The 112,695-nt window shown below is 40.7% G+C and overlaps 1 protein-coding gene across 4 annotated transcripts; it reads right to left on the reverse strand.

The window, feature by feature from the left end:
• Positions 1–50,898: 50,898 nt before the first annotated feature.
• Positions 50,899–109,576, reverse strand: OPA1 (OPA1 mitochondrial dynamin like GTPase). 4 transcript variants are annotated; one of them, XM_076341071.1, is made up of 31 exons: positions 109,492–109,576; positions 105,810–106,128; positions 105,401–105,497; positions 104,101–104,208; positions 102,804–102,857; positions 102,085–102,152; positions 96,812–96,922; positions 92,074–92,127; positions 89,259–89,363; positions 88,211–88,297; positions 87,181–87,294; positions 86,770–86,850; positions 86,277–86,351; positions 85,868–85,939; positions 85,609–85,708; positions 84,962–85,092; positions 84,358–84,430; positions 84,194–84,266; positions 83,323–83,438; positions 82,642–82,706; positions 81,936–82,012; positions 78,955–79,120; positions 78,267–78,419; positions 77,533–77,641; positions 76,824–76,903; positions 75,506–75,646; positions 74,441–74,557; positions 73,034–73,127; positions 71,599–71,709; positions 53,406–53,483; positions 50,899–52,871 (listed from the first exon to the last, which is right to left on the reverse strand). In XM_076341071.1, exons 1-30 carry the CDS (start codon positions 109,518–109,520, stop codon positions 53,419–53,421), a joined length of 3,045 nt encoding a protein of 1,014 aa, XP_076197186.1. In that variant the 5' UTR covers positions 109,521–109,576; the 3' UTR covers positions 50,899–52,871; positions 53,406–53,418. The 4 variants fall into 4 exon arrangements, with proteins under 4 accessions (XP_076197186.1, XP_076197187.1, XP_076197188.1 ...); XM_076341072.1 differs by lacking the exon at positions 102,804–102,857; XM_076341073.1 differs by lacking the exon at positions 96,812–96,922.
• Between the last annotated feature and the right edge of the window lie 3,119 nt (positions 109,577–112,695).

Here is a 112,695-nt window from a genome sequence, read left to right on the forward strand (position 1 = left end):
TCGAAAGGAAAAGTCAGTTCAAAGAGAAACACTGATCCTCCCGCAGGAAAAAAACCCTTGGGGGAAAGAGAGATAAAGATCAGAAACAATTAAAGAGCAATGGTTATTGCATATACTACCCCTGTGATTAGGGCTCCTGAATCTGTTTATCAGGAGTGGGGTGGGTGCAATGAATACTGCATAGCCAGAAGCACCCAAATTGTTGATGAATCGTGAAGGGCTCCGTCAAAACGGAGCTTGTCTACAAATGGAAATCCTAGTGTCCCTAGCATTACTGGCTGCTCCAAACAGGAAACCTTTAGTGTGAATTTCATGGTAAACATCTATCATCTCCAGCATTTAGTTCTGCCCTTCAGAGTGAAGACAGGAGAAGTGAGTTTGTTCAGCCAGAGCCTTTTCCGAGTCCACCGTGGAGAACAGGATTTGTGATGAGATCTGTTTTCAGCCTGGACTCAATGGTTAACCAGTCAGATTAATAAATGCCAGGAGGAGGAAATAACAGGCAAGTTAAACAGAGGAAAAAAATGTTTCCCCACCTGGCTAGATAGCAAAAGTTTACAAGAATTCTGTGCCTTGTGGATAATTCTCCCCAGCTCTTATTTAACATTGTTTTAGAAGAGGTGATTGCAGCATCTTTCCAGTACAAAGGTGGTAGGGTTTTCCATGTAAGCATGTTCCTGGAGGATCCCAGCCACTTCCTTCTCTCTCCCCACTTCCTGGTGGAAATGAAAGATGGGACACATGCCAGCTGGCAGGAGCTCTTACTTCAGCAGTATTATCTGATGAAGGATGGTTGGTTATAAAACAACATTTCTTTTGTTTCATGGGTATTACATTTTTATCCACTTATTGTTGAAATTTTCAATTTTTTAAAAATTATTTCACAAGTCCTCACGGGAAATACCTGCCATTTTTCCAGCTGTTGCAGAACAGAGGTACCTGAGGACTCGTCTGGGTTTGTAAGGAGCTGGAGTGCCCCTGCAGAAAGGAGGGGTGATTCTAGGTACATGTGAGAAAACCAGTGGAACATCCAGTGGATAGAGGGTTGGGGGAAGATTTTTGTTCCTGTGATCCACACGAACCCATCTGCTGCCCTTACGTGAGGATGTGTTTGAGTATTTAGACAATAAAACCTCTGTTCCTCATGCTTGGGAACAGAGTCCAAAATAGTTACACAGAGCATGTCTATGCTGAAGCGGACTGCATGACTATGTGGCAAGGCAGGGACACTCGTGATGCTGTCAAACTCTCTAGCTCAGATATCATCAGGGACAGATGAAGGTCCTCCTGGGCCATCTGTCCTGGTAATTACCTTGCATTTTGGGAGCACTGTGCTGTGCTCTGTGCGGCAGCGACAAGCCCACTAACAGCAGTTCCCAATTCCAAGTTATCCAGTGTATTCACACACGCTGCCATCACAGCGCTGCTTACAACACAGAGCATAAAGATTTAGTGACAGTTTTAATCAGGTTAAAGTCATACAGGTAAATAGAGACTTAGTCCTTACACATATATACCGTCTTTCAATTTTGTTGCAAGAGTGTCTGTATAAAAAGCTGGAAGAGCAAGAGACTAACATGAAACTGAGGCTGTTCCTGCTAAAATTCCTGGTGAGTTTAGACTAGTGGAAATGTGAAAATATGCTCCATAAAATGGAAAAAAAATCTGCTCCTTTCTAGAGATTTTTTTCCCTACACTGCCTACTTTTGAGTATTTCAGTCTTCTCTCCCAGGCCAGACTAACAGATGGCTTCTAAGACATGTTGCTGACTCTACCCACCGAGATACTGAAACTGATGAACCAAAGGAAAGCCAGTGGGAAGTAATTCTGGGACTCTGTGGGCTATTTCTGCTACACAAAAGCCTATTGCTCCAGCTCTGTCCTTAACACAAACGCAGCATGCCCCATCCCTGCATCCAGCAGCCGCCACGTGCTCTCCCCACACAGAGGATGATGGCTTGTGCCCGGCAGGCGCAGGGGGGACAGGCTCCTAGCTGGGACAGGCTCAATAAGGCTCTTGTCTTATTCAGGCTTGCATGCAACTTGCGTCCTGGAGCTCTGGAGTCCTCTGCTCATCCTGACACAAACCTGGGAATGAAAAAAGGTGACAAGGCACAGGAAACTTTGCTGTATGAGCAGAAAGGATGTGGGGATTACACTGTGCTCTTCCAGCTCAGAGAAAGCTGCTAGAAGGGAAAGGATAGAAACTGTTTAATAACTGTTGTTTACTGAGGACCCAAATATATAACAATAAACTCGACAGTAAAGGCAAAAAGGCAAAACTCAAGGTACGTTACCTGCACTATCAGCTGTTACAGCGCATGGAGAGACAAAGCTGGGTGTTTAACGGGGAGATGACGCTGACCTTCGATGCTGCTGAAAAAAGTGATTGTTCCATAAATAAGAAAGCTGCTGAATAATATATTCAGTGATTTTTTTTTTCCTTTTCCTCTTCAGGTATGTAAACAGCTTTGATTTATTTTTGTGCATCTATTTGAAATATTTCTGTAGTCTGACTGAGCCTTGGTTTGGAAACAGTTTTTCAAGTTCAGTGCAAACACTGACTTCAAAATTGGAGCAGTCTGGTTATGTTGGATTGGACACGTAAGTCAGGTATCATGATTTCTTTGGCCAAATGAATGCAAATCTTGGAAACACTTCACGTGGTCCTTTTTATAGGTTTCAAACTCACTTTAAGTAAACATTTGCTAATGACTTCAAATTGACCATGCCAGTAAGTTCATTTGCTAAAACTGCAACAGCAAATGAATACAAAAGGATTGCAAGTACTGCAGTCAGCTGAAATGCAGATCTGAGCAGACTTTGACACTGTGGAGATCTCTGTCTGGCTGCACAAAAATTCAAGAGTGTCCTTTCAACAGGACTTGTGGTTTCCTTAGCCTGTCATTGCCACAATGTGCTGAAATCTGCAGCACGTCTTTAAGTCACACAGCTCTGAGCGTTGTGCAGCTCTATCATCACATACTGTTATCACGTTGGATGTATCAACTAATAGCGAAAATGCATAGGGGCCTGCAACAGAAAGGTAGTCCTGCATCAGAGCATGCTCGTGAACTCATATTTTCTTTCAAATAAATTAATCCAAAGTATTAGTCACTCTTGCCAAATTATTGATCTGCTACTGGTGACACACAGATGCCTGGGAAGAACGAACTCCAGTCCTGCAGTAGTGCCTGGATGTCACCTTGCAGGCTGCAGCTTTTCCACGTCATCCAGAAATTTTGCTGACTGTAGCTCTAGGCACCTTGCCTGCCTTTCATTTCAGTGCACAACACCCACTTCACTAATGCTCCACATCGCTATACCCCTCAGTCCTATGGCCGAACAGGACCTACACCAGAAATGAACCATGAGCCAGGGGTTGCAGAGATACTTATACAGTGAATGCACATTTTTACATTTTCAGCCTAAAAATATATTTGTGCCAAAGTCCCTTTGAGGCTCTTTTCCATAAGCATTGTTTGCTCCTCATTGCCTGGCTGCAAGGGAGGGTGGAGAAACTCACGCAAACATGAGATGACGGGATCTACTACGCTCATACAGTGCTGCGGCTCTTCCCATAAGCACCAAAAAACCCACGGACAATCCATAGGAACTTTCCAATGGCAGAAAACAAAGGAGCAAAACCGCAAGAGCAATGAAAAGTTGTAAGACCTCTGAAGGAAAAAAGCCTGCCCTCCTCAGAGCCTCTATCATAAACCACCCGTGCCCTCTGCACCCCCTCAGTCCTTGTCCCTAGTAGCTGAGCACATCGGTGCAAGGGAGGCCAGTCCCGCATAAGAAAGGGGCTGTGGCCTGGCCCCGGGCTGTCACCCCTCATCCAGAAATGTGATGCTCAGAGCCCAGATGGCTCTGTTCATGCAGCCCCTGGCTGGCCCTTAGTGACATACAGGGCCAGACGCATCAGGGAGAGGAGCTGTAGGTGCGGCAAAGGCCACATTTGTAATAAAATCTTCTAAGCACACATTTTATCTCTCAGTCATAACAACAAGCTCTTTTCCTTAGACACCTACTTTTTTTTTTTCAGTCTATCTGTAAAAACATGAAGTCTTTTTTGTGACACGGTGGAAACGAAGCACACAGAGCTGATATTTAAAGGTTAAGATATATTTGCTTAATCCTGTCAGAACTTTAATGTACATTATATAGGGACAGGCAATGACCAGAGGGAGGGAGAGAGGTGTAAATAATCCAGAGGAGTGTGGACTTGTTGGCAGGGTGGATTTATGCCCTGTCTTAATAAAGTGCCCTTTCATCTCTGAAACCTGGGCTCAGAAGCCAGTCTAGACAGGAATTAATGGGGCTCCTTCTCCACTTACAGTTCTCAAGGTTTCCCAACACCCAGTGTTCTCAAATACAGCGGGGAAGTGCAGATTTACAGGATACACCGTGAGCTCAATCAGCCATGGATACTACTTTTTGCAGTGAGCTTTTAAACACAAGCTCTGACCATTCACCCAAGAGGGTCTGCTGCTAGTCCAGGAGGCAAATTAAATTCACTTACTACAGCCTCTTTATGTGATTGCCACCCTAAGATGAAGCCAAGCAATTGGGAGCCTGTTGTAAAGAGATGGACTAGGGCATGCCAAGAAAAGAAAATACTGGTGTGCATTGCTTTGGACCAGGACTTGGTTCTGCCTGGACACCATGCCTAGGAACATGAGTTACTCAAGGCAACACAGCACTAGGGCCTGCAGATGCTGAATTGCATAAAGTCTCCTGCAGTGAAGGAAAATCGCTGGCTTCTTTTCTGCTTGCAGTGAACCTTCCCTTCTGTTTGCTTGCCCCCCTTAGGGGTCCAAAAGTGTAGGTGGGGATGGAGCATTCAAAAGCATTTCTCAGTGAAGGATCTGGGATTTCACTGGAGTGTGCAGTCAAGAGAAGCAAGGAAAGCTATGAGGAAAAATGGACACATTCAATGTGATTTAAAATATTTAAGCAAAATTCTTTGGAGAAAGGTTTGTTAGGGATTATCATTTCTTGAACACTTCAATTGCTATTCCTGGGAAAAGGGCACATCTTAAACTCTCATCTCCAGCTACGCACAAGGACCCCCAGATGCAGAGACATTGAGGTCCTGATTTTACATCTGTTTAATTTTCAGCAACAGGAGACAGGGAACAGCAGGATGCACTGCCGGCTATTAGGAAGCCCTTTTATTATGCAAAATTTGCATCTTGTCTAAGTACAAGGACTCCAACAAGTAAAGACAGAGCCAGTTAAAGAAAAGGAATTGGAGAACAAAGTGGTCTCTAAAGGCACAGCAAGACATAAGAGCCCACTGTATTCAGTGATGGACAGTGTGACAGGTTCTCTTCCCAGGGTATTTCTTCTACAGACATTTGGACAGTACAGATGGAGGTGGCCAAAGAACTTCCTTCTGGGAACTCAATAGCTGTCTGCTAGGCAGAAAGGCTAGCCCAGGACTATGCAATTTGTAAACTCTTAAATTAAGACATGCAAAAGTCACAGGCAATATACAAACAGTCCTTTGCATGATATTTTATTCTCTCTATAAAGCCCAGCACTCAGATTGAAAAAACATTGACTTCTTTTAGTGATAGGTGCCCTGGGCTACCCAGCATCATGCCCAGGGCAGCAGGAGCCCTCTCCTTCCTTTTCCTCTTCCCTGCAGGGTCAGTTTTGTATAAAACCTCACGGCACTGCTCCATGAGGCTCCCGTGCCTAGGGAAGGAAGGGTGGCAGAAGCTTTGTGTTTGAGGAATGATAGCTGTGGGAGCATGAGCGATATGCCCAGCTCCGTCGGTTAGATAGCAATTACCTTCTTTGCCCCAACCCAGGAATCTCCTGGGACTGCCTCACAAAGCATGGGCTGCTACTAGAGAACTTGATTTAAATGAGCTCCAGGCCAAAATGTAAGCTAGCTCCTGGCCTGGTGAAGAGCAATGTCTCCTCCCCGTGCAGGAACCAGCAGTGAGATCTTGGGAAAGGAAGCATCCAGGCTCAGCTAGCTCGCTTCAGGAGTATACACTTTTTGCCACCTGCTGAGTTGTGCTGTCTATCCCAGGTGGGACTCCTCAGCTACAGCAGGAAATGTTACAGGGGTTAGAAGTAAGGAAGGGCATGGAAGAAGATCAAGGGCTTCTTTGTCATGCAGGGTTTTGCGCATTAGTAGAATTCATTAGTGGATTCTGATAATACAGAGCAGTAATAAAGTGCATTAGACCACCTCTGTGCCTCCAGAGCTGTGCAAAGCTAGCCTGCGGCAGGGTGCAACTTTAGGCTCACTTAGCTCATATCTCAATCTGCAGCCAGAGCACAGCATTTGTCTGGTGGCAGGGGAGGCCCAAAAGAGATGAAGCCTTTCTGCCGTAAGCAGAACTAACGTCAGCCAGTACAACCCTGTTCTCCCAGCTGTGTTCTCCCAAGCCGCTCGCCTGGGTCAGCCGTGACTAAGCTATAGCACGAAGGAGCGCAGGCAGTAATGCATGTGCAGGGTGAACCTTACCTCTCTCTGCTTCAGACCCAAACCTTTGCCACCTCCATGGAGGTGGGCTGTGCTTCTTTCTGCCAGGTCCCACTCCACAGGCAATTTATAAGCTGGTACAGGCTCTTCTGAGATCGTATCATGGGTGCCCTGGTGTGTTTTGGGCTCTGTGCTGGCCAGCTTCTAGTTCCCAGCTTGAGTCTTGCCCAGGGCTGGGTGCTGTGGTGTGGGAAGAGCAGAGCCAGGAAGGCAATGGAGGTCTGTAGAACAGAGGGAAAATCCTCCATTATACACCCCCTCCTAAGAGCTTCTCCCCTCTGTGCTCACGTGGCAATTTAAAACTTCCTGCTCCCTGTAAGGTAAGGAAGACACAGAGAAGTGGATGGGAGGTGGGTGGCATTTCATGTAGTGGGACAGCCGGGAAAGCCCCAGGGCCTGACCTGGCCCAGCACCCTGTGGGTGGCACAACAGACAGCACTGTGTGCAGCTGATAAGGGTCTTGCTTTTACCCCAATGCCTCACTGCTCTGCAGCCCTTTCCATCCACCCAGGAAGACTCGATGCTGTCTTGGGGCTGTGTTAGTAAAGGACCAGCCTGCAAGGTCTCTATTTACAACCCTTTTGGCACCTGCAGCTTTCCTCTGCTGGGCAAGTGAAGGTGTCAGGGACAAGACCTAAGGCACTTTTTCACACCACCATCTCTGCAGTTTTTGAGCCCAGGTGGCTGCCTTTAGCATGTGCACACAAGGCAACCTTTCCCCTGTCACTGCCGATGGGAAGCTTTCACCTGGTACTCCAGCACCGTTGACGTGCTGTCCCCATCTGCCCCGCTCCCTGCGGCTCTGCCACCCGCTCAGCACAGGGCTGAGGGGCTGTGCTGGGGGTGAGCCCTGTGCTGAGAGGGGGCAGGAGGGGCTGGGCTTTCTAAGGAGCAATTTGGGCTTATGGCCCCCCAGAGTGCACAGGCAATTTGCACAACTGAGCGAGATGCCGCCCATTGTGGGGCAAAAGGGACCAGCTTGAGCTCTTCCTCCCACCTGCACTGTCCCCTCCAGTGCCTTGCAGATGCTAATTGGCTATGGGGGAGGCTGCCTCCAGACTCAGGGATGTGCTGCAGTGAATTTTCCCCGCTCCCTCAGCTCCGACAAGCATCCATCAAGTGAGACTCAGGGCTATGTGTCCCCAGAGGCTGCAGGTGTTTGGACCCCAGCTCCTGTGTTGGACCAAGCACTGCTGGGCTCTTGGTGTACTTGTAGAGAGGACAAGGGGAAGATATGGATTGAGGAAATGTGAAGCTATCTAAAAAGTGTGATAAACTTAGGGCTGGATGGGATGGACCCTACACCGTAATGAGACAAACATGGCCTGTGCCTTGGGAGCAAACCTAGCCCAGCAGAGGTGGCTGCTCTTCTCTGGGTTGGCCAGGAGCAGAAGTGAGAGGTGCTGCAAAAGCCATGATGCTCTATAAACCCTGCACTCTCACAGCCCTCTACCCCATCAGACCAAGGTAAAGGGACCTGGGAGCAGAGGAGTCCCATGTCCACTTTCTTTACAATCCCTTAACAGCCCTGGCACTTCAGTCCCACTGCTAACTGCCCACTGCCTTTGAGGACAGTCACCACTGACTCCCACTTTCAATCAAATGAAAGGTGTCAGAGTGTGCCAGGGAGAAGTGGGTGCTCTCTGGGGGTGTCCTTCAGGCTTCACAGGGTGCCATTCCAGTACTGGCATGCTGCCTTAAGCACAGCATAATGACAAGGCAGGATCCCACCTCAGGGCAAGGAGATCTGACTTATCTGGGGAGGGAGACACACAGTTAATACCAGTGTTTGAAAAAGGAGCGTGGAGCCATGGATCCGCCCTGCGTGGGCAGCAGTGAAGTGTCCCCAGAGGGACCTGCCTTCAGTCAGCTGCAATTGAGCCTTTGGTCCCAAAGGAGTAACTATTTCAGGAGCTTGAACCAATGCGAGTTAAAAATTACTGTTGATTACTGACCCCTGTAATGCTGAAAGTGCTGCGTAATGGAGGAGATGCGTGCATGAAACAAAAGCCTACAATTCAATTCCAACAGTGATCAAATTGGCAGAGGTTGTGTCCTGTAATGCAGCATTATGGAAGACAAGGCAAACAAGATTAACCCACGTTGACAAGGCATTTATCCACGGCTAAGAAGAGACCCACACCACAGCACCTCTGTCCCACAAGTTTACACCAGCCCACAAGAGTCTAATCCCTCATGGCCTGTCAAGCTATTAGGCAAATCTCTGGCTCTCATTTGCCTAATCCAATAGCCCCAAGCTTCATACGAAAGACCTCCTAGGGGGCCTTAACAACCATGTTTGTTAGGCCTTATATAAGTAAACAAAGCTCTGAAAGCCAAACAGCTTCCTCTTCCATCTGGGATCTCAACATCCTCTTAACCTGGAGATAAAACCAACCACGCTCGAGAAAGGAGGATGTGTTTATAACAGGTTGAGTTCTGCCTCCGCAATAAACAGCATCAGAAGGATTTTACCATCAGTAGCTCCACACTTAACACTCGCTGCAGAAGTGCCAGGTGCCTGATTTCATCCCAGAGCCTTTGTATCATCAGGGATTTATTGCACAGCCGATGGGATCACAGTGCTCATTCCCTTTTCTGCCCGCTTCAGTGGAGGAATAAGCAGTGTCCTTTCAAGACCAAGGTGCTTTGTCTGCATGTGCAAGCATTGCCAGGAGACCAAACGCTTTCACAGGCTTGTACACCCAAATCTACAAATGCTTTCTTGGAAGCCCTCTAAATATTTTTCTGAATCTGACCACTGGCAGTGATACCTCTGACATTAAACAGAGTGCAGGTGTTTTCTAGTCCTTGGATTTTAGGACACCACCACCTCTGCTCTAGGGATATACGCCTCCCTGGTGCTTTGGCCAAGGATCCAAACCGTCTCAAGGCTCTCTGGATCTCCCGGGGCTGAGAGCTACTCTTATCTCTGACACATTATTAACAATGCCCTTGACAATGTGGTTTGCTCCACAGACAGGCAAATCTTTAGGGAGTGTTCAGGCAGATGAATAGTCACTCAAGGCTTGGCTGCCTACCAGTCTTAGCCAGGCCTCTGGGGATTTGGAAACTAAGCTGAAAATATCACAGAGAAAGGTTTCCTAAGGGGCCTTCCCATACAGCTCAAGTGAGACTGGGGTCAGGAAGCCACCATCACATTTTCTCCTACTTCCTCCACAGAGTGCATTTGCAAAGGCAGAGCAGACAAGAGTCCACTCCAAGGAGAAACACACGGCCAACAACACAGAGAGGTCTGGTGAACAGGAACACAAGGACAAACACCTCGATGGAGGACAACCCATGGACTGATACAGACAGGCACTGGAGTGACAGAGGCCCCTCAGGCTCTCCTGGCTTCCCGCTGCCTCCCCCGACCCTAGGCAATTTGGAGATGAACAGGTTGTGGAGGTAGCAGAAGAGCCTTTGCTATGCTGCCAGTACTATCCCTCTCCATGCAACTGTCTTGGCACTGTACAGGCACAGAGGGTGCACACGTATTTCCAGAGCCGTGCGTGGGCTGGCAAATCCATAGGGCCACGGAGTACTGGCAATCAAAGCCTGGCTGCCCTGGGCACGATGGAGGTAGGCTGGCTTGGTCCTCACCTCTGTAGCTCATCTCTTACAGACAGCATCATCTCTCTGGGCACTGACACAGGTCTGTGCAACACATGGAGAGTAAAAAAGCACTTCACTCTTCCACCACATGCATGATAATTTCAAGAGAGAGGGCAAGACTGCAAAGTGAGCATTTTAACTTTAAAATGTAAAAAGGCTTCAAGATGTTTTTTGGCCCTCTGAACGCCCAACCTCTGCCCCTGCCTAAGCTCCAGGCACGTAGGTATGAAACGTTACGTGTTTTCCAGCAGTCCGGAGTGGAGTTCCCTCAGAGACTGGTGGTGAGCAGGGACCTGATCCAGAACCGTAAATCCTTCACATCCATCAGCTGAACAGCTGTTCACGTTAGGTCTCATTTATATGCAAAGCAGTTCAGCCATCAGCATGGATCTCTAATGATGCAAATCAGTCGTGTGTCATCCTAGCAATGAAAGTCAAGGGAGCCGTTACTTGCTTGAATCCAGCACATTTCAGCAAAAGTGCCATTTAGTAAAAGAAAGGGATTTTTACTGTGGAGTATGGCCCACCACCCTCAGTCACTTTCCAGCTGAGATCACAGCTAAATAGCTTATCTTTACATTTTCATACAAATCTGATTATCCTTGAACAGCTAATTGTTTCATAAGTGTCACTTGGAAGCTATCCATTTCCAGCACAAGTAAAGAAATTGCACTATAAAACTGTCTACCTTTGCCATGAGTCACTTTAGCACATAGGATGAATATTTGGCACTCTTCACTTTTTCAGATTAACTCGCATATTTATTTTGGAAGAAAAAAAATGAACAGCTTTAATTCCTTCCTATCAGAACTCCTCATATTTGCTTAGCTTATTGAAACTTTTTTAATAGACTTTACAGTATGTGAGTATGTTATATAGCGACTGCTGATGAAGGAGACATTCATGTGCCCTTTCATGTAAAGAAAAAGCAGAAAAATATCTATGAGAGCATTTGATACTTTGTTAAGAGAGTCAGTAAACCCTACAGATTATGTCACCTGCCATGAAGAAAGGTTTCATCCCTTTGGCTGAGGCCATGGAAACATCAAGAGAGGACTTTTAAATTCAGTGTTTCCTGGATGGAGCGTGTGTTGCTCTTCCAAAGAGAAATTCTAACATGTTGCAATTAAATGTCTTAAAGATCTGTTCTGAGCTAGGCTGGGAAAACCCCTGAGAAAGAAAACAAGGTTATGGTCTTCAGAAAGCAAGTCAATTGTCCAAGGACAGGAGTCAGTAATAAAATTCTTGTAAACTATAATCAAATGATCATTTCCATATTACCGCAAAACGTTTTTCCCTGTATAAAACAGGTATTTCCTCAGCTGTTCACTCAGTCTGATGAGAAAGGAGTTACACACCTTTGCAAAAGGGTATCACTTAGCCTGTGGAAAAAATTTCTATGTATTCTCCCAAGCATGGGACCACATACATTAGCTAAAGTTTAAAAAACCAACTGAGTTTAGCTCAGCATCAGTTGATTATACAGTTCGTTAACATCTTTGGAGTACTATCTAAACCAAAAAGTAATGTTCTTGTAGGTGGGCCTGATCTATATGTCATATCCAGGAGCTGAAACCAAGAGCTCGTGATTTCAGTTTTACTTTTTGCCAGCTAAAATCTTGCAAGGTGGAGGGACTGCAGGAAGAAGAAACAAAAATCGTGGGCATCTCCTAAGTGCCACTGGAGATCCAGGATGAGGAATGTGCCTTTTTCCTTCATGCTATGTGTGCTTGGTCAAGTCACTTATCCCAGTCTGCAAAAATGTGGCATTAATTAATGAATGGCCAGTGAGGAAATTGCAGAGCAATATAAGCAAGTGGTATATCATTACGAGAAAGGCTTGTATCAAAATCTTTGTAAATGTAGGTGAAATGGATCTATCCAGTGACCTAAGCGAGGATTTGAAAGCTAGAGGAAATCAGAGGTACTTCACGCAGGCAGGATCCTTTGGTGCTAAACCACTCTGCCTCTGCAAGGAGCTATGGGCCCTCCATTCCTATCAGCTGAAATGAGGGCTGTAGGTGCACCTCCCTCCCTAGATCGAAGCCTAAAATTGTCAATTAGGAAAACAAACGTAGGTACTAGACATCTTTTTGTGAGTGTCAGTTCAGCAATCACTTTATTACAAGTAATTTTAGTATTGAATGTAGTGCAATTTCAGTAATTCAGCAAAGTACAATGATGGATTAAAGTGCCTGGTGATAGACGTTTATTTCAGCTCCTGAAACACAATTATTATGCACTTTACTCAATAATAGTGTCTTGTTCCAACTAAAATACACATTGTGTAATTCTTTAAGCCATAGAATCATAGCAATTAGAGAGGGAAATGGCTGATTAGGTCACTGATTCCAGCCTGTTGCCAGCCCACAATTCCTCCCTGCCCCGTATCGGCTAGAGTTTCACCCAAACTCCTTGCATTTACATGTTTCAGTGATGGTGATATCGATCAAAAAAAAAAAAAAAAAAAAAAAAAAAAAGGAAGCTTCAACCACAGGTGAAAGATTCAGCCTTTTACTGCAGAAAATCCTACATATTTGCAGCGGGAAAGGTCTGAGAGGTTTTCACCTCCTTCTTATGGCAGATGGCTGAAATACTTTCAACCAGAATGTTCTTCAACAGCCTCTTCCCATGGAAGCGGTTTTGCTGAAAAAGTTTCCCAGTTTCCCTTCTAAATGAAAAGTGCAAGTCAGTCCTGCTTTTCAGTCTGAAATTCCTCTCACTACTCTTTGCCTAATGACAGCTCAATATTTAGCATTTTCTAAAACAGAAATGAGAAGAAAACTAAGCCTGACCGAAATTTTACTCAAGAAAAGCCACAATTCCTGACCTGTACTGGCAGAGGGGTGGTTGGGATGTGGTTTCAACTGCTCTTTTTAGGGAGCTCAGCCGCCCAAGCCATGTCACTGCTCTGGGGACCAGGGCCCTCCCTGCTGTCAGGGAGGTGTCAGGCTGGGTGGTCCTCGCCACATCCCAGAGCAGGGGAACAGAGCAGACACCCAGAGCCTAGCATTTTATTCCGTGTACAGATACACCTTGCCTGCACGTCCCATGGAAACTGCACTTGCGGTGCTGGCTTTGTGCCTTCTCCGTGTTTACCCTTGGGTAGTATCCTTGAGAGCAGGTGCAACCTATGGAAACAGCACATTTTAAACAAATAAAAGAGAACGTCTTGAGAAAGCAAGCTTTCAACATGAACTCATGCAGGCCAGAAAAATCTGCACTGTAGAGTTGCACTCATCGAAACATTGAAAAGACAGACCAGCAGGGAGCTGCACGTGCAGCCCACGCCACAACGGTGTGGCCGTCCCTTACAAGCGTTGCCCAGCTGTGGATGGGCCAGCAAGGCATTGCCCAGGCTTGGCAGCCCCAGCAGCGCGCTCAGGGTTTGCCGTGCAGCCAGCACCGGCAGAGGACGTGATTTTCAGACATAGAATGTGACAAGCTCTCCCATCACAGATAAGCTCAATTAATGAGTTAAAAAAGAAAGAAATGCGTGATACTTCCGGACAACTCAACCAAGCAAGCAAAGCCACAGCGTATATTATCCATCCATAAGCCCAGTCGCGACTCCATTGTCCAGCTCAGGAAGCAGCTTATTACATGCTATTGGAGTCAACAGGCTGCTCCTGGTGTAAAATAACTCTTCTGTGCAAGCTGGTATTAAGCTCAGCCCTATGATGTGCTTTTTCACCTGTATCTCACCAGCTCCCTGAGCCTGCCTGCTTGGTTATCCTTCATTAAGGCTATCCTGTATCTGAGCTGCACACACAGAAACATCAGTACAAAGATGCACTGGTACAACTGACCCAAAATTAAGCACCACACTACTCTTGTTGAATTCCAGAGGTTCTGAGGCTTTAGCCACAGTGTGAATGCCTGAGAATCTGGAGACTGGAGGAAAAAAATCCCCTGGTGCAACTGTCGGGTGCCATTCAGCTCCAGCCATGAAATCACAACGTTTACTTTGTAGGGCCGTGCCTGTGTCTTGTCAGGCGCACAGCCTCTCACAGCACAGGAACAGGCTCTGTTCCCAGCTCTACCACAGACTTCCCGCATCTGTCTGGAAAAAAATCTCCAAGAAGCACATCTGAAAAAATGTTACATGCTCAGCTCCAGACATTTGATCTAACACCTGGCCTAGCTCTCAGCTGCACTGGACACTGCAAACACTGTTGGTTTCGACTGGGGCATTTCTGAAATCCGGACCTGATGGGCAACGGGGATGGAGGGAACATCTGCTTCTTCACTGCGCTACACAGACTTCACATTAAGGTACCTTTTCAACGGAGCTGTGTACGAGTCAAACCAGTTAAACCAGCGAACAGTTGCTCTTTGTTCTGCACACATGCCAGAACATTAAAAACTCTCACAGTTTGGCACCAAAAAGACAAGAGACCCAGAGCTAGTGACTGCTTTTGGAAACAGGAGCCATAAACTCTTTTACTTCTGTTTTCCCACGTGTAAACAGGGAATGCCAATTCCTGCCCGCTACTTAGGACTCCCAGGCATTTGCAAAGCACTGAGGGCATCCCGTAGACGACACAAAAGCAGCTTGCAGTACTTCCTGCTTCATCTGTCTTTAAAAAGTTAGTAAGGTGCTGGCTGGACACTAGTAATGTTTGCTATGTCAAGCACAAAATAAGATACTGTTGCACATGCTATAAAATAAATTACTGTTGACCATGCTGAATACAGTGGCTGCTTTTTGACATTTCATCCAGTGCATTATATTCTATCCTAGACAAGGAGTAAGTGTGTGGAAATAGTTGAACACCAGAGATAGCTTTAAAATAAGAGCAATATAAAGTTTCAAAACTGTTTCTCTGCCTTGCCAGACTTTTTTTGCACATAGCTCTCCCTGTAGAAGTTTTGAGGAGGAATTCGCCTGTGATAGTATTCACATTTGACAGGTGCCTTGTTGGAGCAGCATACCTGCGTTCCATGCACTGCTACACGCAGCAGAGCTGAGCGTGCTGCTCTGCAGCGATGGTCTGTAAGAAATGAGCACGGGACCTCATGTTCCAGCCGGTATCAGTGGTTTGGATGTGTCATCTCATCTAAGTAGGCAGAAACATGCTGGTTATTCACCGCTGATCAGTCCCGATGCCATGATTTTGCCGGCACCCAAGGAGCCGTGTCTTCCACTACAAGAGACCTGAGAATAGGCTTGATGGGCGATGTCTGCTGCCGTGGGGAGAAGAGCGATCTCGGAGCTCCTCCTGCGCAGGGGTGATTGTGGGCAGCAAGGATCTGGTGAGCAGGCGTGCCCATTGCTCCCCACCTCCGCGGGGGCAGTCAGGCAGCACATGTCCCTCACTGTCACACTCCACCAAGGGATCACTCCTCACTGGGGCTTTTTCAAATAAGCAAAAAAAAAGTGAAATGTCAAATAAAATAGAGTAAGAAAAGAAAATTGGCATCTTGTGTTCCTCTGGTCTCCTTCATTCCCAGGAGTCTCTGATGCCTTAAGAGAGTGGTGACGTTTCTGAAAGCAAACCTCTTTGATAAATGATGCAGTTATTTATTTTGCAGAAAGCCAAGATTTGTCACGATGCTGTTTTCAAAGTAACACAGCATCTAACAAAGAGAATCAGAGGCAATTTACTGCATGACACTCCATTCGTCTCAGAGGAAGAAAGACCTTGTTTGACCCTCTCAGGATTTGAACCTGTAATTCCACTGAACCAAAGGCTTTGAAACCTGAAGCTCAGCAGTTTTCTCCCTGAAGATAAGACTAGGTTTTCCTGTTCCCCATGAATCACCACAACCCTGCAGACTGCTGTGGAACATGATTTCCCCACTACGCACGAAACACCAGCATCTGTACATCCCATCAGCAAAAGGTGACCCACACAACTGTGCAACCATCCATGACACCATCCGCTCCTGCTGGTGCTCCCAGGTTGGATGCTGAGGATGAGGGAATGAGATCTTGCACATGGGACGCATGCTGTCTTCTCAGTGCTGCATACTTGCAAGCTGCTCCACTCTTTATGTCCACTTCAGCTTCCCCTGAGACATCTGACAGGCAGATTTTTTTTCCTTGCCTAAAAAACCGGTTTGCCCCATGCTACCTGTGCTAGGCTATGCTTTATTGGTTCACTAGGAGGAACACGTGTGCATCCAGAAGCAAGTGAAGGGGGCACTAGTGCCATCCCAGATTTGCATGATTTTAAACAGAAGATGACAAACTTGGAGCTGATCTAGGAGCCCAGCTTAGCCTAAATCCCCTCTGCCTAAATCCCCCCTGCCCACCCCAGGACCCTGGCACTTCTCCTCTGGCTGAAAATACAAATGCAAATGAAGACAAATGCAAACTTTACAGTCTGGATCGGCACCTTGCCTCCTCCGGGGAGCATGACCCCATCAGTCTGTCGGTTCTGATATAACAGCCAGGCATTGCACCAGCAAGGACCTAAGAGACAAGCCCCAGGGCTGCACTATCATTATGAGATAAACACGCTGAATTGCTCAATAGATCCTATGATGATCTGAAGGTGGAAGGACCACCTGTCACACCTGCGACCAGCAAACCCATGCTGATGCAAAAGGGTTGCAGCCACTCCGGGCATGGCGGCCATCCTTGGAGGGAGCGACCCTGAGCCAGGCTGTGTGCAGGCATCCCCGTGCTGCGAGGGAGGGCTGGCTCTGGAAACCCAGCTACTCCCTCAGCCACTGTCAGTGCTGAACTGTGGCAGCAAGCTGAGCCCAGAAAAGCACTCTGGGGTTTCCAAGGAGAGAAGCATGCAGTTGTTGACAGCATTTTTCCCAAGTGTTACCCAAATCTGCAACGAGTCATAACAGGCTTGTCATAAATTTGCCCTGTCAAACCCTCCCTGAAAGAGTCTCTCCTGACATCCAGGAGAGCAGACCTCCTGCCCTGGAGAGGAGGGAAGGAGGAGGCTGAGGTGGGTAACCAGACACTTCGCTGTCTCTTCCCTCTGCTGTGCGTTCAAAGCAGCCTGCCACAGGCACGTCTTTGGAGGTCGGACACCTTGGGAGGATGGCCGCTCGCCAGGCAGGCTGTGGGAGCTGGGCTTTCTGCCCGAGGCAAGGCCACGGGGAAGGACAGGCTGTCTCCTGCTCTCCTGCCCTGGGTGCTGAACCCCCTGCTTTTCCCCAGCTCCCTTGGCCAGCGGCTCAGCCATACCACCCGTGCTGTGGTTCGCAGTCCCACTCTGTAGACCCAGAGGCAGAAAACCCATTTTCCATCCCCAGGGAGAAGCGCTGCCCTCACACACAATTAGGAGAGCAACTGTCTTCATCCTGCCTGCAGGTTGTTTTAAAGATCACGTGTTCCCACCAAACAGCCTTGGAAGTGGGGAAGGGGGACCAGGCAGGTTGTATCAGGCTTTACTCTGGAAGAGAAGGAGGGGGTTGCGGTTAGAGCACAGGATGGGGAATTAGGACATCCAGGGTGGCATCTCTGCCAACAGACTGGGCAGCCCAGCAGGCATGGTGGCAACCCACGTATGTGTGAGCCTGATCCTGCTTAGCTCAAAGCCTCTCTGGTGAGGTCTCCCGTGCTGTGCTGATGCTGTCACACTGGCATAGTGTGCCCATGGGGGATCTGCAAAGCAGCTCTGAAAAAGACTTATTTTCCCCACCAACTGCCCACTTTTTACAGCCAAGCTGAAGTAAAACATTTCCTGATGTTCTGGCATGGAGAAATGACATTCCTCTTCCCATTTCGGTGGTCAAAAGCACTGGAAATACCAGAGAAACAGAGGTAGCTCCCAGGAGATTTTCAGCTGGAGGAGAAGTGGCAAGTTCCTGGGGTGGGGAGGGGGGATTCAGGCCAAGCAGGGCTCCCAGATCAGCTCCATATGCTCCAGAGAAGAGCATCCAAACCGGACCTGAACTGCAGTGTGGAAGCAATTTGCAAAACGCAATCGGAGACCCACTAGCTCTACTTCAGCAGAGAGATGGCGGAGTACCCAAGCATACAACCTGCCAGGCAGGTGCCAGCAGCATCACCCCTCCTCTCCCCCTCTGCCCCCTCCGTTAGCAGCATCTCCTGCCCAAGCAGGTGAGCAAGAGCAGGGTGAACGCCTGCATCTGCCAACCCCACAAACCTGGGGTCAGAGGGAGCTGCTGTGAGATACCTGTGCCTGCCCTGCCCCAGGCCCCCAGCACTGCTGCCCGCAGCGGAGCCAAACCAGGGCACGCTGGTTACTGACAGGGCTTTAGCAGCAGGAAGAATTAACAGAGAAGCTTTCATGGCCTTGGATCTTAATGAGATTCATTTCCAAAAAAACGCAGGGTCTCATTGCAGTTTCCAAGCAGAAAGGGATCACCTGAGGACTTTGAAAGGGAAAGAAGAGGTACTTCATTAGCACTACAAGAGCAGAGCTCGGCAGGAAGGGAGAGCAGAGAGTTGAGCCCAGGCCACGCACATGGCAGGGCAGCGTTTTGCTCCATCTGTGGTACGGACGTTCGAGTATGCTGGATTCCAGGTTAAAGGAATACGCACTTGTGCATATTCTTCTATAAGCAAGTGAGATGCCACTTAAAGGTCACACTGAAACTGGCCTCTCTGTGATTCCCTAGGAGTAAAATAGGATTTGCGGCTATAGTAATTAAAGAAAAAAATACCAGAATTGCTGTTTAGGCTGCACATAGCCTGGGATCTGGTTTCAGGGGCTTTGCAGGGACATTCCATGCCACTTCCAAGGACTTGTTAAAAAATACTTCATACCAGCAGAGTTCTGTGGTATTTTTTTCCAGCTAGTCCTGCAGGCTACCATGGGGAAATTCACTAGCAGGATTTCTGTAAGACTCTGACTCACACAGGAACTTTTATTACTGCTTTTAAATATTTGACTGCCTTTTGGCTGCTGGCAGAAAAGTTATTAAATGTTTTACCAGACGTGGCCAGAAACTCTTTATAAAAACATCTTGGCCTGGCACAAAGCATATGTCTCTACTTATCTCTGTAGCATGTGCTCAAAGCTTTCACATGTCCCCTGGCAGTGGAAGAAACTTGGGACCTTCATGTATCTAGGCTGTGGATAAACAGAGCATCCGATGTCCTGTGCTCATGTGAGTAAATCTTCTGGTATGCAAATAGTCCTGCTGCAATAAGCAAGATATATCAAATTTGCAGGACTGAAGAGGCCGGGGCCCCAGTAGAGAGTCTAGGTTATGATTCATATGCACAGCTCTGTAGCCTGGTCCTGCCAGGATCCGTCTACTCAGCCACTCAACCCTTACTCAAGGGATTAAATTGAGCGAGGAGCTCTTACTCTTGCAAGTAGTCCTGTTAATGTCACTAGGTCGGGTGACATTTTCAGTACTGCGTGACACATTGTTTCTTTGCTCAGAGCCCTTTCCCCTCCATCATTGTTTTTTCTCCCTTCATCTTCCTTCACACAAATTAAGAAGAAACAAAGAAAAAGCATCCCACAAACCAGAGCAGAGGTTAACTCTGTCCCAGCACTGCACGGAAGAAAGCAGGGATAAAAACACTGCCTGTTTCTGCTTTCAAAACAGCAGTAAATCAGGATGTTCTGCTAAAGGGGCTGTTCATCAGAAGTACTCGTGCCTGTATTTTGTTGCTCTACTCCCGGATTATTTTGCCATGTGATATAGTGATCAAAAGCAGTAGGTTATCACTAAAAGTGCCTGCTGCTTACCTGCTTAGGTAGCTGTGCTTCAGGAAAGTAACAAATACAGCTTCAACTTCTCTGCATCCCTCCGCGGCATCCTGGAGCTGAATGCACCCGCAGCGGTGATAAACACAAGTGGGTAAGTGGAAGGAGAAAAGATCTGCACGTCAGGGGCAGAGCAGGCTGGAACCAGCCCCATTCCTACTGCATGGAGCGGGGGTATGCCCAGACTGCCCCCCACTTTACAGCAGTCACCTCTAAAAGGACCAACTCTGGTACTGCTAACCACCTAACCTCAGCAGCTCAGATTTGCTGGAGATTTCATGCTCAGGCAGCCAGCCTGCTCTGGGCTCCTTCCTATTCTGGCACCAGTGCTGGAGTGGAGCAGCTTGGAGCTAGCTCAGGGCTGTCCCTGTGGGCTTCTCTGTAGGCAAATCTCACATGTTACACAGCTGTCAGTGAGGCTGAACTCTGGTGTAATGCAGGGGAGACTCAGGCCCAGCCTCTGATCTGCACCATTTCATTTCAGATTAACCTCAAATTCCCACATGTCAGTGGCTTCTGCTTGGGTGGAGATGGCAGGATCGGGCCCCGCTGGGCTGGAGGTGCAGAATGACCATTTGCGGATTCAAAAAGGCTCACAGGTGCCCTCCTGGGTGCGAGCCCTCCCTGCTCCCAGCCACGCGTGTGCACTGCACCGACACACACCTTCCCCAGCTGCATCCAAACCATCGCTCTTGGCACTTGCGCGTTATCACTAACACCCACGCAAGCCCAGTGGGAGAGAGCCGCGAGCCCCGCCGCATCCATCTACCGAAACCTGAGGAGCAGGATGGGGTTGGTTTGCAGGCTGTATCCTCCCACAGGTCCGAAAGTGCCCTGAGCAGCCCTGCATGTCCCGGGTAGCCAGGCAGGGCAGAGCCCGGCATTAGCAAGGGCCGCTGGTGCCCTCTGTTGTCACAAAAAAATATAAGAGCTGCTGGGAGCACGAGTGGGACATGCCACCCAGGACGGGGTGCAGGGCACCCACCTCTTTGGGCTGCAGGTGTTGGGACAGGGCTGAGCCTGGCAGCTCCCAGGGAAGAGCCCGGGCTGACTGCAATAAGAGCTCAATAGGTTTAGCTTTGGGTTTGGATGCCATTGGCACCCACATAGGGCAAGAATGGCTGCTTCTCGCTCAACTCCTTCATCTCCTAAGGGATCCGCTGCGTCAGCCAGGGGATCTCAGAGCATCCCAGGATACTGTTTCTGCCTTCCTAAATAGTTACATGCAGGGATGCATCTGAAACAGATCACGGAAATCATGTCCAGGTTTCCCAACTAAATAGTACAAGTGCAAAAGAATCCACTTTTTCTTTAAAAAAAAAAAAAGAGGAGTGCAGCATTGCAGTGGGTGGGGGCTGATGCCTCAATACATGCAGTGGCACTGAGTAATCTCTGCTGAGAACAGGGTTCAGCCCCTGCTGCCCAGCTCAGTGAAAAGCTGCCAATTCACACATCGCTTTTCACAATGCGAAATACCAGCATGTTACAGCACTGGCTGCTCTGAGCATTTTCCTCGGCTGGGCCCAGGATCATACCGAGTACTTGCAGGGCTGTATGTGCTGCTGGCAGGGAACCTCACCCACAGTCCTGGTGCTGCTCTGTCCCCTCCCACCTTCACTCTGCAAGCCAGGCCACCAGCCGTAGGGACAGGCAGCACTTTCCTGGGCTGGCTGTGGCATTTCAGAGTTCCTTCCTGGTCACCCACATGGCAGTGCACTTGTTCACCATCTGCTGGGTGAGGCTGCAGTAGGAAGAGGACTGGCAGGCAAATCAGGTTTGAGTTAGGGTGATGGGGCCAAGTCTGAGTCCAGCTACTCAAAGAGCAGAGCCTCTTTTTGTCAAAGGTACTGAAATCTCCAACACAGGGGGCTACAAGGGGGAGAACGTGCCTAGAAAGCCTTATCCTAAGTATGTGGCTTGTGATTTTCTTACGATCCTGGCCCAGAGACCCACAGTTTGGGCTCTGCAGCCTGTGGCCCCAAAAGGCACATCTGACAATCCAGCTTACAGCACAACTTCCCCCCCATCCTCTCGAGGGGCAGCATGCCTCGCACCAGCCTCCAAGCAACAACAGAGCCCCGGGCATCACTCAAGCACAAGGTTTTGGGCTCTGTGAAGCCGGGTTGCAGCCTCCCACCCCATTCCCAGGTAGAGTAGAGAGCTTGCATTCCCTACTCACCTACTAACAGGGGCCCAGCCCTGTTGAACAGACATCCATGTGTGCTGGGGAGTCCTAAGGCTCAGACACATTTCAAGGCTTGCAGATAATATGATGATACAGCCATCACCTTAAAAATTAATATATGAAAACAGGGTCTTAACTGGAGTGGACAGATTTGACTCTATTCAGAGCAGAACAGACATCAGTAAGAAGTGTCTGACTTCCACCTCCACAGCAATGGTCAGCTGTAATTTGTGTGCACATCACAGGACAGCACTAGTTAATTATTATTTTAATACTAATTTATTTAGCACCTATCACAAAAAACCTCCTTATGGTCTATAAATGTTTGTGTAATTAAGTCTTAACATTAATTATTATTGGAGATGAAAGAAAAAATGCTACCTCGTCAATTCAGTATAAATTTTACTCCTTGTGAATTATCTCTGGAGAGATGCAATTTCTCCATATTTGTTATTAAAAATAGCTGCAGCAATTGCAACCTCTGATTGCTTGTTACCTTCTTGCTAATAATGCAGCTCAGGTGTTTCAGATGTAGCAATTATATGCTGTATTTCTGCAGCTTGGGAATGGTATTAATGACATACAGGAAACGTCTCCTAAAAACCCACAAACACTCCTGCCTCCAAAGACCTCATCCTGAATATCTGTGGGAATTACAGACTAAGGCGCAACAGACACAGCTGGGGCAACTCACCAAGCCCTGAGAACAAATATCAATCAAATACTGGGCAGTGCTGTGCCTTGAGCACAGATGACCCTCCCTAGAAGTCAGAGCCTTATCTGAGAGGGCAACAGGACTCAGTTTTTCACTAAAGGCAAGTTTTTCACACAGGCTGTCTTAAATTCTGCATCATTGCTTGAGCATTCAGTCACACAGCAGAAATGCAAGATAATACAGCTATATCTGGCCTGTTCTCTGGGTTCTCACCGGAATAACTGAGAGCAGACCTTACACTTGTCATGCCAACTGCTAGACTGGACCCCAGCCCTGCAAGGTGCAGGGCAGACAGAGCCTCTCCGCGTGGGCGGCACTGCTTGCGGCGGAGGTGAGTGCTGTCAACCTGCGCAGCCTGCCTTAGGACCTCCTAGATCAGCACAGTCTATTTTATTTAACAATCCCATTTCCTTTTCCTGAATTTCTGGAAAGAGCCTGGCATGGGTCCAGGTTTTTCTCTCTGAAGCACAGCCTACACATGGAAATGAAAACATTTAGAAAGGGACTGGCCATGCTAATTGGCTGAACACCTCCAGCAGTGCCGAGATGCTCAAGGAATGGAAAGAGGTGTGGAGCTTCACACCTTCTCCTGTAACTGCAAAGACAGTCTGTTTCCAGTGTGAGCTATGTTTGCTTGTGTGTTGTCTCCCCCAGATGCCTCTATCAGTCTGTATCGATCGCCTGCAGGGCTGGCTGCAGGCAGGGACTGCCTGAGCTCCCAGGCCAGACAGAGCTGCACACACGCAGAAGGATAACAAGGTTTAGGAAGGATCGATTTCATGACAAACCCCATGTAGGAGCACAGCACGTGCCGTGCTCTGCCCGCTGTAGACCACACAGATATGCAGAACTCCTTGCAGTGGCCCCAATATCATTTAGACCAAGTAAATGCTAACATAATAAATAACAAGTAGCTTAATTGCATTGTGGAAATGGGGGGCCTGATCTTGCAACAAAATCCTTGTGGGCGCCCCCATGCATCTGTGTAAACCAGGTAGGACCAGGCAAACTGCTACAAGGATCCTGTTGTGATCTTACAATAACATCTTATCATAGAATCATAGAATCACAGAATAGTTTGGGTTGGAAGGAACCTCTAAAGGTCATCTAGTCCAACCCCCCTGCTGTGGGCAGGGACATCTTCAACTAGGTCAGGTTGCTCAGAGCCCCGTCCAACCTGACCTTGAATCTTCAGGATGTTTGCGGCTCCATCTGGATCCACATCCCCTGAAAGTGCATTAGAAATGTCCCCTCCAAAGGGCTCATCCATTCCAATAGTTTATAGAGGGAAGATGACAGAGGAGAACAAAACCCTGGCTAGAACAGTACAAAGAAGGACCCAAAGTTGCTCTTTCATGGTCAAGGTTGCTCTCTGTGGTTTGTTTGAACTTTCAGGGTCTGAGGGAGCTGGGACTGTTCAACCTGGAAAAGAGAAGGCTCAGGGGAATCTTACCAATGTGTATAAATATCTGCTGTGAGGGTGTAAAGAAGACAGAGACAGGCTCTTCTCAGTGATGCTCAGTGAAAGGACAAGAGGCAATCACACAAATTGAAACACAGGTTTGACTTAAACAAAAGAAAATATGTATTTACCACGAGGGTGGCCAGACACTGGAATAGGTTGCCCAGAAAGGTTGTGGAGTCTCCATCCTTGGAGATATTCAAAACCCAACTGGACACAGTACTGGGCAACCTGCCCTAGCTGACCGTGCTTTGAGCAGGGGGTTGGAATAGACAACCTCCAGAAGTACCCCGACCTCCACCATCCCGTGATTCTATGAGTTGAGATTAAAATTAGAATTAACAGAAAATAAAAATATCACAAAAAATTGGAAGAAGCTGTTGAGCAAGGCATGCCACAGGTGCTTCAATGGATGCTTAAGTGAAATGTTCTTGGCTTACAGATGTTACAAGATAACTGTGCTGTGCTTTTCTGTGTCCCAAAAGCCAAACAGTGACCCAAGGGAAGCCAAAAAAAGGACGCTGGTAGTCATCAAGCAGAGTGCTTTCACCTCTCAGGTTGCTTTCCTTCTGAATGGGACAGTCAGGCCAAGCCATTGCTAAACATATATTTTTAGGATGATGATCATTTTACCAGGTATATTTATTGTGTGCTTCTTTCAAAGTAATATGCTAAGTATAGCTTTTGGCCAGTGCAGTTTATTCTGTTTGACCCTGTATTTCTCCTGGAAAGTAGGATTCATACCCAAACTCAACATTTTTGTGGGCTTTCAGATTCACAGGTTAAACACACAGTAAAACCAGATATCTCCCCATTGCAGGTAGAGAAAAGCACAGAATTCTTGGCATTTTAATCACCCCATGAAGATCAATGGACGATTTTATGCTTTTTTGTGGAGAAGGACAGGACAGGGAAAAAAAATCACATATATCGATTCCCAGGCATCAGTGAAATGAATAATAGGGTGAAATGTCCTACGTAAGTTCTTTGCAGGTCTTATGAAAGCTGCCTGCCAAGGAAATGTAGCTGTGCATGTAGGTTGTGATTATGCTAAAGAGGCACTAAATTAGTACATTACATGCCCCATTTAGCACTACTGTGCAAAATCTGAGAGTGCTAATACATTTTGTTTCTAGGGTCAAGAATCATTAAAGAATGGATTCATGGTCATTCATTAGCCAGGAAATTAAAGTTTGACAGCTGCTTTTCAGTTCTGATTTCTCTTAAATGGCAGTACCGTATTAGAAGGCTTTTTTTTTTTTTTTTTTTTTTTAAACCTCCCAGGCTGTAGAATAGTGAGTGTCATCCCTAAAGCACAGTATCCCCAAGTCATCCAGCCAGACTAACTTCCTAATAGTGCTGTATGGCTTTGGGGATTATTTACAGGGGCTGAAAATGTTGCTATGTGCTATTGAGAGCTCAGCTATATGTTTGTAAATGATCCGGGTTTGGAGTTGTAACTCTGCTTCTGCTAGGTTTGCATTACAAAGGAATCGTACATTGTGCAAGCAGAAACAAGGCCCTGCAGTCCTCTGTGGGCCACCAGTCCCAGGAGAGCAAATGGAAGTTATGCATGTGTATTTAGAGAGAATGAACCCTTTCATTAAAACAAAAGGAGCAAGTAAACCAATAGTCCTCTCAACTCTCAGCAGGGCTCAAGGTAGGAGAAACCCTGCTTGCCCACTAAGGTAGGCACGTAACACGGGGCTCAGGGAAAGTCCTTAGTAACCCCGACAAAATTCCTTGGATTAGGGTCTCCATTCTGCAAAAGCCTCTGCACGTGAGAAGCCTCCCTGAGCTCAATGGTACAACTCACGTGAATACATGCCACATCGCAGACACAAGTGTTTGCCAAACCGCCATCCAGCTGACTGAATGCATAGTCCAAGGGAGAGATTAGCTGACACTCGAGATGGCTTTGTTCCCTACTCTGTTTCAGCAGCCGCTGCAAATATATAAGCAGAGACATTCCCCTTTTCTGTTTTCCAGTTTCGTCCTACTAAATTTATATCAACAATAGGAAGGGTCTTGCTTGCCCCACACAACAGCCATCCTAATGAGAGCCATGTTTTACACCTCCATAGCATTGTTCTTCCTGACATGCCTCAAAGCATTTCGTACACTACAGCCAATGTTTGAGCATCCTAACTGTCCTACAGAGCTACCCCTGATTTCACAGAATCATAGAATCATTAAGGTTGGAAAAGACCTCTAAGATCATCGAGTCCAACCATCACTTCCCGTGTGGATACAACTAGTTACGTGCTGATCTCTGAAGAACTGGTACCTCTCTCTGTAAAAAAGCAGCACTGAAATGGCAGCTTTGCATGGGAGAAAAGCTTAAGGAGGGAGGGAAAAATAAAGATACTGTTGGGGGGGCGGGGGGGAAGAGAAAACCCAGGAGCCTGGAACCTTCTATTGATCAGAGCCCCTGGGCTGCCTTTGATTAATAATCTCTGCATCAATACCACAACTGATGTAACACCCAAATATGTTGCATTAAAAATGCCAACATCCAATTGGATTGATCTGGTTATTTGTACTACAAGAGACACTCAGTCCCAGTCAGAACAACAGTGATATGACTGACTGTATTGCTAAATAGGAAAGCTTAGAAAAAAGTTATTTCACATTCCACTCACCATAAAACACTGTCCCTCCCAGGCAGGCTAGCAAATAACCCCCCAAACTTACAAAGTACATCTGAAAAACTAGTACACTTACAGAGCAGAAACAGACTAAATCCAATAATTTATTCATTAGAAATTATTTCCTCTCTTATAAATTGGTAGAATCGAAAGGCCATATTTTATAGTGATAAAGCATTGCTCAGTTCTAAAGATCCTGTGCTCTTTGATAAATTTATGCTGCATGCATTTCCCTTTTGCTGAAATGTTGCTGTCCCCAGAGAACAGAGCAGAGCAGCAGACATGGAGAACTACCAGCCTGACTCCCACTTTAAGTGCTTTACCCAGTCCCGTCTTGGAGGTCTTCTGCACCAGAACGACCCGCCTCTACCCTCGAGGATTACTCAGCTCCCCTAATACAGCTTGCTGTTAACTGTGCTCCCAGCCCCAAGGGTGACAAGATGCAGAAGCTGGGCCTCGAGCAGGGTCTGGTTAGAAGGAGCTCAGCGGGGATCCTGCCTCTGCACGATGTGATCCCAGGGTACCTTCAATGGGCACCTCAGAGCCTTCATGGTGTGCAATGTTTCTTGGACCCCATGAATATATTTCCACAAAATGCAGCTGATGGTTTGTCATAACCAAGTGACTCCAGGAGCTGCAGCCCTCCTGAGAACACGAGTACCCAGAAAACATACCAGTATCCAGACCCTCAAACAAAACCACACAGAGCTGCTGACAGGCAGCTTTGGCGCTGGCGGTCTAGACGCTGCTATTTCAGTCCCTGCTCAACTCCCAGTTGTACTTGCTGGTACAATCACAATTGAGCAGAGGTGGGGACCCAGACAGCCCGGCTGTGCTGGGACCAGCCCGCACAGCCATACAGTCGGGTACGGGCATGTTGTGCCCTTTCCTGTTGCTGCTTTCTGCTGCTAGCCCCACCGCAGCCATCCGACTCGGACAGCACCTCCGGGCCATGTCTCACGACGCTGGCAATTATTCTCCTGCCAGGCTGTGAAAAAACAACTCTAATTAACATCTTCTGGAGAAACCCCCTCCCTGCCACCCTAGGAAAGATGCTGCAGGAGGCAGATGTGCAAGCCCAAGGCGGCAGGGCGGAGAGGAGGGTGCTTGAAAACGCTCGATGAGCCTCCTGGGCCGAGAGTTATCTCCCGTTTCCTTTGAGAGCCCACAAGAGACGGCCTTCCCAAAGCAACCTCTGAGGTGGCCCATTCGGCTTTTGTCTCCCTCAGCAAAAAAATTTCTGCCCCAGCGGCTCTGAACAAGGCTTCCATTAACTCCGTCCCCGCGAGGGCAGCACGTGGGACAAAAAGCCCAACACTGCATCCCGGCCCTCAGACAAGCCTGGAAACAAACGTTGCAGGAATTTGTCAGAATAAAATCACCCGCTCGGTGTCACCGCATACATTTACCTACCTCAGCGCCTATTCAGGGCCCTTCCAAAAGGGCAACATTAACAGAGAGAGATCGGACACCATCTCTATAGCAACACCACCCCGGAAAAATTACGGTTGCCCCAACAAAGGGAATCCCTGTTTTAGGAGCCCCACCAAGTCTAGGGGTTAGTCCTGATCTTAAAAACAATTCCCCTTCGACTTACTTCTGTTCCTTGCAATAAAAACATTTAAGCAACAAGACAGCGGCAACCTGAGTGGAAGGAGGGCGATCGGAGGATGCCCAGCATGAAAGGGATGTAGCAGAGCTGAGGCGTGCAGCGCTGCCACATGCACGCCTGTCAACAAAGTAAATCACCAGCCCGTTGCTGCGGGGACCTTGCAGACAGGGAGAGCTTTGCTGTTGCTATTAGACTCACAGCAAATCCCAGGGCACAAAAGTTATCTGGATGCCACACCTGAAAACTAGGATGAAAAACACAGGTAAGAGTTCCAGTTTTCATTGAATCAATAATCACCTCTTTCCCCTCCAAAAAAGTTCTTGAAATTAAATAAGGTGCCTTTAAATTGTGCGGAAAAGAAAGGCAAGAAGAGCAAAGAAAGCTGTTAGAGAGCATGAACAGCAGGAGGAAAGTGGGACTTACTGAAATGAGAGCTTGATACTGCAGAGGATATTAAAGCCAATCTAGCCAAAGATCCTTTAACTCTTTAAATCAAGGGGGCAGATCTGCTGTATGTGGAGTAGAAATGAATGAGAATTTAAGTATGCCCCAAATTAGATGCGCAAAATGCCCCAGTTTGAGCATACAGAGAAGCAAGCCTGAGAGCAGAGCGACTGGGTGACTAATGGGAACAAGCACGAGAAACAGTGTCATTCAGGGAAATCAGCCCACGCAGCCTCCACACAGGGTTTATATGTTGCAGAGCCAGCAGCAACTCCATCTGCATGCTTTTTATGCTAGTGGCACGATCCAACCTTTAGCCTCTGGTAATGCTTTCAGTGTTGGAAAGCATTCCAAACGCTTGGAAGCTTGGTCTCAGGTGATGAATTTCTAAATTTAGTATGCAAGAAGCAGTTCTGGAAGGCAGGTGGTCCAGCAGCCTCGCAGACACTTTCACTTCATGATTCTTGACGATTTACAACATTGATCTGCATTAAAACCAAAGGAGAAAGCTTGAAATAGCCCCATAATTATGCTGCAGAGAAGCCTTAGATGACCTTCCATTAACACCTGCTCTGCACTAAATGCTGAGCATCAATTCACACTAAGATGAAAACTGGGCTTGTAGCTATGTTTAATATGACAGAGTGCTCAGCACCCCACTGCTACCCTGGCTGCAGATTTGTCCACCTGCACACCAATATCCTAGTGAAGGTATCCTGAATGATGGGAAAGGCTCAACAAGCTCTGCTAGAGGGGTGTTTGGGCGGACATCTGAAGGAAAGACTCTGAAGTGCACATCTGAGCTGTGGCTTGACACAATGACTTTCTTCCACTGAAGTAAAGACTTCCAGATCTAGAACTATCATAACCTACCTGGGGCTAATCTGCCTGTCCAAGCGCCATCTGGAAAGTAAACTTGTCCAGCTGAAATACTGCTGGAAAGGTTAATGCTTAGCAAATGCATTTAAGTCCTGGGAAGGCAGGAGCTAAGTCAGTTCAGATAAGTAAGGGAAAGTCTACTTCTAAGATACATTTGTACAGTTATATTTCAAGTATGCTTGCAAATGATATGTACTGTGGGATGGCTTCAACAAGTAGAAAAGATAAATTGTAATATATTTGCACCTGATGGTTTCACTAGGGACAGCACGCAGAGGTGCCTTCTCTTCTCTGTGGCTCCTTACTCTCACAGATACACCAGATTCCTCCCTCTGCTTGCTCCTCCACCCTTCCCAGGGCTCTGGGCTCCCCCAGCTCCATAGCACTGGGCCCAGCATCAGCAAGCGCCTTGCCTGGAGCTCTGGGATCCCTCCAGGAGAGAGAGTGGAACAGATAGAAAAACACTCCAGTAGAAAACCCTGCTGCATGGCTTATAAGACCTCATATTCATGGCCACTGCGCAATCACGGTTCATAATAGCAAACAGCCCCCTCCAGATACCTGCCAAAAGCTTTTAGAGAACAGTATGGTCCTAAGACATGCTCCCTTCTTGGTCTCTGTTTCTGCCCTGCCAGATTTACTGGATAACCTTCTCTGCAAAGTGATTCTCTCAGTCCCAACGGTAAGAAATATTTAGAGGCTGATGCTGCATATGATAAACAGCACAACCCTTGGCAGCAGTAAGCCAGACCCTTCCCCTCAGCTGTGACCACAGCTTCTCTTTATTAAGCTCTTTATGTCATTAAGCGGCCCCACTTGGAACAGCAGAAAGCACAACTGGGAACATTAATGAAGATCTACAGCATTACAAGAAAAAGCTCGATGAATCAATGCCTCGTGCCTTATTCCCATGGCTGTGACCTGTCCCCATTAGTAACAGGAGAGGGTTTGAAATGGGAGAGACCTCCCCTTCTCCTCTTTCTCCCTTGAGAGGTCTGTACCGCTCAGCACTGATAGCTGCTTGCAGGCAACAAAGGTGACTCTGGCTGACTTGTTGCCCTCACGCATCCCTTGTGTCAGTCCTTACCCAAATGGTGCAGACACCAGCAGCTGGGACCAACACTGGCTCTGTTACACATCTCTTCTGTCAGCTGGCAGCAGCTATGTTGACTCCAAAAGCAACCACCACCTTCTCTCATGATAAAAATGAGCCATCAGTGGGCACTGGGGCTCAGGAGTGCAACCAGCAGGAAATATGAGGCAGAAAGGGAGGATTAGGAGATTTTAGGCTGCTTTAGGAAAACCCAAAAAGCCTGCATAAGACACCAGCTTGCACAGATGAGAAGCAGCTCTTACCTCCCGAAATGAATATCTGAGGCACATTTTCAAAGTGTACCATAGGAACCCAGGTGCATGGCCAGGGGATTAGGAAAGGGCTTTACACCTGCCCACATTCACTCACAGCTGGGTTCATACACCGATCAAATAGCTCATAGCTGTGGGAGGGATTGGGTGAAGGAAGGGGCCAGGGGGTAAAGCTTTGTGACCATTGCAAGGTGATTAAGACAGACCCACATCAGACACAGCCACGAGCAGTCGTGCTCTGCGACTGCCACCAGCATCTCTCGTCCAGGTCCCCTGTCCTACTGCATAGCCCTGGGGAATGAGGACTGCTTGAGAGGTTCCTGCACTAATACTCCGAGGGCAAGGACCGTCTGCAGGAACAGTCCTATGCTTTTCTGCGCTGGGTCACAGCATAGGGACATATGGGTTTCTATCTGCAGGAATAAAGACTGGTGAAAAGCTTGGAGACATGATCACATTTTGGCCATATTTCACGTACATGCTTGGCAAATAAACCAGCAACCCTCAATTGTTCAATTATGTTAAATTCTACACTTAGGATCATTCAGCCACAGGGTAGGGAGGTATCCATGGCACAAAAGCAGCTCCAAGGCTGTCTGCAGGGAGTTACTCTGCTACACAGGCCCTGGTTTTTCCCTTCTTCTTCTTAGTACCTAGTACAGTATTTTTCCCGTGAGAGTAATGGCAAGGACTATATGAAATGAAATAATTTTGCATTTCTTTGGGAGGGATTTTTTTTGTAGGGATAAGAGTCCCCTCTCCAGCAATGGTAATATGAGAGCTCAATGTTCATGTAGGACAGCACTGAGGGGACACAGCAGTAATAAGGCTTATACAGAGGGTAGATCAAAGGGGCTGTGGACCTTTAAGCTTTCTAGCAGGCTTGGCAGGAATCTTTATGGCACGCTTGACACAGGTCCCAGGACATTGATAATGATGCTCACACTGGTACCAATCAATCCCATCCACCTTTCCCCGAGATCCTGCTTTCTTGCAGAAAGGGTTAGCAATAGCAGTTGCCTGTGGCAAGGAAGAAACAAAAATTATGGATTTGTCTGAGCTCCCTATGAATGTATGTCAGGCTGTGACAGCCATCCCCTCCCAGCCCTGCTATGCTTTCGATAGCAAAAAACAGGGGAGTTGGGCTACGTGGCTGCCTTGTGAGCCTGCTTACCCCCCACAGCAAGGTAACAATTTACCTGTGAAAACACTTAACACTTCCCCACCTTGTCTTTCCTTAGGCACAAACCACAGCTCCTGCTCTCTCCAAACCCTTCTCCTCCTCACCAGCCCATCAGTGTCCCTTAGTTCTCCAGGCTTCTCCTTCTGGCCCCCATGGGTCACCAGCGCCATAGAGTCAGCCTTGATACGGGCAGGATGTGCTCCTGCCACTTGACTCAGTGTTACTGATGTGGTGGCTATGCCCGTTCCTCACAAGAAAGCTTTCCCCAGGTAACCTGTCTGGTGACTTGCACAGCCAATATCAGGGAGCTGCAGCTAGGGACTGTCTGGTACCACAAAAACATTTATCCAAGTGTCTGTGACGGGCTTGTCCTGGCCTTGCCACCAGGCAATTTAACCTCAGGGATTTAAAACCTTAGAGAGTGTCAGCCTGACAGTACCTTCCCCTCAGATGGAAAATCCCAGAACAAGACAGTGCAAAGCAACCCCCTTCAGCAGCCAGCAGCTCCCAGTCCAGGAGGGCCACAGATCTCCCTAGAAGGAGAAGACATAGCAGGGACTTAATCTGTTTTGGCCTCGTCTGCTGAAAAGCACAAAGAAAGAGCCCGTTATCAACGGCTCACGCCAAAATCTGCCTTTAACACCACTACAGCGACCAGTGCTGTTAGCAGTGGTCCCCCTGCCCCTTCATAAACACCTCGAGAACGAAGTGCAATGCCGGGTCCAGGAGCACAGCTCCAAGCTCATGCTGCCTCATTATCTTCTCAGCCCTGTTTAGTCTTTGTCTCTAATGTAGATGGTAAACTCTCAGGGGCAGTGACCATGACTTAGTTCATCGAGTGCCAGACAACTGCTGGAGCTCAGTTAATGATGAGACAACTCCCATAGGCCCATTGTCTTAAGTGGGAGTTTTGGCTAAGTGAAGACTTCAGGGATTTGCCCAATAATAAGTCAGTAATTCAGGATGCACTTAAAGACACATTCAATGTGCCTTTGCAGCAACATCCTTGGGAAGTGAGCATTTGTACTCCAGAGCACAACTGCGAGGAAGTCTAATATTAATTAGGAAGCAAACTCAAGGGCCCTGAATAGGCCCTTATAACAAAAGATCTTTTATTGAATAACTGTAGAGGAGCGCAATGCCAAAGTTTTCATGCCAAAGTAACAATAAACGAACTGCAATTAATGCCTTTAAGACCAGTCTGTAAATTCAATCTTAGCTTAAACAAAACAAGGAGCTTCTAAAAACACCTTTTAAAAACTGTAAGAGGAAAAAAGTATGAATATAAACTTAAATAAAATACACAGGTTGATTCAACCTGTTTCAGCTGATAAATGGCGTGGTACTTGTTCTGTGCCAAAGTGACACTTGACCTCTATATATCTTCTTAATGAAGTCAGCAGAGAAAGACACCCAGTGAGCCTTTGTAACACTGCAAGCAAGTTGCAAGCTGGGCTTCACTAATGGGAGCTGTCACTTGGTTTTTTCCAGGTCACAAACTAAGAAGAGCAATTAAATCAAATTGGAGGCTGTACAGATTGGAGCAAGCCTCAATAGACCAGGTACCTAAATCATTAAAGACATAGTTCTTTTCCATGATAAATTGTTGAGGAGAGTGAAACATGCTGCTGGTCATTAATCTAGGCTAATCAGCTTGAAAGCTGGGTTGTTTTATTTAGTAATTAACTGGTTATTTGAAAAAAATGATACATAGCCTATAGAGCTGCCATCCAGCAGATAATAATGCAGAGCAGTGGGGAATCTCTTGAGGGCAATTCATGCCTTTTCAATTATAGCCATTGGCAAACTCTGAAAAATGGCTCTAGGTTTGTATTGACACGTAGTAAAGAAACACACTCCAATGAACATAGCAGGCATCTTGCTGCATGCTGGTAATTGCTCTGGCCTGCCCCTTACACAAACTGCACTAAAGCAAACCAAACATTTCGGAGGTGTCCTTCTTCCCATCCCTTGGATTTAGAGTTAGTGTTTGTCAGACCCTTCTGCTGGAATCGGGGGAAAAAGAGCTGCTGTGTGTCGATGGTCAGGTCTGCAATAAAGGGGGCCCCAGCATACTCTTTTACAGGTAGGGGCTGCATCTCCCCACACCGATGCACAGTAACCAGTCTGGACTTCTCCAGAAGTGCTCCATGGGATCCCTGACTGGCTGAGACCAAATGCAGTCTAAGCAAAGAAGCTGAAGCCCATTTCCTGGGGATCCTGCTGAGCAGGGACACCAGTAGATCAATCCCTACTGTCCCACATACTTATTGATGGACAAAATACACAGGACTGGCTGTCTATCTTTGTGCTGCAGCAAAATCAGAGTGAGAAAGTCTCTTTGCAAGAACATACTGTAGGAACGGCGTGGTAATGCTCTAACTGGAGGAACTAGCCAGTCCCATCTGCCACGTCAGTGAAAGGTCAGTGTCTCCCAGACCCAGCCACAGCTATGACAGGTTTTTTTCACACTCAGCCCTTGCAGTCATTTTGCACAGGGGCACCTAACTCCTTTGCTCTAGACATGGATGTATAAACAAACAGCTTTCCTTTGGTGACTGAGACAGGTCTTTTAGCCTCACCAACAATTGCTTCCAGGTGTCCACAAAAAGCCACTCAAATGCAGGGATCATGTAAGTGAACCACATGTCCCCAGAACGGATTTTTGTCCTTTGTTAAAAACAAAGGATAGGAGAGAGGTTAAAATTCTGCTGGAAAAAAGCCTCTGGACATAGAAGAAAACTCCATTAAGTTATATTGAATACATAGACAGCAGCTCTGGCTCAAAAAGCTCCTGAACCACGAGTTGCTGGCAGACCACACCGGAGCACCATGCACACTTGTCCTGTTTTTCACTCTACCCTAGGCATGTGCTGCTGGCAAATGTTGGAGACAGGATACTGGGCTACCCGGACCAGTGGTCTGATGCAGCATGACTGCTCTTTTGTTAGGTATGTTCTCTCTCTTAAGATTCAGAGGAAAAGAAAAGTATGGCTGACACAGCAGCAATAGGAATCCAGGCTGGCGGGAAGGGCAGTACCATTAGCAGGCGGGTAAGCACCGTGCAGATGAATGGGCTTACTGCTCAGTCACTGTATCAACCAACTGTACTTCAAAAAAATATTTCCTCTTTTGAGAGCCTTTGATGGAGATTTTGGAGGCAGGAGGAGAAAAGAAAGAGCCTGTTCAGTGGGGCAGGAAGCAGCATCCACCATGCAGAAGCAGCATCCACCGTGCACACAAAGCTTGCGAATACAGGCCATGCAGGGTTATTAAACCTGGTTGCGGGGGTCAGGAGAGCCCCAGAGCCAGCAGCATCCCACAGAGCAAGCAAAGCAAGCTCCAGCCAGCTTAAAAAAGCACCCGTTAATGAAAAACTTTACCAGGAAAGCAGATCACATCAAGGCCACACAGAAGCCTCAGATCCTTTAAGCTGCACTTTGAAGACCGGTGGTGACAGACCGATAGATAAAGGCAAGGTCACAGGCCATCAAGACCCCCTCCAACATACCGTGCAGCTGAGTTGGAAAAAAGAAGAAAAATCATTGTTGCTATTTGACTAAATGTTATAAACTAAAAATAGCTGAATATCTCTGATTAGGAGAATTCCAAGGGCTTACAATCCTTGCCACTTGGGGTCCAATTTTTCTCTCTTTTATTATAGGCATTAGGTTTTGGACAATACCAGGGCTACAGAGGGCATATGTTAAGTTAGTCTAAGCCTGCACCACGCGAACCTTCGCACCCTGTAGGCTACTTTGTTGAATATTTCTGTCTCCAAATGAGCTGTAAAGGTTGCAGTTTTTCTGGCAGCAGCCAGCACAGCTCCCATTAACACGTTTCACAAGTATAATTTTCAACAGTATTAATAATTGTCCTCATAAAAGTCCATGAGAGGAACTTAATGGACTAGCCTGTTTTTATTTCCATGAAATTCCTGCTCTTTTAAAAGCTCTCCATGCCTGGATTTAATATTTTCTGCTTTCAGACCTCAACCAACTGTTTTCAGGCATAAACTTTCTTACTTCAAGTGTGCTAATGCCAAATGAAAAGCAAAGTGATCTAAAGTTCTGCCAGACCCCGCAAGTTGGGTTGAAAAAGTCAAAGATGAAAGGGGTGCACCTGCCAGTCACCCTCAGATGACCAGGGTGGGACTCTGGGGAATCATTAGCTCTAAGCAAGGATTTTTTGACTGCACCAAAGACCCCATCAGTCTTTGGGAATGCCCACTGCAAGGTCTATCCTCCCACAAGGGATGGCAACCGGCCAGATATGGCCACAACAGATGTAAAACCACGATCCAGTTACAGACCAGGATCTGGGGCCTGGGGTCCGGTAGTGGAGGGGCAGCAGCCAGGATTGCTGGGCTGCATTTGCATGTTTGGCTCATTCAGCCACTCTTAGTTTCCATCAGCAAAGCAGGGTACTGTCTCTGTGGGGGCAGAATACTCTGATCATTGAAAAGCAACAGCACAAAGTATTCTGGCTGAAGCTGGGAGAGTCTGCTTAGAAACCCAGCTTCAATACCTTTGCTTAGGTAAGGAGGGAACAGAATTACTAACCTCTAAGTTCAACATTCAGTCATAATTAACACTCTGGGGAAACACGTCCAATTCAAGACAGCTCCTAATTCAGCAGATAAAAGGCAGAATGAGATCTCAGTGCTGGAAGCTACAGCACAAATTTAGTCAAAGTAGGGTGGTAGTGTTTATCAATGACTGTAATAAGCTTAGCAAACTTACCTGGTGACAAGATCGATCACAGAGGATTGTTAAATCAGCCCTCAATGTTTCTTTATTGCAGGTCTCCTTTAGCCCAGCCAGAAGTTAGAAGTTTGGTGCAGATGATCACAGTGACCCATTCTGGTCTCACCACCTAGAAATACCACGCAGTAGGAATTTAAACACTTGTTACAAACTGCTTACGAGCAGGTAATGGATTTTTATTTGCTCCCTGATGTCTCTAAATTGCCCAAGACATTCTGTTATAAGAAAATAAGGAAGATTATCTTGCATTGGAAAACAGCCTTGTAAAAACAAACAATCAAACAAGAAAAAGCACAAAAACTGGGACTGGCTGAAATACTTTACACCAAGGATCACTGAACTCCTTTGATTTCCAGTGTCAGTGGAAACAAACAGCAGGAAAAACTTCACTTAAGTCAGAGGACCCCACCCAAGCAATATCAAGCAACCTTGAAAATCCAAGATTAACGTTGACAGAAAAAAACAAGATGATCATCGGTGTGCATTATACCTTGAAATCTCTCTCCTGTTGACCAAGCAAACACCTCACCTTAGGTGTATCTTAGCCCTAACACGTCTGTTTTCAGCTTATTATAAATGAAACCAATGTGTGTTATCTTGAAAATGTTTGCTTGAAAAGTTATACAGCTAGCTGGCCAACCCTGTTCTCTTTATTATCACCTAAACCCCTCAGTTTTGCATGTGGGTGTTTGACTGGGGCAATCTTTTCTGAGTTAATTCTGCCCCTGTTCTCCATTAGAGTAATTGCAAGCGAACTTCACAGCACTGTGGAATCACAGTGATGACCGAGCAAAACATAGCTAACAGGAATGACATTCTGGGGGACCTGAAAACCTGAATACTGGCAAAACTACTGAAAAGAAGAGGAATTCCACAAACACTTGGGAATTTATGCCACAGTTCTCCCAAAAGTTTTTTGACTTAGACTTTGCAAACCCCCTCAGTCCTCTGTCATCTAACACGATGCAATTCCAAGGGGATCCTTTTGTCTCTTGACTCTAAATTAAGCCTTACATACAGGAAAGCTATTTCCAGAAGGACTCAGAGGATTTCAGACACAGCATACTTCAACAGTGAGGCATTTCCAGAGAAAAAGGCCATACCAAAGCACTGGTTTTAGAATTCTAATAAGCAAAAAAGCCATCCTTGTATTTCTCAGCAGCCACGTGGGTTTGCACAATTAAAACACAATAGTTTCTTCCAGGGCTTTGTTGAAGTCCGGAATAGCCCTGTGTAAGTGTGCAGTGTGGCATACCATGTCTATTCTCTTCTCTCTGCAGGTCTGTCTGCCCAAGGCAGCTCCTCTGCTCCCTGCAAACCTGTTTCTCCCCGGCTGTTGGAAAAGAGTTGTGGTTTTACTTTGCTGCGCTTGAGCAATGTTTCTGGTAATGTCTAGGATCAGGTGTTGGTAAACTCCAGGAAATACTTAGTTCAGGTCACACTGAAGCCTTTGTTCAGTGAGTATTTCCTTAAATCAGAAGGCAATTTTCACATTAGGATTTATTGTAAAATTATCAGGCCCAAGGAACCTGACAAACTCTGGAAAAACCCTCCTGCCATACATTTTGGACGTCCATGAATGGACATTTTTGATAGAGAAAAGATCTTATTCAGGGATTTCTAGCTACCACTCATCCTAAAATCAACTGTGCAGGTAACAACCAGTGCAGCCAACAGTTCCAAGCTGAATGCTTAGAATACACTCTGAATATGGCTTAATGCACATTTCCACTTTCTCTGAGGTGGAGTTGATGGAGGCTACTTAGAGTAAAGACTGCTTGGTTCTTCTCCATTATAAATTCCTGATTACCAGTGGCTGCAAAAACATTACCAACATGTAACTGTTCATAATAAAATGAAAATTTCTTATGCTAGTTAGCAGATCCCAGATGATTTCATTGTTGCTGTTGAATATAGAGTGAAAATGCTGAGCGTCTCTAAAGCTTCTTTACTTAGGAACTGGACTTCAGGTTTATTGGGAGAAAAGTCTAGTTCTCAAATTTTTTCTTAACAAAAAACTGGCCTTTTTGGGGTTAAGATACAGTTTTGGATTATTTTGAAGAATACATTTGAAGGCAACAGTTTCTGAAAGACCAGAGATAATGAACTGAGGCTAGTCAACACCGGTAGTCCCATGTTATCATATACATATATGCAGTGCCCGAGGAGGCCACACACCAAACCTTTTAAATAAATAGACTAGTATTTTAAATGGCAATATAAAATGTTCTTGACTTTGTTTTATAACAGCACCCAGCTGTCCGCCTGTACAGGAACAGTAGTTTGTTACCAAGCAAAAAGTCCTACTCCAGAGACTCAACAGGGTGGAGGGCTGCTGCCAGATGTGTTTGGCCTGATGAGCTCCTGCTAGCAGGGAAGCTGGAAGATGCTGCCTCAGAGTCCAACTTGTTCATTAGGAGGCTGCCATTCCCTTGCCCACAGGAACTCACTACTGTCTCCTACTGAAGCACCAGGCTGTCCTTCCCCCCCCGCTTCCTTCACCTGAATAGCCTGCAAGCTCTGGCTGAGCCTTTCTGGGAATTGCTTCCTTCAGAAGGGAAGTCAGGATCTGCAAGTTACTTACTCCTAGCATGGAGTGCATAGGGATGTATGTCAGCTAAAAGCAAAAATCACATGAGCTGAGCTTATTGTATAAAAAGGGATAGTATCAGCTTTGAACATGTGAAAAACCCAGACACCTGAACTGGGTAGCGGCTGGGAAATCAGCTTCTGCTGTACACAACTTTGGCTGGCTCGGCCAGAACAATAGCCACTTCTGCCATCCACATTTGCAGGTGGACCCAAAAATACTGCAGCTTTACGGGACGGACAGGCTCTTCTCTTTCATAGGCCTGATGGCTGCTAACTTTCTTGGTCCGTTTCACAGCTATTGCTGCTGCTGGGGGGGGGGGAGGGAAAAAAATGGCTTGCTTTTGCAAAAGCAAGAAACAGGCCTGACTTCTCCCTCCTGGCTGGGATTTCAGTCAAGGCCAGCACAGTGAAAGGCTTGTTCTCCCCTGGAAGTTCAAGACAGTTTTGTTTCAGGGAAATAGAAGCTTCAGCAGCTGCTTTTTGGTAAAAGGAACCTTATAGACAATAGGTGAATCACCCCCAAAAGCAGTCACTTGACATTAGCCACAAAAGCTTCCAGCCTCATGATCAATGAGCCCCTCTGAACTAATATAGGAAGAATTATGGTGGTATTTTCCTGAAGCGTGGAGCTTCACCTCTTCCTTTTTGCTGGGAACACAATTACAATCCCATCTCCCACTCTCTTCAGCTCTGAATTACCCAAGACAAGTCTGCAACATGGCAAAATGTGAACAGTAGATCATAGGACTTGTCCCATCTCAGCACCTGGTGCTGAAATCCATGCTGGCCTCTTCCTTTTTCTCTGACCTTAGACTTCTTTTTAGCATGTGACTGCATTAACCTCAAAGGGAAAGCTGCTGTTTTTTTCTGAGACACAAAGGAAAAGGAAGCAGCATTAGTTCAACCCAAAAAGGCAATAAACAGCACATGCTATACCTATTTGTGTGTCCACTGAGGGTATAAAAAGCTGTGGATTAATTTTTGAATACATCTGTGGAGGCGACCAATCCTGCAAGCTGGTGGGCACCAGTCTAGAAAAGCAGGGTCCAACTGTCTGCAAAGGCTCTCTTTCTTGCAGATTCACCTCCTAACAGGGTTTGGGTTAATGTTTCATATGTAATATCGTAACTGCAGATGTGCAGCCAGACACTTTTCAAACAGATTCATTGTGATTCAGGTTCTTTACCATTTTAGCTTGCAAACTGGCCTAAATAAAGATTCCATGCAGTTCACATGCAAAACAAACTGTAGGTGAAAGCGGAGATGTAAAGCAAAGGAAAGGCAGATCTACTTTAATCTTCACCCTTGACCTAAATATGAAATAAATAACAAAGATGTAGTGAACAAGACCAAAGGTAGCATGGAAAAAAAATCTTTGTTAATGACACCATTCTTCTGGGGCATGTCCCCACTGAATCGCACACAGCTGAATTACTCCAGTCTGATCCAGAGTGATGACTCACATTAGCAAGTGTGTGAGCCAGAGATGCTAGTGAAGCAGAAGGAGAGACCATGAATTGAAACTATGGAGGCTGGGACTCAAATGACCCTTCCTTTACAGAAGTCACGGAGAGGTTTAATTTTGGAGAGGACAAGGAAAAGGCAAGGAGCAATGCTCTGCTCAGGTAACAGGATGTATGCGATGGAATTATTTGTCAGCTGCGTATTGGCTCGTAACCATTTTGTCTCTTCTAACATGCCGTCATGGAAAAGAACGAACTGAGTGGGCTTGCAGCACAGCATTTCCTTTCCAGAGGGACTAGCGTTAACTGTACTAATCCACAGTGATTTTTTTTTTCTGCCAAGTACTATTCTTCACTTTCAGACTCTTGAAGCCTAGTCTGGACTCCTCAACATAGACCTGCAGCATAATAAAGGAGGGTGGTACAGATAGCTTTCCAAAAGAGAAAAGAGCTCCTTCAACAGCAGCCGTGCCATCACCCTCCAGCGTTTTCAGGAAGAGAGTGGCTTGTTTCAGTATCAGTTAGAAGTAACCATGGCAGAGACAGGATGTTTGGTTTCAGAGAGCAGGCAGTAAGTTTATATTGTCAGAGCAAACACTTGGGACTCCAGATCACAACATCCCTTGTTGTTTACAGAGTGTGTTATGCCAGAATCGGACGTGAAGACGCACTTCACAGTAACAAAAGAGGACAATGCCATTATCCTGCAATTGTCAACAGTGTTACAGTGCTGAAGACTTTAGTTCAATATTTGCCAAGCAGTAAAATGAGCTATGCCTGTCAGTTAGTTGACCCAGATGCATCTGTTACTAGAAAAACTATATTGAGCAGACAGCAGTTCAGTTTCAATTGTCGGGGACCAAATTCCAGCCACAGAACTAAGTGTTATTGAGTTACGTTCAGATTAACAAGAGAACTGTTGAAATCTTGTTCGGGTGCTGTCACCAGGATACAGCAAACAAGCGTCCTTATGTCGAGACACTTTCAAACCAAGTGTAACAACAGTTTTGTCAGTGCCAGACAGTACAACTCTTGCAGATTGAAATTCCAAGGGAGATTTAAAATGCTGTAAACATCCTTCCTGGAAAGGCTGAAAATCTTGAAAAAAACAAGTTACCTTCACCTTAACGCAGAATGATTGCTGTGGCTTCATTGACGGATGTTCTGCAAGCGTTAGGCTACAGCAAATGTTGGCACAGTGATACATTTGTGCCAAACCACACTTTTGTTCAGTCACCTGTGTCTCAGCGCAGCCAGAAAGGCTTCAGCTGGCTATCCCTGCTGGGAAGGCTGACGGACCTGGGAGAGCGCCAGTCCTTGCCTTACACCAGGGCAGATAGAGGGAGGATTAGTACTCCAGTTGCACCCAGTCCTGGGTAAGCGGCACAGATCCTAGACTGACAGCAGCCTAAATGTCCTTCCCTTGCATTCAGTGTGACACGTCCCACTGCCAAATCACTTTATTGCCGATCTGCAGCTGCAATCCGTGTACAGGAGAATGACAAGCCAGTAGAATGGGCTTGCGCTAGATCACAGGACAGAGCAAACAGTACTGACACTAACATTTCTGCAGAGAAAAAGCATGCAACAACACTGAATTAAAGCAAAAATCAAGCGTGTTCTCCTCTGTTTACTGCAGGCACTGGTTCAGGCCTCAAAGGGCTGACAACACTCAGGCTTCAGCTAAAGAGCTGACAATCATGCCTACCCCACCGCATTGAACATGCGACTTCACGCCTGCAGGTAGTCTGTCAGAATCAGGACAGGATCGGCATTCATGAGAATCCCTCTTTGCCCACACCACAGTGAAAAAGAGTGAGATGATTTTGCAAAAGCTTGATTGGTGAAACCTGCTATAGACCGTGCCTTTGTGCATCACTTGGGAAAAGCTGGCAAAATACTTTTCCCCATCTTGCCCAAGGAATCTACCTTTCACAGAGCATGCCCTGCCACTCACTCTCCTGTAAGTGTCCTGCATCAGTCACATACTGTGACTGCTTCTAGCTGCACGGACTCTACACAGGGGGCGTTTGCTAACTAGCAAGCACACCAGAACAGGCATGACAAATACCTAGTATATTAAAGGCAGAGGCCCACCAGTTGGCTTCAACCCATGCTTTCCTAAGACAATGCACATATGTCTCAGAGATTCCTCTCCAGCTTATCCAAGCTCTCAGAAAGGCTTTTCTTTATGTTTTAAAAGAGGCCTCGGATGCTAAGATACCATTCTGCTTTCTTAAGTAATGTCACAAGACTTCTGCTTTGGCCACACAGTTGCTCTTTAGAAATGAAAAGGAGAGACCGTGCTTCTGCTTGGGACAAGTGGCAAAAACACTGCAATCTTTTTTATAAAGAATGGAGGGGAAAAAAGAGGAGGAAAAAAAAAAAAGATCAGGAACTGAGTTCAGTCACTCTGGGAACCCAGCCTTTATGTACTGTTTACCAAAAGGATGAGCTGGGGAAAGGGGTGAGGGGCAAATGTGTGCATTAGGTCTCACCTGCTGATTCTCAGGAGTCATGAATATTCTTATAATCCCCATCTCTTGGCCCAACGGGCTACAAGCCTTTTCATCACAAAGCTTGATTTCAGCAAGGATCCGGGAGTTGCTCTAAGCTTCAGCAAGCGGTATAATATTCCCATGTTTCCACAAGAAAACAGCCTCTTGCCACAAACCACTCTCCAATGTTTCTTCTCTGTTACTCATCTACTAATAGCATTTGTCTTTCAGACTAGATTAGATACTTAAATTTAAGTTCTGTTCTGGGCTATGCAGAGACCAGTCGGCAAGCCACAATTTCTGAGGTAGTCAGCATGTTTTTTTCATTACGTACATAGTATTGAGATACAGGTGTATTTATAAAATGTGCTACACACTTGTAGCTAAAACCAAGACACCAGAAACAAAACTGAAAAGGGACACGAGCAGTAGTGTGAATCATACCATGTATTTTTCAAGCCAGACCGCACCATTGTAAGCATCTAATCTGACCTTCAGCACATCACAGGCCAGAGAATGTCACCTGGTGTGGGCTTAATTTACACGCCAATAGGGCAGAGGAGGACAGGGAAGGAGGTTGTGCTGGCAGGAAAAGCAAACAGGGTGTGTGAAAACATGTAACAAAGCAGTGTACAGAGATAAACCTTCACGAGATAACCTATGGCTAGCTGTACTTCCATAAGCCTTGTTGAATTCCAATTTTCAGGCACCAGGCAATGGAAAATTACTTTCTTTTACTGAAAAGGGAAGTGTTGTCTCCTCCAGCTGAAGGGATGGACTATGAATAAAATGACAGGAGGGAAAAAGGACTTTTTAAACGGGAAGCTCTTATTTTCCTTATGGTAATAGTATCCAGTGGCAACCAATCTTGGGCCATGAAACAAACATTTAATAGCTTAAAAAAAGCTTCCTTGCAAAAAGATCTAATTGATCAGAGCTGCCAGATAAAAGTAAAGATAAAAATTAATCTTTTGTCCACTGGTTAGAGCAGAGGTACATGATAAGAACAAAAGGGATAGCATTGCCTTCCTGCTTATCAGTGCAGGGTTTTTTAAATTTTTAGTTATTTATATATTTTTTTAAAGGGCCTTATACAGTTAATATTCATGCTGATCTTGCTTGTGAGAAAGTAGGCAAGGCCTCGCAAGAAAGCTATACATCATCAGTACTGGAACCCTGTGAAAGTATAAAGTTTTTTAGCAAGAAATCCCAGGGGTAGGGCAGGGAAGCTATTCTATTTGGATTAAATATTTAGTCCATAATTAGTCCTAAACTATAAAATAGTTTGCACATGCAAATAGCTTTCAGGTTAGGTGGTTTTGAGATTACAACTGCTAGATGAACTCATCTTCTACCTGAGATATACAAACATACCACAGAGGAATACATACATACGAAGTGTGAGCAGAGTTTGTTTTGGGGATGCCCTGAATCCCTGAATGCAGGATGTGGAAGTTTGCTTTTCAAGCTTAATACTACTTATTTTATAACATGTCATTATCATGTAGTTCTATAAGCGCATGCAGAAAATATGTTAATATGCATAGGCATCAATATGATAGACAATATCCCTATGTCTGCACATTCAAGCTACAGTCCACCAACATAAAATCATTAATGTATCCACATTTTTTAAGGCAACACCCTTACCTGGGGTACGACCATCCTCTTTCATCCACTTTATGCCTCTGTCTTTCATACCAGCTCTGAGGCCTGATATTCTTGCAGATTTGTCCCAATGTCTGCTTTGGCTTGTGGAAGCCTTCTGTAAAGCACACATGCAACACAAAGTGATGAGCCCAAATGATAAACAGGCCTCTCACTAGATTTCTACTGGGCTAAGTAGATGGAGATTGTTGTGCATCTCCCATTTTCCTCCCAGATGTATGCTGCTGTGGCAGTTCAAGTTACCCAGAACATTTCTCTTCAGCAGAACACCTCCATGAATACTGAGAATGAAATAATGTAGATTGGTTCTTATTGTGGTTTACTTACGATTTTACACTTCAGATACTGCAAACTTACTGCTATGTACAATTAAGACTTGGAGGGAGTAATATTTTTGTTACATTTGATACCTTAGGAATCCATTACTCAGGAGGCAAGAACGACCCTCCGAACATCATGGCATTGACGGCGCAGAGGGCAAACTTACAACTATGCAGGATAGCCATGGTGGTATTCTCACCTCACATTTTGCTACCGGTCACATTCCTCCAGCCTTCCTTCTACAAAAGTATCTTCAAGGATGCAACTGGCATCTCTGGTATGGAAGGTCTCATCGCTCCTCCTAAGATTCAGTCCTGGTGTGCGGAAACCATTGCTTTCCTTACCGCCAAACACATGATCCAAGATCAATCCCTAAACAAACCAACATGACTCTCTTCAAACCTAAGAAGTGCTCTGCCAATTTCAGACATAGGTCTGAAATACTCCTTTGCAATCCGTTGTTGTTTAGTGTATGCTGTACGCAGCTTTTGCCTCAGCCTCAACTTCTTCTCAACTAAAACGCGTTAACACTGGGCTGTTCAAAGGTCGTTCTTTGTTTGCTTCTTGTCTGCTCTTAAGATAGATGTTTCAAGGCATGAGAGAGGATATAAGCACATGCACACTGGGGAGGAGAGAGAAAAAAAAAAAGGTGTCCAGGTGTTTAAGCAATGCCAAATACGAAAGAATTCCAATTCACCGCTTTCTCCTTTAATCTGGCAATTCCAAGGGACCAAGCGTGTCACGACTTGTACCCAGAACACTTTCCGCTCGGGTGAGTTCAGACAAGGTCTGCATTAACTCCCCAACCTGCAAGAAAATTATTTGAAACAAAAGGTTCAGATATGTCCCTTTCCCTCCAACAAGCCTGGAAACAAATAGTACAGGAATGAGGTCAGAAAGGAATCATCCGCCTACCATACTGCTGAATTCATTTACCTACCTCAGAGCCCATTCAAGGAAAGGGGTGGGATGGGGAACAAGGGATGATATAAAGCAGAATGAAGCTCTGGGGTCGCTTGCTACATTACAAGATTTGACAGGCCTTTGCCAGCCTTCAGCTTCTTTGTGTCTTTTACATAATAGAGAAACACAAACTGAGCAGCCTGTGATCTGGGGGTTGCACTATTAGACGGAGCAAACCCTTTGCAAATGCTAATAGTATTGTAGCATCCTGTCAGGCAGCAACACAAAAAAGGATGTTGATTTTCACATGAACCAGAACAGGCTCATTGTAAGGAAGGTTGCAATGAATGTTCCATCTCTAAACATCAAAAGCCATAGGCAATTGGCTTGTGGTCATGAGGCAAAATACTGCTTCAAATGTTCTTAAATATAGGGGGCATACTGTTACCTTAATGCTTATTTCATGAGGCTAGCAAAGAGAGAACAGTTGCTTGAAATGGAAGTGAAAATGATCTTTGGTTATGATTTCTGTAGTGAAATAATTTCTAGATCTAAAGAGGCTTTTGTTGTGCAATCTACTGTATTCTAGCAGTCTGGAAGAGATGCTCCTTTAGGAAACATGAATGTGCAGATTCAGTCAAGGGTAGAGTTTATGTCATTTCCAAACGGTAAGGTTGATAGTAGTAGAGCACAAACAGAATGTGCTTGTCCTTTGCTGTTCTCAGGATGTAGCAGCTGTCAGTCTTGTCCAGTGATGCCCAGCTCTTTCCTGAAAAAAGCCGCTAAAATGCTAAAGATGATACAACACTTCAGCTATTTCTGTTATAAAACTTATTATAAAATACCCTTTTAATTCAAACTTCACATCTTCCCCTCTATTAGGAATGGTATAATCCAAGGTGTTAATAAATGCACCACTCTGATTAACCTTCAAAAAGTTCATCATTGTCCTTTGGGTGAAAAACTTGAACAAATCTCATCTTGTTGGTTGTCGCTACCAAGGATAGTTCAGAAATCCATTTTAAAGTCAGAATGTGAAATCGCCACACAGATTAGGACGCACTGCTCTAGAAGCCCTCTTAGACCCTACAGACTTCCAACAGCAGCAAATAAACAGCCTTCTGTCAGTGTTTTGCAACACAAACACACAACCATTTGTAGCTTTGCACAGTAAACAGCTTTTCAGCAGAAACGGCTAGAAATACTTCTGGAATTGGCTCTAGAACAGCACCTAGAACCAATTCCAGAACAGTCCCACAGCCAGTGGCAGGCTCATTTCTGGATTCATCTCCAGAACCCCACTGAGAGTCAATTCAAGAAACACTACGATAGCTGCTAGACTCAACTCAGCCTTATTGCCACAATCACTGCTAGAGCCACTTCTGGAAACATTTCCCCACTGACTGATGGCACCAACCCAAGAAACTTCTCTAGAGTCAATTTCAGAAACGTTTCTAGAACAGTTTCTGAGGTTGGCTCTAGAGCTGTTTCACAAGGCATTCCAGAAGCACTTTCAGAACTATTTCCCGAATCACTTCTACAGTCAAAACTAAAATCATGCCTGTGATTTTTAGCATTTCTTGCAGAACAACAGCTTGGATAATTTCACCTTCTGATGTGCTACAGCACTGAGGTGATGGCAGATGCAAGCAAGATTTGTGTGCACAGAAATCTGCATGGGTTTTCCATTCCAGCACCGCAGCATAAACAATCATTACAATCTCTGTATCCTTTCAGCTTCTTCCCTTTGTTTCTGTACAGTATTTTATACTGAAAAATTCCTGATGACAGCCTTGTTCTGTAAAAGCTCTGTGATCACAGCCATATAGAACATATAGCACTTTTGACAAACTACAGTTTTAAGAGTTATCTGACTACATAGGACCTATCTTGCAAGGGCTTTACAATGCATTTTATTTATCTTACTGAATAAAAACTAGCAAGTGATCAATCATGGTCTGTAAAGATTTCCGCAAGGGAAGATGGATTACTGAACTAATTACAAAATAGAACAGGATCCAATAGCTCTAAACTGACATAAAAAATAAAATAAAATAAGCAAGTGCCTTGGAGATGGTAAATCACTGCAAGGGCATCCTATCAAGTAAAGTGATAGAATCTTTCAAGATTTAAGATTGCTTGAAACCTTCATGTCAAGATGAAAGTAGTTTGTTTTTTTTTCCTTTAAGACAATTATTAAGATCTATAGAACAATATATTTATTTTAATTATGCAGGTGATCAGAGAGTGTTCATAAAACGCCTCCTAACCTGGAAATCAAGCATCAAGAACCATGTCTGTACACAAGACAGCAGTAACTGGAAATAGTCAGGCTAGCATGGTAGTTTGTTATCAGAACTGTAGTCAAACCTCTACTTTCTCTCCAGGCTTTGGAAATGGGCAGGTTTCTACTTCTCAGTCAATGGACTTCTCTAGTCAGATGCTTCCTGAGGAAATGAAAGTAAAAGGAAGATACTGGAAGCTACTTTATTAGCTGCTGTTTTTTCAGACAGCCATACATGCTAAGTTCTTGTGAGGTACCCCAATATCTGAGTAATCTTCACCACCGCACATCCCATCCGTGTGAAGAAGCATGACTGGAACTAAAGCACCTCAAGACCTAGAAACACATTCCAAATAGTCAAAGAAAACTCGCGCTGCAACTCTGCAAACACACAAGGGTATCATCACAGACCCAGTTCATATGGCAACACCTTCACTGAGATAAAAATATCCCACAGACATGAGAAAGAACAAAGAGTTCTAACTGACTCAAGGGGCCCTGGGTCAGACTTAGAGATCCCATATTTCAACATTTCTCAACTGAAGTGATGAAATCTCTTGCATCTTTTTTAATACAATTGTTAGGAGTTACTAAGTTACATTTAAGATATACAAAAATTATCTAAATTTTAGCTTTGGAAATACATCATAACTCGGCTTAGGTTCAAAATATACTCAGTCAAAAAATTGATTAATATATCCTTGATGGTGAAATAGAGCATATCAGTACATTTGTAATAACGAAGAACTTTACTTGACATTTTCACCCTCTAACTTAACTACGCTTGCTTTTGACACTTTTACACATTTCCAAGTTTTTCATCTCTCTGATAACTTAGGATGAGGTTACTAGTAACCATTCAGAAGGAATAATTCTTGACATCTGAAAAAGCACCACTTGTACCTTTTTCATGAAGAAGCGACAGAAAAACCCTTGGCCATTAATATTTAAACCTTGGCTCATAAACCTCTCATTTCACGAAAAACAGAAATATCTTACCATATCTACATGACAGTAAAGAACATGCTTTGGAAATGAAATATCCATTTATGGAGTAATATCTGCATTTGCTAATCCCCTCCCTAATTTCAAAAAGCCACAGAAATTACAGATTAGTCTTTGCTCCTTACAATAAATTGCTTTATGCAGAATCTGAAGGTAGTACATGTAATACAGAAAAATATCCTGAACTTGTGCAAAACAGTTTGGAATAACATACTTTTCAGTATCACATGAATTTTAAAGACAGTTCAAATAATCGTGTTTACTATCTAAAAATTGTTGTAGTAGTCAGCACATCCTTCTTATGCTGCTTAACATGACTACAGCTAACTATCTAGTAAGATACTCCTTACAAGGAGCAACTCTGAAGTGGCCAACTGATAGCACTTATTAAGCCCATTTTTACTTTTGTTAAGTGATGCTAACTTACTAGTAAGATAAGCACAACTTGCCATAACTCTTCTTTCCTCTACCTTAACATAAAATCCTATTAAAAAAAAGGCATAAAATTACCTGTTGCTTATTTGTCAAGACCATTTTTGGTTAGTTTAATCATGAAATCAAGTTAATGTAGAGTTATAATCCTTCACTGATCCTAACGTGCCCATGTCTGCAATTTAAGCTTTGTGGTGCAAATATGCAGCACCTTCAATACCACAGTTTTACAGTGCATTTTTTTTTTTCAATTGATTTTGTAAAATTTTTCTTCATCTAAAAGAAAAAGAAAAAAGAAAAAAGAAAAAGATATACTCCTGAATTCATGGGTTGGTAAGCTGACTGCTCTGTAATTCTCAAACCCATTGTCCCAGGAAGCATGTTTTTTTTAAATGCACCTGAAACTAACACTCCATAACCAGTCTTCATTTATATTTTGAATATCAGTTAATTATCTAAACTTCCAGAAAGATAAGCTTTCAACATAATGATTTTTCATAAGACATCTTTGTCTAAATGTATTACATAAATGGTAAGGTAATCACTGATTTATATAGTAAAAGATAACAGTACAGTTACCACTAACGTGATGCTGACACAACAGTTCCGAATCAGACATTTTAATATCATTAACAGTATACTTTTTCACAATTTAACAAATGAGAAAAAGAAGGCCAAAGTGACTTCTGAATTAGGTGCAATAGCACTGTGTTCAAAACCCACATTTTATTATTCCTTCAGTTACATTTTTATTCAATAAATACCTAGTTTTCATGGAATACATCATGCTAAGTCTTAGATGAGCAGCACAGAGAAGTTGGAACTAAAACTATAGGAACATCACACTAAAAGAGATGAACGCTGGGCCACTGGATGCGATATTTTGCAACATTTACATTACACAGAAGTTTCAAACAGTGATCTCTAGGTAAATGCAAAAGTTCTTTTTTTTTGTTGTTTTGGTTTTTTTGTTTGTTTTTTACAAAGAGGGATTTAACCCCAGTACAGACTTATCTCCCTTGCTATACAACCTAAGGACTCTACCTTCAGAATTGTGCAAACTTACATTTCTGAAGTTATCTTCAGAGAATGATGATGACACAAGCCATTTTTTCATCTTTCCGTTCTCAAACACTCATTTTCAGGAAGTAATTTTAAATGGAAAATCCCAAAACATTCAGTTAGATCACCTTGAAATAGTTAACCTTTCAACACCATTTTATGAATAGCTCTGCGTTAACTTTTTGTCCACTTGACTAAATATTTTATGTCTGAACATTTGGGGAACATCTTACCAAATTTTGTATTGTTTCCTCTGAGAACAAACAGAAACAGTATCTGTTGGAAAATTTTCAGATTCCTCTCTTTTAATTGCCACACATCAAAATCAATAGCCTTTTCAAAAGGGAAAAATAAACCTAAGTCAATTTTTCAACGTACATAATCAGACAACTGCAAAACAAACTGTTTCAGGCCTAATATCTTCTTCCACAGAAGTATTCAGAAGTGTATCCAGATCATTTGTGGCAAAGTGTGGGCAGAAAAACATGGTGGCGATTAATCACCAGGCACCTATGATACAGAGCCTATATCATGCTTAAACTTGTCAGAAGTGACATTTCTATGGCAAAACTGAAAGGCAGTAAAAGAAAGACTCCTTACTATTTTTACTATACTGAATGATAGAAATCAAGTGGATGTGGAAGGACTTAGTGCATAACATTCTTATAAAAGCAATTTTGGTCTTACAGTAGCTATTAGAAAAATGAAATGAATTATATTTTTCCTTTTTTAGTTAAGGAGGTTGGACAAGTTGGAATTGTACAGAGTATCCTTCTACATTTCACACGTACTCGATCAGGTTACTTTTTACCTATGGTGAAGGGAGGAGTTAACAAGGAAATCAGAGTCTGTGCAATCCCAGAAATGAAATGTAATCGGCTATGACTCAAGAGTAACAACATATATTAGGAAAGAACGGGTAAAAGGAGCAGCTGTTGACATTATTACCTGAGCCAAACCTTTTAAGGTGTCAGTGAATAGCAGTCTGTACTTTCCCTTGAAAGCACTACAAGAATTGCTTGGATGATGTCCCTCAAGAGTTTAGGAGTTTAACAAAATCCACAACTTCCTCTCCAGATCTCCATACCATGCTTTTAAATCTGTACCAGAGTGATCAGAGATGCTTCAACACAGAGCATAACAAATACAAATGGCATTACTTAGAAGGGCTTTTTAATGTACATACAAATACTAAAACTTTATGTCAAAACTCCCAGGATCATTTGCAGGCAAGAAAATGACAACAGATAATATCATTTTATGAATCTGATCCAGCTCTACCATACAAGACAGATGCCAAAAATAAAAGCTTTTTTCCTTTCAGGAAAAAAAAACCTTAAATGTACAACTTCAGCAAGCTTCCAAGCTATCTCACTGACACACAAGTCAGATTCTTCTGTCATGTGCACGTAGCTTCAAAAATTAAAAGAGCACGTGGATTTTAACTGAATTTCTCAATCCCATGAGACGTTATTTTCTTTCTCCTCCAACATTTCAGGATTTTCCCCAAAAGATAGGAAAGAATGGGACACAAAAGCCATTTCTATTCAGTCGTCTTTGTGCAAGGTATCCTGGAAAAGGCTGCATTCTTGTGTAAAGTTGCTGTTGAAACAGAAAGGAGATTATTTTAAAATGTGTGCAAATATATGACAGCACTTAGGCTTATGTTTTTGAGAATTAATACAGAAGAAAGAAATTTGGAAGTTACCTGCATGCAAGTATTTTTGCTAACAATACACAGTGCCTTTAAGTAAAAAAAGAATCAAAATGCTTTTATAGACAAGAAAAGTGTTCCCTTAATTTTGATTCCAGCTAGTTATGCCTTCTTTCTCTTAACACAGATAAAAATAATGAACTGAGAGTAATTAAATAGCCTACAGTGTTTCACAATATCTGAATAACTAGCCAGTAATTGTATTTCTATTAAGTTTCATATCTGCTTGTAGCGTAAAAGCTGAAAGTATAGTTCTGCAGATTAAAAGCAAGAAGCAGCAGCAGCCAGACACTGGAATAAAACAAAAAGGAATTTTCACAAAGTCTGGATGAAAACATGTGCATCTAAAAGAGATGGATAATCATTTTATACTGAACAATGAGAAAATTGTAGCAATCTTTTTATGATCTAAACATGATTACCTGCTTGAACAATCTACTTTTCTTGATGGAGGGCTTCTATGAAAGCTTCAAGTTTTTCCTGGATTTCCCGAACTTTTTCTGGAGGAATTAAAAAGATCACTGTTGAAATACCTACTACTTAATTGAGGACATGTCCAGAAAGAAAAAAAAAAACCAAACAAAACCAAAACCCCCAAAACAAACCAACCTGCAAACATGAACAAAAACTAATGCTGTTGTCAATATTACCCCATGCATTTATTTTCTTAATTACTAAGATTTAGAACATTTTTCTACATCAGAAGAAATGAAACCCTGTCCTCATATGAAGAACTTCTACGAACATATTTTATGATTATCATGCTAATTTAATAATTCAAAAATTTACCAAAGCAATCCAATACTAGAAACAAATTTCAAAAAACTGAAATTTCTAGATCATGCACAGCAGAACTACTGTACACCTGTTACATGTAGGGAGTTGTTATGTTTTAAATAATGCCCACTAATCCCTTTCTCTTTTAACCAAATATCCTTATTCTCCACAGCAAGTGTCACAAACACTACTAATCATTCTAAAAAGACTTGAAAGCCAGTGCCCTTTCAGCAGGGAGAATTTCAGGGAACCAAACGTCAGTATTCAAGACACCTATTCAAAAGGGCATACACAATGTTAAGAATGTTTAAAACTTGCACTTGATTTCCTTGCATTTCAGTAGTAACCAGATGGATGTGGGCAGAATCTTATTTTATATAAATACTAAAGCTGGGAGTTTATTTCTCTACAAAAACACGACTTGAACACAACTACAAATAGTTAGTAAGAATGAAAAGGCAACACTGATTCGGAAAAATTCAGGGGTTTAGGCATTTTTCCACTCTTTTCTCAATTCCATACAACACTTGTCATCGTATAACCTATTTGATTCATTAAATTGCTTATGAAGCAAGATTTAGAATGTAGCTGGAATCCAAAGCCTGCGAGATTTCCTGCTTCTCTCTCACCACATCCTCATTTGAAGCTCCTTCTGTGTGTGATTATAGCCATGAAAAACACACACTTCAGAAACATGAAGGAACAGGGGGAGAGCAGTAGGACAGACAAAAATAAGTTAGATGAGCATAAACACAGACACTTTTTTTTTTTCAAGCTAAAAATACTATTGGATTAAAGCCGTATGTTCCCCTGTGAGACACCAAGGTTTGAGCTTTTTTTTTTTAAAAATCTTTTATTAATGTTTTCTTCTTTTTAGCAATACCATATGTTATAAACTTGCTTTGCTGAGCTGAAATAGCAGCAAAACAGAAAGAAAAATAAAACAATCAGCCTTAAATGGGATACATAAGCCTGAGGGGGGGGGGGGGGGGAAAGACCTCCAAAGAGAATGCTCTAAGAATGTAGCTAAGAGAACTAAAAGTTTCATCCAGTAACAAAGTGACAATCCCACAGAAAGTAGAGATCCATTTTAGAGTAATTATAAATGATATTGATAATAATAATAAAAAAATCAAGAAAACCCTGTAGTCCTGTTCTAACAGAAGTAGAGAATTTTACTTAGCATTTGAAATAAAATATGGAAAATAGCCTGCATGAGGATGAAGAAATCTCAAACTAGTATCTTTATCACGCAATTCTTAGATGATGAAGGGCAAGCCACTTATACTTTCAACACTTCAGTGTCCCCTTCCCCAATGGTGTGCTTATCTGCAAACACAGATGTACAGCGAGGCTGAATCACACTCTGGGTCCTAAAGAAAACACCAAAGAACCTTCTTGAATTTCAGCTGATTTTGTTTTTTTTAAAGTACTTTGATATTAAATGAAGATTACAGTCAGCGTGAGGACAAAAGCTGTATCTTGGAAGTTAAGAAACAGCAGTAGCTGATTTTTACCGGGGGTGGTGGTGGTGGGTGGAATGGGGGGGGGGGGGAGGGGGGGGGGGAAATCCTCGATTCAGTTCAGGAGAGAGAATCTTTGAAAGCTGCCAATGGGGGGGGGGGGGGGGGGGGGGGGAAGTAGTCCCATGATCACTTCTCCTCACTAAGCACATTCAAAGTGTTTTCATTACTATCTTTTTAAATAAAAAAAGAATATGTATTGCTTGCATGTCAGTATATAAACCTCTTGTGTAATGAAAACATTAATTCTATGGCATTTATTTAGGCAACTACTTAGCTTGGCTTCCAATACTGATGCTCTATGCATGTTTACAAAATTAGCCTTTGAAATAATGTCCTATTATCTTGGACAGAGTTGACATATTTTTGGAAACTATTAATCCTGGACCTCACTCTCCAAAATGAGCAGCAGTTGCCAGTGATAACTGGAGATTAGATCTCACGACCCAGATGATCTCCTCATGTTGTGCTTTCAATAGCTTTATTTTTGATGTATTTTTTTTTAATTGCTACATGCTTTCCCCAAGTATGTTCTTTATATTGATCAAGCCATTAGACTCAGTGAAAGCAGGCAGATTTAGCAGTATTAAATGCAAGTATTTTCCCTTTTCAACCTCTTGCTAATGAAATATTCCAGTCCTGAAAATTAATAGCATCAGCAAGGATCTATAATTATTATTTCACCCTTAAAAAAAGGTTTGTGCCAACAAAATGTATTTTAATTTTCTGATTAGGGCATGTTAAAATAACAGGATAGCAAATATGTATTCCACCAGAATATACTGAATCAGCTGTGTTTGCTCAGAGAACAGACATACTAAAATTGCCTCCATATTACGAGCACTTTATTAGTTTTTATTCTTGGACTGAACTGAAATGATTGCTTAACTGTAATAATTATGAGGTCTTGAGGTAATTTAATACTTTGAAAAAACATGCTGGCTATTCTTAAAAAAGAACAGTTACAATGACTGCCAAATAGCTGCAATTATTCATGCTATGCCCTGTATTCTTAGCGGTAGTAAAGCCTTTTGCAGCAGCAGACCCCAGCCAACCTGTAACATTTTCCCACAAGTCCATTCTGTAGCACAGAGAAGCAGTCTGCTAAAGTGGTTTACTTTTTAAATAGGCTAATGGCAGAGTTATGCATTTACACAACACACATCTTAATAAACCAGTAAATATAAATGCTCGGGCAGAACTCTTCTAACGAGTGCAAGTGCAGGGTCTGCAATTCTGGGACAACTGCCCATAGTTTCATCAGCACCACATGACATTGAATTTGGAACAACAATTAATTGTTACAATTCAAGAGTCAGATGTTACCCATCTTTATTTGGGGAATTTCTCTCCTCTGTGAAATGCACAAGCTGTATACCCACATTTGCAGGGTTTTGATCAACACCTAGATCAAAATATTAGTGACTTACACTTGTAAATTATAGTACATTTTGTTTTGAGGAAGGTTTATCAACATGCCAAACCTAGAACATCATTTGGGTTTCAGATAAGAATACTTACTATGTAAGTAAATTAAGGGATAGACAAAGGTGACCTGTTACTCTTTCTAGGTTTTGTGATACTGTGTTTTTCCATGTACAAGTAAGCCACAGATTAAAAGCATTCAGATTGGTAGCAAATTATTTTTGTAACAGGTTGAACTAGCCCCGCACTGTTATACAATGCTCCAATGTCACAGAAGGCTGTTAAAGTACTACACTCTTATTATACAGTATCACAGAAGTTTAAATATATATGATTGCTTACGCTAGATACTATAAAGACGACGTGGTCTTTGGTAGTTTTAATGCAGACCTGAAGTTACAAATACACAATTCTTCCAGCACCTGTTAAACAGTGATCAAAAATCAGATGAAATCAATGAAGAATAACTGTAACTAAACCCTTGTTTCCATCTTTAGAACAGTAAAATTCACAGGCCTAGGGGCAATGAATGGCTATTCTACTTCTCATTTACCCCGTGTTTACCTAAAAGATAAGCTGGTTCATACATCAACTCATTATGCCTCTTGATCTGATCATGAATATTCCCATAATCCTCCCTCCATATCCCATAAAACTTCACTGACAGAATGAGGAAATTCTTTATTCAGACGTCTTGAGATCCTCATTCATGCTCAGTCTCCTCTTATCTCCACATGAAATGATACTGCTACCCACTCATTTTCTTTTCATTAATCCTGTGATCCTAAATCTAAAAGGCTCAAAACCGGACTAATTGATCTGTAATAAGGATTTGGATACACTGTGAACACAGAAAGACGCAGCCACAGATAAAGTTTGCTTTTCCTAATATCATAAGCTGGTCAGAAGGGAAACCCCTGAAATATTCAGTCTTAAAAGGAGTGCTTGCTTACTGATTGCTGCCTTAGATAGCTGAGCTTATCTACTAATTAACAGTGCAGAAGCTGGGGAATCACTGCTAAAATGAAACAGCTAAAGTAAGTTATCAAATGAATCTCCTGAGGTAAGGCCAAAAAATCTCAAAATAATATTAAACACAAATTACAAAAACAAAGTACATAATTGATTTATTTCAGCCATGCTCTAAGTAGCAAGAAAAAATTTTCTAGATTTTTTCCAGCTGCATTTATTGGTTTAACAGAAGATGTGGCCTCTGCCCACAAAACCTGTCTTGCTTATGCTTCTGAAGATAAATGAATTTTGAGACATTCAAATCATACATACTCACCTGCAAAAACCCAATGGTTTTAGCACAGAATTTTAAAGATGTTCATGTCTGTCTGTGCCACAACAGGGAGAAAACTGCATGAGTATTTTAGGCAAATCAAAAAGCTTTTCCTTCCCCTGTTTACAAGTTTGCCCATATGACATCAATTTTCAGTTGCAGCATCAAAAAAAATTGTACAATCTTTCTGGACACAGATCCATCTTTATTTTGTACTTTGACGAAACTTATAGCATGAAACCACCATGATAAAACCGTGTTAATACCTCATAATAAATCCTCCTGTTCTACCTTAAAGTGATTTTTACCTCCAACTACTGTTTACATAGCTTTGATATTTGAAAGCTTATGGTTGTTACTCCTTTTACTCTGGATTCTGCTTAGACTTTAGCCCCCTACTTTTTTTTTTTCTTTTTAATCTTCCTTCCTTTCTTAATCCCCTCCTTGCCTATAAACATTCTCACTGCTTGCTGTGCTACTTCTATGTTATGGTTAATTAACCATAGAGGCAGAAATGTTGAATTTACTGCTGTGAATGCATCATCTTTCCTCTAGTAAAAAGGAAAGCCCAGTCTGTAGTCAGATTTCATCAGAATGCCCAGAAGCACACCATTAAAACCTAGAAATGTCGATCCACAGTTTCCTATTGAAAGCCGAATTTTAGCTTAGGGCTACCTAAGACACAAACCCCATAGCTGTATGCAACCCCCTATGAACAGTCAGGTGGAGAAGTGGGGGGAAATGATCTCTTCGGAGTTCAGCCTTTCGCACCCCATTCCTGGATTTTCTAAGGGCCATGCAAAAGCTTTACTTCTTGTTGAAATAGTATGAGGCAGCACGCTCACAGCCACTCCAAATAATGCCCCAGAAAGCAGACTTTCCACCCACAGTTACAAGACCTGCATCAACATGCTTTCTCATGTATCACACAACCACAGCCTAACAGCTACTATAATTTACCGATCATTGCAGGGTCATGTCCTGCTGAATTTTAGAAAATCCTTTGAAACTACCCATCACATTTTTTGCCAGTTTCCTCTTGTTCACATACCATATTTTCCTCTGGATGAGGCCAAGAGGCAAGCTACAGTTTTTAGAGGGGGGGGAAGGCAAAACCACCCAGGCTGCCCTTAAAGAGACAGAACATCATTTATCAGCTGCAAAGACAGATTTATAAGAGGGCCCCCTCTGTTCCTTTAAGGCTGCAAAACAGATGGGAAGTGAATGGACAGTCAAAGGGTCAAGAAAACACATGGGAGGTGCTGCTTGTCTGCTGTATGTATGTTCCCAGCATAAGAAAGAGGTCAAGATTGTAACTGCATGGCTGGCTGCAGGAAAGGCCTTTTCTTTAAGCTGTTACAAAGACAAACGCTGTTCCTCATCCTGCTGTCAAACTGCTATAAATATTGGTTTGTCAAGAGAGTTTCAGCCGCTAAAAGTTTTTTAAAAAAGGCTGAGCAGGAGGATGAATCATGTGAATGATTCTTAAACAATTAGCTCATTAGTGTAATAAAAGCACTGCAGAACCCTGAAAAGTTTAAATGGAATTTATAATAGTTCACGTAGCAAATCCATGAATCCTTAGAAATATACAGCCTTTAAAATGCAAGCTTGCAGAAAATAGCCAGCATACTCTTTAGTTACTAGTAGACTGAATGAAGATGCTAACTGATGCTACATGTAGTAGCTTTCCTTTATTGTTACAAAATGTTTCTTCTATGTATTGCAATCTACAATGAGATTTGAATTTGTGGCCAGTTTAATTGAGTTCTTTCTATAAATTCTGACTTCAAAGTATGCTCACTGGAATGGGATAATTATGATGCAAAAATGTTGTAAATACGTTTATAAAACAGGCTTCCCCTCCTAGACATTTAAAGCTAGAAATCCACCATTATATTCACCAGAGTTACTGATGACTTTTCTACTTGCCTTAAATCCCTTTGCTATCCTGAGATAAAAGGTATGTGAATCTGAGCAACATCTAGAATACCTGTACTCCAGTTATCAGTTCCAGAAAGATGATGAGAAGGGCAGGGACATGCCCTAACTATCCAAGTGCATCAGGTGAGATACTTTCATTATTAAATAGACACAAGATAATATTTCAGTGCCCTCTCAGAAATACTTATTTTAAACCCTAGAACAAGACAAGGTGCTAAACATATTATTTTAACATCACTATTAAAGTCTCCAAGGGTCAGTCAACATATCAATTTCATGGATAAGAGTTCAACAACTACCTGCTAGTGACCCGTTTGAAAATCTTCTTTTGCATGGCATTAACAGGAGAAAACATCAAGGAACCTGTTTCCTACAAAGACACACACACACACACATATATATAGTGTATATTTTTTCTTTTCCTTGTTGTAGGTGAATCTACCTCTAAAACAGGAAAAGATCACCTCCAGATTGTATATTTAGCCTGCTGTAGAAACATAATAAAATCTTAGTCTTAAGAATTCGTTTTAGATGGGGGGGATCACAGCTGCCATCACTGAAGTCACTTTTGTTGCAAGTATTAATATTAATTATTAATCCCCATGTATCATATCTGAGCAAAGCTATCAGCTGCCTGTACAAAACAGTATCACCTTCACTTCAGACTAAAGATAACCAGGCAGCAGTAGAAGAGAGCTTGTCCAAAAACACTTCAGCTATTTTTACAAGGTATTGAGCATTGGAACGTTATTTTAGCATTACTAATAATGCTTTTTAGCACCAGAAACAGGAATTGTGCATTGTGCTGATGAAATTGTAGATTACTAATCAATCAATGTCTTGACCTATAGCTGCCCCAGATTCACAAGCGAGACCTCTGCAGCTTAATGAAACCGCTTCGGCAACACATTTCCCCCCTCCTCAGTCGATCAGAACAGAAGCTGACTGTATTTCTTGGAGCGATCCCCGGGGCTCCTCAGGCTGGCAAGCACGAAGTCTTTCTGCCTCTGACAGAGCATGTGAGAACCGAGGTATGGGGCTGAAGCAAAACTGACAACTATGTAGACTACTGACTTTATACAAGACAACGTTTCTACGGGCTATTACACATCAGTCCCGCTTGTTTACAGAAAAGAAACGAAATATTACCAAATTGTGACGTGAGGTCACAAACTAGTATACATTTCTATACTGTCATTAAGGTTACCTTAATGTACAAATGATTATTAATCTATATTAAGCTGCAAGTTTATGAGAGTCACGATGTCTGCAATAGCAAGGTAGGACTTGAGCACCTTTCAGTCCTCTGTCTCTACCTTAAATTTTTAATTAAAACTGTTCTAATAACTCAATCTTTCAACACAATTCAGCTGTGCTGCTTACTGGACAGCTAGAAGGAGCTTAGTAGCAGAATGACAAGGCAAACTCATAAAACAGACACACACTTGAATCGGACTTATGACACACAAAGATTTAATTTCAAAATCAAAACTGTTAACCTAGAATGAATCAGAACATGATGATGCTCATTATTTTGGGTGGAAATAGTGAAAAGTATAAAGGCAAACCAGAAATATTACCCAATGATTCATCCAGTAATGTAAAAAAAAAAAAAAAAGAAAGAATTAACTTTTTCTTATGCAGAAAGGACATATACAGCTATAAAGGTAAATTACTTATGTAAAGGCTACTATAACCTTAAGGCTGTAAAACTGTAAAAAGACTTTAACATAAGAAATAGCCGATATATGTTGGTTCTCCACCCAAAATAAAGCATACTCAATAGTTAGCTAGATAATAAAAGAATATGCTATCAGGACTATTTACGTGAAAGGCTCTCTAAAATACGATGTCGGAAAATGAAATGGCAGTGAGATAAATTTGTAGATCATAATAATAAACTTCATTTTTGTTAGTCAGAAACTTAAGTCATCATGCCCTGAAGAAAAACAGGTTGTTCTATTATTTTTTCTTAGTTTGTTATCATTCCTAGCTGAAAATATTTCCTTCTCTTTTGTTTTTATATAGACTTCCAAATTAGAAGCAAAGTGGAGTCCACTACAACATTAACAATGTGCTGACTTCTCCAGCTTTTGGAAATGTGAATGTCACACTTTACAGTTCCATACTAGTTCAAAACAAATAATTACATTGGTCAGTTTAAAAGTTTGCATTTGTACAAATAGTAATCTCTCCATGATAAGTACTTATTCAAATTTCGATTAATAGGTACCCTCATAAGCAACCAGTACTAAAAAGAAAATAGCATCCAATTAGATGCTTTGATCCTTGCATCATTAAGGAAAGTTTAGGAAAAAAATAAATTTGGCAGACAACACCAGAATGACCCTCAAGTACAAGAGACATGGGTCTAGGGTAAGATTAACAGGCATTAAATATGTCATTACTCATGTAGCAGTTTATCATTATTTTTCAATGTCAACTTTAAGTGATAGGCTTCGCTTAGTCAGTGACAAATGTGCTGAACTTTGTAAGGATCCGTTTTAGAACCTGGACATCAGTGCCTAACTCTTCATCAATAACTTTAAGAAATCACAGCAGACAGACTCTGGTCATCTGGGATTCTTAAGCTAAGTAAACCATCACTCCATCACAGGAGGTTTACAAGTGATGTATGTTCTCCCTTGAGGATTACTTCCCCCTCTGAGAAGATGCAGCTTTTTAAAGCACTTTCTGCCATGACACAAAGCAGGAACTACCTTATCTGCACTTTGACACAGACCGTCCTACACATTCTTCTGGTTTTAATTCATTAGTTTTGTGCAGCTGCCCCAAAACTCAAAGAAAAAAAAAAAGAAACGTTCAACCAGTGTCTTTCATGTCAAAACATACTTACTTGGGTTAATTTCATAAATTATCTACATGGAATTAAAAACATCATAATCATGCAAAAACAGTTTATTTGCATTCTAACAGAGTACCAGAAAGTTAGCAAATCTACTGAAAATAATGGGATGCATTGTTGTCGACTTCCTCATGTTCAAAGGTAGGGGAAATTGAAGACACAACCGCACAGACTGATTCCAAGTATGTTGCCCTCTGACTTCTTGCGCCACGGAGCACCAGGACCTCTACAGAGCTCAAAGGGAGCGCAGGAGTCATACTGCCACCAGCACACTGGTGACACCAGCACAAGCTTGAACTCATTAAGACACAGACGGCCCACATGAGCACTTTATTTGACTGATTGAGATTTGGGCAGAAATGAATGTGCTCTAAATGACAACCATCCTCTGATAAGATGCAGGCCGTATTAACGTCCTCGGGGAAGCTGCTGGCAGGGGACTGAAGATAGCAGGGAAGATAGCAGCTACCCTGCACATGCTTATCAGAAACTGGAAATCTGTTTGGTGATTCCCAGAGGGAAACAGCCGCTCTGCTTTTGTCTGGTTAGAAGGCCACAACATTTCCTGGTGTAACCTTCTGCCAACTCAGGATCAGACTGTAACGGAGTGCTCCTCACCGCTACAACCAGCTGAAAAGAGCAAAGCAAGACTGCTGCCACTTCTGTGAATTGTCTTACAACTATGAAGTGACCCTATTTTTACTTACATAGCTTCTAAAACTCCAATATTTAGGCATCGTGGAAGAAACGAGAGCACAAAATAACAGTAATTCTGCAGACTCTAATAAAATTACTCCTCCATTTGGATTTCCTAGGATGCCTTCCTCTTTTTCATGTCTGTCTTTGAGCAGTGGGGGCAACATTTGGGCTCTACATTCAAGTATCTTCAAAATTATACCTTTTTTTCTGTATCTTGTAAACACCAAAAACCGTGTTGGTTCTGAACAAGCACTTTAAGCATTGATTTAAGGACTACTAACCAATGCCTTTTGAGCTGTTTTCTCTGCTTCTGGTTTCTAGGGGAAAATTACCTAAGATCTGCTTATTTGAGAGAAGATCTTTCTCCCTACAGCTGAACTTTGCCCCCTATGAAACGCTGTGACCTTTTAAAAAAGTTGAAGCTTGTAATAGGCCAGGTTGGATGGGGCTTTGAGCAACCCGGTCTAGTGGAAGGTGTCCCTGCCCATGGCAGAGGGGTTGGAAGTAGATGATCTTTAAGGTCCCTTCCAACCCAAATGATTCTATGATTCTGTAACAGAAGAGAAAACGGAAGCAAAAGCTTTAGAAAGCCAAGTCAAAGCATGATCTTAAGGAGCACATGTAATCAACAATGTCATGTAGGACAGAGGTCAAATCAAAATAGCATTGACACTCATCTCAAGGGACTGAAATTTAATTGGCTACAGTAATGACCACAATATAGGATTAGTTTCGCACAACATTTTTATTCTGCAGCTAACAGCAATGAAAGAAAAAAAAAATGTAACCACAGAGCAAGTCATTATCTGCAAAGTACTGCTCACAGACTTTATCCCCAACTTTGCATAAATGCATAACAAAAAAAGGAGACTCGCTCGGATTTAAATCAGTTTGTTACATACAACACACACGACAGAGCCCACTCAGCTTAGCCAAATACATCACAGAAATTCCAGATCCTGAGTCAGCAACTTGCATATGGAAGTACCAACCTTAGATAACATTAGCTTTCTAACTCCATTAAAACGGCAAGTTTATGATATTAAATCATTCACACTTAAAGTTTGCAAGAGGTTTACATTCAACACTAACAGATTCAACACAACAGAAAAAGTAAGTTAAGAATTTAATGCAGTGACTTTAAAAGCAATGACTTTAGATATAAAACTTGAAAGTATTTTACTGTAACACTGGTTTATTTAGTTTTTATATGTTTTAGTCTTTACAAGAAAATAATTAAGTTCTGCAAACTGTTATATTTCATACCTTACAAATGTATGACAGAATTTAAACAAATCGCCCTAAGCTATCTTTTCTGCATGTGAGGGCTCACTCCTCAAAAGTTGCAAAAAGCGTTTGTGCAGAGCGAAGTCTCAGCTAGCCCATGACACCTGTACAGGTGTCAATATTACTGACAAATGAACTTGGAGGCTGACCCCTTCACATTCATACCTAGTAATTTCAGGATCAAGTTTCCACAAGCATTCCGCAAGTCCCTTCCCACCTCCTGCCAATGAATCTCCCTGTGTAAATGCACATGGTTTTACTTACAATTTGGTGAAGTTCTGGGTTTTCTTTTCCTTTTTTAACTTGTGAGGAAACAGGATATTGGATGAATAGTATGCTGACCTAGGAAAGATGCTTTGCATGTACTATCCTTATATGTATTTATCCTGTGCACGTAAAAGATGCCTTTGCAACATGCATAGTTTAGCTGTTTAAAAGGAATAAAGCAGAAGAAATAAGTGAAGATAGAGCACGTGTATTTCTTTCGGGTCTGTGAAATTTCATTTCTAGTGAAGTCAATGGCAAAGATCCTGCTGACTGCCTGAAGCTAGGATTCACCTTAAGTATTCAATGTACATGTGCACCACCTAGCATGTTTTAAATGCTACTGCAATACAAATATATGTAGCTTAGGTTTAGGATAAGACACTAGAAGAGCCCATTTCCTTTCCGAAATGATTAAAGCATTCAGTTCATAACAGTTTTTTAGTAACAAAGGTTAATAAAGTAATACTTTCCATGCAGTTGCTAATGCAAAATGTGTAACTGAGAAAAAAATGACCATCCCTTACAATCTTCTTAAATTGTATGTCATACAAACAAACAAAAAACCAGAGAGTGGAAAACAAGAGGGATAAGGCTAGGCAAGTGCATCTTCCTCCCAGAGGAAAAAACTAACATCCAAGAAACCATCGCCCACTGCCTAAGCCATGTTCATGCATCAAAAAGCAAGAAAATGTAACCAGAAAGGGGAGGCTGGGCACCAGCTCTGCTGCATGCTCATCCTCCCCACTCCTCCTATAAAGGCCATTCATTGCCATCTTGTGCTGGAAAGCTGTACAGCACCTTAATTACTGTACAAAGTTCACACTATTGAGGAAGTTTGCTTTGGCCCTTTATGTAAAAAGAGCAAGTCCAGCAGAGTGGAATTCTGGAAACAATTAGGTAGTTCTGGGAAGCCTTTCACTGGGAGCTCAACATTAAAAAAAATTGCCATGTTAAAAAGTAGTCTACAGAAAGTTAAGATTTATCCACATGCTATCAATTTTGCATAGAACTACAGAGTATTTCTGCTGAAATTATTACTCTATCCTTTGTGTTAAAAATAAAACAGCAGAAAATATATTATTTATCTTGAAAACAAATTCCTTTACCTACGTATTCATTTGTTTCGGGGGGGGGGGGGGGGGGGGGAAGGAAGTATTACCCAATACTGAAAAACATAATTAAAAAGATATAGTTCTAAGGAAGGTGTGACTTCAAAGAATTGTCTTTTATAAATAATCAACCCACTTTAGCATTGCCATCATAAAGATCCTGAACCTCAGCAAATGCCAGCAGTTTTACCATTTTAACAAATTTTGCAGACCCCCACCCCCCCACTTTAAAATACATTTAAAATTTTAAAAACTTTCAGTAGGTACAGAGGCAGCCTGCATGAATGTTCAATGTCAGTCACTTTGGAAAAGTTAAACATGAATACAGGAGAAAACAGTATGAACTAGTAAATACTATAAAAGATTACTGATAGAATTAAAAGATATATACTGACTGAATCTTCTAAGGTATTGTAGAAACAGAGGGTAATTAATATTTAAAAAAAAAAGAAAGTGCAAAACCTTTGCGTACAGCTACACACATTTGTGCATAACACAGCCGTAGGCATTTGAAAGGTCTGACTTGCCACAATAGATACTAGATCTTCCCTCCAGCCACAAGCAGTGCCTTAAAGCCTGCAATACAAACGGGGCAGTCCTGACAAGAGGCATTTTTATGAGTGGAAATTCTCCTTTTAAAGGATTAATGTCTACCATTATACTTCTAGCTCCCTCTACCCCATTTTACTTCTTACAGAACCCAGCACATGGTGTATTTAAGACACTGATTTAACTAAGCATATAGTATAATACTAAGTTGTGTGGAATATAAGTTTCAAGTAACAATATTTTGTCCTTCAGCAATGAGCACAATCAAGATGCACGTGCCAAATGGAAAGTAAATGTAATTCTTCCTGTTGCTGATGATGCTATCCAAGATAGGGTGAAAGACCTGGGTATGTTCTTCAGCTGACAGACAAATTTGCTGGAGAACTTCGATATATATAATGCACCAGAGTTGCAAGGGAGGTTGTAAACAACTGCATTGAAACACCTTCCTACCAATTGCTGAATATGCCTGAAGTACCCAGTTAGACATGCAAGAGACAGACAGCAATTTCCTCTTGCTTCTGCATCCTCAGCAAAACAATAAAGTATCTCAACTGTCCCCACAGTTTAAAAACATGGCATGGAAAATGACTAAGCTGATGGGCTCTGAACTGGCTGTTACTTCTCACAAAAGAACTTGGAGTTGTAGCAGATGGTCCAGTGCAGCCATCAGCTCATTGCTCAGCAGCAGGCAAAAAAGGAAATGGACTACAAGGAATTACTGTAAAAAGACCAGATTAAAAACCAGAAAGCATCATAATGCAACTGTATAAATCCATAATGCAGATACATTTCGAACACTGTGTGCAGTTCTGCTCTTTCATCTCAAAAAGGGTTTAGCAGAACTAAAAAAGGGGGAAAGAGCGGCACGCTGATCGAAGCTATGAAACAATGTCCATGCAAGGAGCAACTACACAGCTGAGAACTTTTCAAGCCAGGAAAAAGAAGAGTAAGTGTGAGTAGCGTAAACATCTATGAAGTCATGAGTGGCACAAAAAACGAATAGAGAAAGATTACTGAATGTTTTTCACAGTGCAAGAACTAAGGAGAACCAAATGAAACTGGCAGGACGCTCAAAAACAAACAAAAGGAAGTACTTTTTCACACAATGTGTAGTAAACTCTGGAACTAATTGCCACAGGATGTTGCAGATGCCAAAGTTTACATGAGTTCAAAAAGCAATTAAGAGACATTCACAGGAGGGAAAAAAAATAATCCATGAATGGCTATGAATCACAAAGATATTACCTCAGGATTAGGAAATCTTGGAACCATAGATCGTTACATGCTGAGAGCGCATACCCCGCAAGTACTACTGTATGCTTAACCTGTTCTTATGCTGTTCCCTAAGTAGCCACGCCTGCTCATTGCCAGGGACAGGACACTGGGATACACCAACCACGGGCCTCTTTCAGTACAGGTATTCTTATGGTTTGATTGCATTTTAGGACATTTTTAAAGTCACTTTTTCATCTGCTCTGCCCCTTTTTGTATCTTATGATCCTTTCTCCCAGATGGTCTCTAGTCCTAGGGCTTCTTTATTTTCATAAACTCAGTAATTGTTCACTGGTACAAGTATCATGATGATACTTATGATAAGAGGTACATTTACACTACATTTGAAGCCTTTTTTTGAAGAAAAAGTAACCTTCAGTACATTATAAAATACATAATTTGTTAGAAACCATTCAAAAGATCTGCTGACACTCTTTAAAATATCTAGAATAAAACCTGAGAAGTAAACATTGAGAAACAGCAAGACTCAGGGCCTAAAGGTCATCGAGAAACATTCGTATATAGGGTTAAAATACCATTCAAAGCTGTAGAACACAGATAACAAAACCTGCTCAAATAAGTTTTGAGTCCTATATGAGCTCTCATTACGAGACTAAGTCACCCATGTTAGAAACAGTTTGACATTAACCAGTATCCTGAACAAACAATAAAATACTTCCAGTGCTTCAGCATTAAAAGACTGACATAACAGAAGTGAGACAGTGTTGCTGTAATATCATCAGCATCAAGAGGAAGCATCCCAACCTCAGGTATATAAATAATTTAGATTTGCAAGTAGAGTTTCCAACCAGGAAGCGAATCCCAGCCTCGTATTTACAAATTTAGACTGGAAATTAAAAGACCGTTTGTAACCATCAGAGGAATGACATCCTGGAACATGTTTTCAGTATGAATAGTGAGCCCCAACAAGTTAACTGATTTAAAGATGGAGCTCAAGATATGTGAATGAGCTGGGTTATATAAACACAGCTGCCTGGAACAGAGAGAGACTGGACTTCATGATTCAAGAGATCCCTTCCATTCCATTCCTAATTAAAATACAAATACTTTATGAATGTGTGCTGTGAGAGTCAGGATTTTCTTTCCTTAAGCAGAGTCCTGATTATCACTAAATGCTGGAAGAAGGAAATTACTTGTATAGCCACCTGAGAGTTCAATGCTCTATGCTATCAAAGTCTGTCTCAAGAGTATAAAAAAAAAAACCCCTGCACCACAGAAAAGCACTCTATTCACTAAGGGGAAGGCAAAGAAATCCCTTTTTCCTGTCATTTGCCCACAAAAATTATAACCACTTAGCAATAAAAGCATGCAGAAAGTAGAGAGACCATTGCTGATTTGACTACAGAGCTAAGCAGTGGTAGTTTTAAAATCTTCCCATAGGTACAATAAAACATAACATGTCATCATACATCGTTCTGTACTGAATAACGATTATTTCCTTAGAAAAATGTGTGTGGGATCTGTGACCTCCTGAATCTAGAGAAATACAGTGCAGTGATGGTGTTTTAGCTACACAGTAATTTATGAAAGGCATACTACAAACTTGAAGCATACACACTAATACACAGATACCCAGGACTATAAACACACAAGCAGGCTGCTCTGACAGGTCTGCTCTTAGTTTACAAAATAATGAACCCAGCTGTTACTGCTTTGAAATGGGAGGTTATTCCCGATGCTGGTGAGAAGCAAAATTGACAATGCAAAAATTCCAAGTCGATTTCAGTACAAAATAAAGATGGATTAACTTAAACATTATGTATTTTCTAGTGCTCCTTTACTTTGGTTTGAAACACGGAATATTTAAGGATAAATCAAAATCACGAAGTTTCACTCTATGCCAGTATTTGCTCAGGAAAAAAATTAACATCTGGCATCAAAGCAAGAAAGCAAGCAGCACTGCTCACTAATAAAAGGAGATAACTTCCTCATTAAATATCTGTGTCCCACTATGCAGGTTACCACTAGGTTTATCTCAACTTATATAGAGAGGAAAAAGCCTTATTTTGTAAACACATTTCACCCACTCTAAAAGAATGGCTACATGAAGGTTGATACAGGGTTTCAAAAGCAACACAGGATGTTTGGAGAGAATTATGAACCCATAATACAAATTATATAGTCACACCAGCTGTTTCAGAGACAAGTCAAAAAAACGAGACAATTTGCTCTAGATTCACTAAAACTCCTACCCACAATTCCAAAATATTATAGCAACACTTTCTAAAGGTCAACAAATACCATAACTGACTGGAATTTTAATAACAATGCTTCCAATAATAAGATAAAACTTCCAATGTAACCAAACCAGCACTATCAAAAAGAAATCCTTAAATTTTGAGTTTATTGTAAGTGAAACATTTGTTTTATATGACATTTTGGATGTAAAAAATAGAAGACACAATTCATACTTCGGAAACTAACAGCGATTGAAGGCTTCTCCGTCCCACTGAACCCTGGATATCAGAACATTGCTAAATAAAAGAAGAAACACTGACCACAGCATCCATTTATTTTGAATTAAATATCCAAAGTCATATTTTAAGAGAAAATTAGTTGCTACATCAAACACAAAATAAAGGTATAAGGAGAAAGGTCACCTGTGATCTCAAGATGCATATATTTATATATCTACATGAACTTCATTTATCACAAGCTTTTTTTCTTTTCTCTTTTGCACAGCATCGTTTTTTCCCCTACAAGTCCAGTTGTACAGCTGGGGTTTAAGTGGAAGTCTCACAGAATAATAGCAGAATGAGCCAAAAACCCAACAATGTATGTGCAAGAGCAAGCCCCATCAGCTAAAAGTCAGTCCAAACATTATTGGATGTGCAGGTAGACAACCGGAGTATCACCTCAGCGTGGACTGTCCCTTTAAAAACTGTCACTGTTTAAAAATCTCACTATATTAACCATAAAACCCCTTACACTTTCCAAGTGACTCAAAGCATTGAACTACTGTAATACTTCTGCAAGGCTAAATCTGTTAGATTTTCTTCCTTGTTAAATCTCTTAAAATAATGGTGACCTCAGCTTAATAAGCACAACATATCAGATCTTCGTGTCTGACAGGTTTTATTTCTGTATACATGGCCTAAAACGAGATGGCCAGTAAATCAGGGGCATTTCCAGCTAATCTGTATTAAAAGTCAGTATTATCTGTGGGAAGGCTGCGTATTTCACCCAATAATTAAAAAAAGATGGGATCAAACCCTCCTTACACAGTCAAGACTGAATCACCCAGAGACAGGTCTCTGAGGTGTGGATTAATCACGTTGTACTAGAAAAACAAGAACATCCCCTTACAATATTACTCTGTTTTAAGTATATTTTTCAGTATACTGATGCAATATATTTATATCAGTGAATTTACATCTAGCGTAAATTATGTTGTTTTATCACACTATACTACCCACGTCCACTTTTGAATCAGTAAGATCTGATCGTATTTAAGAAAAATTCCATTTGTAATATTAATTAAATGCTAGCATATGAACAGCCCATATTGCATTAAATGTTCTCAAGGTCAGTGGTCAGAATTTGCTTCATTTCAAGCTAGTTCCAAAACACTACAGAGTAGGTACTTACTGAGATCCTCTGCGAGCTGGACCCTCTTGCCAGTTAGGAGCTTCACTTTTTTTTCATTGTCCTCAGCAAAATCTTCAAGCACTTCCTTTACATTCTTCTCCAAGCGCCTTACTGTAAAAAACCCAAAACAACAAACCAACCAAAACAAAAAGTGAGCAGTAACACTTTTGTACCTGTAATGACCTAAGGACAAAGTTTTGGGAAGGTCTGTGGGAGACGTAGTATATGTTACCAGGCTAACGAATCTGGTTGGAGAAAAGGCAAAGTTCTGAACACATAAGCCCCTTGTTTGGGCCACTAAGACAGGAAATTCTTTGAGAAAGATGTTTCAATTTCGAAGGATATTTTCTCTCTGAATTAAATTATTGGATGACTTTTTTAGGAGGAGATAAAAATATTTGTACACTGCTTTGCTGTCTATTAAATTCAGCAGTTTCTTCTTTGAGACTGAGTGTCCAACAAATCTTTATTGTAAGCATCCTTGCTGCTTCCTTCTTAACAGTTACACTTTCGCTATCAACATCACCCTCATCAGATGAATCAAGGCCAAGTCAATTAAAGGTGAAAGATGGAAAAAGAAGTTAATGATGACAGCAGAGTGCGGTATTGAAGGATTGATGACATACAGAAGGGTGTTGCTGTATATACAAGGCTAAGAGGAATCAAAAGCTCTTTAAAGCAGTATTATGTCCATCTTAACACTCATATCCTTGCCCTTCACACTTAGAGGGAATACCTCCTAATGAAACTTCCTCATTTTCAGCCCAGCAGTTGTCAATGAGGTAGGTGGTTTGAAGAGACAGGACCTAGCTTTCTACATTTAGGGGCAATTTCTTCTCCATGGAGGGTAACTTGCATCACATGACAAGGTTCAAACCTTTTACTTGGACCTTCTTCAAGAAGCAGGTTGAAAATTATTTTACAGATCAAAGATCGTTATTAGTAGTTGTACCACAGCACTAGCAGATTGCTACATAAATGATGCTTTATAAGGAAGCTACTGTTGTATAAGCTTGTCTAGATATTACATGGCACATGTACTGCACAGCTTTGATATAAAAAAATCAATTCTAATGGATTTTTTTAAACACTTCTAAATTAAAATCTACAGCCAGATTGACCTGAGAAAAATGAATATAGTCACTATTTATTGAAATTCTTCCTGCTTGGAAAAAGATATTGACAATTGGCATCACGTAAGATGAAAATATTTTAAACTGGGGAGTATCTTAATTATTTGACATTCTATTTACACTAAATCATTTCACGTAAATAGAATGTCAAATTCTATTTACTCTATATCTTTTAATTACCTAAGCAGGACAGAAAAATCAGCCAGCCATGCTAAGCATGAAAGGAACACAGCTAGAGGAACACTAGAAAATTTCTAAACAATTTTTTGTTTCAAACACCTCAACTTCACTATGAGCCTTACCTTCAGTGTTAGTAAGCTGCTGCCTCAGCGTATTTGCTGTAATTGCCAACATTCGCTGTATTCGCCAGAAGAGGACAATATCATTACATTCGAGCTGAAACGGGGGAAGTTGTAGTGTCAGACCTCTGATGTCCAGTGAACATCCTACACTTATAAGAATCTCTTGACACTTTTAGCGGCAACTGTAAACTCATGTATACATATCCTGATCTTGCACAAAAATCCCACAGAATAACTGCTGTAAGTAACAAGGAAACACACCAACAATACTTCTCAAGAACTGTGCCAGCCCTATTTAATACACTGCATCCCCTTTACATACACTGTTTTCAACAGAAAGAACCGTGTCAAGGGGTATCACGGAAAAACAATTTGCACACACTGTATGCAGGCTGGTGAGTATAACCTAATGCTCACTGAAATACCACACTGGTCCATAGCAAACACATTGAAAGACAACAGCTGAACTCCATATTGTGACTCCCTGTCTGACAAATGCTTCTGAAGACAGTGTTGGGCCAAGGGTAGTATTTGTTAACAACACAAGAGACAGTTTCTACACCTGCAAGGATGGCAGGAGGGAGCACTAACTTCACATTAGGACACCTTAAAAAGACAGTAACAGGAATAGGAGGTTAAGTGTCACGGAGAGGCAGCTCTCCACTCTATGATCTCATTCTCTCTTATGTCTTACAGGCAAAGGTATTTCTGCAGTAGTAAAGATTTCTGGCTCCATAGGGATCATTGTTTCTCACTAAAAAGAAAAATAAAACTCCACAGAAAGTGAGGAGTTCTACCTTTCCAGTAATTTCTTTTTGATTTAAAATATAATGGTAAAAAACCTGTGTATTCTTTTCTTTGTGCGACTTCATGCATACTGTCATTGTTGCACAAACTTCGGTTTACAAAATTGAAAAGTCATTTAAAAGATCTGTTTGTAAGCTCCATAGTTGGTTTTTTTTTCCCCCTGTTGATCACATGTGGTTCTAAGCATTAACTCTAAACACTTATTTATCATACTTATCCCATAAAAGCCCCTTACTTAATGTTTTCTGAATTTTTTGTATCAGTGAGGTAAATAAATATCAATGGGAAAGTGGGAGAAATGGATACCAACAAGATATCAATAACTGTACAATACTGCTTTTAACTGTGTATTTTAAATACACATTGATAAGTAACAGATGTTTAGGTCATGGCTGATACCTAGTGGTCATTTTATATAATTACCACCAGGATGGCATTTTATCAATTACAAGCCTCATGTAAAATGTATCTAAGAACACCAGCTATCTCAAGGTAAAGGATATAAAAGAAAGGTTTAAAATATTTGTAGAAATTTTTTTTTTTCAACCAAGATGGAAACATTAAGGCAAAACACCAGCGTATATCTGTTCTTCAATTTACCTCTGAGTCCACAAAATGCCTCTGATAATAATAGAAGCCTCTTCGACATAGATTACAGTGGTTCAAAGCAGTCTTCAGGAAATATCTTCTATAAATTTGATGCCATGTGTCTTTAATCTAGGAAAACAGTACTTAGATTTGACTAAATAAATACATACACTCACTATCGTGCATAATTTTTCTTCAAAATTAAATATGTATATAGATATGGCTCTTCAAAAAAACGTAAAATAAAATTAAGAAAATCAGTTGCTCAGCTAGAAAGGAAACTCAATTTGCACTCAAGTCTCCTCATGTAGAGGATGTGGATCACTACTCTGACCTTTACAAAAAGGTATGGTAAATGCTACACAGGGAAGGGGCAGCAGGTATTTAAATAACTCTTCTACCTTGAGTAAGTACATGTATTAATGTTGAAAAGGTAGCCAAAGTTACTGCAGAAAATAAATCACTGTTAAAAGGAAATCTACATCTATTACTTATTAATGTTTGAATTCTCATTTACTTAAAATCTTACATTTAATTAGATAAAAGGTCTAATTATGGGTAAGAGCCTTACAGTGCAATGAGATAAATCATTTTCCAGAACATTTTAAACATACAAAACATTCCCTCAGAGCACTCTAAAAAACCCTGCCTTTTTCCACGTATTTTTACAAAATTTCCCTCTCTTCAATGTACCTATGAACTTCAAACTGCACATACAACCACACCGAAAGGTTCGGAATGCACAATATGTTTTTATCGTATCTTGCTCACAAAGGCCTTGACTCCACTAGATAACATCTGAACAATAATTTTAAACAAGCCTTGTCGTAATGCAGACAAGAAAATCTGCTCAGCAGATCCCGATTTCAGTCTAAACTGACAGATTCCTAAGCGTTGTACTGCATTTGTCTGACAGCCAACAGAAGTGTGTGAATTGCGTGCAAGCAGTCATTTAGTAATTCATTTGGAAACATCTGGATTACACAGTATTTAGATGGAGTCTTTTGTATGCTACCTAGAAAGAATCAAATGTTCACAGGGGGCTTCCATATGTTTTGTTACAATTCTGCATCTTACCAGACATGGGTCCACTGTTATTCCTCTTGCTTCAAGATTCTTTCTGACAGTCGTCACCTCATCATTTGCCAGATAAGCTGCATGTTCTTCATTGCATTTGATTAATTTCTCAAGTTCATTTTTTGTTTCATTACGAACATTCTAGGATAAGAATGATTAGTTAGAATTAATTATTATAGACTCAGAGATCATCAGCACCTCCTCAATAAACAGTCTACCTGCTTAATAAGCCAGAACAGAAAATACCTTTGACACTATTAACTATTACATTTAAGTGACTCAAAAGGGTATTTCTGCAAAAACATCTCAAATATAGTATTTCTAAATGGATAATTCACTGTCAATTTTTCATATTTTTTTCTTTTCATTATGCACAGAAATGCAGAAGAGGAAGAGAAGGGTGGGGAAAAAAAAAAAAATCATAAGTGTTAGCCTCCTTTCCCCTCCATGAATATCCACTACGGGGTTCACATTCACATATCACCTGTGACACTGATGAGAACTGTAATTTTTGCTTGACGGCTAGCAAGAACTCTCCATGGATTCATACCTTTAAACTGCTGTTCATTAGATTCAAGTAAGATAGGCTGAAGTCACTGCCTTTCTCCCATACCTGGCTGCACACAGTTGACTGTAAAACTCCTTCCTCTGAAACAATTACTTTCTACTGTATTCTTTTAAACTCTACTTACTTCTTTAAAGTCTGATTCAGTTTGAGAAATATCTAGAAAAAGTAACATAAAAAGCCCATCATCTCTGGGCATTCAACAGAAGGTGCTATTTAAATTCAAAAGAAATTTCCAAAAGCTATGAGCAAACGAGAAGAGCGCTTATGATGAAAATGGTCTATCAGAAGATACAACTGTGACTAGAATGCTAGTGATAATGCTATCACATACTAAGTAAATCCAGATGGAGTATGATGCACACGACTTCTACTTAAAAGGCATGCGTGGAAAGTGTAGAAGAGAATAGCCCTGTTTCCACCCTGTTTTCAATTTCTTTCTACTGGAAGAACTTTAATATTCAGGTCAATGGCATAGCAGTAAAGATGTAATTCAGCTGAAGAATGGAAAACAGTTTACAAACCACTATGTATCTGCAATATGAAAAAAGTATATGGAATTCTCTGTGGTGTAATATTTAAAACAATGAATAGTAAAAGCTATTGTAAAGTATTTAAAAGTAAATTTTTTTTTTTTTGCAATCATCTAAATAGTGTGAAGAGGGTTGGTATTTTTGAAAAGTTACTGAGTAATAATCAAAATTTTCTAAAGGTAGTGAACTACAAATTCTTTATTTTTTCTTTTCCTTTTACCTGTTCTTTAGTGCGGCCTATCCAGTATAACCACCTTTTTTTCCAGTCTGGACCCACCATATCTTCAATAACAGATTCAGCTAAAAAAAGAAATGTGATGTTAAGCATCACTCAGTAACCAGTCAAATTTATAGTTGTAAAATTAGGTACAAGATCAATAATGGACATTTTATGCCCAAGAACATAAGATATGCCATACTGAGTCAAGTCAGATGCCTTTTACTTAAAGCAACAGTTTATGTCTTTTACTAAAATTTAAAAGTGACTGCAAACCAGTAGATAATTCAAGGAAGTATATAAAAAAAACCATAGCATCCCTCCATGAGACAGCCCTCTAGGTTCCAAGTCAGGCGTTTAAGAATCTTACCTTGTTGCAACTTGCATCAAAATTAATTATGCTTGATAACCATAAATGGACCAACTACTTTCTCTGAATTTATCCTATTCTTCTACCTGTGTGTCTGTACCATTTTTTGACTCTACAGGTCTCTATTACTTATCTTTCATCTGCTTCATTGCAAGAGGAAGAGCACTAGCTTTTGAGGCTGTATTTTGCTAAACATTTCTATCAGTATCTGTACCATCTTAAACTGTCACCACTGTCTCAGTTGTACTGATACAAAAACTTGCACTGCAGAGAAGTGAACTAGATCTGGAAATTGGCGCAGATTAAGAAGCACACAAGAGTGGAATACATCACACAACTCACTGTCTTTGAGACGACTTTGGAGCGTCTCTTCCATAAAATGAATAGCTGCATCCCACTGCTGTTTATCAGATATTGACCGATCTTCTAAGGCATTATGCTGGATCACTCGCTGCAATACAGAACATCGTTTTAGCATACAATAAATCATTTATTCGGGATTTAGTAAAAAAAGATTTCTGACGTTCTCTTCATTTTTTGATGTCTATAAAACCAGCATTTATTGGGCACACAGGATTTATTCAAGAGGCACCTTTTCAAAGCACTGCCAAAAATATTTTCTTGTGCCTTTAATTTGACTCTCTTCTATAGCCTAGCATAAATACTGTAAAAAATATAGCAAACAACACGAAATCCCTCCGGATAACAAATTCTATAAAGATGGTAATGAAACGCTGTTATTTTATGCTGCTATACTTAACAGAACAAATGAGCTGATGCTAAACAATTCTCACAAGGCTGTCCTTGGGCAGCCAGCAGATTATGGAGGACTTTTTCCTGAACTAACCAAACCAATTTTATTAGATGTTGTTTAAGGCAATAATTAACAAAAGGTAATAATAAAACGAATTGAAAAACACCAAATTAAAACATTATATAGAAAAGGAGAGATGGACACATCTCCCTATCATTTTATGATTACATTAAAAGAATGCAAAAATACTGAATATGCAACTTCAGTAAACATATTTCAACAGCACTTAGTCAACAATGCAAAAAAACCCACTACATTGTACCAGGCTATCCTCCGCTCTCTCATTCCATTTATGTCGTTTAATACTTTCTTCTTTGACAGCTTGTTTCAGTTTATCAAAGATATCATCATGTTCTTTTCCTTTTTGTTCTGTCATGAAACGAGAAAATTCTTCTTGCAAAGTCTCCCATGCCACCTAGAAAATTAGCAAACAATACCTACTGAAATGGACCATTATACCATGCACCAGCTGGTAAAGGAACATTTATGACAATTCTTGCCAAGTATGAAAATTTGCATACTTTCTGAAAACAATGTACAAGCGTAAGAGTAAGTAATTTACTTTTGCTTTGCTGCCTTATCCATTACTAATAAAATCAACACTAAACTTTGCTTCGCTATGTTGTAGCAAGTGGAATTCCGTTAAACTTGCATACACCTATTAAATATGAATATACCTAGCTTGAAGGGTTTGTTTAACCTTTTAAAAGGAGGGGTTTTTTGGTCTTTAATAGGGAAAATTCACCAGAAGAGCAAATACAACGTTCCTGCTGTATATGCTTCTCAACATCAAGATCTTGCTAGCCTTTTCTGACATGTAAGCTGGTGAGAAGAACTGTAGTCAGCCCTTCAAACCACTACCTTACTTCTCTGGAGCTATGCTTTCACATTAACAGGCTTTGCACTTTTTTTTTTTTTTTTTTAATTTTTTAAAATAACTAAATTCTCACCTCTACTGCTTTATTAGGCAGTTGCTTGTCAGTCCACTGCTTCAGTTTGATGTCCACAGTGGTGTTAAATGTCCCTGAGTTCATAGTCTGTGCTGCTGGAAGGTAGATATTCTCAATCACATGAGTAGATACCCTTTCCCATAAGGTTTTCTGAAGAATCTCCTCCCTAAAATAGAAAGTTGTAACACACATGATGGCTTCCAATACAAAAGTGTCTAACAAGGATGCATTGAATTTGTTAGAAACACTGAGAAAACAAGACTACAGAACACAGGAAACACTCCTTAACACCAGGACACAACTTCAACCAAAATCCACTTGGAACTAAGGACACAAATACACAATGTTTTCAGCAGCAAAGGCAGCTTCAGAAGTTGGCCTCTATGACTTATGGCTGCCACTGCACTGCAAAACAGTTCCTTGCAGCCTTTAATTATACCAATATGACCATACAGAGCTGCGTGTGCATATGCACGGCAGCTGGGGGAACGACAAGGGGACAGAGAGTAAAGCATTGAAATGATTTGACTAAAAAGTCCACGCTCCCAAAAAAGCATATGGGTTTTGTTTCTGTAGTATTCTGATTTGTTTGTTGGAACATGCTGTAGTTTTCCATCTGGGATTTTCATTGATTGCTCCCAGATTTGATAAACAATGAAGAGAAGTCAAACCTTTTACCAAAACGTATATTGACATTCATTTATAAATGTGCCTCATGTCACTATAAAACTAAGCACCGCTTTCCTGTTTATGATGCGTTTCAAGAAGTAACAATGGAAACAATCTAACTTTAACCTTTTTAAATGACAATAAACTTACTTAGGAAACTTTGCAGCTGCAGTGAGACAACTCAGCTGAGCCAGTGTAACATGCTGCTGGTACCCACAGAGCTAGTCATGCTCCTTCTGCTCCTGCCACAGTCTCCAGTACAGGTTGTGGGTTCTTGCAGATTAATTTTATGCTAGCTCAGCATGCTAAATCAGCTTACCAACAGAGTGGAGTGCCAGATTTGGTACAATGGTGAAAGCTAAGAGCCGAAGAATAATAACTGCCTTTTTTTGGTGGTACAAGACTATCAGATTCACTCAAGCCCTTTTCTTCCAAATGGGCTGAAGTTCAGGACACAAGCCTCATCCCTGATAATGCCCCTACTCTAACTAGGCCAACTGTGGACAAAGACTGAAGAACTTCTCATAAATATCACTCCTTTCAACAATGGCATAACTGAAAATTTCTCTTTTGTGTTTAAAGCATCCTTCTTTGAGATTTAAAAAAATCTGAAGCTGTCCTTCTGACATACCAGTGTAAGTGCGGATCAAAGCCACTAGTTTTTCTACTGTTGGAACGGATCTTTGGCATATTTAGGATAGTAAAAGTATTTATACAAAATTAAAAGGAACTCAAACAGTTAAATGTTGAAAGAATTCACTATAAATAAAAATTGTCACCAGTAAAGAATGTTTTCCTTAAAAAGCTTTGTTCAAAATAGGATTATTTGGACAGCATTCAAACACAAGACCAATTATTGATCATTCTTGATCACCTTTAAAAGAACTAGGGATGTGGCAAATTAATTTCACTTACAGTGTGTGCTGGAAAGTGTCTGTTATGGATTTTACCACTTACAAATGCACTGTAGAAGGGCAGTCCTCTGATTAAGAACAAATGCAAATCTCATTCCTTCTTTACTGATGTGGCAATAAAAATACACTTTTGCTTTGCTTAATTCAATCAAACTTAATTGGAAGGAATGGAAATTTTAACAGGATAGAAACATCTGTATTCATCAAATGCACTGCTGTTTTTAGGCTGCATATAATGGCTAACAGAAGCATTTTTTCATGACTTAGGTTTCCAGTTCTACTTTATAGCTCATTAAGTGTTATAAAACTAGAATCACCACTACATTTTAACTTTCAAAAGAAATGCACAGAAACATTCATGTTATGCACCCATCCCATCCACAACATAAACCAAAGCAGACTAGACATGGGCCAGGATACTTCAGCATCTATTACACAATGAACAGCAGCAAACACCAAAATGGCAAACTGGCATTACATTTGGACTAGAACATAACTTCAGACCAATATACTGCCTACACCACTTTCTCTGAACACATCCACATGCCCAGAATTATTCTAACGTCATTAAGAGTCAGACATTTAATCTTGGTTTTTAGTTGATGACCAACTAACAGTTCAATTCAGGTCGCTGAAGGCAAAGGCATTAAAGAAATCTTTTTTTTGTGGTTCTCAGTTGTAGTACAGGCTGTCAAAGTAATCCTTTACATTGGCTATTCTTCTCTCAGCCTGCATCTACAGTGTCTTTACCATGCTACACTGTTAAAATACTTAGGCTAAGCTCTCTCTCTCATACGTATGTCTGCCTTACAAAGAAGTAGGGCAGAATAGTATGGTGCTACTTGGTTGAGGCTACCAAGGAGATCCACATGTAGGATGAAATTCTCAAACATCCAGATCAGCTCTTTTTACAGCCAGGAATTACATAATCTTTAAACTTCCAAATCGCCGATTCACAGATACACAAAACTTTTTTTCCCCAAGGTCATATATATTATTTTGATATGCACAATGATAATCCCCAAACATCAAGTGAAGAGGAATTACTGATTCATACTTCAAATGAGCATCTGAAAACGTCTTTATTATGACTGTTCCTTTTCATTTTTGAGGAATATCTATTGTTCATTATACTGTATAAAAACAGAACAAAACACAAACTGACATCATAAAATTTTTGTTGAGGGATTATACAAGTATTTGCTGATTCAGAATAATAAACAAACAGACTACTTCCACAGGGACACAGAACATAATAATACATTGTCCTAAGAAAACCAGTTCCCTATTTATATTTGAGAATTTTGTTTACTAAAACTCTTTATATTTTAAAGGTAAATTTCTGCTCGATAATTTGAAAAAAAAAAGGGGGGGGGGGGGAGAAAAAAAATACCATACCAGTGCTTTGGTGTGACCTGAGTCAAACTTATGACTTCATCAAGAATCTCATTCTTTGCTTTTTCAAACAGTTCATTCTATGCAGAAGGAAAAAATATGAAATAGTAAGATTTTAAGTATAGTTTGATCATGTTTCCATACAAAGAGTAAAAAAAAACCTTTTTCTTACGGCCTTTAAGCCTAAAATGATACCTTCTGGTCATGTTCTGGACAATGTATGTGCTTGTCATAAGCTACTCTGGTTTACCATACATCTTCCCACCCATCTCTTGCATGCCTCTGGCCAGGCATGGCATTTGAATATTCAGGATCTCTATAAAAGAATTAGAGAATGGGATCATAACTGTTTTGTTACTCTGATTGTCTGAAAGACCAGGGAATGTAACTTCTATTTGCCAGTTCTGCCATGATCACAACGAAACACTGACCTATTCCTGTGGGTAAGTTAGGTCAGTTAACTGTACACTGGAAGAGTGAAGGACTTGTTAAGCGTTGAAGTATCACAATTTTGAAGCACACTATTTCATAAAACAGAGCTCAGTTATTTCCTTCCCCTAGAATAATTTACACTGTCCTAACATTTTAAAATGTCAGTACTTTATGTTAACTTCAAGAAACCTTTACCAATGAGATTAAATGGCATAAATTTTAATCCATAAACTTCAACACTTTGTAGCACACAAATTAAAGCAGTAGTGTAATTTACCCTGTCAAGCTCTCGCAACCGGGGGTAATTGTTCTTCCATTCAGTCTCAAGATTGAAACGTGTAGCTGCAAAAATCAGAAACAAGGCCTTAATTTTTTTAATTGTCTATATGCACTTCATGACTATCTTAAAAGTTTAGCAGCTCCTAAAATTGCCACAAATCTTGCTTATGACAAACCCTCCAAGAACTTTAAGGGCCTCTGCAAATGAGCAAAGTTTTTTGCTGTCTATGTTTAGATATTATGTCTGCAAATCGCAGGATTCATGCATTGAAAAAATGCAGTGGAAAGAGACCCATTCAACTTCCAGCTCTGTACAAGTCAGTCCTGCCCTGGCTGATCAGATGGTATCTTTATACAGGAAGCCATTTTAAACAACACCTGAATCCAATGGAAGAATTGTGTTTTGCCCATTAAAAAAACTGATTTTTTTTTTCCTTCATACTTATTTACTACTCCTTTGGCTTTTAGAGCAAGCAGGTCCTTCGTACCATGAATTATTTTATGTGCTTTTGTAAAGATTAACTGGGGCAATTACCAATTCATGAGAAATGGTGATCGTATGAAACATATAAAACACAATTGCCCAAGCACGCTGGCAAAACAGTATTATACGTATGTGGAAGAACTAACTGTTTAACAGCAAGTTGCTATTTCACTTGGTTTTTGAAAAGATGTTTACCTTTAAAAGCATCTGCTTGCTGCTCCACAGACTCTCTCACCATTTTCCAAAAGCAATCTGACACAGCAAGACTTAAGTTCTTTGTTGTTACCTGGTGTGCCTTCAGCATACACGTCCTGTAAAGAAAGACAGCTAGAGGAAATTCTTCTATGCATACCCATGCTTTCTGGCCTTCATTTTCTCCTCGCAAGAATAAAGTTCTGCTTTTTATAGCAGAGAATAACATGTCAATGTGCACCTAACCCGAATTACAGTCTTTTCCTCCAAAATATTCAATGCAGATAATCACCAAAGCAAGGGAAAAAAAAACCACCAACCCCCCCCCCCAATAAATATTTATTTTAGAGGTTGCAGTACCTGCACTGCAGTCCCAAAGACCATACAGCTTACTTTCCTGAGAAATACAAGCCTGTGAAATCAAAACTCTGCTCAGTGAACTTCCAGCAGAACACACAAGCTAACCCTCTGAATACAACATTGTTGTCACACCAAGACAACTGATATTTAGAGGCCCTACAACTCATATTTGGGCTGGATTCACTCCTCCCAGCTGTATCAAGTACCTAGAAATAGGTTGGGAACTTAGTTCTTCTCGAGCCAATGCAGAGATACAGAAACCTCTGAAGAAAGGCTCAGAACTGCAGTGGAATCAATTGCTGCCTGAAGATGCCTGTCTCTCTCCACTGACTTACAGCAAGCATTAGGAAACCAGGCTAACTTGCACACCTCAACAAGATACTTAATTTAAGCAGATTAAATCTCAAATAGTGTTTCCACACTGCAATCCTTCTTTTAAGTTCAACAAGAAAAACTGATGCTAGCATTTAGCAACACTGGCTTATTTTAGTAAAAGGAATAAATAGCAACATACTTCAACAGCTTTGAATTTTGAAAAAATTCCTCTTCATATTCTTTAATAGATTCAATGCTTTCACTGCTGTTTCCTGGAGAAAGAAAAGAGTGCTGCAACAGTTCCATTTAGGCAGTTTTCTCTGCTATCAAGAAGAATATAAGCAGAGCCAGAGCTCTCTCTACCTTTTCCAGTAACAACTGCAAAATAACCCAGAGCTTTCATTGGGAAGAGTTTGCCTTCAATTATTTGCTGGATCTGTGAAAAATAAAGGATTAAAAAAACATGGTTAACTTTGCACAGAGACATTCTTTCCTTCAGCACAGTTTTAAAGCCAGATCTAGTTGTATCTACGCATAGACTACTATAAGAAGCAGTTTGTCGTGGGACTGAGTTCTACTGATATTTAAAAGAAAAAAAAAATATATGAAGGCATAAAACAAATAAAGCATAACAGCAAAACACAAAATAAAGTGAAAAAGCCTATCCCAGAATATCCTAAAGCCTTCTCAGGAAATGGAACTTGCTCAGGTCACCTGAATGAAAGGAATCAGTATTATAGCAAGCTGTAGCCAAGCTGTGACTGAAGTCATGTCGCTGATCACTAAAAGCAAAGCCTGAGAGAGATTAAAACAACAACCACCCAAAAACCCCATACTGAATACAGAAATATGTACTCAAAAACATCTAGAACAGGTAGGTGAGGTCCAGTGTTTCTGACAGCATCTCAAGTATTTTTCCATATGTGACTTTAGCCATCACAATATGAGAAAAATAGTTTCAACTCACCCTGCTTGGGCTAGCCACGTTTTTCTCAGCAAGATCAACTTTAGTCAACACAAAAATTGTCCTTTTTCCATGGGGATCCATTTGACTGACTAAGTCTGTGACAATACTGCGTTCTGCATCCACTGATCCATCTAAAATAAACAAAAACAAAGTGATATTTTAGGGACAATGTAATCTAACATGCAGTACCGAAGATATAGTAGGCATCAAGTAAGTTTCATGTTTCAACTTAAAAATAGTAAAATTACACCTATACTTGATTTTTGGGTACACACAGTGAAAATTTGCTTTGTTCCCAGTATCATAAAAAAAATTACTTTGTTGTATAAGTTTTGAACAAGTAACAGCTTGCTCAAAATATTAAACTATTTTTGGAGGCAACAGACAATAACACCTCTGAAGAAATCTTGAATTTTATTTTAATGATAAAAAAACTCTTATCAAAAAGTTGCTTTTTGCCACGAATACCAAAGGTGCCTTAATTTATAAATAGACATTCCACAGCATGCTGTTTTGCACACTATACAAATTACCACAAATGGAAAAAAAAAAATATATCATCAGGAGAGTCCCCAGAGTCACATAAGAATCAGAATTAAAAAATAAAAAAATCCTGCCAGTTGGATAACCATCTAGACTTTTATTACCTTGAATACAAAGGATGATGGCATTAGGATTCTGCATGTAGGCCTTGCTGATGCTAAAGATTGTTTCCTTCGTATCTGGAGCCATACCTGATGTCACAGTCTTTAATACGTATATGGAGATATATATTTAAAGGGAAAAAGAAAACAGAAAGATGTTAAAAAAAAAAAAGCAACAGCTAATGTTTTCACCCATAACACTACCTCACTTCCATGTCTTAAAGATTATTATTTTTTTAAAATTTATTTCTTGCATACTTACACTAATGACTCCAGGTAAATCAACCAATACCATTCTCTGCAAACCAGGACCTTTCACACTTAAGGAGATGGTCTGTGAAGTAAAATTGAAATCAAAGGTTTATACACACATCTACTTTGTATGTAATTACATACACAAACACACATATAGTTACATAAACACATTTACACACACATTTTCACACACATATGCTTTAGACCAGCAACAGCCTGTAATTTTAAATAGGAAGTCCAATTTTATGTGCATGTAGTTGATATAAATCCGATTTTAACAGTCCAAATACACTTTGTATAGTGCAAAATATTAAGTATACACAAACTGGATTCACCACAAATTCTCCTGTTTGAAGAATATTTACAAAAGATATATATGTACAGATATTTGCCACTAAATATTTGACAAGTCTTACCTCAGTGCTAACAGTGCACCCTTCCTTCACACTATTTCTCATTCTGATTTCTATTTCATTTCTCAAAGCTGCAAGCTGTTTTGAGAAAAGCAAAATAGTAAATATAAAACTCCTTATAACTGTGATAGAAGAAAAATCACCAACATAAGTAAAAAGTATACTTGGGGATTAAGATCTCTGTTTATAAATACTAACTGTCTCAAATGCACGTTGAGTACCTAAGTCTGGTAAATGGGGCGCTAAATGACAGATTACCTGCAAACCGCTGCATACTCCAAAAAATGCCTTGGCACAAGAGCTCCTCCTCCATTTTACCCACTTCAGTGCCAGCCAAAAACCATACTAAAAGATAATTTAATAACTAATATAATGCCTTGCCCCACTAAACATATTTCGCTCTAATTAAACAGGGGCTAACAGCCCACAAAGACACAGAATTTTTCAGAGAATTAATACAAGTCACATTAACTTCCAGTCACTTCTTGATACTTACATCCTCTTCCTTGGTCAGATCAAACTCCCGAGAGCTGTCTTTGAATAAAGCCACATGGTGGGGACCCTCACTAAGAGTTACCTAAATGGTAAAAGCCTTATATGAGAAAGTATGGTAAATCTAACATAAAGAAACATGAGAAGTACATAGGACATGTATACTTCCCACTGCAGACATACAGCTATATGTAATGCTTATTTAGCACAGGACTACTTATAGTAGGAACTACTACTACTCTGATAGTATATATGGATCATGTACAGGCCTGCAGAAGTTTTGTCATTGACTGCAACAACTCACTTGCTTAGAGGCCATTTTAGAAACGAATGTTCACATATACTTCAATTAATGGCATAATCAGAGGGAGAACAATACAGCAAATGCTGATTCAGAGATTATGAGGTTTCTTACCTTAACAGGGGAACGTGTCATCATCTCCCCAGACCCTCGAGGGAATATGCGGGCTTGGGCGATCATTTCTAACACACTGGTTTTTCCTGCACTTTGATCTCCAACCACCACCACCTTAAGTGAAAGTTTAAACAGCCATTAGCTTTCAGCAGGACATTTTGGAAGCTTAGACAAAAGCTGACTAAGAAGATGTTAATTGGTATCAACACTGGCTGTATTATGTTTGACAATAAACGCATTGGTCTAAGTATGGAATCCTTGAATAAATGCTAACTTTTAGTCATGCAAAAAAAAATGACTTGTGCTTAAGACAGCACACTCCACAAAGCACCTGACAGGCCTGACCTGCCAGGCCGCCTAATGAAGAGAGGAAGGGCTTGCTGTTCTGGTGGCAGGCAGTTCTTCTCTCCTTGTACGAAATCCTTTCAGCAGGTGAAACACTGAAGACTACCCACCTGGTAGATGCTGCTTCTGCCTGAAGGCTGAATTCTGACGTAGTTGCTGTCACTTCTCCATCTTACTGGCTTCCTACAGAAACCACCAGTGCTACAGGTGGTTGTGCAAGCAGGAAGCGTGCCTGGCTCTCCCCTACACCAGCAGTCAGGCTAGCCAAACCCCTTCTCACGCTCCCCCCTCCAGCACCAGCACGACTGCGGGGAGTTAGCCGGGGCACCTTACCTTCTCAGCATCGCTGGTACACACCGGGAAACAACAGTCATTTTACACTGCTGAGAAGGCTGGGGTGCCCTCACTGAAACCGTTTAAAATGAAAGGCTGAGCACAGCAGCAATATCTGGATCTAGATAGGGTTTTATCTACGAGCCAAGGCAGATTTAACATAGTTACACTGGTTATTCTCAAGATTCTCTTGTTGCATTTAACATGGAGAACACGTCTTAAGCAAAAACCCTGGAGTTACGAGAAAATAGCCTAGCACTGGCTCTGGATTATTCTGGAATATAATTAAATGTTCTATTCAATTATAGGACTGGTGTTTCAGTAAAATGCCTTGAATTCTTTATCTACTTACTCGAGGTAGGTGATCTTGAGTGTTATAACTGGCATCATAATCAGACAGGATGTCAAGTACTTCAGAATACATATCAATCAAGGATTTCTACCAAAACAAAAAGTAGTACAGAGAGAAAACACAGCCAATTAACAGAAGAAAGATTGGGTTTCAGACTACTTCATCTGTATATTCTGTAAACTCATCTCTAAAAATGTGTTTATTCTGTCCTGATGGTTTGAAACCTAAACTGTCTATACTGCAGCACAGATCTGTTTTATGAAGCGCAGTAACAAGTAAAGTCATCCCTTGCCTTCTGTGGATGAAACTACTACAGCTGCAGATGCATCTTGGTGAAAGAGCAAAATGAGAGCTCTTACATACAGCATAAGAGAACAACAGCACTCAGACTTCAGTTTCCAAGTTAAGAAGCTGAATTAATTTTCTTCCATTAAACATCTAGACTTACATTTTCAGCTTGATAAACAGTAAGCATTAAGAAGGGTATAGAGCTATCAACCTCATTCTGTAAAAATAAGAGCTCCTTAATGGTCAGCAAGTGACTCAGAGAGAGGCAGAAAACATCCGTTTTTAGAACACTCAGGATGTTGGCAGACAAAAGCAAAAGCATACTTAGTTCAATCTCTGTGGATTTATACCGGGCCGTTAAACGATGTTTCCTGACCCTGTAACTATATTCCTACCCAACTCAGTAAGACCCATGACAAAGCACAAAAGTATCAGACTGTGTGTGTAAGAAGAGTTGGAAGCGTATTTATTAGCAAATACAGTGAAGCCACATCAAAAAACCCAATCCACATTTCCCGCTTACTTAGGTAAGTTATTTAGTTAGAGCTTGTAACCCCTTTGTGCTCTTCAGCTGAAGCCATTTTCAAAAGTTATACAGTTAAAAAAAAAAAACATATAAAAGCCTTAACATGTCAAAAAATTAGCATAGATATAACAAATGTTAAGAGTTCATATATGAATAAACAAATACGATTTAGAATAGCATCATGGAAAATATGGCATAATTATATTTCTATGCTGATTTGTAACATATAAGTACCTTTAACTTCCTCTGATGAATTCCCTTGTCATCTCTTTGCAGTACCAGTTTTCTTAATTCTTTGTTCTCCTTCTCTAATCGCTCAAGCATTCTTTGGTATTTGAGCTACAAAACAGTGGTACAAATATACTCTTGAAATTACAGAAATAGTACACTCACATGAGCAAAGTTTTACCTATGAAAAATGTATTATCCTTCAGGCAAGTCTTTCAAAAATATAGAAACCTTTATAATCACTACAGTTTATTAAAATACAAGGCCATCAGGAGAAGACTGTTAGTATTTTTTTTCGGCAACGCATCTTTGCTTCAAAAATTTTAGTAAGACCACAATGTTCAAACGTGGGGGTACATATATCAATCTTTAAGCATCTTAAACAAGCATCATTTTCAAAGGAGCTACACATATGCAGGCAGACAGAAATTGGCATCAGTGGGAACTGGCTGTCCAATCAAAAAGATCACAGGGCTTAAATGTGAATTTGCAAGCCTAGTTTAGACCCTTTCTTCAGTATACAACCTCAGTTCAGGAAACAACTGTACCAGCTCAGTCCTGTTTAGAAGGAGATTATGATAGTCCTCTGAAGATGAGACATGAATATAGTTTTGATACCTACTCTGAAAACTGTTTTCTCTGACATGGAAATGTATTTGGCCTGAATGTACTTTTAAGAACAAATCAAATAAAAAAACAGGTAAGTAATAAATGCTTTCAAAACTAGCACATATATAAAGAGCTTACAAACCCCCATATCAAAATAATTTGGCTGAGCCAAAGAGCCAATCAATTTAGAAGCCTACAGATACAACAAAAGATTAATTGTACATTAACTTAAGTAAGCAAGCAAACGAAAATAACGACTAATGTGACTAATATGCATCAACCCTGAAAAAAAAGTCTAGCTTAAAAATATCCAGTTCTGCCTTGCTAATTAAGGAGATTAAAACTTTGTTGGAATGAGATTTAGTGAAGTTCAAGCCAATTAATGAGACAGGAAAGAGTCCCACCTTATACCACATGTGCACTGAAAAGCCCCATTAAGGTGTAACATATGAAACCCTTATAAGTTTGTTGTAAGGCAACACACCTAGGAGGAAAAAGTGCTGCTGTCTAAACAAGAACTGTAAGTCATATACCTGAGGAATCATGGTTCCTGCTCTGTAAGGACTGCCTAAGGGATGAAATATTTCTTTGTAAACCAGATCTGCAGCTGCACACTGTTTTGCCCAATATTATGAAAGCTACCCCCAAGAAGGGCTGGAAATGCTCCTCAGTTGAGCTGATACTGGGAATTCTTAAAATAGCTACGGAATGCAAGACCAGATTTCAGAATGTGAAAACGGTTTTATTTTTCTTTGTTCTTAATGAATGCTCCTATATACTTGCATCCTTGATAGAAGATATTAGATTTATTACTATTTTAATCTTGTCATGTTGTAAGTATAAGTTTTATGTAAGGAGAACAAAGTAACACGTATGCATTCACTATATACAGACATTCATATTAAAAAATGGGCTTTCCAAATGTCTATTCTTGAACTCCTAGGTCCTCTGAAGTTAGGCCATGCACTTTTTAAAAGGCCAGTTTGAAAAGCAGTGATCCTAAAGCTGATCTCTGCAGATCTTTTCCTTTTCTGCCAGCTAATGAAGCAGGCTTCTCTTTAGCAGAAGTAACAGAGAAAATACTGAAAATAGGATTTCACTCGCAACAGCACATCTTCTCTCAGACCATATTAAATTACAACAACTGAACTAGATGGAAGACATCCAGAAATTGAAAGGGGCTTGGGTTTTGTGAAGCAATGTTTTTAGAAATGTATATTAAGAAATCTTACCAATAGCTGTCATTATAGTTCAAATTTTCACTTTTTGATTTTTTTTTTTAAAGGACATCACTTTGAACAGCACCATCCTCTTCAGTTTCTTAAAGGGATTAAATGTTCTTTTAAATCCCAAAGAGAGGGCAGAGAAAAAGCTTTTAATCTGCACATAGCAATTTTTATACCAAATAGTCCAATCATAGAAACAGCTTTAATTGAAAGAACTGCTTATCTCTTCACAAAACAGATTTTGATGAACACTGCATGGCTTATATACGACTCTAGCATTGTAACTGCAATTATTTTTCTTGATGGAAGAAACCAAAAAAGATACTTTGGTTCTCCTGAATGCCACTGTACTATAATCTGAATGTCTCACCCCACATATCCCACATGATGTCTATTTTTCCTCTTGGACCTCTGATATTTGGTCTGCAATTGCACTTAAAAGCTACTTTACTAGAAATGACGTTTCCTAGATTAAGGGATTAAAATGTAACTCAATAATAATTAAACTAATTTCCTTTCTGCAACAAATGTGCCATTTAAACATACAAGATATCACAGATATATCTAGTAGCAGTGAAGATATTAAAAAAAAGAGAACTGTAGAATGTTAGGAGTAAAGTTAGCACGCATAACAAGTTAAAAACTGGAGTATCACCGATGTACTTACATAACAATCTTGGGCTAACTTTACATTTCAGGAATATACAGCATTGAAGGCAAGGAAGGTGTAATCATACTTTCCCAAAATACATTTGCCCTATTCTTACGCTCCCCTCTTGCACTGTCAGTCACTGTCAGAGAAAGAACAGGCTAGACTGACCTCTGGTCTGTGCTAACAGTCAACTCTGTATTGATAAACTCACAGATTGAAAAAAGCACTGCATTCTTCCCAAATATCTTCTATTTCAGGTGTGCTTTTGTCTAGTAAATTTGAGTCTGCTGCACATAAATCTCTACTTAAGACATCAGTAACTCAGAAAAGTTACCTGAGTGCGCAAAAGTTCTTCTTGAAGTTGATCAATCTTCTCTTTGTCAGAAACCTACAAAGAAAAATAATCATGGCTACTAACACATTGTTTAGTTTATCCACTGCAAGTAACAAAATCACAAACTGAAAGCTTCATTCCACATAAGAAAATTGACTTTACATACATTTTAAAGCAAGTAAAATTCTTCAATTAGCATTTGAGATTTAATGCTGATAGAAAGTTCCATCTGGAACAGGAGGTTCACATAAAAAAAAAAGTCTAAATTCCAGTACATGCAAATGCAAAAATTAACCCTTCAAGACTTAATACTAGGAAAGTGGTCTTAGGGAAAAGCAAAACTCTATATGGTGCTCAGTTTTCTGGCCACTGCCCTAAATGTAATTTTAGTGGTCAAACTCTCAGGATCTCTTACGTTGATTTCCGGAATTAGCATGATCTTAATGGGATACAATCACTAAAACACCTGCTTGCTACAGAAACTACTTTCAGGTGAGTATTTGCTATTTCTGAAGCTTCAAGGGGATTCTGATTTCATATTTGTTTTTCAGAATTATAATCCTAAAAATGCATACACAACTTCCATAAATTGTAGTTAGTCAGGACAGTCTTGAAGGGTTATTTTAGAATTATTTAAATTACATTAAAAACTAGAAAAACTAGGATATTATAATACAAAACATTTTGAAGTTCAAGGCATAAATGTAATAAGATCAGGCAATTAGAGCCATTCTTAGTCAAATATTCTTAAAATACAGTCATCAAGATGTAATAAACAGTTGTTCAAAACAATCCCTTTTTAATAACACAAAAGCAAGACAAAAGCATAAATGGTGCAATACAAATTCATATGATGTAAATATTTACAGACAACAAAATCTAATGGTTGATGGATGAAATATTAAATTTAGAAAAAAATTATAATCTAAACAATTACTGAAAGAATGATACAGGTAAAAGCTTCAATATTTAAATAAAGTTCATGTAATAAAGCTCATGTGACATTTACAACTCAAGTTAGCTTCATATCAGAAAGAGCATATTATCTAACATGCAGAGGACAGCTGTCATTTAGACACAAATCAATTTAGTTACTATATTTTCACACCAGTTGTTACAGATTAAACATGAAAAAAATCCAGTTATTCATAGTGATTGATATTATTTAGCTATTAAACGTGTAATATACAGGATCATGCCTGCACTTTATAGAAAGCAACCCAAGCTGACACTTCCATCTATATCCAATTATTTTCTTATTCATAAACAGCAAAGAGGAAGTGCTGTAAATTGACTTCCTTTTCATTTCTGATAATTAGTTCAGTGATAGCAAAAGTGCATCAGAAACAGGGTTAGTTTAGCACACAGACAACTTGATGCACGCAGCCACAGGATGGTATATATAAACAAACATTTTCATATACACACACTTTAAGCACCTCAGAGACATAAGGGGAAAATAAAAATAGAAAGGCAAAGAGAATGGTGTGGAGAGTCAGAAGCAAGAAAATAAAGGAAAGAAAAGGAAAACAAAGCGTTTCCATGCGGTGCAGGTTTTTAAAGCAGTTAACATTTTCCCGCTCTCTGCTCTTAAGCAAGCTGTTCCTGAAAGTACTTCTGGGGCCTTGATGCCTCTTTGAAGTACATATTTACACACAGATTACCTCTAACCACATGAGCACTGCCTTTTATGTACAGTATACTTACGTTAAACACAGTAAGCAAAAATATTGCACGCAGCTACATGTTGCAAGATCTGAAGCAAAGAATTATCTAGCACTAGATGATTAATTCTAACAAGGACAATTAGGTAAGTTACGTCAAAAATAAACAGCTCTAGAATGATGTATATGCTTCAGCATTTGGTTCAGGTGTGCTTTGAATGTTTAGCTGCAGTTAGTACATACAGTATTTTGAACATGTAATTCATAATATTGCTAAAAATTTAAGTTGCCAATAGAAGCTAAAACTATTATAACACTGAAGTACTAACAGTCACATGACTAATCCATGATCTATCATTTCTACTCACAAAAAATAAAATAAAAAATCAACTATTAAAATATCTCTATATAGGCACATCAATATTTGTTTAATCCAGTTCAGCATGGTTTGTACATCAAGATGCCTCCTTCTTTCTCTATTGCCACCATGAAGAGTTATGAGAAAAGAAAACTGTAGGGCCATTTTTAATCAAGGGTTCCTGCACACAAAGATGCAGACACCTGCTTACTAAGACTACCAGAAGCTCCTTATAGAGTTACTCATTTTGCACAGTGGTTGCTTTCCAGCAACCTTTGTCACACATTGTATAAAGTAAGTATGTGCCTAAGAAAATTCAGTACCTTTGAAACCACAGTTACTGGTTTCAAATTCTCTGGTTATTCTCTAACCAGACTATAAATAATTCTAAATCGATCATCTACAGAAGAACTACAATGATTTCCAGTAATATAAGTGAAAATATCAAGGCCCAGACAAAATGCATGTAAGAAGCAGCCATGCACAGTGCAGCTATACAAGACTAATCAATTATACTGCTAAATATTTATCAAAAGGCTGACCAAAAAAATCAAGAGGAAAATATTACATTTTTGTTTTTAATACCCTCTCCTGCTTGTGAGACAGTTCTTACTATTATTCCATTTACAACTGAAGTAGATTTAATATTGAGTAATTAAATTAAAATGGAAAATGTGCAAGTAAATTGGGCAACAGAACTTCCAAGACTGGAAATGAAATGATCACGTTCTCTAGTAGACAGGCAAGCAAGCCAATTGAGTTAAAAAAAATAAACAAGGTTAGTTTATGCCCTGTCAAAAGGGCATGCAATGACTTATTTCAATGACAGCTCTTCCAAAGGAGAATTTGGATCCATGATTGGACTCTTTTAAGTTATATCCTCATATCAAGATATTAAAGAAAATAGTTCACGGTCTCTTTCAATTTGTTTCAAGCAAAAAGATTAGTGTGATAAACAAGACACATTCCTTGTCATTAGGCATATATGCCAAACAGCACACTTGAATGCTAAATTAAAACTTTTTATATGCAAGGGCAGTTAGACTTTCAACACTCAGAAAACACAGAGTACCTGCCTTGGAGGTCAGGATAACATTTACAGAGATAGCCCTTACAGCTACTTCACAGCTTGGGAATTGTAGAATTAGTACTGACAAGGTAGAATTTCAATCAGAAACAAATGTAATATCAAGCTCTTTTTTTTTCCTGGTTGTGTTTATTAGGCTAATACGTTTTTATATACCAAATATTATATTGCCTTTCCAGTAATTTTTACATCTTCATATACTTTATTATAAACTTCAAGCTACTATTCCATACTTCAGCTCTCTCAATAAACTGTATACAATCTGACAGAGGCTGAAGGAGTTCTCTTTATTAAAAAGAGAGTAACTGAACAAAAAGAAAATATTTAGACCACTGAAGACATCTTTACTCTTCTACTAAAATACACATCTGTAAGGGAATGAATGCGAGGACATTTGTAGGACACCTTTTGAGATTATTTTATCTCAAATAATTGCATTTCCATTATATTTTGTTATACAATGCCTAGATTCATAACGGAGGACAGAATACATCAGTGTTACTTTAAATCCAGAGAAAATATTAACTAAAATTTGAAAAATGAAATGTGAGGAAAAATTGCCTTTCACCATCCTTTTTTTTAATTAAAGGAAGATTAACAGTTTAGAGTGGCCAGGGGTTGTAACTCTAAACCATAAAAAAATAATATGGCAAGAAAGTAAAACATTTAAATTTAAAATGCTATTTTAGTTTCAGAGAACAAAGTGATTTACTCTGTTGACGGACTAAAAAGCATGACAATTGCAGCTACGCAACTATGTCTAAAAGTTTAATTCACATTTACTGTGTTCCTCTTTCTGTGGGAGTTATCTTCAGATGTACAGAAGATTAAGTTCTGTATCCAGTGCTCAATTTCAAAGCTGTTGAAAAATATGAGTAATCAGAAAGATTTTTTGAGGACACAGAAGCAGCCAACAACGCAATGTGGTTAAGAATTATGGGTTGTAACAGATTAGACAACTAAAATATCCCAATTTAGGAAGCATTTCCAATTAATCACAGCCATATAATAATGAATAAAATGATCAGAGCTTAAATTAAGTAAGTAGAGTTATATGCTGTGGTTGTTGAACATCTGCACATCAGTATAAACTGTGCTTTAAGAGAGGAAACAGACAAAGGAATACCTTTGACAAATATACAGTAGAGACTGTTATTAACAGCAATATTTAATTGTCTGTGCAAAATTGTTTCTAAGGAGATGCTGTCATTTTCAGATTGGTAACAGTCTAAAGCAGGAAAAAATGTTCGCAGAGATATATTGCCTGTAAATAGCTATAGTCTTACAAGATAGAGCTACAGTAAGCAAGCAACAGTAGAGAAAAGAGTTGACATTTATTCACATACTTTCCTTAAATGCATTTTTAATGTATGAACTTTAAATAACAGTTTTTATAAAGGCAGAGAACATACAATTTCAAAGTGACACAAAGTACTTGTTTGGCTTTTAACACCATGCTTTAAATGCAACTTGATTAAACTGAAACAGGACTATACACCTGTAGTGAAGTTGGCTGTAGTAATTATTTGGGCCCATGATTTAATTAGTTAGATTTTTCTAGCTCAAATGCAGAAGGCTGAAGTATTTGATTAGTGTGAATACAGTACATATTGTCCCTTAAGGCATCACCTTTCGCTTCTGCTGGGAAGAGCCCATGTTATATTGGCCAGCGGCTCTGCGTGCTTCCTCTTCGTGCTGCTGGATTTGTTGTTGTAACAGAATGAGTTCACCAAGCAGGCCCTGCCATGAGTTTATAATAAAAAGGAAAGGAAAAATTGGGGGTGTAAGGAGAACAAAGTTAAACCAAAAGGCATGACAAAGACAGATGAAAAACAGGTATGAATGGGTCAGTTCAAACAAAAGTGAAATTCCATTAGCAAGATCTCTTGCTAGCTAGCTGGGAGTGGATATAGCCAGCAAAACCATGCACTTTGCAAATCCAGGTAGAACAAAACAATAAACATTTAGCCACATTTTATAATTATATTCAACTTTAACTAAGCATCTAAATCTTAAAAAAAAAAAAATTAAACTATCCTGGCTTTAAAATATTCTCAAAAGTTTCAGGATTTCATTTTGATTATTCACACCAGAAGTTCTTAAGTATCAGCAATTTTTCACAACTTAACCATGCACGTATTTAAAGAGTGTTTAGGATATTCTACACAAAGTTGTGCACAACAGCTAATAGGCTCAACTTTGTCAGTAACATAAAAGTTCTCATCCTGTTCTTATTCTCAGCAATGCAGACAGTTTATACAAAGATGATTTTGCCTGCTACTTAACTTTCAGACTAGGAGAAGCAAAATAGTTTCTAGAGCATAAAGAAAGAAGCAGCCCCCTTTCCACTTCTGTAACACACTGCCGTTTAAATTCATGCTGTCATTATCCTTCCTGATCACTTCAAAATCCCTGCAACTTCATGCTTATTCCTTCACTTATTCAGCATTTCCACGAAGCTTAGTTTTCTTCTCTTCTCTTCTCCCTCCACACCGAATATTCTTGTAACGGTAAGCTGTCTTTCAAAATTGGTTTAGAGATACTACGCCAGCATCTACTGGAACTTTATGTACAATTTATTTCAGAGAATGCAGACAGAAGTATTAATTAACTATGTAAATAAAGCTCTTTAAAAGAATATTACATCTTCTAAGAAAACATTCAGTGAAATGAAAGGTTTCAAAAATGCATTACAGGAATAAAAACAAATCCTGAAACGGAACTTCAGTGTAAGAATTCAAGACATCTACCATCAAGTCACACATTTGTTGCAGGAAATACACACACAGGCATGTACACATAAGGATAAACAGCACAGGAGAGAATGGATAAAAGGAGAGACAATCAAATGACCAAATATAAACATTTGTTAAATAGGGATTTGTATAACATTTCAAGAATAGAAAAATCTTCACATTTGTATGTTACTGAACCATTTTAAGATTTAAAAAATTTCTATATTGCCAGACTAGCAAACGCATTAGAACTGTGCCAAGAACTCAGGCAGAACAAAAGATTTCATTTCTGTACAGCAGCAAGGAGAGATAGCCTCATGGCTACACTTAGTATTAGAGGAACAATAATAATATTTTGCCATTTCACAAACAAGGAACTCTCAATATGACCTGACACAGTCCCTTTAAAAACTATGCTATGGGTCAACAAAATACAAGAAAAAACACTGAGCAAACCTGCCATGAAGGCCTTTTAGCATTTAAACAGGCACTGTAACAAATGTTTGAAGTCACCAAAACTATTTAATGTGCAATTACTTTCTAAGACGTCAGATCTACGTGACTCTTACTCCATAGTAAAGCATGAAAAGCCCTTTTCAACTACAGTTACCCCATTTAATAAAATATCAAGTAAAAAATACAGTGATTTAAAAGGCTTCTCAGTAACACTTTCTTCTTTGTGTATACCAGTCAATAATATTTTTTCCTTTATTTTCTATTTCTTACTTTATAGGTTTGAATTAAAAAAAAAAAAAAAAAAAAATCAATCAAGAACCTTAAATGGCACAGAACTATACACACACACCACCCAGGCTGGTATGAACCAGGACACAAACAAAAATGTTTACATCTCTGTCATTGGACACTACCACTGCTTCCCCCCCCCCAGTCATTCCACTGCAAAACTGTATTTATTTTAAAGAATTTTATCTAGAAAAATCAACATTGATCTATTAATGGGATTTCAAAAACCAAATTGTTTACAATCATTATATTATTATTTTCATTCTCAAAGAAACAATGTAAAGGGGAATAACACTAGTTGACAAACACAGTGGCACAAACCCTGCAAAGTCATCAGGAGAATCTGGGTGCACAATAAAATAAGGCAAAACAAGTGCTGACATTGTTACTGCATATACTTAAAAAAACCCATTATTTTACATTAAAAGTTAATATGCTGTAGTTCGGTTGAGTATGACTACCTCTTTAATTTAAAAGTTCCTCATGACTAAAGTCTTTGTGTCCCATTTTCACAAGCAACCAAAGTCCCGTCTTTTTGCATGTCTCAACTCCTTCCACTATTTCCCACTGACTTCAGTGTGACTGTTCATGAGAAAAGCTGAGCCACAGTAAGTCCTTGCACGAAAAATAATTAAATGCTGAGGGATGTAAAGGGGTGAAAATGATGAGGAAGGTAAAGAGATCAATTTCTAAGAATTTGTATAAATGTGTATTTTATCCAGAGTACCTATAACATGAAACTGGGAATTAAGTTGGGAATATAACGGTGCTATGAATAGAAGAGAAAATTATGGAAACTTTATTGCATAACTTGCAAGAAAGAACGAAACAAATGAGTTCTGGGGGGTTTTTTTTGGGTTTTTTTGGTTTTTTTTTTTTTTTTCCAAACAAAGACCAGAGTCAACTGATATTCCTTACTAAAGCCTCCTTTTCACTCTCCAGCAGTAGCTGTAGCGAAGAGCTGTAGAATTACTGTGACGCTTCTTACACCGACTGAAGGTGACCCTGTGTTGGCTGGGCGAGGCAGTCCACGCACTGCCAAATCCTTAACAGTGCATCAGGTTCTTCAAGGCATGAGATTTTATCAAAGTGCCAAAGGCAGAGAAAGGACTGTGTGGTTGGTTTTGAATTATTTCTTTATCTGGCTTCTAAGCCCCAAATCAATACTTGAGTCACATTTTTCACACCCACTTCATCACAGCTATAACCACTATAAATTTTCTTTAGAAATTGGGCTAAGCTTCGGAATTTGCTTTAATAGGAAGCTGAAACTCTTTAAGAAATTTTTTTGGAGACAGACAATAGTGCACGATAATTTTCTAAGAAGGTAACACTGCCATTTCAAGTGCAAGCCTGAACTAGTCCCACACATACAATACAATAAAATATCTTACTACACTATAGCTTTTATAACTGTCTTCTCTCGTCTTTCTCCAATAACAAAATTTCTTATTTAATCCAAGTAGAAACAGATTTAAACTCCATTTATTTAAATTACTTATCTGAACACTCCAGTAATTTTAATTTTGTTTTCTTTTCAAAAAGTTGTACCTTTTGTATTAAATGAAAGATTATGAGATAAACACCACATTAGCTGGCAAGAAGCAGTACAGCCTCATTTAGTGTTTGGGACAACGTTCAGTCTCTCAAAGTTAGCTTGTAAACTAACTAGTTTCTACAGGAAGTTTTTAGAGACCTGCCTGAAGACCATGCCCAATAACAGTTCTACAGAACATTCCTCCAAATGAGGAATTCCTAGATCTTTACCAGTTATTTATCTTTTTATAAGGAAACAAAGAAAACCAGCTCATCAGCCATCAGACACATTTAATACCATGCTACAGCACTTCAGACATCCATACAATCACAATTCTTAAACTAGTATTGATTGGCAGTGGAAAGCATTGAATGAAAAAAGGCCAGTGGAAAGCATTGAATGAAAAAAGGCCATCTAACCCACTGTCTAGAAAATAAAAATTTTGCTTGTCAATAAACCAAGTGATTATGCTATGTTGGCTATTCGTATGTGCCTTATTTGAAATATTGTGACCAAAATTGATCATATAAATTAGCAAAACAACAGTTTCTAAACATAACATATCGGATATAGCTGGAGTAACAAGAATTAGTACACCAGACTAAATTTTATAAATCGTACTGGTTTAATATGGGCTGATATTTTCTGTACCACAGCCAAAGTTTTGTTGGCAACATTAAAATGCAGTCGTCACTGCATCTGAAAAAACAGAATAGGTATTAGTGATATTACTGGCACTCAGTAAAAATCTTTAAAAACTAAATTAATTCAGTTATCAAAGACAATAAATTAAGATGGCCATTTCCCCACGAATCAATAGTAAAGTATTTTTTATATCTTAAACAGTGAAACCTGTGCTAAGCAATCACTCAAGAGAAAATAAAACAATATATAATAAAGACAGTTTACTGACAAAGGGAAAGCCAAAAGCTAAATTTTTTTCTGATGTAGAAATCCATCATTGTTCCAAAGGGAAGAAACAAATTATAAAAAGTGAGCTTTGTACAGGTTTCACTATATATTGCCATGCAGAACTAATGTAGAGTAAATGTATACATGCCTGCATATACAGAAATGTCTTTTATATAAAACCCCCAGTTATAGTTCAGACACTAAGAAGTTTTCAGTTACAAAAATAAATATTTAATAACTTAGATATTCCTGATACTTACTGTCTTCCTTCCATTTTTTAAAGAATTTTTTAAAATATACACAGGAAAAATTAAAAGCTTTTAAAGAATGAGCAACGTTACAATTTAGGAATTTAATAGAAATGAGATCTACTATTCATGAAAGCAAAAAATAAAACTTCACCTTCTTTACTTCAAGGAAAAATGCTAAAACTTTTAGTTATCAAAATACAGTAACATTTTTTTCCAGAAGATAGTAATAAAAATGTGATGTACACTTTCTAAATAGAGTAAAAAGACAAGACTGCTTTAAGAAATACAAGTTCTTTATTAAGGCAGAGATCCTTCAGTAAGAATCACAACTGTGAAAATGTCAACAGAAATGAGGCTGCAAATAGAAATACTTGAAAATAACTGTAAAAGCCTAAACCAACTTCAGTAATAAGCTATAAGCTCAAGTGCCACTGAGAACACAGCCGGAAAAATTGCAAATGCACAAAAAGTACCTAAAATTACATTCTTATTACAAACCAAGTTTCTTAAGAATACAATTCCTAAAGATTTTTATGACTGCCTTGTATTTTCGTTACACCAAAATGTTTATTATCATTGTACTGTGTATATATTAAAAACAGCAGTGCATGCTCAAGTCATATTCAAGCTGCTTCAAATAAACATCTACAACTAGCTATTGAAACACTTTTAAAAAAATTACCTGCTGTCAAGACATTTTTAGTTTTGCAAGAGAGTAATTACCTTCTTGTACTGTTTGTCATTGTCGTATCCCTGGTCAGTAGCTCTGAACGCTGTTTCTCCTGGAGAACCTAGGACATAATTACAGAAACTCATTATACCGTGCAAAAGGCACTTAAAAATTCTCAAACTACACCTAATACAAAATTAAAGTTTCAATGCCTATGAATTGTTAATTCAATAATATTTGAAGTTGCTATCAACTAAAAAAGGTTCACCATAAGAAACTGAAAAAAAAAATTCAGTTTAAAACTCATCTGAAAATTTTATATCTGGTTTGTGACTCAAATTAGTTATATCGTAAGGGAATAGGCAGCTTCAATTAGAGTATTAAAGTTCTGAAAACTTTATAAAAATTAATTATTTCTGATAGACATGAAAGGATAATACAAATTCCATTGGTATTATTGTAACAAGAAAAAAAATACTATATTCTTTCCTATTGTAATGACACAGGTTTTCAAAACAAGCTTCTGGAAAATGCCTGAAACAAAAAGCATCTTCTAAGGACTCTGGCAGAGAAATATCAACTGTTCACCTATTCCTTCTCACAGGGGTGGATCTAAGTATTTTTAAAATAATTAGTAGGTATTTGTAATTCCATATTAAATTGCTTTAAATAGTTGTGTTTACATTGATATTCACTCCTCTTAGTATAGTAGCGTTTTAAGAGTTTGCTTTAAAGAGGCAGGTTAAGGGCAGTAAAAAGGGCTTTTACACACCTAACAACAGAAGTAGATCAGAAGCTCCTATGACTTCACTAACCAAATTGTAACCTGTGAAAAATCAGCAGAAGAGGGGAAATAAAAATTATAAATACAAAACAAAATGCAAAACAAAGATGAGGGATCTTTGTCTCATTTGGAGGACCACACAACCATAAATGTCAACTACGTCCATGTGAGTATGATAACAAGTAATAGGTGACATCTCACAATACCAGTCAATAACACCACAATTTTAAACAGCCAAAATCTTTAACAGCCAAAACAAATAGGAGATTGTAATCTACTTGTCACTTTGTTGAACTTCATCCCTACTTAGTTGCTCGCTCAGTTTATAAGATGAATAAACTAGTTCCACCATTAACGGTATTTTAAGAAAATGAAAATATGCTTCTTATGCACACTGATAGGGAAATATTTTCAAATGCACTTAGAGCAATGACTACAACACCTCATAGATATAATCCTTCATGAATACAAATGTATGTGGCTTGATAATTATTAAGGTATATAATAGGAAGAATCTTTCACTCTATTACAAGAATGACTGGGTGAAGTTTTGAGCTGTGCTAAAAAGCAAGTCAGATGTGATGATCAAATCAATCATGTTTTAGTTTTAAAAAAGCCACCGATCAGAAATGTCTTATTCAAATCTTCCAAAACCTGAAAACCACTAAGCCTACTACTGCCTAGGCACACTGAATCGACAAACCATCCCCCTGCTTTCTGTGAAGCATTCAGAATTCCTACCTACTCCTTTGAAACATAGCCCCTACCTAAGCTAAATCTTCAAGCAAGTTCTTCTGGAGCTATGTCCAGATGAAAAATATCACTCAACCCAAAAGAATACCTTCATCACAAATCTCTTATTTCACATGCTTGCAACATTAAGAATCATCATTCTTAATAATCCAACTCTTTTCTCCTGTAACAGCTGTGGTACTGTTACCGTCCAGTGCCACTCTCACCTTCTCCAAACTCTAGCTGGACATGTCCAGCTTTTATGGCTCACTGAAGCAATCTAGCTTTCAATCTGTTTGTTTAGAGTTGTACAAGAAGTCTAGTTTTCTATTCAATTTCACATTTTCGTTCTCACTACTTGCTATTAGAATTCTTGCTTTTACAAATACATTACACTTACCTGTGTCCGTAACACTTTCAGATGAGATATTCAGTGAAAAGGCATGCATTTTCAGGATCCACTTTCTTTTAGTGTCTAAGGACATATCTGTAACCTCATCTTGTAAAAGCTTATGTTTTCAGAATTAGAACTAAGCTGAAAAATTGTTCTCACCAGGAGAAAAAAATCCTTTCAGCGAAGTGAAGCTCTCTCCAATCTTGTCAAAGTCAGGCAGAAGTTTGGCAAGGTCATCTGCATCAGGAAGGGCTTTGATAAGTTTTTCTAGGAAAACAGTACAACAGCCAATGAGTATTTTTTCTTTCCTATTATTTTCATGAACAGAAGTGGCTTAGGCTGTAAAACCTAGCAACTGTTTCAGGACATGGCTTTTTTCATTCTTTTTAAACAAAGAATTAAAAAGTTTCTTTCCACATGCACCTCCCCCCATTAGTGTTGGGAAAGATTATCAGATCTGAAAAACCAATTGCAATTTTAGACTTTGAACTTCCTGATAAGTTGGTTGCCTCAGGTACTTTAAAATACTCTAAAACTTATTGCTGCATTTCACCACGCTTCATACACTATTCTCTCACATACTTTGTAATGGATGTTTTAAAATTACACAACACTGTAACTATGCCCACCTCTTGTACCTTTTAAGAAAAGATTATTTTTCAGTTTCATAAATAAGCCAATTTTGTAATCTTTTTTTTAAAAAAAACCAAACTTATTAGCGTTAGAGTACTAAAAAAATGTAGTGTCCACTAGCAATAAAAACAAGAAAACATTTATCTCAATTATTCAATCTCTGCATTTATCTATGCAATGCTCATATATGCAGCGAAATCTTCATAAACTTTTTTAAAAAAAAAAAAAAAGAATACCACCTTACAACCCTGCATATATAAGAAGTAACTCAGTGCTTGTTTTTTAGATTTCTATCTTTCATCTGAAAATATGCCTACTGTAACCAGAAGGTTCAGGAAAACAGAGTCTATATTTTTCATTTTCTTTTTTCTGTATCTTCAAGGTAATTTTGTAGATAGGTAGGTTCACTGTTCTGCATTTGCAATTGGTCTTCTAATCACACATACCTTTTCCTTATCTATTTATGTTTTTTACTTGTGTCATTCATATAGAAAGAAAGAACTTTGTGCATAATACTACGAAAACCTGTGTAAGTCGCTTTGATCATGTTGCAAGTCTCCTTTCAATAATGGGATTACACGGCCATATGAAAGGATAAATTATGGAATATCAATGCTAAATCATGATGCTTAATTTCTTCCTACAAACACACCGATACAAATACCTTGGTAAGACACACACCAAACTCTAACAATACAAGTTCACTCGAATTACAGCTATAAAGATACCACTGCACTAGGGAGAGGCACTGAGGACCTACGTCCTTATGTTTAAGTTGTACACATGCTAGTCTTTAGATAGAGTAGCATTTTAGCTTTTGTGATACCGAAGTCAATATGTTCATCAAGCTCCCAAATGAAGTCAGGAACAATCCACTTATATTCATCGAGATCTGGCATCATGTCCTTCCACTGATCATACGTCTAATACAAAAAGGAAAAAAATATAGTAGAAATAGAAAAAGAAATGTATGGAGAGAAGCATATGAGCAATCTATTGAAAAGTAATAGCTACATATAAAACATACTAACCCACCATCTTTTAGATATGAATACTACTACTTGGATCTTTTAAAATCTATACTAGTTCTCTAAACAATGATTTCCATTTCCACTCATCTTTATTGTCATCCTGTAATGATATCCTGTAATTTTTGTGGATATTCCAAGAACTATTGTTCTGAAACATATAATAACAAAGACAAAATGCATAAAATAGCTTCCACAGATAAATACCTTCTTAGCTGTATAACCACCACCTACAGCAGATCCTAATACAAGATAGCGAAGTTTGAGAAGCCTTGACGCTAGTCTAGCTAGCCAAAAGTTCCTGTGCGACTGGTATCCGTATTTTACATCTAAAAGTTTTGTTTTACGTAGGGGAAGACGATTAAGAGAAGAGAACAGCTGAATGGATATCCTTAATGGAGGTCTTTGAAATTTTGAACTTGGGTAGTAGGGATGATGTATACTTCGGGAAACAAGATGCAAGTTTTGAAGTGGTGATTTTCTTTTTATTCCATAGCTGCTATTTGCTAGACTCCGGCAGATGACACTAAAAGAAAGAAATAAAAACTCTAAGTAACGGATTTCCTCAACACACCATTAAATCAATAACCTCTTTAGAAGCAATTCACATTACATTTTAGCTGGTTACAGATAGATTAGAGCATCACTCTGAATGTACAATTTCAAGCTATCATTGCTATGCCACCAGGAAAATAAAAGCTGTAAACATCATTGATGGGTATAGCATTTCTAGTGATTTGAGAAATAAAACCTTAGCTAAATAAATAAAACCTTAAATAAAACCTTAAATACCAGTTATGAAGTCTGTTATGCATTAAATTTAACTTCCACACTGGATTAAGGCAAGTAACACGTCTGTGGTAAAACACAGTTGGGGCAAACAGGAGCTAAGAGTCCACAAAAGACTATGATCAACTTGCAACGTAAAAGGAAACTTGACAGTTTGGCCTGTCTTGTTATTCAAAACGAACTTTTAGAGAGCATTAAGTTCGTAGAGGATTTTCAAACTTCAAAAAACCAAGACACAGAAAAAAGCCTTTGCAAAATATATTTGTCCTTTTTTGGCAAAGCAGATACTCCTTTGCAGTTGAAGCATGTACTTAATGACATCTTTCAGTTCCCTTCACTCTAATATTCAGCGGTTCTACGATTACAGCATTATTGTTTTGTCTTAGGTCATGCATAGACAAGATTACTTCTGGAGATGGCTGCACCGTGTTTGTGGAAGACTTCAATAAAGTAATTCAGATTTATGCAAGAGGGAACATTTCAGTCTGAAAGATTTGACTCTGAAAACAGAGCTCAGCCATGAAAAGCACATGTTAAAACACAGGAACCTTAACAATCCTGCCTTGTTAAAACAAACTCTATAGGTTGGAATAACAAAACAAACTATAGGTTGGAATAAAGCTCCTTGTATACTTTCAATTACACTATCTGCATGCTTCAACACCTTGAGGTAGCTTTGCTAGTTTAGGCAACTGCTCTGGAAAAAGCAATTTCTTCTGTAACTTTTTAGACTCATCATCATATCAGAATGGTTAATATTAAATCATTTACTGGATGCAAAATATAAGTGAAGTTACAGTTCTTGAAATTAATGCTTTTTCCTTGATGTTTTTTTCAGGGTTTTCAATATTATCAAGAGCATTTACTTACAAAGGGGACAAATACAAAAGAAGAAAGTGCTTCATGCTATCGAGAAGGCAAATTATTCATCCCATAATCCTAAATCATTTAAAATTAACAGATCTTAAAGAGAATAAGTGAATCATATGAAATGGAAAATACTACAGAATTTTCTAATAACATGCTCTATAATCTATACAGTTCTTTGCCTTGAGATTTTCCACGTACTAGAGACAACATTGTCTATGACAGGCATATTCTTAACATCCAAAGAAGCGGAAGACTTTGTTATAAAAGCACTTTTGACTTAGAAATTGAGCTTTTTGAAGATAAGTTAAAAATCAGAATTATGTGAATTGAGGCATTTTCCTCTCTTAAAAGACCGACTTTCCCGATGACCTGTGTTTAGAAATTTCCTTTAGTGTAATGGAAAGCTTAAAAAAAGGCAACTCCACTGATTGTTATGAAAGTCCTCGTCCATAAAAGTCACTATGATTTTGAAGGTTATCCTCTTACTGCTATACCAAACTATCTAGAAGGCTGTGCCTTTTCAATAACAAACTTAGTATCTAGAAAGAGGATAATAAGCAGGAGCAGAATAATCCCTAAAGTAGTAACAAGTTTCTCCTCTGACATGGAATTACAAGAGACTCAGAAATTAACCACAGAGAGTACCAATACAAAAGTGGCTACATAGCAGTAAAAAATAAAAGCACCTCCACACTAGAAATTTTTATTTCCCGCTTTTGAAAACAGTTTTTTAAATCAGGGTGTGGTAAGCCTTTACGAAGCAAGCTGATGACTGGGCCGTTATTTCTTTTGTTTTGCAGTCCTAAAATGTCATTACACAGATATTTAATATTTTCAGCAGAGACCAAGTGGTAGTATATACTATGGCAGCCACTTCTCATTATTAGTCTTCACCTAGGTTAAAGGCATTTTGTAATATTACGCAATTTTCTTCTCCGTCATTGTTCTTTTAAAATACACTGTGTTTTACAGCATTCATTCCGTATGTTTAAACTGAAGGAAAAATTGAGTTCCATCACAAATTGTTATGGCAAGAACTTGATCAACAACAATTGCCTTTTGAGTGCTATTGCATATTTCAAACCCTACCTGCTTTAATTGCACATACAAAATCTTGTAATTCATCAAAAAACCCCATGACTCCGCCATTATACCAAAAATTTTCTCCTTTCTTCTCTCCTCCTGCTGCTAAAATCTCCTGATGAATACTAACAGAAAAATCACCTTAAGATCTTCACTGAAAAGTGCAGTTAGACTGAAAAGGGTGTCAAAACAATGTTATTAAATGAAGTATTTAATGAGTTCCAAAGTTAAAGCCTCTGGAAAGCTGTTTAAGAACAGTAACAAAAATTAGCCTTCCAGACATGAGTAGCTCTGCCATTAGAGCTGCCTGATTACAGGCCTGCAACCTGACCACTCTTGCGTTGCACTGAGATTATAGATAACTTGTAAAACAGAAAAAGTGGCCTGTTACTATTGATAGCCAAGCATTCCACCTGGAAGTCACACCTAACATTTTACACACATTGCTCCAGTTTAAGAGTTCAAAAAATCCCCACCTCAGCTGGGACAAATTTTCTGTAAAGACAGGTTATATACACTTTTAATAGCTATGTCTGCGAAGCAGTCTTTCAAACGTAACCCAGCAGAAAGCACTGCGGTATTTTCTTTCTCATTCAGCACCAGACAGCACTTATTTTCCTACTGCTGCTCCCAAATCTGCCAAGGAACATTGTGAGATTATCGGCCATTCAGTTTCACTGCTCCTGTCTGGAATCGTGCAGAAGAACAGTGAAAAACAAGAGGAACGTAGGGTAGCTGCTGGGGAGGGCCAACGTATGGACACGAAGGCGGCCCGAACTCCCTAGGGCGGGAACGCGGGAGACGCAGCTCCCTTCCACATCGCACCCCCAGGTCCCGGGGGCGCGGAAAGATGGGGAATTTCCCCGCCTGGGGAATTCGCACACACACCCTCGCACCTCGCACCCCGACCCGCTGTGCGGCTCCGGCTTCCCCCGCGGGCAGCCCCGTTCCCACGGGTGCCCAGGGCCTGCTCAGCCGGGACGGGTGTTACAACAGACACCCCGCCCGGGGCAGAGGCCCCGAGGTCGGAAGAGGCGGGAGAGGGTCGCGGCTCTGGCGGCCGCTCACTCCGCACAGCCCCAGGGGCCAGGCCCGCCGGAGGCCCGTAGCGCCCGCCCTGACCCCTGCCACGGCCCGCCCCACTCACCAAGCCGCCGCCGCCCGCGTCCGCCACATCCTAACGGCCAGGAGGGGCCCAGGGGGAGCCGCACGCACCGCGGCCGCCGGCCGGGGCTCCGCCGCCGCGCCTGGCGCCCCGGGCTGCCGCGGGCAAGGGCAGGTGGAACCGCCGCGGCCGCGGGCTGACAGGGCTGCCGCCGCTTCCGGGCACCGCGGTCCCTTGCGGCCGGCCCGGTTGGAAACCGCGCCTCCCCGCGCAAAGGTTCCGGGCGCGGCGGCGGTGGGGGAGGGTTTTGAGGGAGCACCGCTGGGGGGTTGCCAGGCCAGGAGGAGCGGAGGGGCGGGGAGGTTATGGCTCCTCCACAGCCGGGCCTTGTGTTCCCCCTCACACCTCAGCGACGGCAGGGGCAGGCCTCAGCGCCTCACCCCTGTGGCCCTGGGCCGGCCCAGGGCACCCCCGGCTGTGGTCAGTGATGCCGGAGGCAGCCAGGGCTGCCTGGGCTCGCCTCCACGGCCTGGCCGGGTGGGCCAGGGCTGGAGAGGGCGGTGAGGCCCAGCCCCGGGTGGAGGCCTGTGGTTGTACCAGGGTCTTCCACGGTGCTTAAATAAGATTCCCAGATGAGTTCCCAGCTGTTGTTGCGCTGAAGAAGTGCGTGAAATGGGTGGCAGCGCTGCCTTGAGAGCTGGAAAACAAGGCGCGTCCAAATGGGCTTCTGTGAGTTGTTGGGTTGTTGCCGGGTTTTTGCCGGCAGGACCACATGGAAGTGGGAGGCAGAGGAGGAACCAGGAGAGTTCAGCAGATCTGTCCATCTCCCCTCCGACAGAATTGCCTCTAGTTATGTCAGTTCTGAGAGGTGCATGCCTCACCTGTCCGTAAAGACCTCAGGTGTTGGAGTGTTCACCTGGCAATGCCAGTGCTTGCTAATGTTAATAGAAAGTTTTCCCTCATGCCTGATGTGAATCTTTCTTGCAGCAAGTTAACTCTATCCACAGTGGACACGGAGAATATTATTTTCTTCATTTACATGTTTGAAAACTGTTGGTGACTCCTCTCAGTCTCCTTTTCTTTAGATTAAACACCCCTAACTCCCTCTTCCATGCTTTCTGACTCCTTTGTCATTCTTCTCTGAGAGAAGAATGTGCTGTCTTGTGGACTGTCACTAGTTGGTTCACAGCTTCCATTCTGTAATATGCCCAGAACTGGGTATCACGTGCTGAGCTAAACAGAAAAAGAGATTTGGGGTGTTTTGTAGGCCAAACTTCTATTTATACAGTGGGATTTTTCAGAGCAAAATAAATTGCACAAGGATGACATAATACATACAAGTATTTTCAGGACTAAGATAAAAGTTGTAGGGATGAGGTGAGGCACATGTTTCTGTCGCTTGCTTGCTTTTAGATTTACATATTAATACATTTAAGGGACTGTCTTTATTTTCAATCTTACCTTTGCTTTTGTATTTTAACTTGACCAGTTATTTTTGTGTCATGTCTGTTTTTTTAGGCAAATTTCAGTTTAAAAATAAGAATGATGGTACTCCATAGGACATGATACGGATAACATTTATTTATTGATAAAATAATATGTAATTCTTACTTTGAACAGTAGAGGGCATCATATAACTAAAGGTTCCAATTTAGGATGCTTTAGAGGTGTTTTCCCCAGGAGAAAGTGAACCTGCTTAAGAAAATGAATACATTCCACCATCACCATTGGTTCTGGATTAACAGATTTTGCTGGAATATTATGACAGGTTGCCAAACTATGGATATGATGAATGTTTTTTCTTTGTTTTCAGTTGTGAAGATAGAAATCTCCCTTATAAGGGTGTTCTGCAGGAGCAGAAATTGTCAATAGGAGCTGGTCTAAGCCTATGAATAGTGAATAGTTTGGATGAGCCTTGATTCTTCCCTGGAGACCCAGGTTTGGTGGGATACGCTGCATGCAGCTCATCTCTCTTTGTGAAAGGGCAGCCAAGAACCCCTACTGCACCCTAGATTTCTACAGACACTGGAAAGAGCAAGGCTGACCTTTGGGGAAGCAGCAAAAGCTGACCAGGCAGAAAAAGTGTGTGTGGCACTCCTGTTTTCCACCCCTGGCACCTTCCAAAATAATGAGTCATTTCCCAAAATCATCAGCCTGCCTTGGAAAAGGTACCTGTGCAGTCGTTTCCTGACTTTTATAGCTTCTAGACAGCACTGCTCACTTTTCCCATATAATCAGATTTATCAGAAATGGACTTTACTGCATTCTTTCTTTTTTATTTTTAATTGAACATTGTGATTCTTGTGTAATAATTGGAGTTCCTGTTGCTGGGTCAGAAGAACAAAATGAAAAGCTGAAAGGCTCAAAGCTAGCCTCAGAGTTGCAGTAGGAGGAAGGAAGGGGTAACACTGAAGCTCGGGTATGGAGAGCACCTTGTTCCTCCTTGATCTTCTTGCAACAAATTACCCTTAACACAGCTTAGTACAGTTATATCCTTTTCTGTCCAGCCTCTGGTCTGGCTTCCTTTTGAAAGTGTGCTAGGTATCAAGACCAAACAACTTAGCTCCAACGTAAACTGCTTGTCACCAGCATTTTACAAACATATCTGTCCCTGTGCTGTGCATACGTGCGCATCAGGTTTGCAGGTCTGTGCCTGGCTCACATTATTAGCAATGGGCAACTTTTATTGTATTAATTGACCTAGCTCCCTCATTTTCTCTTCTCTGTTCCCTGCATTTCTCCCATTTCAGTTTCTCTGAGCCTGCCCACTGCGGGGCAGGCAGTGGTCTTTCCTGGTGCTTGAGATGACTGGGGCTTGCACAAGTCCATGCCATGTGGTAGTAAAATGCTAATGAATAGGAACTAACTTGGCACCTCTTGATCTGTTTCAGTCACCCTAGAAATAATATTTTGGTTTCCTTAACATATTTGCTGGAAGAACAAGTTTGCCTTTCCTGACCTCACTCCTAAAATATTTGGTGTGTAACTTCTTAAAAAGTAGCAAAGGACAAGGAAGTAGTAATGAGAATGAGAATGAATCACAAGACTGCCAAATGCAGCCTGACAGTAGCAAAAAAAGGAGGTGAAAAAACCCTCAGTGCTGTTTTTTCTGCCAGCTTTCTTTTGACCCTGATTTGGAGTCAGAGACATTTGTATCCAGCTCACTGACATCAGTGGGGAACTCTGGTTTCCCCCAGGAGTGAGTAAATAACTTCAATGACGTTTCCCAAAGCTATACGGTGAGGT

This window comes from Aptenodytes patagonicus, chromosome 6 (assembly GCF_965638725.1).
Source record: "Aptenodytes patagonicus chromosome 6, bAptPat1.pri.cur, whole genome shotgun sequence".
Taxonomy (NCBI): Eukaryota; Metazoa; Chordata; class Aves; order Sphenisciformes; family Spheniscidae; genus Aptenodytes; species Aptenodytes patagonicus.

What these genes read in the sequence shown, in the direction of transcription:
- OPA1 (XM_076341071.1), bottom strand. Translation starts at nt 109,520, where the DNA reads ATGTGGCGGACGCGGGCGGCGGCGGCTTG. An exon ending in ACGCGGGCGGCGGCGGCTTG is followed by an intron (nt 106,129 to 109,491) that starts GTGAGTGGGGCG and finishes TCTTTCTTTTAG; the next exon opens with TGTCATCTGCCGGAGTCTAG. An exon ending in GTGGTTATACAGCTAAGAAG is followed by an intron (nt 105,498 to 105,809) that starts GTATTTATCTGT and finishes TTTTTGTATTAG; the next exon opens with ACGTATGATCAGTGGAAGGA.